The sequence below is a fragment of the Staurois parvus genome, unplaced genomic scaffold (genome assembly GCF_062004578.1).
Source record: "Staurois parvus isolate SC_StPar_1 unplaced genomic scaffold, SC_StPar_1.0 ptg000562l, whole genome shotgun sequence".
In the NCBI taxonomy this organism is placed as follows: Eukaryota; Metazoa; Chordata; class Amphibia; order Anura; family Ranidae; genus Staurois; species Staurois parvus.
Window position 1 is genome coordinate 5,889,503 of NW_028318358.1, and position 144,179 is coordinate 6,033,681.

At 41.0% G+C, this 144,179-nt stretch overlaps 2 protein-coding genes and 1 long non-coding RNA gene across 6 annotated transcripts; 1 reads left to right on the forward strand and 2 right to left on the reverse strand.

Moving 5' to 3' along the window:
• Window positions 1-10,608: 10,608 nt before the first annotated feature.
• On the reverse strand, window positions 10,609-20,579 carry HNRNPA1 (heterogeneous nuclear ribonucleoprotein A1). Of its 4 annotated transcripts, none has more exons than XM_089691416.1 (11): window positions 20,425-20,579; window positions 18,608-18,724; window positions 17,730-17,876; window positions 17,442-17,652; window positions 17,271-17,363; window positions 16,741-16,863; window positions 16,434-16,649; window positions 16,195-16,353; window positions 15,343-15,423; window positions 11,469-11,543; window positions 10,609-10,779 (listed from the first exon to the last, which is right to left on the reverse strand). In XM_089691416.1, the coding sequence occupies exons 1-9, from the start codon at window positions 20,437-20,439 to the stop codon at window positions 15,353-15,355; spliced, it is 1,152 nt and encodes a 383-aa protein (XP_089547542.1). In that variant the 5' UTR covers window positions 20,440-20,579; the 3' UTR covers window positions 10,609-10,779; window positions 11,469-11,543; window positions 15,343-15,352. The 4 variants fall into 4 exon arrangements, with proteins under 4 accessions (XP_089547542.1, XP_089547541.1, XP_089547539.1 ...); XM_089691415.1 differs by having other exon boundaries at window positions 11,469-15,218; XM_089691413.1 differs by having other exon boundaries at window positions 16,192-16,353.
• A 313-nt stretch (window positions 20,580-20,892) lies between these two features.
• CBX5 (chromobox 5) lies at window positions 20,893-64,454 on the forward strand. Its single transcript, XM_089691417.1, has 6 exons — window positions 20,893-21,040; window positions 32,005-32,038; window positions 54,950-55,112; window positions 57,151-57,316; window positions 62,126-62,223; window positions 63,350-64,454. Exons 2-6 carry the CDS (start codon window positions 32,014-32,016, stop codon window positions 63,498-63,500), a joined length of 603 nt encoding a protein of 200 aa, XP_089547543.1. The 5' UTR covers window positions 20,893-21,040; window positions 32,005-32,013; the 3' UTR covers window positions 63,501-64,454.
• Window positions 64,455-119,112: 54,658 nt separating this feature from the next.
• On the reverse strand, window positions 119,113-120,860 carry LOC149450782 (uncharacterized). The gene is made up of 2 exons (XR_016315194.1): window positions 120,645-120,860; window positions 119,113-120,125 (listed from the first exon to the last, which is right to left on the reverse strand). It is a non-coding gene; the product is annotated as an uncharacterized LOC149450782 (long non-coding RNA).
• Between the last annotated feature and the right edge of the window lie 23,319 nt (window positions 120,861-144,179).

Here is a 144,179-nt window from a genome sequence, read left to right on the forward strand (position 1 = left end):
CGCTGTAATCCGCTAGAACCACAACTGACCAGTGGTGTGGAGCAGTGGGTGGCCATCAGAAGCTTCTGGAGCCAGCCTGGAACGCAACCGAAAGTGACATCAAGGGGGTGGTGATGCATTTCGGAGCTTGCACAAAAGCTCCTTCTTCAAACCCAAGGGCTGAATGAGAGTCAGAGTTCAGAGAGGCCTAGAGGAAACCACTGCAGAAGTAGATGTAGAAGAAGGATGGGATTCAACCAACCTTTCCCTGGACTTTCTAAATTGGGTCACACTCTTGCCTACCTTGACATTGTTAACCACAATATCTAGCACAGGGTTGAATAGACATCTCTCAAAGAGTCAGATGCTTATTGGATATGTCATCAGCATCCGTGCAGTGTAAACATGAAGCACTGCACATCTGTATGAACATCACATGATTTAGGAAGCTTGGAACATTACAAAAGAAGAGCAAAGGTCCAGCCATTTTCTCCATGCATACTCTAACTTGAGTCCATCCCTGTTGAGTAGAGATCCCTTTAGTGGTCTTTTTTTTCCAGAGGTCTGTGCCTAGATAGATGCCTGGTAGATCACAAACTTAATAATGGCATGCAATTCCAAGCTGCGGTTTCTAAAGTGAGCAAAATCCTCTTTTGTTTTAAAAGAGGTATAGACTCCAGAGAGAAAGATATCATTTTACCCCTGTACAAATCATTAGTAAGACCTCATCTGGAATATACAGTTCAGTGTTGGGCACCAATTCACAAAAAGAACATAGGGTAAATGAAGAAAGTACAGAGAAGGGCAACCAAATTGATAAGAGGCATGGAGGAGCTCAGCTATGAGGAAAGATTAGAGGAACTGAATATATTCTCTCTTAAGGAGATTAAGGGGGGATATGATCAACATGTATAAATACATCAGTGGTTCATATAGTGAACTCAGTGTAGAGTTATTCACCCTGAAGTCATCACAGAGGACAAGGGGGCACTCTTTACATCTGGAGGAAAAGAAATGTAATCTCCAAACACAGAACGGTTTCTTCACAGTGAGAACTGTGAAAATGTGGAATAGACTCCCTCAAGAGCTGGTTCTGGCCAGCTCCATGGATTGCTTTAAAAAAGGCCTGGATTCTTTCCTAGATACACAGAATATAACTGGTTACTAACATTTATAGGTAAAGTTGATCCAGGGAATATCCGGTTGCCTCTCGGGGGATCAGGAAGGAATTTTTTTCCCTGCAGGAGCAAATTGGATCATGCTTTGCTGGGTTTTTTTGCCGTCCTCTGGATCAACTGTGGGTATAGGATAACTTTTTTTTTTTTGTTAATGGTTGAACTAAATGGACTTTTGTCTTTTGTCAGCCAGACTATTTAACTATGATAGATGGTGTCCTGGGGTATTTCCTCACAGATCTGGACCAGGGTATCACTGAACTTCTGGACAGTCTGAGGTGCAACCTGGCAGCATCGGATGGACCTAAACATGAGGTGTTCTATTGGATTTAGGTCAGCCGAGCGTGGGAGGCATTCATTGGTATCAATTCCTTCATCATCCAGGAACTACCTCCATACTCTCGCCACATGAGGCTGGGCATTGTCATGCACCAGGAAGAACCCAGGACCCACTGCACCAGCGTAGGGTCTGACAATGGGTCCAAGGATTTCATCCTGATACCTAATGGCAGTCAGGGTGCCATTCTCTAGCCTGTAGAGGTCTGTGCATCCCTCCATGCATATGCCCCCCCAATCACTGACCCACCACCAAAATGGTCATGCTGAACGATGTTACAGGCAACATAATATTCTCCACGGCTTCTCCAGACCCTTTCACGTCTACTGTGAAGACGGTGAAGCATGGTTGCGCAAGCATCATGATATGGGGATGTTTCTCATACTACGGTGTTGGGCCTATTTATCGCATACCAGGGATCATGCATCAGTTTGAATACATCAGAATACTTGAAGAGGTCATGCTGCCTTATGTTGAAGAGGAAATGCCCTTGAAATGGGTGTTCCAACAAGACAACAACCCCAAACACACCAGTAAACGTGCAACATCTTGGTTCCAGACCAACAAGATTGACGCTATGGAGTGGCCAGCCCAATCCCCGGATCTTAATCCAATAGAAAACTTGTAGAGTGACATCAAAAATGCAGTTTCTGAGGCAAAACCAAGAAATAGAGAAGAACTGTGGAATGTAGTCCAATCATCCTGGGCTGGAATACCTGTTCACAGGTGCCAGAAGTTGGTTGACTCCATGCAACACAGATGTACAGCAATTCTCAGAAACAGTGCTTATACAACTAAATATTAATTGATTCAAAGGAAAGCAAAATCTTCAAACATTTTTCAGTTTATATAGTGAATGTTTGAGTTTGTAAAGAATACAAACACTGCTATTTTTTTGAACAGTCTAATATTCACTTTTCTTCAATTTTTTTAGAGGAACAACACAATGTTGATATATTTTTCTTCATGTTTTGATTTGGAATAGAATGTGTAGTGTTCCCAATGCATTTGTGTGTATGGAAATAAAAGCTATTAGAAGGATTTTGAGCTTTATTTACTTTTTTCAACACACTGCTATTATTTTGAACACAACTGTATGTATATATATATATATATATACACTTTTTTTATTATTGTGTATGTGCGTACTGAGGAGAGCCGCCAACTCAGCAGAGGTAATTTACCACTGCTTAATAAACTGATAGCTGTGTGTTTTACTGATCTTGTTACTGTAATCACGCGAGATTGCAGCAACAACAGACGTTTTCCACAGTTCAAAGTGTTTGTAGATTGCATATTTTTTCATTAGGAGAAGCGATCTACACTGCTGCATAAACAGGCACTCAGAGGAGAGCTGTCTCTTCTGAGAATGCCAGAGAACATAGCAGCGGTCATTTACCACTGCTTGATAAATGTACACCTAAGTGTTGTGGTAGCTTTTAGTATGTGTCATATACTTGGTGGATGTTGTTTTTTTATCAAACTTCAGACTCTCCATTCTGAAAAAGCCAATCAACCTTATTTTTTTTTTCCACGAGAATCTTCTCCTAATGGTGTCTTCAAGGCACTTCCATTTGTCCAATCTTACTACAGATTGTTGCAATTCAACATTCTGGCTACTTGAAAGAGGGTGCAGTTTCTGGATCATTCCATAGATCTGACCAGCAGGACCAGGCTTCCGCTGGTGTGGTTAGTGACAGAGTCTGGAAATCAGAAAAATCGAACCTATTGTACAAAAAAGTTGTTAGTTTTAACCACTTTCCCACCAGAGGATTTCCCCCTTAATGACCAGGCCTCTTTTTGCTATACAGCGCTGCACTATTTCAACTGATAATTGCGCGGTCATGCAATGCTGTATCCAAACAAAATTTACATCCTTTTTTTTTTCACACAAATAGAGCTTTCTTTCGGTGGTATTTGATCACCTGTGCACTTTTTAGTTTTCATGCTATAAAGAAGAAAAGTCCGAAAATTTTGAAGAAAAACAATATTTTTCACTTTTGGCTATAAAAAATATATAGTAAACTCAAAGTTAGTCATAAATTTAGGCCAAAATTTATTCTGCTACATGTTTTTGGTAAATAAAAATCCCAATAAGTGTATATTGATTGCTTTGTGTGAAAGTTATCGTGTCTACAAACTATGGTATAGATAATGAAATATTTTGCTATACAGCGCTGCACTAGTTTAACTGACAATTGTGCAGTCATGCAATATGTTACATAAATGAAATTTATGTACTTTTCTTTCACACAAATAGAGCTTTCTTTTGGTGGTATTTGATCACCTGTGCACTTTTTATTTTTGGCACTATAAACAAAAAAAACTTGAAATAAAAAGTTTTGAAAAAACAATATTTTCTCATTTCTGTCATAAAAAATATCCAAAAAACTAAAATGTCATCATAAATTTAGGCCAAAATGTATTCTGCTACATGTTTTTGTTAAAAATAAATCCCAATAAGTGTATATTGATTGCTTTGTGTGAAACTTATAGCATCTACAAACTATGGTATAGATAATGGAATTTACACAGCTTTTACTTTCTGACTGCCCATCATTCATTGAGGTGCTAAAATACCAGGACAGTACAAATACCCCCAAATGACCCCTTTTTGGAAAGTAGACACCCAAAGCTATCTGCTGAGAGGCATATTGAGTCCATGGAAGATTTATTTTTTTTCCACAAGTTTTTGGAAAATTACTTTTTTTTGTTTTACACAAAGTTGTAATTTAAATTATATATTTCTCGCACAAGCCATGGGTATATGTGGAATTACAACCCACAATACATTCTGCTACTTCTACTAAGTATGGTGATACCACATGTGAGACTTTTTGGGAGCCTAGCCACATACAGGAGCCTGAAATCCAATGACCACTTTGAAAGCCTGATGGTGCATAACTTTCTCATTTCACTTCACTACCTATCACAGTTTGAGGCCCTGAAGTGCCAGGATAGCACCAACCCTCCCTCCCCCAAATGACCCCTTTCTGGAAAGTAGACACCCCAAGGAATTTAAAAAGAGGCATGAAGAGTATTTTGCAGCTGTAAGCATCATCCTGGTATAACCAAAGTCCAGTGATGTACCAGTACGTCGCTGGTCCTTGTTGGGTATATATGCTATATTCTATTTTTTTTGTATACAGCCTGTGGGCTGAATGAAAGAGAAAAAATCTCTGCCAGAAAAAGTGTGTGGTTTGCCCATTAGAATATACCGCCCTGCATCCAACCACTTCTAATGGTGGGCACACATTAGGTCACATGGTGCCAATTCCAAGATTGAACAAATGTCTAAATAGTGGCACGCGTGAATAAAAATTGTCCACGTATAAGTGCTTTCCCATATGGAAAAAGGATGACACCAAGTCCAAACTATCTTGCCACTGCTCCCCATGTAGTCTGGGCATCCGGGGGGTCCACGTGACCATCTTTTTTTCTCATAAATCTGAAACTTATATGCGTAGCCTGTTGCCCTCTCACAGGTCTTATACATTTTGACCCCATATCTGGCACACTTGCAGGAGAGAAATTGTTTGAATGCAAGGCGGCCATAAAAATTAATGAGGGACTCATCAACGCAGATGTTTTGCTGGGGAGTATACACATCTGCAAATTTTTGGTTAAGCTGATTTATAAGGGGCTGAATTTTGTGGAGCTGGTCAAATTCAGGGTCACCCCGAGGACGACAGTGTATAGTCGTTCAAATGCATAATACACATTATACTCTCAAATCTATGCCTGGCCATGGCAGCAGAGAACATGGGCATATGATGAATCGGGTCTGTGGACCAATACAACCGCAATTCATTTGTTTTAGTATTACCCATGTTGAGGGTTAGGCCCAAAAAAATTTAAATTCGGAAATCATAATTGGTTTCCATGCGAATGGTCTGGCAAGGTTTGAATTTGAGTTGGCGGCAATAAATTGCTTTGATCCACAATAAATGCATACAGATCTTCCGTGAAAAACAGCTCCAAAAAATCAAGGGTAGTTAAATTTGCTGTTTCCACCTAAATTCCAGGTTGGGCAGTGAATGGGGAAAGTACGGGTGCTGCAGAATATGTGGGCTGCCAATCGAGATTTGCAAGCACATCCGGAAGGATACTAGGGGCTTTACAGGCCTGTGTGCAAATTCTTGGTGGTTACAGGACAATACTTGTGCTCGCCCCCGAACCAGCTTGTACTGCACTTATGGGACACGCCACGTCACCAAACGATACTGCAGTGCTGATATGTGAAAGACCAGGATGCACTAGGCAGCTAGTACTCACCAGTTCACCAAAAGGTAGGGCAGCACTAGTACTGGTCCTCTGCTGCATGTGAGAATCATCAAAATTTACCAGCAAGTGCTAACAGAGATCAGGCCTGATTCTGCCAACACTGGTTTTATGTGCAATGCATCAAGTGACAGTGACCTGCTGACACTGCTTTTGCTGGGGGAGAAGGGGTAAGCGTAGGGGCTGGGTCTGATCCTGCTAATGCTGCTTTTTGGGGGGCGCTATACTAATGTGAGCACTCGTATAGTGCTGATCTGATCAAAGATATTGATTCATTCAGACACTATACTAGCAATGGAGGTTTATTGTGTATGAGCATGTTCCTGGCAATCAAGGGGTTAAATGTGATTACTGGGGTACTTACAGGCAATCTGGAAGAGGCGTGAATCATATATACATATATATACACACACACATATATATATATATATATATATATACATACATACACACACACACACACACACGTAATTTTGCACACCGATGCTGCCCTGTAGCAGTATTCCTACTATAGGGCAGTCAGGAAACAGTTACAGAAGCGGTTTGTGTTACAGCGCTGCGTTACTTTGACAATTGCACGGTTAAGCAGCACTGCACACAAATGAAATTCACGTCCTTTTTTCCACACAAATAGAGCTTTCTTTCAGTGGTATTTAATCGTTTTGATGCTTTTTTTTTTTCTGTGCTGTAACAAAAAAAACAGCCAACAATTCTCAGAAAAAAAACAATATTTTTGACATTTTGCTATAAAACATCCAGTAAAAAATGTGAAAATCAAATTTCGTCATAAAATTTAGGTCAAAATTTATTCTGCAACACATCTTTGCTTAAAAAAAATCCCAATACGTGTAAATTAATTGGTTCACATGAACTTTATAGCATTTAAAGATGGCGGTAGATACTGGGATTTTTTTTTAATATTAATAATGGCGGAAATCTGCGACTTATGGCGGGACTTCAGCATTCTGACACTGGGGGGAACTGACTTGGTGTCACTGACATCCCCAGTGACACCAATACAGTGAACAGTGCTTTAAAAAAAAAAAAAAAATCACTGAACTAATGGGAGTGGGGAGGAAGGAGTGTTTTACTAGGGGGCAGGGGGTCTGTGCTTCAGTGCAAGCACACTGATGGGATGGATGTGCTGAACCATCCAGAGCAGTGTGCCCAAACTGCAGACCTCCTGTCGGTGATCACCAGCTGGGACCCAGTGATTAACACCTGGGGCCACAATCATTGCCAGGGGTAGGGCGGTGGCACACCTAGCACACACCCTCTACCTGGATATGCAGGATCACATTTATATATGCGATCCTGCACACAGGGACTGCCCTGCAGCAGTATACCTACCGTGGGCGGTCCCCTAGTGGTTTAAAAACTAGTTATAAAGTGATGGGGATGCGTTTAGTAGGCGTCATTCTTGGTGGGTGTTTTTGTTACTTATAACTTTTGAGACATTGTGGCATTATAGGAACCACACTTTTTACTACACGACAGCCACTCCCGTATCGTTTCTTTTGGGTTTTTCATGAGTCTGAGGCTTGGCCAGGTGACTAGAAATCTTGGGCACAGCCCTGTCTAAGATCAGGCCCATAAAATCTAGACAACCCAAAATTGATTTCTGAAGATTTAGGATTCACCCAAAAACTCTGTTAGATTGCATTTCTGGTAGAGCAAGAGCATTTTTCTGTACTTGTAGGGTCTTAAGCACTTGCAAACCACACTATAGGCGAATGACGGCTACAGCGTGGTTGTCCAGTTCTGTTAGAGTTTCATATTATTATACAGGACTTGTATAGCACCAACAGTTTGCTCAGCGCTTTACATTATGGAAGGAGACAGTACAGTAACAATACAAGAGGGATTAGAGGGCCCTGCTCCTTTGAGCTTACAATCTAGGAGATGACGTCCTCCCAGAACACTCCCCCAGCGATCGCTATCCGTAGGGCACAGCTGAAACGTGATGTGGTAAAAGGCCAAGCAGCAGCCTTTTACCACGTAACTCGCCGTGTCCAGTGACACAGCAGATCACCAGTAAATGCAGTTGCCGGTTATCGGCTGCACTTTCCTCACTGTCACAACATGAGGAAAGTACTGCTGATAATCAGCAATTTTCAGAGGATGGTTCAGCACTGATGATCAGTGCCCATTGTTGCATCAACGCCCATCAGCGGAGAAATTACCTGTTCGAAAAAATATTACAAAATTGATATTTTTTTGGCAAAAGAAACTCCCAGTGGCAATTAAAAACCACCAAAAGAAAACTAAGTGTGCGCAAAAAAAAAAAAATTATTGCATAGAAGTGTAGTATTGCATGACCACACAATTGTCATTCAAAGTGCAACAGTGCTGAAATTGGCCTGGGCAGGAAGGGGGTACAAGTGCCCGGTAGGCAAGTAGCTAAAAGATAAACCATGGTTTCAGTGACCCGTTATTTACATCACTACAATAACTTAAAGTGGAACTTTACTTGCCCAGTCAACACCAATTTTCAATCCTTATGCTACTAGCATTAGTCAATAGAAAAAAAAAAAAAAAAAAAAAAAAAAAAAAGTATATCATGTTTACCTTTCTTCAGTTTTCCACACCTGAGCAAATGATATCATACATCCCAGGAGTCCTCAGCTAAGCACACACTCCTCCCTGAGCAGCCTGGATTCCAGGAAGTAAATGCTACATGCACAATCTACCCTTACTCAAGACAGCCACAATTGCTAGAGTGTTTCAGAGATTTCTCAGCAAAATAAAGCATGGAGACATGGATGGATGCATTTGCTGCAAGTATTAAAAAATGCATTTAAAGTGTTTGTTTTGTGACATTCAAATGCAGTGTTGTTCCACTGTATCGTTTGATTCCAGACACTTTTACCCCTTCCTGCCCAGGCAATTTTCAGGATTCCAGCTCCATCACGCTTTGATAAGTAGACAGTGATGCAACACTACCCAAAAAAAAAATTATATATAATTTTTTTTATTAGGCAGATCAAGCTCTTTTAGCAGTATTTAATCACTTCTTCCCCCTATATAAAAAAATCAAAAATACTGAAAATTTGGGAAAAATAGAGTTAATCTTTCAGAAATTTAGGCCAAAATGTAGTTTGGTAAAAAAATAACCTAACCTGTGTATATGGTTTACTGTGTGAAAGTTAGAGAGTATACAATTATTGGTTATCCAAAAATTGATCAATCCTTAAGTACTGATAGTCGTTTCTTTTTGGAAATTAGACACTGAAGTTGTAGCTTTTTGGAAAAAAAAAAAAAACGCTGTCACCATATCACCAAGTGGTGGGGCAATAATCAGGACACGGAGTGGTGACAGTATGTAAAAATTTCCTTCAATTTAACCAATGCAGTATAGTGTCACCATATTGACACTATTCTGCTCTGGCTAGGGGATCAGAATGGTTTGCTTATTACTTTGATGATCCCTGTAATAAGCAACCTCTAACTATTGATTAAACCTTGCTTACTGTGATTGGCCACTGTACCATGTGATCAATCACAATAAATACACCAACTATAAATGAAAGCCATTGTGAACAACTGACCAGACACAGCAGAGCACTGTACTGGGCTATTGCGTCATGCTGGTACCATATAATCTCTGACTGATAAGCGCAAATAGATCACACTGCTGCCCTTTAGGGCACATGGTGTGCTAATGGAAGAACATTATGACTTCCTCCTGAGAGGATTGCTTCTGCTCCCTGGCAGCAGGTTGTTAACCACTGCCTACACATTTTTGAAAAAAATTTAAAAAAAAGTTTACCCAGCCATTTGGCACTTTAATGACAATTGTGTGGTCATGCAACACTGTACCCAAATAAAATTTATATTGTTAAAAAGTTTTGGTGGTATTGGACGACCATTTTTTTTTAAAATATACAAATTAAATAAAAATCGCTTACAAAAAAAAAAAAAAAAAAAAAACTAATTTCAGAACATGTAGGTCAAACTGTATTCTGCTATATAATTTCTGTAATAAAAAAGTGCCAATAAGATTAGTTGGTTGACATGAAAGTCATCACATCTACAAAACTGGAATTCTGCAGATCAGCAGGGTCCCAGCCATAAATCAAAATGTTTTTTACTGGACAAGTTAATAGCAAAGTCAAAATATTGTTTCTCAAAATTGGTGTGTTATTTTTTGCACTATAAACACATGATCAAATACCACTGAAAGCTCTTTGTGGGTGGGAAGAAAAACCCTGTAAATTTCATTTGGATGCAGCGTTGCATGACTGTGCAATTGTCAGTTGAAGTAACGCAGCACCATAATGCAAAAAAAAAAAAAACTGGCCTTGTCAGGAGGGGGAGGTAAATCCTCTGGAGGGCAAGTGGTTAACAAGGCTTGTACATCAAAGTAACTATTGAAAGCAGAAATATATACTCAGGTCTTGATCACCTGCCACAGTCATTGGCCAAGCAGACGCATCACCTCTTGTGCATGCATGGGAAATAGATTCAACACTACTAAATTTGTGCATCAAGCTGCAGTTTACAGCGTATGAACAGGCAGATGTGTAGCTTTAATGCAGAAGACAAAGCATCTCTTCTGCATTAAAAAGTCCCGTCAGCCTTTTTTTTTTTTTTTTTTTTATAGTGGAGCCTGAAGTTCCACTTTAAAAGGGTCCCATTAGAACTTGTGTACTTTGAGTGGTAAGGCACAAACATTAGGAGGCTTTATATTTGCCCTCTCACATTCCATATCAAAAGAGATGCTGTTGCGACTAGCTCTTTCTAATGTGCAGTTTGTTTTTTATATACTTGCCTTCAAACTCTGGACCAGCATGTCCAAGAAAACTATATACACCTAAAAATCAACACAGACCAGAGTAAAAAAAGAAAGTTTATTAAAATTTTAAATAAAAGTACTGCACAGCAGCAATAACACATTTCTGAAATGAACACCCTAGAGTGTCACTTTCACATCTGGGGGTCCACCCATGCAGACGCACAGGTATTGCCAACTGGTCTTGATGGCAGATCACATTACTCCCAAGTAACCTGCAAATAAAAGTTCAGTTATGAAATCCAATGCATGTTCTACATTCACTATAAAAACAAGGCAAGCATGTTGGAAAACAGAAGTGACCACCTGGGCTCCAACAAAGCTATACTAATGCATTCAGTAACCAGACACCTAGCAACAATTCTAATCAGGTGTAAGTTTAAGATTCTGTGATTAGGTCGAGTAGTGCCTTTAGAACAAAAAAATTTAAGTTTTCCAAACAGTTAAAAGTAGATTCCAGGTTTATTATAACTAGGTTTTCAAAACTGACCCAGATTATATAACTATGTGGTACACCAACATTAGCTACATAAAGCAAATGGCACTGTTGTGGCAGCAGTACAGGAAACTTTCCTGCCCAGCACAAATTTTGACTGCAAGTTCTATCTTAGCCAGTATTAAACACAAGGCTTCTCCTGAATCAGATTCAGCCAGACTAAAATTGATAACAGAATACAGTCCAGCAGCCATGTTTTCACAGAAAATGGTGTAAAGGTAACATGTTAAAAGCATTTCAAAATGCCAATTTGAAGAGCAAGGGCCATTAAGCTATGACTTATTCTGTCTCCATGCAAATGCAAGGGCAGAGACAACCAATTATAGCCTATAGAATACAGGATGTAGGTGCCAAAATTGCTATGATCTCGGAAATACTTTTTTCTATAGTAGATTCCAATGCTCTTACCATACGCATCAGAAGGTAATGATAGCCATCTTCAAGTCAAGCCAGGCAATGCAAGGGAAAATACAGTGCAACCACCTGTAAAAATATAACAGAAGTCAATGCAAGTTTTGATTTTTCATATAAAGCAAAAAAAATTGCCCTAAGCTGTATGTGGTGAGTAACTGGCTAGACTGCCACTATAGACAGCGGTTTTGGAAAAACCCAGTGAGGGAAATCCCACAAGTTAGTGTAGTGTCACAGAACTAAAAAGACCTACCTACAAGTTGTACTACTGTCTGCGCCACACATGTAATTGTGTGATTAAAGACAGTACAAAATGTCACAATAAAAAACAAATTGAGGCTTTATTACAAAGTGTAAAAACTGCAGCTTTGGAGGAAAATAAACTGTATATTACATTGATAGGGCATTAGTCAGTAAAAGAAACTGGCAGTTAAGGAGTTTATTGGAAGGTTTATGCTGAAAGATGTGCATGCTACCTCTAGATCATGCTGTACTAGGTTTTTCTTTTTTTTTTAAACCCTTAGGATTGCAAGTGGACCCAAACTAGCCACTAAAGCCAGTTAGCGTTAAAGTGTACGTATAGGCAAGTGTTTGGTTTAGATGAGAAGGGTTAAAGTTTTTATTGCAATTCATGCCCGGTCTGAGAAGATTTACCTCTATTTGGCCTTGTGACCACTATCTAGGGGAAGAAGTATATTCCATTTCTCTCTCTTCAAATAGAGAAAATTAGCGGTGTACTGAATTGAAAAAAATCTATGGCACCAAACCAAAAACCTCAGGATGCGCTGTATTTGCATTGAAGTCTATGGGGCGCAGCATGACATTATTGGCAAAATGCGGTTACCATTTTTTGGCCGATCAGTGTTCCTAGAGAAATTTGTACACTTACAGTCACAACTGTCAAAGTAAGGGAATTCTGCTCTGTTCACTAAAAATACTTACACCCAGTGAGCTTACATGGATAGTAAAAATCTGAAGAAATGCAGGGAGGGGAAATTAACCCTTTCCCTACTCCATTCAAATAATTTTTGACTGTGTACATATTAACTTTAGAAAAAAAAAAAAAAAATAAATCACAAACAAGTCATGACAAAGGAAAGTCTGTTCTTACCTACAAGCACATAACTGCCCCTTCTGGCTCGCACTGCCTGCTAGGCTTAACATGAAGGTTCTGTATTCTGGTCTGACTCCTTCCGATGAGCTGATGAATCCCTTTATCTTGCTAGTTGCTTAAATGTCAGCTTATCTGAATTAAATGGATGATCAGCTACTCTGTTGTAGCAAGACTGGTCTGAGCTGCTGAATAATATCTTCCTTGCTAGCAGTCACTGGAGATTCTCTCTAAGGCTCAGTTCCTGACTGTCTTCATCCTCAGACGACCATGCTAGCTGATTTTGTTTTTTTTTTTTTTTTTTTAAACCAGGTACAGAGTTGAGTGTCAGCCTTTCATCAAAAGAAGCCATCAAGACATTTCATGTGAAGGACTACTGGGTACAATTCAGATTTTTTTTTTTTGTTAACCATATTACTGGGCCAACTTGGTAGTTTAGGTGGTTAAGCATCAAGTCAGCTGATATATGGCAGTACAGTTCGTTACTATGTCAACCAGGTTTCCCCCCCAGTTAAACACTTCCAAGTTTATATTGTTAGACACCTCCAACCCTCCCCTTCCCACAAAGTAGCATAATCTTCTACAGCCAGCAATTCAAAAAAGGCATCCCAGCCACAACATGCAGATTTTGGACAAAGTCAGAACCAAGCCTACAGCTGCATCTCTAACGACTCCTCCCATCTGCCAAGATCTGTATACTACTCCAAAACAGAATAGGGCAGTTCGTTACAGAGGTGGGTGGTTACTGGCCAGTCTGGCTTTATCTTCTCTGTACTACGTCCAATGGAGAATAACAGACATTAACGGTTTGTGCTAAAGTTATCCAGAAGCTTCAGGATATTTGGCACCAGCTTCTCTGAATATCTGCAACTGAACAAGCTGCATGAGATTTACCCCCTTTTTTTTTTTTTTTACTAAAACCAGATGTCAAGCAAGAAACCTTTACAGTGACCAGATCAAGTACACCCCATTTACTAGGTTTGGTAAAAGGCAAAATTTGGCACCCATTCAGGTTGACACTGCCTCAGTATTTTCCTGACAGTTGCCCCAATGGTAAATCATAGCATGGAGAGACCTGCATGGGGGGGGGGGGCAGCAAGGCATTGCACTCATACAAGCTGGACTACTGGTGCATTGCCAGGCTCCTGCAGTCTTCCTCCAGATCCCTGTTCCTACTTAAGTATAGGCTTTCAGCTGGGAGAGCTGGCTGAAATGTCATGGCAGCAGAGACATCTAGTGAATTCATATATATCTGAATGGATGGCAGTGTGCATGGGGAGCACACAAGAGCCTTGCCGCTTTCAAAAGTGACTGCTGGGAAGAACCCACACATTGATAGAATGTTCTGGGGCACGGGTCCACTTGGCATCATGTTACATCCATGTTAAGGATGGTGTTAGCCTTTAAAATGGTGATGTTACAGCAACCCTGGAACTCTTCATAAGTGTAAACATTTTTCTGCAGTCCAGGTGCAGGAAGCATTTATGGCCATAAAGCTAAAACAGTATAGGAAAAGGAGACTGCAAGTTGCTTACTCTAATTTCAGTGCACATTGAGCTGACCATGTGCATTAGAATTTGTACAAGAGCTTGCAAGTTTCCTGGCTGAGGACATCTGGCATAATCTAGTCTTTCCTCCCCGGTCCGACTGTTCATTTCAGTTATGGACACCCAGGGTAGTCTGCATGCAACCCAGTCCCCCCAGACTGACATCCACCCATCAATGCATTTTGATAGTCGCACAACTCCCAGGAGCCAGCCCACTGTTTGCATGAGGGTGCTTTGAGATTTTCAGAAAGCTGTGTACAACATCCTATTGATCAACCTTTTTTTTTCTCCTCTTTACACATTATACATAATGGGGGGAGGGTGGCAAAATAAATGTTAGTGCTGGAGCTTTGCAATTAGGACACCAAGAAGTATGCTGTACTGCACAACTTCAAAAACTGTAGACCAAGTTGCCAGTCTGACATTTACAGACCTCTGTATCCATTTATCAAGTCACCCTCATGCACAAGGTTAATTCCAAGGCTGGCTTCCTTGGAGGTGGCAAAAAAAAAAAAAAAAAAGAAAAAAAAAAAAATTGATTAAGTGTATAGTCTAGGATATGAAAAATCCACACAAGCTTTCCTACATACCATATGAATAATCGTATACCTTGTTAATCACAGGATTAAGATTACTACATGGCAAGTACTGCAAGACTTGTGTAAGGCATTGGTGGACACTACTGCCTAAGGGCCAATTACAAAACTCACTAAGTTTTGGAACCACAAACCTAGGCTTACAGCCTTCAGTACACCAACCACAAGGAAAGCAAGTATGTAAAAACACAGGTTAAAAAAATGAAAGGGACACATTTATTCAAGAGTCATGATGTCTTTACAATTAAAAATAAAATAAACTAAAAAAAAAAGGAGTCCTATACAATAAAACCCAGTCCTAGGAATGCGTGACACTTCAACAAATACATTAATATTATGTCTTCACAATTCTTCCTGTGTTTTTCCCCACACATAAAGACTTGCTAACATTTCTTCATGTAGCAGCTATGCCCTGCCACAACTGTGCTTGGCTGAATTCAACTTGTGTAGTAACCTGCCGCTTGCCTGGCTGTCCTCTCCTGCTAAGCATTTCCTGTTGAATAATATGGAATAAGTGCGTTAATCTACACATGTCAAAGGCCAACGTGTAATGGCAATTACCTGCTCTGCATGATTGGTTCCATTAGAAAGAAGGTTGTTACATTATAACAACTTACCTAAAGCTGTTTAAAATCTTCTTCCGCCGCCACCGCCGCCATATCCACCACTGCCTCCACTGGAACCACCTCCATAGCCACCTTGAGAAAAATGCAGAACATTTAAGAATTTGACACATTGTCAGTTCAAACAAGAGCTAGGAAGGCTAACTGGGAACTACAGAAACTTGTGCATCCAAGTTATGGAAGGTGTCTGCCATAGAGTGACAAAGTGACAGCCCCCTCCATAGACTAGATAAAACAAGCACTCTTACCCTAGGACATGTGTTGCTGGCAGAAACATTAATAAGGCTTCAAAAGCATAAAACTAATGCAGCTACTACATTTAGTGACCAGTAAGCTACATTAAAACATCTGATCAACAAGCTTTGAAATATATTGGGACCTAGAATATATATATATATATATATATATATATATATATATATATATATATATATTAAAAACATGAAGACAAAAAAGGGAAAGCATATGCAATGCCTGCGCTCAAATTAAGCATACAATTAGCTTAACCACTAAATTAACAGGCCATGCTTCTATCCATGGACATACAAGCTGAAGCCACATTCTCCAGATCCCCACTTTTAGGCAATGCCATCACAAAAGCACATAAGCAGGCACCCCTAATTGTCAGTAACCATCACAGGAACAGGCCAATAGTCAGGCAGGACTAAGCTCATGACCCGGGTAATGTTTTCTGTGCATATAGACATTGCCACAGTTTTTACGAAGAAAAGACCTGGCATACTGGTACATTTATTGCCTGCTATGTGCAACTTGAACCAGAATGTGAGACTAGGTTTGCTTGAACTCAATACTCCCCACAAAATGTAAACAAGTGTTTCTCACCACCACCACCACCACCACCATAAGGTCCAGAATTCCTTCCACTGTAATTTCCACCTTTCATTGGCCCAAAGTTTGATGAGGACTGGTTATTGTAGTTGCCAAAGTCATTGTAGTTACCACCGCTGCTTCCGCCGCCGCCACCACCACTGCCACCAAAGTTACCTTAAAAATAACAAATATATTTAGAAGCAGCTTCAAACACAATAGGGTAAGAAACTTTGCAATATGAGCTTGTCAATTACCATTTCCACCACCAAATCCACTGCCTCCTCCACTGTAGCCATCATATCCACCACCACTTCCACCGTAACCGCCTTGGCCTCCTCCGTAACCGCCTTGGCCTCCTCCGTAACCACGGTTGCCAGAGTATGGTGGGTTGCTGCCATAGCCATCATTACTAAATCCATTGTAGCCACCATCACTGCCACCTCCATAGCCACCACGCCCACCAAAGCCACCTAGAGGGAAAAAATAAAAAAACACCATGACTATTAAATGAAAAGAGAACCCCCCCCACTTACAGTGTGTCCATTTAGAATATCGGCTTACCACCCCTGCTTCCACCAAAGCTTCCTCCACGTCCACCATAGCTGTCACTGCCACCAAATCCACCACTACTACCACCACTGCCACCACCACCGCCACGTCCAAAGTTTCCTCCACCACCACGTCCTAGAGAATGAGAAAAAAATGCAGTTTACAGTTTTAATATACAGAGTACACAGAGCTGATCTGGAAACTTCTCTGAAAACAGAAAAAAAATTTACCATCACTGGTGACATCTTACTGCTCCCTAGCAAGCTTCAATACAGACACGAATATTCCTTTGACTGCATGTTTTGACCCAGTTAAACACATTTAATGTATAACAGCTACATGCATGTCCATCTTAGCTGCGGTCTGGTATTGTAGAATATGAAGGTTCTGATACCAAATGTTTTCCCAGACACCAACAAAAATACCCCCTAACCCAGGCAGTCGACCCTGAACTAAAAATTAAACTGAAGTAATGTCAACTTCTTGATGCTAAAAAAATGGACCAGAAGTCTGAAAATAAAATTTATGCTTTTGAGTCTCACCTCTTTGACTGGAAGATGCTGTGGCCATCTCTTGCCTGGACAGAGCTTTCCTTACTTCACAATTGTGGTCATTGATGGTATGGTATTTCTGAACTGTGAAAAGTTACAGGTTATTTGATGCAAGTATTCCACAATGTAGTAAGTTTGAGAACCAAAGTAGCATCTACTTACTGACAATTTTGTCGACTGAATCATGGTCTTCAAATGTGACAAAGGCAAAGCCCCTTTTCTTGCCATTAGCACGGTCTGTCATTATCTCAACAGCTTCTATCTTTCCATACTGTTCAAAATAGTCTCTTAAGTGAGGTTCTTCTGTGTCCTCTTTTATTCCCCCAACAAAGATTTTCTTGACTGTTAAATGTGCTCCTGGTCTTTGAGAGTCCTGTAATTACACAACATCTTTAGCATTACAGTTTACCAACACGAGGAAACCACTAAGATGTAACCCTGTAGACATACCTCTCTGGAAACTGCTCGTTTAGGCTCCACCATGCGACCATCCACCCGATGCGGTCTTGCATTCATAGCTGCATCAACTTCCTCAGTGGAAGCATAAGTAACAAAGCCAAAGCCACGAGACCGCTTTGAGCCTGGATCCCTCATGACCTACAAATCAAGACCAACCCTTGTTAACACATATGCCTGTATATTTACAAAGCACGCTCAGCAGTAATGTAATGTGCCCCCACCACCAAGGTTACAATTTGTTAGCCTAATAAAATGTCTTATTTAGGGAAACATCTATAACACTAGGGCCATCCTGCTAGATCAGAAAGCCTGTATTGGAACCAACAAGGAAAGATGGATAGAGAGATATATACTATTAATAGTAACATCTAATTTCTGGGTGAAATACATACATCTAGATATCCATTTTTGACGTAGAAAAACAAAAAAAAAAAAAAAACTGATTGAAAAGTTGGGAGTTTCTTGAATGAATAGTTTGAAAGCTTAGGGTTTGTTAAAGTTTTTTTTTTTGTAAATGTGCATGTACAAGGAAAGGGTAATCTGGAAGATATTTCCATAATGAATGCTTGTTCCTCCACACAACTGAAACAGGAATACACAGGAGGGAGTGTCCAAGGGGAAGGTCAAATATATTTTGTTATTTCCTTTATGAACAAACCAAATGTCCATTGAGCAATTTCTCGTTCTAAATAAATACTATATGATGGTAGGAATCGTGAGCTCTGTTGGAAAAGATTTTTTTTTTTTTTTATAGCGTATGGCCTGCATTAGGAGGAAGAAAATATGATGCAAAGACACTGTACCCAACGCAAGGAGACAGGGGTTGCTTTATGTGCATCCAAACACTATTTTGAGTGAGTGAATCTTACCACACAGTCAGTTAGGGTGCCCCATTGTTCAAAATGGTTTCGAAGGCTTTCATCTGTGGTTTCGAAGCTCAAACCTCCAATGAAAAGCTTGCGGAGTTGTTCAGGTTCCTTAGGTGCCTAATGAAAAAAGGGAAATTTCAGCACGATTCTAAAAAGTCAGAAAAAAAGCCCAAATCATAGTATCAAAGGAAAGTATCTTTATGGACGAATAAACTAACGGCCCATTAGAACGAGCAGATGCACATTATGTACTGTACAACTGAGGCATGCTGGTGTGCAGTGTGAATGGACCTGTGAGGTGTTACAAAGCATCACGCCATATACATCTGAAGTTTAGTGAAAGTAGCATTCCATTTAGCTGTATGCACCACTACTGAGTGCGGTGATGCAGTGTAGTGCTTAAGAACACTGCCCAAAATTACATCCTGTCCCATTTGGCTTCAGTGCACATAACATGTTCGTGTTGACAGCAGCAGGAGCCAATGCTGTGCCTCAGCGAGATAGCTCTCCTGTGTACATTCCTGGATCGGGATCTAGCTCATACAAATGTTAGAGGAGCTACATACTGAATGTTTTATACTTTCATGGCTAGAAGGCATGAAGATAAAGATCCTTCAGTCACTTGTATCGTTTAAGCTGAAAATTCTACTTCAAAAGCAGCTTGATTTTAATTTTGTAAGACAATCCTTAATTCCTGCTGTGTCTACAGGACAGTAAAGTGAATTCTCTTGGAGGGGAAAACCCCCCCACAAAAACCACACACACACACACTACAGGGCTTAACTCATCCTTAAACATTTTAGAAGACATTGGTTTCTAGAGCCACTTCAATGGGTGTTAATTCCCCCATCGCAAGCCATGCAACTGTAGGCTGGATCAACCCTCCCATTTACTAATCTGTGGTGTACACTGGTATTGTTCATATCAGAGTTTCACACCCCGTGTCCCATTGAGATTTCCTCACATCCTGTGCCATATCCTCAACAGGAAGTGAGAAAATCCCTTCAAAAAGGAATAGAACCCTTAATCACCAGATCTAGGGTCCCAGCTGGGACTGTCCCTGTACATCTGTCCTGGCAACCACAAAAAAAAAAAAACCCTTAGAAATGTACTTCTATGATGGTGGCAAAGGACCAATAGAAAAAAGGTGCATCTTGGTGGGGGGGGGGGGAATCCACAATAAAAAACACTCAGACGTTCTAGTCTCTCCAATCTAGAGCAAGCTGAAAAAAAAATATAGAACATTTTGGCTTTAATATTTAAAAAGTGTAGAAAAATCCAGATAGCATTGACCAGCACAGAATCCTTTCATTAAGCCAAATCACCAGAATGTGGATCTAAGTTGCAAAAAGGAAAAAACCGGGGAACAGGATAATAAAGGCCCGGTTCCGGAGCACAAGGCCCGACTCTGGAGATCGAGGTAACAATGAATAAAACCCAATAATAACCGCCTATCCGTGTGTGAAGTGCTGACAGGGAACGCCAGCCATGAGCTGGCAGGCGATGACACAGCACTTCGCGGTGAGAATGGCGGCGGGCAGACAATGGCGCGCACACGTGGAGTAGGCCGTAGCCTGACAAGATGGCGGCAGACAAAGCGTACCCTCCCCCGCAATGTCTGCGAATGACCCGCACAGGCCGAGAAGCTTTGTCTAACCAAAACAGCCACCAATTAAAGCAGAAAGCGCGGCGACACCTCACTGCAAGACGAAAACTAACCGATGCGCATTACCAGATGCCGCCATTTCCTTACTACACCCGCACACATACATACGCATAACCTACCCTCATATATGTTTTCATAGCCCGCGACTCACCTCAGACTTATGCATGATGGAAATTTACAGATGTTCCTCCGCTCTACCAACAACCACTCCAGCCTCTCACCGCCGTGCTGTAGGGCGTTGACTAGCGTACAGCACCTATTTACCTCAGCAAAGCCCGCCCACCAAATTCCTCATTCGTCCTCATCCACTTCCGGCCTCCCTGGTTGGACGAGTAGCCTGCGATCTTCTTCTTTTCATTGGATGGTCTGAAGAGGCCGGTTGTACCCCGCCCAAAACCACAGTCTCCCGGAGCCTTTACTCCCCGCCTTCCCTGTGATTGGTGGAAAAGGCTGCCAATCAATGATTCAGCGATTAGGTCTAGGTGCCATAAGGTGGGGGGAGGGAGCAACCTTAATGGTTCTTATTGTTTGGTGAATGAGTATGAACGACCTCCCGCTTGGACGCGGACTGTGGCGATGGGCATTACAGTACATGTGTAGTCCTCGTAGTAAGGAGGATGGGGGTTTAGTGCGAGCGGCAAAGGGCGGAGCTGCGCAAGCGTACTGCTCCTTGTTTTTGGCGGGGTTTGGTGTGCGCGCACCGTGCTCTCCGGTAGTGGCGCTCAGCTGTGTCTAGCCGGCGTTGTCGCCTGTCTCCGCACGAGAAGGTGAGTTGCTCGCATAGGGCACCGCCGCCTGCACCCCTCCCCCCCCAATCCGCCGCACACTCCACAGCCGGGGACAGTGTCCGCTCCCGGGGCTCATTGTAACGAAAGCCGACCGGGCATCAGCGAGGAGAGCAGACTGAGAGCCGGCCAATGGCTGCACTAGAATCACCGGAGCGGCCAATGGCGGGGCAGAGGGGGGCGGGGTATAGGAGGACCGCCGATGGCAGCGTGCATGCGGGTACCAGGGCCCCACCGTGAGGGGTGATGTACCGTACTGGTGGACCATATCCTCCCAGACACATGTCCTGGATCCGGCGTTATCACTAACATCCACCTCCGGAGTAATACACTTCAAATGTCTGCACCCCTACCGGGGATCTATACATCCTTCTAGTATGATGTCTGCACCCCTACCGGGGATCTATACATCCTTCTAATACAATGTCTGCACCCCTACCGGGGATCTATACATCCTTCTAGTATGACGTCTGCACCCCTACCGGGGATCTATACATCCTTCTAATACAATGTCTGCACCCCTACCGGGGATCTATACATCCTTCTAATACAATGTCTGCACCCCTACCGGGGATCTACCGGGGATCTATACATCCTTCTAATACAATGTCTGCACCCCTACCGGGGATCTATACATCCTTCTAGTATGACGTCTGCACCCCTACCGGGGATCTATACATCCTTCTAATACAATGTCTGCACCCCTACCGGGGATCTATACATCCTTCTAGTATGATGTCTGCACCCCTACCGGGGATCTATACATCCTTCTAATACAATGTCTGCACCCCTACCGGGGATCTATACATCCTTCTAATACAATGTCTGCACCCCTACCGGGGATCTATACATCCTTCTAATACAATGTCTGCACCCCTACTGGGGATCTATACATCCTTCTAATACAATGTCTGCACCCCTACTGGGGATCTATACATCCTAATACAATGTCTGCACCCCTACTGGGGATCTATACATCCTTCTAGTATGACGTCTGCACCCCTACTGGGGATCTATACATCCTTCTAATACAATGTCTGCACCCCTACTGGGGATCTATACATCCTTCTAGTATGATGTCTGCACCCCTACTGGGGATCTATACATCCTAATACAATGTCTGCACCCCTAATGGGGATCTATACATCCTTCTAATACAATGTCTGCACCCCTACTGGGGATCTATACATCCTTCTAATACAATGTCTGCACCCCTACTGGGGATCTATACATCCTAATACAATGTCTGCACCCCTACCGGGGATCTATACATCCTTCTAGTATGATGTCTGCACCCCTACCGGGGATCTATACATCCTTCTAATACAATGTCTGCACCCCTACCGGGGATCTATACATCCTTCTAGTATGACGTCTGCACCCCTACCGGGGATCTATACATCCTTCTAATACAATGTCTGCACCCCTACCGGGGATCTATACATCCTTCTAGTATGACGTCTGCACCCCTACCGGGGATCTATACATCCTTCTTATACAATGTCTGCACCCCTACTGGGGATCTGTACATCCTTCTAGCGCGACGTCTGCACCCCTACTGGGGATCTGTACATCCTTCTAGCGCGACGTCTGCACCCCTACTGGGGATCTGTACATCCTTCTAGTACGATGTCTGCACCCATACTGGGGATCTATACATCCTTCTGGTACGACGTCTGCACCCCTACTGGGGATATATACATCCTAGTACGACGTCTGCACCCCTACTGAGGATCTATACATCCTTCTTGTACGACGTCTGCACCCATACTGGGGATCTATACATCCTTCTAGTATGACGTCTGCACCCCTACCGGGGATCTATACATCCTTCTAGTATGACGTCTGCACCCCTACCGGGGATCTATACATCCTTCTAGTATGACGTCTGCACCCCTACCGGGGATCTATACATCCTTCTAGTATGACGTCTGCACCCCTACTGGGGATCTATACATCCTTCTAGTATGACGTCTGCACCCCTACTGGGGATCTATACATCCTTCTAGTATGACGTCTGCACCCCTACCGGGGATCTATACATCCTTCTAGTATGACGTCTGCACCCCTACTGGGGATCTATACATCCTTCTAATACAATGTCTGCACCCCTACCGGGGATCTATACATCCTTCTAGTGCGACGTCTGCACCCCTACTGGGGATCTATACATCCTAATACAATGTCTGCACCCCTACTGGGGATCTTTACATCCTTCTAGTACAACGTCTGCACCCCTACTGGGGATCTACATCCTTCTAGTACAACGTCTGCACCCCTACTGGGGATCTACATCCTTCTAGTACAACGTCTGCACCCCTACTGGGGATCTACATCCTTCTAGTACAACGTCTGCACCCCTGCTGGGGATCTGTACATCCTTCTAGCGCGACGTCTGCACCCCTACTGGGGATCTGTACATCCTTCTAGCGCGACGTCTGCACCCATGCTGGGGATCTGTACATCCTTCTAGCGCGACGTCTGCACCCCTGCTGGGGATCTGTACATCCTTCTAGCGCGACGTCTGCACCCCTGCTGGGGATCTGTACATCCTTCTAGCGCGACGTCTGCACCCCTACTGGGGATCTGTACATCCTTCTAGCGCGACGTCTGCACCCCTACTGGGGATCTGTACATCCTTCTAGCGCGACGTCTGCACCCCTACTGGGGATCTGTACATCCTTCTAGCGCGACGTCTGCACCCATACTGGGGATCTGTACATCCTTCTAGCGCGACGTCTGCACCCATACTGGGGATCTGTACATCCTTCTAGCGCGACGTCTGCACCCATACTGGGGATCTGTACATCCTTCTAGCGCGACGTCTGCACCCATACTGGGGATCTGTACATCCTTCTAGCGCAACGTCTGCACCCATACTGGGGATCTGTACATCCTTCTAGCGCGACGTCTGCACCCATACTGGGGATCTGTACATCCTTCTAGTACAGTGTCTGCATCCATACTGGAACCTATATATAGAATAACGTCTGCACCCCTGCTAGGACCTATATATAGAATGTCTGCACCCCTGCCGGGACCTATATGCAGCGTAACGTCTGCACCCCTGCCGGCATCTATATATAGTACAGTGTCTGCACCGCTACCGGGACCTATACAACCATATAGTACAATGTCTGCACCCATACAGGGATTTATGTATGTTACAATCTCTGCACCTATACTGGGATTTATATACACTACAGTGTCTGCACCCATACATCTATATATGTCCATAGTACAATGTCTGCACCGCTACTGGGATCTATATATTTCGTATAACTCACCCCCTTCAGTCTCTGCCCGTATCACAAGCCTACTAAGCGACATATCGGATTGGATGTCACTCCATTTCCTCAAACTCAATCTTTCCAAAACTGAGCTCCTAGTATTCCCCCCAGCCCGCGCCCCCCCCCCCCCCCTGACTTCTCCATCAGTCCCACCCCTCAAGCCAGAGTACTAGGTGTCATCCTGGACTCCAATCTGTCCTTTCAGCCCCAGGTCATGTAGACTTCAAACTCATGTAGACTTCACCTCTGCAACATCTCCAAGATACGACCGTTCCTAACCTCGGAAACCACTAAGCAACTCATTCACTCCCTTATATCATGCCTCGACTACTGTAACTCCCTCCTCATTGGCCTACCTCTCCGCAGGCTATCCCCTCTTCAGTCTATCATGAATGCTGCGGCCAGACTCATTCACCTTACTAACCGCTCTGTATCTGCCAATCCCTCCACTGGCTCCCAATTGCCCAACAGATAAAATTCAAAACGCTAACACTGACGTATAAAGCCATTCATCATACTGCCCCAAACTACATCACCGATCTTGTCTCCAAATATCCAAACCGTACTCTCCGCTCCTTGCAAGACCTCCTTTGCTCTAGCTCCCTTGTCTCTTCCCATGCTCTTCTCCAGGGCTTCCCCCATCCTCTTGAACTCCCTACCCCAATCCATCAGACTATCGCCTACTCTGCTCACCTTTAGGCGCACTCTGAAAACCTATCTCTTCAGGGAAGCCTACCCCGCCCTCAGCTAATACGAAACTCCTCTACTATTCCAACCACTCCATCCCCCACAGCTATTTCCTCTACCACTATCCCCTCCCTCCTAGATTGTAAGCTCCAAGGAGCAGGGCCCTCGAACCCCTCTTGTATTGATTTGTATTGTTACTGTATTGTCTCCCTCCATAATGTAAAGCGCTGAGCAAACTGTCGGCGCTATATAAATCCTGTATAATAATGTCTGCATCCATATATGTCCATTGTACAATGTCTGCTCCCATACGAGGATGTATATACATCCTCATAGCACCTATACCGGGGATCTATATATATCCTTATAATACAATGTCTGCACCCCTATTGGGGATGTATACAACCTATATAATACAATGTCTATACTCATAGAGGGATATATATTCTAGTAATATAATGTCTGTACCCATACTGGGGATCTATACATCCTTTATTGTACATGTCGGCACCCATACCAGGATATATATATATGTATAATATCTGCACCCAAACAGCTATAAATATTACATAGTCTGGCTGAAAAAAGACAGACGTCCATCCAGTTCAACCAAAAAAAAAAAGTTATAATCCTATACCCACAGTTGATCCAGAGAAAACCCCAGCAAAGCATAATCCAATTTGCTCCTGCAGGGAAAAAAATTCCTTCCTGATCCTCCGAGAGGCAATAGGATATTCCCTGGATCAACTTTACCTATAAATGTTAGTATCCAGTTATATTCTGTGTATCTAAGAAAGAATCCAGGTCTTTTAAAGCAATCCATGGAGCTGGCCAGAACCAACTCTTGAGGGAGTCTATTCCACATTTTCACAGCCCTTACTGTGAAGAAACCTTTCCATGTTTGGAGATTAAATTTCTTTTCCTCCAGACGTAAAGAGTGCCCCCTTGTCCTCTGTGATGACCTCAGGGTGAATAGCTCTACACCGAGTTCACTATATGAACCACTGATGTATTTATACATGTTGATCATATCCCCCCTTAATCTCCTCTTCTCAAGAGAGAATAAATTCAGTTCCTCTAGTCCAGTGGTCGGCAAGCCGCGGCTCGCGAGCCACATGCGGCTCTTTACCCAGTCTAATGCGGCTCTTCTGTGTGCCGGGCGCCTGCTCCCCTCCCTCCTCTCGGTCGGCCGCTCCCCTGCCTCCTCTCGGTTGGCAGCCCCAAAAGTCCGCGCGGACCTTTTAATCCGGCCTACGGATGTGGCTGTCAGGATGTGTGTAGGCGGGGCAGCGTGCCGAACGTGAGGGGAGGGGAGCTAGGCTCCTCTCACAGTCCGCCCTGAAGACCCGAACGGCGCGGGAAGACAGCGAGAGGAACGCAAAAGGTAAGTGAATTGACACGGGGGACTTGGCTTACTAGAAGGGGGGGGGGGAATAGTACTGTGGGGGATGAAATACTATATGAGGGATGAATTACTTTATGAGGGATGAAATACTATATGGGGGGATGAAATACTATATGAGGGATGAAATACTATATGAGGGATGAAATACTATATGAGGGATGAATTACTATATGAGGGATGAATTACTATATGAGGGATGAAATACTATATGGGGGGATGAAATACTATATGGGGGGATGAATTACTATATGAGGGATGAATTACTATATGAGGGATGAATTACTATATGAGGGATGAAATACTATATGGGGGATGAATTACTTTATGAGGGATGAAATACTATATGGGGGGATGAAATACTATATGAGGGATGAAATACTATATGAGGGATGAATTACTATATGAGGGATGAAATACTATATGAGGGATGAAATACTATATGAGGGATGAATTACTATATGAGGGATGAAATACTATATGGGGGGATGAAATACTATATGGGGGGATGAAATACTATATGGGGGGATGAAATACTATATGAGGGATGAAATACTATATGGGGGGATGAAATACTATATGGGGGGATGAAATACTATATGAGGGATGAATTACTATATGAGGGATGAAATACTATATGGGGGGATGAAATACTATATGAGGGATGAATTACTATATGAGGGATGAAATACTATATGGGGGGATGAAATACTATATGAGGGATGAAATACTATATGGGGGGATGAAATACTATATGGGGGGATGAAATACTATATGAGGGATGAAATACTATATGGGGGGATGAAATACTATATGAGGGATGAAATACTATATGAGGGATGAAATACTATATGAGGGATGAAATACTATATGGGGGATGAAATACTATATGGGGGATGAAATACTATATGGGGGATGAAATACTATATGGGGGATGAAATACTATATGGGGGATGAAATACTATACGGGGGATGAAATACTATACGAGGGATGAAATACTATACGGGGGATGAATTGCTATGGGGGATGAATTACTATATGGGGGATGAATTACTATATGGGGGATGAATTACTATATGGGGGATGAATTACTATGGGGGATGAATTACACCATGGGGGATGAATTACACTATGGGGGATGAATTACTATATGGGAGATGTATTTTCAGTTTTAAAAATGTGGCTCTCAAAATAAATTTCAATCATGGTTTTGGCGAGATTTGGCTCAGTTGAAAAAAAAGGTTGCCCACCACTGCTCTAGTCTTTCCTCATAGCTGAGCTTCTCCATGCCTCGTATCGGTTTGTATTTTCTTTTACATCCACTGAGTGACAGTTTTAAATTGTTGAAATTGCCTAAAGAAGTGCTACTGAGAGGTAGGCAACAGCAAAAAAGAAACCCAAATACTAAAAAACCAGCAAAAAACAGAGTTTACACCCAAAGCTAGCATCAGATGAGGCCTGAACACTTACCTAATTAAACTTTGCAAACCTGTTAGCAGAAGACTAGGTGGCAGCTTTGCAAATCTGAAAATTAGTAGCCTGATACCAAAAAGCCCAAGAGACACTTAAAGGTCTAGTTGTGTGCCTTGATAAGAAATGGATCCTAATCCTCAAGACCGTAAGCCTGAGTGATGGTCTGTCTGGGCCACCCAGATTTGGTGGAGCAAGAAGCTGGTGTACCCTTATGTGGACCATCAGTAATGGCAAAGTGTGTCATTCTTTCTAAAAGAAGCAGAAGCTGTGAGGCAAATTCTCACAGCAAGAAATACGTCCAGGCAATAGAGAACTGGAGCTGGGCAGAACCATGGAAGAATGATCTGTTTGAAGTGAAAGCTTGAACCTACCTTAGGTAATTTGTTTTTCATTTTGGATAGAGGAGGGGTTGTAACCCCTTTCAGTTTTTGCCATCTGTGCCCCATTAAGGAAATTTCCATTCACTCCCTTTCCCACAGCCAAAACAGTAGGTGTGGTTGTCTCCAAGGTCAGGAAAGGGTGAATTTCCCTAATGGGACCCAAACAGCAATAAAAGCTTAACAGTTGTTCTAATTTATCTCCACTCTATCTAAAATTAAAAAAAAAAAATTTTTTGCTTTTAGTTATATTTTAAAGTGGTATTAAACCCCAAATCCATAATGTAATACAGGGGTTAGACAAAAAATGGAAACACTACATGATTTGCAGGTGTGAAAGTGATGACCTATTTTGCATTGAAAACTCAATCTCAGTCCCATGAAGACTGATTGAGCTCTGCAGTTGTTTTCTTATTCTGGGTCACAATCGTGCGTAATGTCCTTTTTGGTCAGTTGACCATGTTGACTGCATTTATGCTTATCAGACTATGTTTTCCTAGAAACTGAATATGCCGTCATAACCTTGATACTAGAACTCACAGCACAGCAAATAAATTGCCAACTTCAGTCACAGAAGCACCAGCTAAGCAGGCACCAACAATTTGCCCTCATTGAGGCTCAGTAAGCTCTGATATGACTCCGGATTACTAGTAGCGCACGCAGTGAATTACATAAGTGAGGCTTCCCACCTGTCAGCTAGGTGTCTCATCACACAGCGGAAGCAAAAGAATGTTACATCACTTCCGCTTTCAAAGAGAAACGTCACTTTCCCACCTGCAAATCATGTAGCGTTTCCATTTTTTTGTCTAACCCCTTCATATTGCAGTTTGCAATCATTAGGTATTGTAACTATTCACTAGTTTTTTTTTTTTTTTTTTTCCCTCTGTTTTCACCTGGTGATATGGCCAGTAACACCTGTCCTGGATTAGACTGCCCCCCACCCTGGGTGAAGGAGCAACAGAGACGCATAAGGAAAGCAGCACTGTTAGTCTTGTGGGAGGAGAGTGTTAGATGTACTATCAGATTTAAGTATATTAAATTGAATCCAAATTCCAGCTAATGCTTTATAAACAGTTACAGCAAACCATTTTTTCCTTTTGGGATATAGGTTTTACATTAAAGCGGAACTATACTCACCTCTGCTCCAGCGCTGCGGCGTCCCACTGCTCCTTGCCTGGCCTCTGACATCTTCAGGCGGCTGGCCTCGGTCGCCGAATGCTATCATTGGCCAGGTGGGGATGACATCACTCCTGCGCATGTGTAGGAGCTCAGTCAGATTTGGCATTGCCAAATTTGTACAGTGAGTTGCGCATGCGCGGCTCACTGTACAGGGGCAGACAGGCAGGTCAGTAACTTTAATGCAGAAGAGACAAAGCATGTCTCTTCTGCATTAAAATTCCTGCCTGTTAACCATTTTTCTTTTACATTAAAGTGGAGTTGCACTCAAAAGCAGAAGCTCCCCTTATTTGCCTTCTCCCCCCCTTCACTGCTATATTTGACACCTTTTGGGGGGAGCGGATACCTGTTTTTGACAGGTACCCGCTCCCACTTCTGGCTCAGTTAGCCGTGGTGAATTGAGCCAGAGCTTCGTCCCCTTCCTTCTTTCCCGCAGTCTCCTGGGAAATTTTACAGGTCTCCGAAAACTGTCGGACCAATCAGGAGGGGAGCGCGAATGCGCACCATGCTGTGAAGCCGCAAGCTGTTACAGTCTGGTGCCCACAGTTGAGATGCTGGCGCTGTGGAGGAGAGAAGGCACGGGTGAGTACATCGCTGGACGCAAGTGTGTGTTTATTAAAAGTCAGCAGCTACACTTTTTGTAGCTGCTGACTTGTAATAAACACAGAAATGGTTGGAACTCCGCTTTAAAATCTACTGTAATAAAAGCTGTACAGGTACAGTAAGCACACCTGGTAGTCTTAAATGGTTTGTCTCATCCCTATGACTGATACATCTGCAAGAGAGATTGTTCCTTGAGAAACAACATGACCAGATGAGAATAGAAAAAAAATGAATGCAGCCTTCACAAGAATTGTTAAGCTGCACTATGTTTGTTTTTGGTTTAATACTGCGTTGAGAGACCGGAAGGGAACCCACGCAGGCACAGGGAGTACTGCAAGGCAGAAATGCTGACCACTAAGCCACCTCGCTGCTCATTATTTTGGGAAGATACTTGCCTGTCTTGTTGGTTTTTTTCTTACTGGATAATAGGATTTGCATTTATTTAATCTCTTGGGCAAAAGGCCACACAGTTGACTTTAATGAATTTTCTCTGGATGACAAAGCTAAAAGTCCTTTTCATATGTCTGGTGTTTGTTCACACTTAAATATTGGTCACTATATGGATTTGTTTATTGAGCCCAAATTCCTGGATCCCTGCCCTTTATTGTCCCTGAGGTGCGGTGTTTGTGGTGTCTTCCAATGCAGGTTTAATCAACTGTTTTGTATCACAATTGGTCTGCTTTTCTTGCTGTTGTCCTACTAAGGTAGAAGAAGGGTGGGGTTTGTCATTCCAAATTGGTAATTTATTTGCAAGAATTGTTCTAAACAAAATAGAGTAACCTGTTTTGTGAAGAAGGGGGGATGAAATACTATAAATGTTCGATTTCTTCTCAATGCCCACACACAGACTAGGCAGTTAGCAGATATTATTTGCAAATGTGGACACAATAAAGTGAATATTCCAAGATCCTAGATTGTAAGCTCCAAGGAGCAGGGCCCTCCTATCCCTCTTGTATTGAACTGTATTGTTGCTGTATTGTCTCCCGTTATATTGTAAAGTGCTGAGCAAACTGTTGGCACTATATAAATCCTGTATAATAATAATAATTAAACTATAATGGTTTTTGGTCAGTTTTAAGGTGTAAATGTATTTCCTATTCAGTAAGTTTTGGTTCTGGAACATGTGGGTTATACAGGGTATTCATGTTATTACTTTCATACATACAACAAATGATACACAGATAAGGTTTGAACACAGTATGGTTTTCCATCATATGGGACCTGTCTAAACTGTGAGGTCCGTTTAGGTATATCATATTCTGTATATACATTGGAGTGTCTGCCAAGCCTGCATTTATCCATGTTTGCTAAATATCCACATGGTAGCTATGAAATCCCAACCCTATTGTAATAAAGACCAGAGCATTAGAGGTTTTTGGTCAGTTTGAAGTTGTAGCAAAGGAAATATAAATGTCATTGGTTATCAATGTTCTTTCCAGTTTAGCAAGGGTTAATCCAATTCTTCCAGGCTGCTGCGTAGAGTTTTTGAAGTTGTGAAGAGAGTTGCTAATGTGAAGGCACTGTAAAACTTTGTAGAACTGATACTTAAGATGACAGTGTTTTGAGAAGAAATAGACAAGGAGATTGTCAAAACCAGTGTAAATGAAGCCAATGAACCTGGTCAGCTGTACTCTGAACTTCGTTTTATTTGGTTTATGGCATTATGGGATAGGAATTGTGACTGGTCTTGTTCTGTAGTTTGTCAGTGAACTGTCTCTTGTGAATTCCTGTGTGTGAATCGCAATAGCTTTAATGTATGAAGTTGTCCGCTGTAGATCTGCGTCCTGCAGTTTGTTAGCTATGTTGATGGATCACCTGTATTCCTATATCTCCATTATCTTTGTATCAATGTATTGTTCTGGTGTGACCTACATATGTATCAGTCAAAACTCTCTCTCTTTTTCTTACAAAACGTTTTCCGGCTCCACCCAATTCAGACGTAAATAATGGACAACACTGAGGCACCTACAGGTACAAGAAACTGCATAATGTGATTGTTTTGTGGCGTGATGTTTTGTTTTTTTGTTTGTTTTTTTCAGATATTCACAGGGTGTATTATAGAAACAATAAAGTGCAGCGCTACAAAAATAATATCCAAGTGACAATTATATATGCGGTCATCAAATATAGGAATATTGAAGATGATAAACAGTTCAGTGATGGGGGACTCTCAGGGAGTATAGGTGCAATCCAATCCCAGGAATAGATAAATTGCCTGCTTACCAGAAGCGCAATATCAATACGCATGTACAGGTTATATGTAGCCGGGGTCCCATGTAGGCGCTGCTTTATAGTACCCAGATGGTCCGTCGGTGGTAAGACGATGCTGGCCTGGTCGGATCACACTGCTCCTTGGATCCACGCAGAGAACCTGAAAATGCTGGGGCTGAGGTATGGGAACTCAGTGCCAGATGTAAGGAGTAAAAATACTCATAGTGTAGTATGTTTTAAAATTATTTATTAAATCCAATAACGTAAGCCATAAAAGTTACAAAACGCATGCCTGCAGCCTGTAGCCAGTATAAGCAGCTTGAAAAAAAGATTCTATACACTGACCAGTGAATACCAAAGGTGGGCCGCCGGACCTCCTGACCCGGCGGCGTAACGTCAAGGCGTGCGAAGGCTCCTCCTAGACGCGTTTCGTGTCAATACACGTCTACCGTAGGGGTGATGCCATGCATGCCTGACTTCTGTTTGCCTCTTTAAATGATTCAAAAATTGCGCCAAACCGCAGTAGCGCCGCCTCGCTGACGATCGGCGCTACTGCGCATGCGCGGACGCCATTTTCCTGTGGTTTGGAAACCATAAAGATGGCCGCCGCGTGTCCCACTGCGCATGCGCGAATAGTCCGGTCGCCATTGTCTCGGTTGGATATAGACATCCAGCCGATCCACAGCGGCGCATGCGCAGTGGGACACGCGGCGGCCATCTTTATGGTTTCCAAACCACAGGAAAATGGCGCCCCCGCATGCGCAGTAGCGCCGATCGTCAGCGAGGCGGCGCTACTGCGGTTTGGCGCAATTTTTGAATCATTTAAAGAGGCAAACAGAAGTCAGGCATGCATGGCATCACCCCTACGGTAGACGTGTATTGACACGAAACGCGTCTAGGAGGAGCCTTCGCACGCCTTGACGTTACGCCGCCGGGTCAGGAGGTCCGGCGGCCCACCTTTGGTATTCACTGGTCAGTGTATAGAATCTTTTTTTCAAGCTGCTTATACTGGCTACAGGCTGCAGGCATGCGTTTTGTAACTTTTATGGCTTACGTTATTGGATTTAATAAATAATTTTAAAACATACTACACTATGAGTATTTTTACTCCTTACATCTGGCACTGAGTTCCCATACCTCAGCCCCAGCATTTTCAGGTTCTCTGCGTGGATCCAAGGAGCAGTGTGATCCGACCAGGCCAGCATCGTCTTACCACCGACGGACCATCTGGGTACTATAAAGCAGCGCCTACATGGGACCCCGGCTACATATAACCTGTACATGCGTATTGATATTGCGCTTCTGGTAAGCAGGCAATTTATCTATTCCTGGGATTGGATTGCACCTATACTCCCTGAGAGTCCCCCATCACTGAACTGTTTATCATCTTCAATATTCCTATATTTGATGACCGCATATATAATTGTCACTTGGATATTATTTTTGTAGCGCTGCACTTTATTGTTTCTATTCTGGTTGGAAGGGCTTGTAGTTCCTTTTGTGCATTTGCCGCTCACTGAAGTGCGCTCACTTTTCTTTATTTTATACAGGGTGTATTATGTTCTAAATTCTCTGCACCATCATTGTCATCTCCTTTCCCACACCCTACTGAAACTAGCAACAAAATAGTAGGGCGATTCAGTAGAAAATAAAATATGCTGCAATTCTGTATTTGGCAAAGGGAATAGTGCTTAGACTTGTATATCTCCATTATGCATGTGTGCTGCAAGCTGCTGGTAAGAGAAAAAAAAAAGCCTTGGTTGACAACCCATCCTGTAAATGTCAGACTTCATTCTGTGAACACTTTTTGTTACATTGCTACATTTTTGGGCAACATTTAAAATTAGTCTAATTTAATGGAATATATTGCTGTGAATAGTGTGTATTTCAGGGCTGGCAAATTAATGAAAGCCTATCTAAATGCAAAAGCAAAATGTAACGTTGCAGCTTAACAGTCCTTGGCAAGATCAGCAGCTATTTTCTGTACTTGCTAAAAATGTTTTTAACCTAAAAGAAAACTAATACAGGCACCACATCTGTGGACTATTCAGCTGTAATGCATTACATTTTTGTACCAGAGTTTGTTCAAATAAAGAAAGTTATTTGTATGTACCTTTTTATGATCAAAGCGTGTTTCCATCGTCCGTGCTGTTAAAGTATTAAAGCAATAATAAAACTCTGTTGTAAAAATTTGGGGCCCCCCCTGGTGAGTTATGCCATAATGTGATGGCATATTAGTACATTATAGCAGACTTGCCTGTCAAACGGTGCCCTCCAGCGCTGTGGTGGGATCGATCTGGAGTGCCCCCTGCACTTCCATCTTCACCTGGTCTTCCACCTGGGTCCTGTGCCATTGGCCTTGTGATAGGCCAGGCCACAATGACGACCTTCCCATGTGTACGCACGGGAGTTGCATTGTCGCAGGACAGATCAGGACCGCAAGTGTTCATTGAACTGCGCATGCGCAACTCAGTGTACATGACAGCTGACAGGCAGGAGACACAAATAGTGTCTCTTCTGTCATAAATACCCTGCATGTCAGCAACTTTTTAATAATTGACTTTACTTCCACTTTAAGTCCTCATGCACACTGAACATTTTTACAGCGGCTGTTTTTGGCTTTTGGTGGGTTTTTTTTCCCTACAGCCAGTAAACTCCCCAGCATGTTATCCTATGTGTCCATGCACACATAGACTGTAATCTGTGAACCTCCAGAACTAGTGGGTTTCTAGAGGAGTTTTTTTTTAGCTGTAAAGACGCTCTAACACTGAAAAATGCGGCAAACCAGCATTTTTGGACTTTGAGCAAAAAAAAAATTTGGGGTGGGGGGTAAAACGCTAAAAAAAAACGTCCGCTAAACACTAATGCAAAAACGCTGAAAAACACACGTCTTTAACATGACTTTACACAGCTAACGTTACCAGCGTTAAAATGTCCAGTGTGCATGGAGCCTAAAAATGCAAAACTTTTTTTTAGTTTTGGACAGAGTGGAGAGGGATTAGAACCCCTGTCATGTTTAATGGGGTGACCCCAGAAGAATAATAGAGGGGAAACTTGGTGACAACCAGGGATTCCTTCACTTTGGAGGGATTTTCTCTCACTTCCTGATTTGGAAGAGGAAGTGAAGGGAAATCTCCGCAATAATCCTCCCTTACACTATCCAAAATGAAAAACGTTTTGCCTTTTTAGTTCAACTTTAAATACCAGTTCTAAATTGGGGTTGATTTACTAAAGGCAAATAGTCTGTGCACTTGAAACTGCATTCGTTGTATATCTGAGGGGAAGCGTTGAAATGAAGGGAAACTATGCTGATTTATCATCCAATCATGTGCAAGTAAAAATGCTGTTTTTAATTTTCCTTGCATGTGATTGAGTGTTGTTTGCAAAGTGAAGCTTTATCTAATTTACTAAGCTCTGGAGCAATGGCACTTGTAGTGCACAGTATATTTGCCTCTAGTAAATTAACCCCGTTTTAAAGTATTGGGTAATAACAAGCATTGTGCACGCTCTTGAGTGGTTTGGAGTGTTTTCCAGTGTTCCTTATGGAGGTCATGGATGGACAGATTTCATTGGGGAATGAAAGAAATGCTCATCATCACTGGGTACTTTTGCAACTTTTCTCTGACTTGGGTGATGTTTAAAGTGTTAGTAAAGTCTTTTCGTTATGTTTTTTCTACAGGTAAGCCTCTGAGGCTTGCCTGTAGGTGCTGTAAATATCTCCTAAAATGTGCACCATCTAGAAGATATTTGTTTGTGAAACTGCCGGTAACGTCAGTGGCACATGCACTCTCTGAACGAACGGCATACACGTGCCATTCCTTCAGAGCCCTGTGATGTAAACAGTGACTGATGCACACATGCATGGGAGTGGCATCATTGCGGCTCAACCATCCAAAGGACTGGAGCCTGCGAACCCGAAAGGAAGACTTGGTAAAGACTAGCACGTCATAACATTGCCTTGCAGGGGAAAAGTGTTTTGTTTTTTGTTTTTTATACCTTTCGCATTTACCACTGCTTTAGTGCCAGCACATGCAAAGTGCAGAAATGGGAACCATTGATCATTGGTTGCAGAGCACTCTCCGGGTGCATGCTTTTTATTGCTTTTGAGCACCTCTGCATTTTAAAGTGACCCTGGTAGAAGCTGTAGTAAAGAACTAACCAATAAAAAAAACTGCTTTATGCCAGTTGGCACATATGCTAAAGCTTTGTGCTGTTGCAGGACTCTCGCTGTGCTGATCCGATGACTTAGGCTTGTTAAATAGTGGATCCTCCACTAGCCACTGTGGTTCAATCATGTGATAATATTGTGGGGTTTGGTTCAGTGTCCAGGAGGTCTGTCACACCATGAAGTTTTAAGTAATGGACTGAAAGACAGGTATGTATGAAGCTGGTTTCCTTGCAGGCTCTTATGTCATATTGTTGGACACCTTGGTGATGTCACTTTAAGGCTTTCATACTGTATATGAGATTCTATGCTCTGCGCTTGGCAAAACAGGGAGATCTCAGTTCTTGAAGAGTACAATGAACATTATAAGCCATCGCAGGTTTGGGGCCACTCTGGAATTTTGCAAAAAAACAACTTTAATGTGTTTACTATGCTTGGTAGTGGGTTTTTTTTTTTTTTAACTTTTCACATGTTAAAGGATAAGTTCTTCTTTAGTAACATGATATTAATGCACCTGCCCACACTCCAACTTGATCCGCCATTGTGACACGGGTGGGGGATCCTTTCCTTGCACCCACTGTCACAATTCCGCCCACACACCCATATCATTTATTCACTGAGCTCTGTAAGTAAATGAACTACAAGTACCTTCTGCCACCGCAGCAGATAGCTTGTAGTTGTCAATGAATTGCGAGGGCGCTGTTGTGCACTCTGAGTTCATTGTTCTTCCTGGACTTCAGTAACTGCCCGTAGGGTCTGCAGGAGCAGGAACCTGACATAGCACCCGCAATCCACTGGTACAATGCTTTATAGGCACTTAAGAAAATAAATAATTAGGTGAACTTATTTAATAAAGCATATGGATTGTTGATGCCTCAGAGCAGGTTTTGCATTTTAGACTCGTATGTGAATGCAAATACAGCTTGAAGTAAACAAACGACTGTTGACAGGCTTTAGGCCTCCCATGCACATATCACCTACTGTGTATGTATATGTGTGTGTGTGTATATATATATATATATATATATATATATATATATATATATATATATATATATATATATATATAATTAGTATCTCCCAGAAGTGAGTACACCCCTCACATTTTTGTAAATATTTTATTATATCTTATGTGACAACATTGAAGAAATGACACTTTGCTACAATATAAAGTAGTGAGTGTACAGCTTGTATAACAGTGTAAATTTGTTGTCCCCTCATAGTAACTCAACACACAGCCATTAATGTCTAAACCGCTGGCAACAAAAGTGAGTACATCCCTGAGTGATAATGTCCAAATTGGGCCCAATTACCCATTTTCCCTCCCCGGTGACATGTGACTCGTTAGTGTTACAAGGTCGCAGGTGTGTTAAATTTGGTGTTATCGCTCACTCTCTCATACTGGTCACTGGAAGTTCAACATGGCACCTCATGGCAAAGAACTCTGAGGATGTGAAAAAAAGAATTGTTGCTCTACATAAAGATGGCCTAGGCCAGTGATGGCGAACCTTTTTGAGCCCGAGTGCCCAAAACTGCAACACAAACCAACTTTTTTATTTCAAAGTGCCAACACTGCAATTAACCACTTGCCTACCTTGACGCACTGACAGACGGCACTGATCGGAGGCACTGCTGGGCAGCGCTGACGGGCGGCGCTGCTGGGCGGCGCTGCTGGGCGACGCTGCTGGGCGGCGCTGACGGGCGACGCTGCTGGGCGACGCTGCTGGGCGGCGCTGACGGGCGGCGCTGACGGGCGGCGCTGACGGGCGGCGCTGCTGGGCGGCGCTGCTGGGCGGCGCTGCTGGGCGGCGCTGCTGGGCGGCGCTGCTGGGCGGCGCTGCTGGGCGGAGCTGCTGGGCGACGCTGCTGGGCGACGCTGCTGGGCGACGCTGCTGGGCGGCGCTGCCGGGCGACGCTGCTGGGCGGCGCTGCCGGGCGACGCTGCTGGGCGGCGCTGCCGGGCGACGCTGCTGGGCGGCGCTGCCGGGCGACGCTGCTGGGCGGCGCTGCCGGGCGACGCTGCTGGGCGGCGCTGCTGGGCGACGCTGACGGGCGGCGCTGCTGGGCGACGCTGCTGGGCGGCGCTGACGGGCGGCGCTGCTGGGCACTGATGGATGACACTGCAAGCAGTTAATCTCACCTCTGGCAGCGTCGGTGTGGTTTCCAACCCAGCAGCTCATTCCCATTCACGCTGAACACGTTGCCCCTGGCCCCGGAGCAGTGTGGGAAGCCTCTTCCTCTCTTCCGCGCCCATCCCCGGGTACATCACCCCTGGTGCCAGAGCCGCATTGGAGCCGTTTCCTCTCGTCCACGCCCACCCTGGCCCCAGAGACATGTGGGAAATGTAGTTTGATGGGGGTCCAGTGTGGACGAGATCTGGATGGCCGGTCCGTGTGCGCTCATCATCCTCTTCTTCCTGGCGTGCCCACTGAGATGGCTCTGTGTGCCAGCTCTGGCACGCGTGCCATAGTTTCGCCATCACTGGCCTAGGCTATAAGAAGATTCCCAATTCCCTGAAATTGAGCTGCAGCAGGGTGGCCAAGACCATACAGCAGATTAACAGGACAGGTTCCACTCAGAACAGGCCTCGCCATAGTCTACCAAAGAAGTTGAGTGCACGTGCTCAGCGTCATATCCAGGGGTTGTCTTTGGGAAATAGACGTATGAGTGCTGCCAGCATTGCCCCAGAGGTTGAAGGGGTGGGGGACAGCCTGTCAGTGCTCAGACCATACGCTGCACACTGCATCAAATTGGTCTGCATGGTTGTCGTCCCAGAAGGAAGCCTCTTCTAAAGATGATGCACAAGAAAGCTGCAAACAGTTTGCTGAAGACAAGCAGACTAAGGACATGGATTACTGGAACCATGTCCTGTGGTCTGATTAGACCAAGATAAACTTATTTGGTTCAGATGGTGTCAAGCGTGTGTGGCAGCAACCAGGCGAGTCTAGCATGGTGGAGGGAGTGTCATGGTCTGGGGCAGCATGATTGCCGGCACTGGGAAGCTACAGTTCATTGAGGGAGCCATGAATGCCAACATGTACGGTGACATACTGAAGCAGAGCATGATCCCCTCCCTTCGGAGACTGGGTCGCAGGGCAGTATTCCAACATAACGACCCCAAACACACCTCCAAGATGACCACTGCCTTGCTAAAGAGGTTGAGGGTAAAGGTGATGGACTGGCCAAGCATGTCTCCAAACCCTATTGAGCATCTGTGGAGCATCCTCAAACATCCACCAGCTCCGTGATGTCGTCATGGAGGAGTGGAAGGGGAATCCAGCGGCAACCTGTGAAGCTCTGGTGAACTCCATCCCCAAGAGGGTTAAGGCAGTGCTGGAAAATAATGTTGGCCATACAAAATATCGACAATTGGGCCCAATTTGGACATTTTCACTTAGGGGTGTACTTACTTTTGTTTTAGGTTTAGACATTAATGGCTGTGTGTTGAGTTATTATGAGGGGACAGCAAATTTACACTGTTATACAAGCTGTACACTCACTACTTTACATTGTAGCAAAGTGTCATTTCTTCAGGGTTGTCACATGAAAAGATATCACATTTTTACAAAAATGTGAGGGGTGAGATACTGTGTGTGTGTGTGTATATATTTGCATGTATGTATATGCATATATGTGTGTGTGTGTGTGTGTGTATACAGTGAAGGAAATAAGTATTTGATCCCCTGTTGATTTTGAATGTTTACTCACAAAGAAATGATCAGTCTAAAAATTTGAATGGTAGGTGTATTGTAACACTGAGAGACAGAATAGCATAATTTGTTAGACATGCATTTCTTTTGAATTTTTTGTTGCTATTCTGTCTCTCAGTGTTACAATACACCTACCATTCAAATTTTTAGACTGATCATTTCTTTGTGAGTGGGCAAACATTCAAAATCAGCAGGGGATCAACTACTTATTTCCTTCGCTGTATATGTGTGTGTGTGTGTATATGTGTGTGTGTGTGTGTGTGTGTATATATATGTATATGTATGTATATATGTATATGTATATATGTATGTATATGTGTATATGTATGTATATATGTATGTATATGTATATGTATGTATATGTATGTATATATATATGTATGTATATATATATGTATGTATATATGTGTATGTATGTATATATGTGTATGTATGTGTATATGTATGTATATATGTGTATGTATGTGTATATGTATGTATGTGTATGTATGTGTATATGTATGTATGTATATATGTGTATGTATGTGTATGTGTATGTATGTGTATATGTATGTATGTATATATGTATGTGTATATGTATGTATGTGTGTATGTATGTGTATATGTATGTATGTGTGTATGTGTGTATGTATGTGTATATGTATGTATGTGTGTATGTATGTGTATATGTATGTATGTGTGTATGTATGTGTATATGTATGTATGTGTGTATGTATGTGTATGTGTATATGTGTGTGTATGTATGTGTGTATGTATGTGTATGTGTATGTATATGTGTATATGTGTGTATATATGTATATGTGTGTGTATATATGTATATGTGTATATGTATGTGTATGTATATGTATGTATATATGTATGTGTGTGTATATGTGTGTGTGTGTATATATGTATGTGTATATGTATGTGTATATGTGTGTATATATATATATATATATATGTGTGTGTGTATGTATATGTGTGTGTATGTATATGTGTGTGTATGTATATGTGTGTGTATGTATATGTGTGTGTATGTATATGTGTGTGTATGTATATGTGTGTGTATGTATATGTGTGTGTATGTATATGTGTGTGTATGTATATGTGTGTGTATGTATATGTGTGTGTATGTATATATGTATATGTATGTATGTATGTATGTATATATGTATATATATATGTATATATATACATACAGTTGTGTTCAAAATAATAGCAGTGTGTTAAAAAAAGTGAATAAAGCTCAAAATCCTTCTAATAGCTTTTATTTCCATACACACAAATGCATTGGGAACACTACACATTCTATTCCAAATCAAAACATGAAGAAAAATATATCAAATTTGTGTTGTTCCTCTACAAAAATAGAAGAAAAGTGAATATTAGACTGTTCAAAAAAATAGCAGTGTTTGTATTCTTCTTTACAAACTCAAACATTCACTATATAAACTGAAAAATGTTTGAAGATTTTGATTTCCTTTGAATCACTTAATGAATATTTAGTTGTATAAGCATTGTTTCTGAGAACTGCTGTACATCTGAGTTGCATGGAGTCAACCAACTTCTAGCACCTGTGAACAGGTATTCCAGCCCAGGATGATTGGACTACATTCCACAGTTCTTCTCTATTTCTTGGTTTTGCCTCAGAAACTGCATTTTTGATGTCACCCCACAAGTTTTCTATTGGATTAAGATCCGGGGATTGGGCTGGCCACTCCATAACGTCAATCTTGTTGGTCTGGAACCAAGATGTTGCACGTTTACTGGTGTGTTTGGGGTTGTTGTCTTGTTGGAACACCCATTTCAAGGGCATTTCCTCTTCAGCATAAGGCAGCATGACCTCTTCAAGTATTCTGATGTATTCAAACTGATCCATGATCCCTGGTATGTGATAAATAGGCCCAACACCGTAGTATGAGAAACATCCCCATATCATGATGCTTGCGCAACCATGCTTCACTGTCTTCACAGTGTACTGTGGCTTGAATTCAGTGTTTGGGGGTCGTCTGACAAACTGTCTCCGGCCACTAGACCCAAAAAGAATAATCTTACTTTCATCAGTCCACAAAATGTTGCACCATTTCTCTTTAGGCCAGTCAATGTGCTCTTTGGCAAATTGTAACCTCTTCAGCACGTCTTTTTTTTCAACAGTGGGACTTTGCGGGGGCTTCTTGCAGATAGCTTGGCTTCACATAGACATCTTCTAATTGTAACAGTACTCACAGGGAACTTTAGACCTTCTTTGATCTTCCTGGAGCTGATTGTTGGCTGAGTCCTTGCCATTTTGGCTATTCTTCTATCCATTCAAATGGTAGTTTTTCGCTTTCTTCCACGTCTTTCAGGTTTTGGTTGCCATTTTAAAGCATTTGCGATCATTTTAGCTGAGCAGCCTATCATTTTCTGCACTTCTTTATATGTTTTCCCCTCTCCAATCAACGTTTTAATCAAGGTACGCTGGTCTTCTGAACAATGTCTGGAACGACCTATTTTCCTCAGAATTTCATAGAGAAATGCACTGTAACCAGCATGTACAACATTTGCTGCCTTCCTTCTTTAAATAAGGGCAATAATTGCCACCTGTTTTACAAAAAATGAATGACCTCACTAATAGAACTCCACACTGCTATTATTTTGAACATGCCCCTTTCAATTAGTGATTCAATTACACAGAATCAGCAGCATGCATGTCATGACTGTTGGGTCTGTTGGATTTCTATTACTCTACTACACCTGCTAGTAAATTATTTGCCATGTAGAAATATCATTTCTACCAAAAACAGTGATTGATCAGGTTAGTGATGTCTGACTGCTATTATTTTGAACACAACTGTGTGTATGTATATATTTTTTATATATATATATATATAAATGAATATATTATATAATTTTTTTTTTTTTTTAATGGGTGTTCCTTCTGGGATACTTCCATAAGATAACCAAGCACTGGTGCAGTTTGCAGAGCCACTGCCCATAGAGTTCATTGGACCCTACATGCAGCAGCCATGGTTTGAGGGGCCTCCTATATGGGCTGTTTTTTTTTTTTTTTTTTTTTTTTTTTTTTTTTAGTTTTGTATGGAGTGTAGATGGATTAGAATCCATGTCAGGTTATTATTTCCCTTTGTGGAACTGTTTGGGAAATTCACCCCCTCTGTTTGTCCTGTTTATAATTATCGTTGAAATTGAAAGTAAAAGAAAATCCCAAATGTTGGGCTGTCCCCAGAACAGTAATAAGAGGGAAATGCTAGTGGACACTAGTTCAGGTGACCTGGAGGGTCCCAAGGGATTCCCTTGTATTGCAAGGGTTTCCTCTCACTTTGTTTTTGCTATGGGACAGGAAGTGAAGGGAAATCTCCCAAGTGGGACACAGATGGGGAAAATAAAAACTGACAGGGATTATAACCTTCCCTTACTCTATTTAAAATGGGAAAAAAAAGTTTTGCCTTTAGTTCCACATTAAACATATAGGTCGCAGTCGGTTAAATAAAAAAATAGAGCATCACCAGTAGTGTATATGTAACTTAAATAAAAGATAGTTTTCTTTTTAAGAACAAAGTTGCACAACTGGTTACAGTTTTGTGGATTGCCTTTAATAAGATAGGGGGGGTTTGGATGAAAGTAAAATTTGTCACATGGTTTTGTGTTTTGGGATACACCTGTATCTTGTATACAGTTCTAATTCTGTTTCTAGACTAGAAATGTGTTGGCATTGTGTTTTTATTTATTTACAAATTGCAGCCACACCTATTGCTGTGTGAATGTAGGCACCTTCCATCTGCTGAAATAGTGGTAGTCCAAAATTCACTACAAAAGCTGGCCATACATGGCTTAGTTTTATCTTTCAATGCGCACAAATTCATGTGGGAATCTGGGATGTGGGAATCTTCTCTGCTGTGCACTGATCATTGGGGTACTCAGGCACTTCCCGAGGGCCCAGGGTCAGTAGGGGGCCCCATGAGATTCCCCTGGTACCTTTCATAGGCTTTTTTTGGTGTGGTTTGAGTGTGGGCGAGGACACGGGCCCCATGATCCCCTATTGCCCGGGGGCCCGATGAGTTGTCAGTCCACCCCTGCTGCTGTGTCATTGTATTCTGACAGTGGGACTTCCTCACCATCAAAATATATCGATCAGGGCTGCAACCAGTTGGCTGCATTTGCTGAATAAAGCAAAATTTTTCAACAAGCCCGTTTTTGAGAAGTCAATTGTTAGATGGACTTCTCATGAACAGGAACAGCCATAGATGAATCTAAATTTTACTGGTCCCCACTGAACCGGACGAATTTTGATCCATCTATGGCAAGCTTTACTGTAGATATAAACCCATTAACTATAATCTCTCATAAGGTTTAACATGTTTATGTAATTTTTTAAAAGTTGCTTTCCATCTTTTTTTTTTTTTTTTTTTTTTTTTTTTTTAGGCTTCATGCACACTGTACTCCTTTGGATGCCTTCTCTCCTTACAGGAGAAAGCTGCTTAAATGCTGCAAAAGCTGAGTTTTTCACAAGCGTTTGTGTGATTGGCATTAATGCATTTTGTTGGTAAAAATATTAATTTATTTGAGCCATTAGAATGCATTAACGTGCCCAGACACTCCTCTCCTTGTGCACGTGATGGGTTATATCGTCCTCTAAATGCTTCTGGGGGCATTTTGAGGCTTGGAAAGAAAATAAAAATTCCAACACCTGTAAAAGTGGTTTTTAGCTGCAGTGTGCATGAGGCCTAAATATGCAGTGCAGGTATAAGTATTACCTGGTTATTGTGCAATGAGAATCCTAATTCAGGCAGGTGAAAGTCTATAAAGTCCACAAACATTACGCAGGAATAGTTAGCAGTTGTCCCCATCACGAAGCTGGTCTGACATGCATTCCCTAGTGCAAGTAGACAAGAAGAGGCTGAAAGGCTGGAGAAGATCGACAACATTGAAAGACTAAAAGGATGAAAAATTTACCAAAGCATCCTCTAAATAAACAAAAAAAAAAAAAAAAAAAAAAAGGTGATTTAATAAACTTGGAAAACTATGTCACTACTTAGGGCTGTTCACAGCAGGTGCAGTTGGATAGCTGTGCTGCAATGCAAGACATTGGAAAAGGACTTGTTCCATATCAGGCCAGTTTACTCCACCAGTGTTAAAAGCAAAGTTCACCTTTAAAATGTATTACTGTGCAGTCAAGACTCCAGCAGTGTAAAAAACATTGTCCAGCTTAGAAAGATGAAGTTTAGTTTACATGCCATACCTGTAGGTTGATCTCTGCTAAGCCTAGCAGATCCACCCTGTCCTGGTATAGAAGCTGGAACTCCTTGTCAATTGAGCGCTTCCTCAGTACCGGAACCAGTTCTCTCCCTTGTTCACAAATCGACGTGCGCTCTCCTCCCATTCAATCATGGTGAATCCGATTTCAGAATTTATTTTAATTTTAGAAATAGGATTTTTTATACTGTGCCAAAAAAGAACAAATTTATATGTTTAAAAACAAAAAGGATATGCGTTTGACCATAAATCTTGAGCTACTTCTTAGGACCACTCGTGTGAAATGGGGCTATCAGGTCTGCCTGACAGTTTTTCAGGTCGACCTGAGCAGAAGCTCCATGTTATTCTATGGGTGGCTGGATGTAAGTGGACTTGTATCTTTTCACCCAATTACCTCAGAGACCGATCAGGCTAAACAAAAAAACAAAAAATGGAAATGGTCTGTGTCCTTTTTACTTTTTTTTTTTTTTTGGGACCAAAACGTGAAGGGTTGGATGTAATCAGACACAATGTTGTTTACATCTAGCCTCCCATAGATCTAACATGGGTCTAAAAATCTCGGGTATTTACATGCAACAAAGAAAAAAGGGGAACACAGGTGTCACAAAAATGAAATCTGTTTTTTAAGCTCTGATTCAGCAGGGGATCTGTTCACAGATCTCCTGCTTATCGAACTGGACACAGCCCGTCTGAGGGAGTCTTTCAAATGCTGTATTTTATTGCAATATACACATACTTTTTACATGTGGTCTGACAGTGGGGTTCCGTACCATGTCACACGGGAAGCAACTTTGAAGATTATACCCAGCCTGTAGCCATGTCAGCAGCACATGGGGAAGCCTTTCCTCCCAATCTGTACCTCCAGTGTAGGCACATTACACCAGAGTATTTGATGAATCAAAGTCCAGCATCCATAGCAACCAATTATGATCAGTATATTTTCACAAATTACTTGCCATTCACCCAGTGCTAGTAAATCAGTTACAGTTAATGTTTTTGGCTATATTTTGTTTCTCACTTTGCAAACGTCATGGAATTCAGCCTATGCTAGCTTCATAAATGTCTCAATATTTTTTTTTCTGTGGGGGGGGGAGAGGTCGTCCACCAAAATATCAACATAACTTGTATGCTGCATGTACTTATTAGCTTATTAGCCAAGTTGCAATAAGTAAATTGATTGTAGTGGGTTCCAGAATCATGATAAGTCTAGAAATGGGCAATTATATCCATTGTGCTTATTGCAACATGTCTGCGCTCCTTGAGATTTAAAACACACAACAGAACAGCCGCAACCAAAAAATGCCAACTTTCATTTAGACATGTGAACCTAGAACCAGACTACAGATCTGTAGCTCTTCTGTGCTCAACAGAGGCTGTATCTGATTTCCTTTCCCTCCCCTCCCCCGCAAGTCTGTGGGGGAGGGGACGCCTGCCTCCCTTTCTCCTATCCATTTTCTAGTCTCCTTTCTAGCCAGATGGAGGTAACACAGATTTAACCCTTTCTGTTGCAGAGAAATGTGCAGTTAAAAAGCCAACTATGGTAAATGAGTCTCCATATTAATGTCAAAATATTTTTGGAAACAAAAGCTTGCACCTGTGGTTTAACTTTGAGGATATGCTGGATTATATTAGCAGGGATAGTAAAGTAATGATATTTAAGTGTGGTCATTTATATCTTTTAATGCTACTTGTATATTTTAACTGGGGTCAGACATCCGTTCTTTCACTTGTAAAATATAATCTGTAAAAGACAAATTTGTGTAGATGTTTTCACGTGTATTGCCAAACCTCAGAATTTGTAGTAGAATACATAAGGTTCTAGTATAATAAATAAAACCTAGCCCAGGTTTCTGATACAATTCTTTGTGTTCAATTCTCATGACTACATGTGGATAAAGAAACTGCAGTATGACTTTTTCCTGTATCATTTCAGCACCAGACAGCTGTCTACATAATGCAGCACAGGGGAGCTCAGAACAGCAGGAGGATTGTTAGTGATAGCATCATATGTGGATGTAAGATGGCTGCTTATTATTGTGTGTGGTCATCTGACTTCAATAAAGGAGAACTCCAGTTAGGAATAAAATGACTACCTATTTTGTCATTAGTGTGTTTTATCCTGATTTATGAGATTTCTACTATGAATGTAATAAAGTGTCCCTTCATGGTAGCAAAGAACAACTTTGACTTTTTTAGGAAATGTTATAACACATTTAAAGCCCACTGCCCCCTGCAGAGTACACCAGCACATTCTCTTTGGTGACCCTTTTGGAAGTGGGTGGGGGTTCATTCAACCTGGAAGAGGACTGGGGCTGGATCACAGAGACTTAAGTCTGAAGGGGAAAGCATCCAAGTACCAAACAAATTATGTTTTTTTAAAGGGTATTACGCTGCAGCTGTTTTTTACAGTTTCAAGTAGAATTCTCATGAAATTTTTGAAATTTTGTTTTCCCCCAAAGGATTGTGCAGCAAAAGCAGAAAATCATGTGAAGCTGTCACCTGAAAATGAGCAGGAGCGTCTTTTCAGGTGACAAGCAGACAATAGGACAGCCTATTCAAGTGAATGGGCTGGCCCTATGCAAAACATACAATATTGTGAAAAACTGGTGCCTTAAGCTGAGCAGTCTGTCACTATTATGAATGAACAATTAGCGCTGCATTTACAATTGTAAAAGATCATTTAGACCTGCGGCTCTGTGTGAAGACTATACTGATGCCCTGTATGTACAAAAGCAGTTGCAGACAGATCACACAGAGCCGCAGCGCGGAGTAATCTGATACTATGAATGAACAGGCAGCGCTGATCCTTCACTCATAGTAGTGACCGACCATTCATCTCTGAAACCACTTTTAAACATACACAGTTTCAGCCGATGGATCACACAGCACTGTACAATGTTTCACTTTTATGGATGAGTGATCTGCAATGTTGGACCAGTGCCCTGTAGGACAGGGCCAGACAGCACTGTTCTTTCATTCATAAAACTGAAAGGTCACTCCAGTGCTGTGTGATCAATCAGCCGGGCTGTGCATGTGTAAAAGCAGCAGCTGATAAACACACGGGTTTATTTGCTAAAGTTGGAGACTGCAAAATCAGGCTCACTTCTGCATAGAAACCAGGTTCTGGTTGTATTGCCAAAGCTTTATTGAACAAGCGGAGGTTAGAAGCTGATTGGTTTTTGTGCAGCAGTGAGCCTGATTTTGCATTTTCCAGCTTTAGTAAATAAACCACACAGTGTCGCAGAATGCATATTTTTTTGTGGATTGCCAGTTCTGGTCTGAGCAGCCCCTGCTGCCAGATACTAGAGCTGTCCGTTACATATCTGTCTCCTTTCTAACAGTGTGGTCAGATGTGGAAGGAAGATGGGGGGCTGTCCAACTTAGAGGGACAAATTTGAAAGGGACCAAGTGCTAAATACACTTCGTTCCCTGGGGAATAAATAAAAATTAAAAAATTTAGACTTCTTTAAGACACAGAATTTCTAATTTCAAAGACCAGAATCCCTTACAAATGCTAATTCACACTAGATAATTGTATCAATCCATATTTATTTTAATATTGTACTCAACCATCTACTCCTGTGATTTGCTTATCCTCTTGTTTATACACTATCTTTAAGCTCATGAAGAAGACATTTGGGAACAGTAAGTGAAATGCGGCACGTTTCCAAACTACTGGGGTTAGACGAAAAAATGGAAACACTACATAATTTGCAAGTGTGAAAGTGACTACATGTTTCACGTTAAAAGCAAGTAATGTAACATTATTTTGCTTCCGCTGTGTGATGAGACACCTAGCTAACAGGTAGGAAGCCTCACTTTCATCATTCACTGCGTGCGCTGCTATTAATACGGAGTCGTGTCAGAGCTTCAAAGAGGGAAAATTGTTGGTGCTCGCTTAGCTGGTGCCTCTCTAACTGAAGTAGCCAATTTATTTACTGTGTCACACAGTACAATATCAAAGGTTATGATGGAATATCTAGGAAAAAGTCATCTGATGGTCAACTGACCGAAAGAGACAAAAGGACATTGCGCAGGATTGTGACCCACAATAAGAAAACAACTGCTGCAAAAGTGAAGACTGAGATTGCTTTCTGCAATTGCTTTTGCAGCAGCAGTTTTCTTATTCTGGGTCACAATCCTGCGCAGTGTCTTTTTGTCTCCTTCGGTCAGTTGACCATGTCGACTTCGCTTATCAGACGCTTTCCCAGAAACTATGCCATCATAACCTTTGATACTGTACCCCATGACACAGAAGATAAAGTGGCAACTTAATGGTCAACTGACCGAAAGAGACAAAAACTCAGGATTGCGACCTGGAATAAGAAAACAACTGCTGCAAATGCAGAGATCAGTCTGTCTCAGGGTGGATTTGATTTAAATCACTAGTTCGTAAGGCTTGATTTAAATCCTAGTTTTCTACATAAAGACTAATTCTTGCTGGTATAACTTTAATATGCAAGTAGATGAAGATTTTTAGAATAACAACTTTTCATATTAGTTTTTTTATCCCCAGTTTAATAGGTTAATCATTCATATTTGGACAACTTTTCTGTTGTACTTAGGAAGGAGAAAAATAATCATTACCTTAATAACAATTTAAATAGATTTATTCAACTGAAACAATAACATTACAGCATATGTTCTTTGCTTAAACAAACATCCATGTTTGTTAACTAATTTGGCTAAACAAAATATATATATTTTAAGAAACAGACTGTCAGCCCCTTCCTCCTCACACTTCGTTTCACTTTCTTCTTGTGCAGATCTATTCCACTCCAAACAATCAGAAAAATATTGTTTTTATTCTATTCACTGAACGTCTTGAAATTTAGCACTGAAGGGGTTGATTCTGTATTCATAGGTTGGTAGAAGTTAGGATTAAGGTCTTTTTCCTAACTCTGTTCATGTTATAACATTTTTGCTGTGAAGAAGAGGCATGTGATCTCCGCTGAGTCACATTCAGTTTTGAGAACTGAAAAAGTAAACCAAGCATCTGTGATAATATCTTGTAGGCAGAGAAACTGCCTAATAATCTTACAAAAACCTCTGGAAGAACATGACATTGTGAATGGATTCATGGAATTTATTTACCAAAAAAATTAAACATATACAGCCTTATTCTACATAATTAAAAAATTAATCTTTATTTCATGAAGGAATAACCTTTGGATGGTAATATATTTTCCTCAAAAAGCATGTTATTTAAAAAAATCTGATTTAAATAAAAATCCAATTTAAATTTAAAAAATCCGATTTATTTATTTTTTAAATCATTGATTTTTATCCACCCTGGTCTATCTTCACTTTTGCAGCAGTTGTTTTCATATTCCGGGTCACAATCCTGCACAGTGTCCTTTTTGTCTCGGTCAGTTGACCATCAGATGACGTTTTACTGGATATTCCATCATTACCTTTGATACTGTACTGCGTGAGACAGCAAATAAATTGGCTACGTCAGTCACAGAGGCACCAGCTAAGCAAGCACCAACAATTTGTCCTCTTTGAAGCTCAGTAAGCTCTGACAAGACTCCGTAATACTAGCAGTACACGCAGTGAATCGTCCCGTTCACACATGCAGATCATGTAGTGTTTCCATTTTTTTGTCTAAACCCTGTATAATTTGAGTACAAAATTCTTATGCATTGACATTTAGTAGTCCACATAGCACATGCATTTCTGACGCACCCATGATGTGATAGTGATAGGCTAATTTGAGCAGCTTATTCAATAAGAACACAAAGGTAAAAACTCTTGGTATACGTGTCAGTGAATTTCATGTTTTCCTAGGCCTTTTCCCAAAGTTCTCTCCTATATATGTGGTCAGATTTCAGAGTTATGCTCACAATAGGTTTGTAGGAGGTCAATATTGATACACTTTATAAGAATTCTATGAAGAAAGTGTACAGTGCAGTTTTTTTGCAGCTTTCCACTATTTTTTTTTTTTTTAAATGTCACTTACATGCAGCACTTTTCAGTGCAGGTAAATGATTAACAGAATGGAGAATTCTATATGTATGAGTATTTGTGTGCATAAGCTTCTCCCACAACTACCTGCTTATGGAGCACCCCTTAATTTTAGCATCTGCTTTGCCAGGCTTTACTGTTATGGCAGAACGGTGGGACATTGTGATCAGCCCAGACACCACCCACCAGTTGCCACTTGGTGCCCCTGTCCCCTTCCCTGGCATTCTTATTGGTCCTTGACTATATTTGGCTGCCACAGTATCCAATAGGAATTTACAGAAGGAAAGGAAGGACAGAAATTGCATGCCATAATGGTACCAGCTTTGTGGGGACAGCATTTTGACGGCTGCTGCAGGTATGTGCCCTCTGTGGGCCTGTATTAAAAAAATGCTTTCAGGTAATAAACAACTAAGTTGCTTTAAGTCAGGCATTTTGATACCCATCAACCAGCCAATCAGGCAGTACCCAATGTGCATTTAAAAAGTTTTTTATATTGTGAGTGCACATCAGTCTTGTTTGCAAGCGCTACTCGTTCACATATAAGATTTCTGAAGTTTCATTGTTTTTTTACATAAATGATCCAACATTTTATATCTACGTGTTTTATTGGTTTGAAAATATCTCAATTGTCCAACTGCTGCTCTTGCTGGACAGTGTGGTCTGTTAATGGAAGCTGAAAATCAAACTTACTGGCAGGATCACCACATGAAAATATAGGAGGAAAAAAACCTTAAAAGAGAAAAATGGGCAAATTGTTTTTGGCGATACTTGTGGGTCACAAGAATGCACTCCTGGGACCCAGTCAGCTGATAGCTTGTTTGTTGCTTGCTCTCAGCTGACATGGCAAATCCACTCCAGGTTCTGGAATGATCCTGACCACATTGTCGGGATCCACCCAGCTGCTCGATTAACAGCGTGTAGCTGAGAGCCAAAGACAGCTGCACCTGCCCCCTCTCCAGCTCTCAGCTCTGAGCTGACCAATGACTGAGTGATCAGCAGTCATGTGATCACACAGTTCATGATCTTAGAGCTGATGTGGGACAGCTGCAGCAGGGAGATTTTTTATTTTTTTTTAATGTCCCAAATCTCTCCTATCCTCTTAGTATGACCATCACATTAGGTATTGGTAAGATGCCATATGTTACGTTTTTTGCTTTTGGGTTTACAGCTCTGTCCAGATGTGGTCATTAAAGTGATATTAAAGGTTCAGATTTTGTTTTTGTAAAAATAACATACATGTCATACTTGCCCATGCCTGGCTCCTCCCCATTGACCAGTGCTCCCAATAGCAAACCGCTTGCTATAGGGACACTGGTGTGTGCGCTCTCTTGAGCCCGGCTTTATGCATCCACAATACCACATTAGCACAGTGTGTAGGTCTATATTACTACTTTGCTCATGTTGCTGCACTCCAACAATCCATAGATAACTGTTCTGGATGTTTAGTGTGAAATAATCACTTTAGCTTTCTTCATTCTTCTTTCCCGAATTACAATGTAGGTAGCCCATAGAAAAATGTGGGATATAAACTTCATTGTATCCAGAAAAATGTGTAAAATTCCACTTCGCCTGTGACTGGGAAAGAGGGAGCAATATAGTGCTTACAAAAGCCATTATACACAAATGCTGTTAGGATATAAAGAGTAGCATCAGCCACAAAAGGCAAGTTTTTGGACAACCTCCCTGACTGAAACTCGATTATTTATTTATATATATATATATATATATATATTAGTATTTAAACCACCAGCGCTACTCAAAATAAAGATAAATATAAAGATCAGGAAGCTGCTATCACTTGGCTATATACCTGAATAAGTTGCAAACATATAAAAGAAAATGGTGTTGCGTTTCCTTACACAGTGCCTAAATACACTTATATACCATAATTAGTGCATAAATATAAATCTTAAATTCTAACAAAGAAATATACACATCAAAAAAGGACAATATTGTGATAATATGCAAAAAAATATATATAAATGTGTAAATGAGAAATAGACATCACACACTGGAGAAAATAGTGAGACAATCTACATGCATCCCTTATACAGGGAAAAAGTGACATAAATCACAAATAAGCACAGTGAAAATGGTATAAAATATACCTGAAACAGGGCCGTGACCAGAAGACTCAAAACACACAAAGTCCTTCCGCATAAATGTGTTACAAAATGTTTTCAGTGACCAAAATAAACAATATATGACTCGTGATCAAATCCCTAATTGGGACTTATTTGTGTGAACACAAATACATAAACAGTGTCAAAACAATATATCACAATGTGCTGCAAAAAACAAAAAAAAAACCCTACTAGCCACGTAATGCCACAAATATTGTGCCACTAAATAATATATTAATGATGAGCAACAAATGTCCCCATGTGAACTCTTCAAAGTGGAAAAAATTCCACGGTGATATAGGTGAAAAAATTTGGGATCTGTCAAAGGCTGGATTGCCCTCTCACCTCCATACAGCAACCCCCAAAGGGCCAATAAGCCTCCACACTATAAGGTACAGCAATACGGCCAATCGGCATAAACAAATGCGGATTAGCAGTAGTGGTGGTATCCCCCTTATAGAACAATAGGTATGACCAATCCTGATATCCAAACTTCTTTTAGGCAGGATGATAAAATCAGCCAACTCACATATATATTGGAAAGAAGAAAAGAAATCCTCCTATAGTGTAATACTGTATGTTTATTTTAAAAGTCATAAACCAGCAAATTGCTCATGTACATTTCCATTGATAAAAACAAGCTTACAAAGCCTCATGTGTAAAATGCTGGGTGTACCAAGATGGCGCTTACGCTGGAAGTGACGTCACCACGTCTCCGTAATCGTCCGCGTTGTGTCACGTATCACGTGACTTCCTCAGGACTGAAACTCTCTAAAATATATATATATATATATATATATATATATGATTTTTATGTAGATGATTGCATTTGAGTTCTATAAATCTAATTAAAAGTTTGTATTTTTAAAAGGTACTTTGTTTTCAGGTTTGTACTACAATGCAGTATTCGCCCTGTCTAGAAAACAACAAAAAAATTGGCTATGCCGCACCAACAAGTAAATCTAAATAATATGTGGCACACAAACCTACACCATGTATACACACTTGCCTTTCTTCTGGGCAAGGCCCAACCTGTAGTCTTGAATTAGTATACAGACATACATGTACATCCGATATACTGTACATGTACTGAAGGTAGCAAATCATTGCAGTATTTCAGGAGATCACAAAGGAATCCAATCATGGTTGCCAGACCTTTAAAACGACTTCCTGCAGGCTCAATGTCGGCATGTTATCAAATACTTAGGACGTTCCATGTTCATGTGGCAAAATACTTGAGTAAGGAGGTTAACATTTTCCCCATTTAAGAGCTCACCTCACTGCAGATAATTTCCAGCCCCCAGTTAGTTTAGGTAACCGTCTATTAAAGCTTTTGTTCTTTGGTTTTGTAAAAGGTTTCCTTTTGATATTTTTCTTCCTGCAACTGATTACAGTATAACCGTAATATACTATTCATGTACTTTCCGTGTAAGTCATGACAGTGTTGGTCATTTTCACTGATGTGATTTTTTTGCAGCGGTGAGGCCGAATAGGAGCGGTACAGTGGGCAAAAAGAGCAAGAAGGTATCTGATGAATCCTCTTCCTCAGAGGAAGAAGAATATGTGGTAGAGAAAGTACTTGATCGCAGAATGGTGAAAGGACAAGTGGAATACCTACTTAAATGGAAAGGCTTTTCTGAGTAAGTAAGCTTTATCAGTTCAGTGTTGTTATCTCCAGTAGGACTTTTTATTGTATTTTAGTTATAGGCTTGGTAATACTGACCTTTTCTACTTACCCAGAAATTTTTTTTAATACAATAGTATGGTATATATTTCATTGAAGTACCAATGGCTCTCACTACTGTCTCAGTCAATGTGGAGGGAGAGTCCTTGGACAGCCGAAGCTCTCTTGCACATCACTGGATTGCCATGGGGCTCAGGAAAATATTTAGGGGGGCTGCTGCACACAGAACATTTTTTACCTTCATACATAAAATGCATGAAAGTAAAAAACCATTAGCCTTTACAACCACCTTGAAGCAGAGTTCCACCTGAAAAAATAAAAAACAAAAGTCAGCAGCTACAAAAACTAGCTGCTGCCTTTTAAAATACAGACACTTACCTGTCCCTCGGTCCAGTGGTGTCCTCATTACGGCTGGCTTCACGGGCTGTCTTCTCTTCCTGGCACCGGCATCTTCAGTGTGGGCACCCGGCTGTGACAGCTTGCAGCTTCACAGCCGGGTGCCCACTGCGCATGTGTGGGAAGCATTGCACTTTGTGAATGGCCCCGTAGTCTTCTGGGACCTGTCACGTGTCCCACAAGACTACGGGGAGGGGACAATTTCTGCTTTTGATTGCCTAGGCAATCGCAGGGGAAGTGAGTGCGGCTGCCAATCCTTAATGGGGAGTGGGTGACAAAGGCTTAAAGCGGAATTTCCCCTTTTGGGTGGAGCTCCGCTTTAACTAAACATACAAGCAGTTTACTTTAAAGCTGAACATATAAGTGAAAACATTGAGGTAAAGTAAATCTCCATATTGGGGGTGCAACAATAAAGGGTTCAGTCACAGCAGTGCACAGGTCTGTACACTGACAGTTCAGCATATTTCTGCACCCACTGTTTGGCTGCAGCTGTGTGCACATCAGAGCGGTCACGTGCCTACAAGATGGATAAGCTGCTCTGGAATTAGATAGTTTGCAGTTGTACACAAATACCAGGTGCAGAAAAACCCTGAATTCTATTAGTGTGCAACCCTCAGGGCCTGTATGAATGAGCCCTAAAGGTATCGTGATACCTATAAAAAAAAAATTATAGGTACCGGTGTTTCTATTGGCAACATGTATTTCTATGTCCTTTTCCAGGTAACACTAGTCACCAGAACAGTGAAAGAGATATCGGTAAATACTGCTAAGTAGTCCATACCCCTGCAACATTTCAGCTATATTTTTTATATTCCTACACATTTAAAGTGTATGTAAAGACAAAAAAATGCAGTACATCTCTGCAATACCTGCACATTTTCCCATGTTCTGTCCCTTTTTAAAGACCATCCAAGTACCGGAAAATACCCATTGCCCTGTACTCAGCTCCCAAGTCCTGTTGTGGGTTAATAACACTACAACCCATAAAAATGCTGCATGTTGTCAAACCAGCTCTGTGTCATTTGCTAAACTACTCAACCACTCATCCTATCAGATCTCAGCAACATAAACGATAACCAGTCTGTAGTCCAAGTGAGAACTAGGAGGGCTATTTGAGATAGCACATAAAATGTGCAGAGAACACAGTACAACTCAGAATGTCTCTCTTAGAGAAGTGTGTGTGTGTCTGTGTGTTTTTCCTTTTGCACTTCTACAGCTGGAAGTCTTTTGTTATACTTGAATGGAGCATATAAGAGAAGTTCATTTTTAGGGTTTACATGCAATTTAAATGTTCCAAAATGTGTAGACAAAATAAAATTAATATTTTCTATGTAGGCTGATGTTTTCAGTTTTCTTTCAAAGTAAAGTGACAGTTGAAGGTTGAAGTTTAGATTGAGCAATTCTGAGCATTTTGTCTAATTCTTGAAAGGCCGAAAAGATTGTTAGCCAGTTGTGGTAAATGTATATTATGGCACTGGTGTATTTGGAGACTAGTTCATGGTGCATTTTTTTCCCAGCCCTCAAGTCATCTTTTATTGATATTGCCTTATAAAAATGTTACTATAAAGACATTTAACATTTTTGTACTCTTGTTTAAGAGAGCACAATACATGGGAGCCAGAGGGGAATCTGGATTGTCCTGAGTTGATTTCTGAGTTCATGAAAAAATACAAAAAACCCAAAGAGGGAGAACCCAAACCCAAGACAGAAACCACCAAAAGAAAAGCTGGGAATGAAGAAATTAAGGCCAAAAAAAGGAGAGAGGTAAGGCTAACCTCTTTCAGTAGCCACAGATTCTATTCCCATGCCAAAGGATGCTTCCCTAAGTATTTTTCCAGTGTCTGCACCCTTTGCATCTGTGTTGGGGGGTCTGTGATGTGATGGGGGCTTTCACATGAAAGGGGGCTTTTGATGTTAAGTTATTTTTATAATTTTCTCCCATACTTTAAAAGCCCTCACTTTACTCCACCAACCTGAACAACCTAAGTCCCATCTCCTTGCTCCAGTTTACCTCTAAACACTTAGTCTACAATCATCTGAGTTCCTACCTCACTGTCAACAACCTTCTTGATCCATTACAGTCTGGCTTTCGCTTATTACACTCCACTGAAACTGCCCTACTAAAACTCACTAATGATTTACTAACTGCTAAAACCAATGGCCACTACTCCATACTCTTACTACTAGCCCTCTCTGCGGCCTTTGACACTGTTCACCATCTCTTGCTCCTCAAAAAACTCAACTCTGTTGGCATTCGAGACTCTGCTCTCTCCTGGTTCACCTCCTACCCATCACAACGCTCCTTCAGCGTTGCCTAGAACTCTGTCTTCTCCTCTCCGCTTCCTCTTTTTGTAGGAGTTCCCCAAGGTTCTGTCCTTGGACCTGTTCTTTTCTCCACCCTACACATCTTCCCTTGGTCACTTGATAAACTCCCATGGCTTCCAGTAGCATCTCTATGCTAATGTCAGCATGTATGTCACACCACTTCCCTAAACTCAATCTTTCTAAAACTGAGCTCATGATATTCAAGATCGATAAAACCATCAGTTTCTCCCCCCATGCCAGGGAGCTAGTTGTGATCATGGACTCTGGATTTGAGGCTGAAAGGATAGGTCAATCACTGTCCAAATCGTGTAGATTTCACCTCCATAACATCTCCATAATATGCCCTTTTTTAACCAGTGAAACCACCAAGCAACTTATTCTCTCCCTGGTTATCTCTAGCCTTGACTATTGTAACGCCCTCCTCATTGACCTACCTAATCACAGGCTATCCCTTCTGCAGTCTATCATGAATGCTGCTGCCAGATTCATCCACTTTACCAACTATTCTATGTCCCCCACCCCTCTCTGCCAATCTCTCAATGGGCTTCCCATTGCCCAATGAATAAAATTTTAAAAATTAGCAATTGCACATAAAGCCATTTACAACTCTGCCCCAAACTACATAACCAATCTTGTCTCTAAATATTACCCAAACCATCTTCTCTGCTCCTCCCAAGACCTCCTACTCTCAGGCTCCCTTGTCTCCTTCTCTCTTGCTTGTCTCTAAGACTTCTCCAGAGCCTCTTCCATCCTCTGGAACTCTTTACCCCAATCTATCACCTACTCTGTCCACTTTTAGGCGATCCCTGAAAACCTATCTTGTCAGGGAAGCCTATCCTGCCTTCAGCTAATAACCAATTCCTCTATTTCTCCCATCAGTTCATCCCCCACAGTTATTACCTTTTTTTCCACAAGCCCCTCCATATTAGATTGTAAGCTCCCAGGAGCAGGGCCCTCCTAACCCTCTTGTATTGAATTGTATCATTACTGTATTGTCTCCCTTCATATTGTAAAGTGCTGAGCAAACTGTTAATGCTATATAAATCCTGTATAATAATAATCAAGGTGGTCATGTGCATGGTCCCCAGTCTCTTGTTTACCTTGCTTGTAAGAAGCATCTTCTATGCGTGCCTTTTGATGGTAAAATCAGTAAGGAGAATTCCATTATAAATTCATCAGGAGAGTCACTGGGGGAACAGTGTTGCTACCCAGAAGAAAAAGTCTTACTACTGCTCAGAGAAAGGGATCATTTTGCTCCCCCCAGGCATCAACCTCAAAACCAAGGCTTGGCACTCCCTTTTGTTGTAAGTGCTGGATTTCTAAGTCCACCAAGCTTGCCCAGAAGCCCTTCTCACAGTCAAGAGGTGTCCTTAGTCTGCAGACTAGGGAGACGTCTGTGGACGTTTACACAAGTATGAATACTATCTGTCATTTCAAAGGGATACAAAATACAGTTTCTACCTTTGTCAGTCCTCACTTTTTACATTCAATCCGTCTGCTTCAAACTAAAGAAGAGTAGATTTAATGACTTCCTTGCCCCTTCAGGTACAAGCAGTGGCTGTACCACTTCCTTAAGAAGAATGGTTTCAAGGTTTCTGTTCAAATCTATTCACAGCCCCTAAACCAGAGAGGCATGTCTGCCCAATACTGAACTTAAAATCACTAACCGATTTCTTCATGTACCTAAATTCTAGATTGAATCAACAAGTGCTTTCCTTGTGTTTATCTGACAAGGGGAATTAAGTCATAAGTAGACATACAAGATGCCTCTCTGCTCATCCCCACTTCCCCTCACATCAAAGCTTTCTTGGTTTTGCTGTGGAAGAGCAATACTTCCAATTTGTAGCACTAACATTGGAGCTTTCCTCTGCAAGTGTTCACCAAAGTGCTTGCCTCACTTCTTGCTTTTGTGGATCCAGGGCATTTTAGATTTTTTTCATTTGACAGCCTAGCTCGTGAGGGGAACATCCTAAGTGCCAGAGGGTGTTCAGAGAGGGTAATTTGTGCCAAAGTCTGGAAAATGCGGTTGACCAAGTGCTTGGCTCAAAGTACATTAACACACCGGGTACACACAAAAAGGTTGTTTTTTTTTTTTGTTTTTTTTTTTTCAATGCAGGGGGCTGAACAGAAAAAAACCCTACAAATCACAGTATTAACACATCCAAGGTTAGTGCGGCCATCTCCCCACTGAGCTATTGTGTTTTGACAGGGATTCTGCCCATGCTGGTTTTCCAGCATGCTCATTCGACACGACACGACCAGCTTCTGTCAGATGAGAGTCTGTACACACGGGCTGAAATCAGTTGGTTCCTGCCAAACCGACCGTTTTTGGCCCATGTGTACTCGGCTAAAGAGCACAGATTTCTGTTAATTCTGTGTTTAGTTACAAAATTCTCTGAAGATTTGCTGTAAAAAAGTGACTAGTAAGAGAACAGAGTACTCTCATTGCTTCAAAGATTGTAGCCCTTATCGGACCTCTTAAAAGTATAAGGAGATTACCACTACCCCTTTTTGAAGCAATTCTGAAAACCTAAGAAGTTCTTGATATTAGGTTGTCTCTTAGTTACATCAATGAGGAGAACAGGAAATGTACAAACACTATCCTTTAAAGAACCACATTTGACAGTTATTTCAAATAGTGGTTCTATGGCCATATCCAAGTACTCCCCTAAGGGAGTCCATAGACGAGTCAAAAACTGAAAGTTCTTTAGATCTAAAAATGAAAATAGCTCATACGTTTGTGTCAACAATTCCTTTGTTTTTCTAAAAGAAAAACCTAGCATGTTGGATCAGGTGCTTTTGATGTTGGCACAAAAATCACGTGTCGCAGCTGGGCACACTAATGATGCAAAAAGCAAACGAATCGACACAAATTTCATTTGTCTGGCTCAGCGATCCTCTTGGTATGTCCAGCCACGACTGTTTCTTTTAGTCCCACGTAGAAGATTGTTTAGTGTTGGTTTTTAATGTAACTATTTTATATTCATTCAATACTACACTATACATGATCCTCTGGGCTCCGTGTGGTGAGCGTTTTCCTTTAGGCTCCTAGTCGTGCCATCAGCGGTATTGAGGAGTGAGAGACGGAGGTTCCCTATTTGTTGAACTACGGCTATTGATCAGTTGGCTTTCTGGTGAGTACATGGAGGTGGAGGACCTTGCACAGGAGAGGAGCACTGTTTTGGATTCGGCACTTTTTTGAAATTATTTCACTGGAGATTTCTATAGGACTGTTATCAAAGGGATTTTGTTATATCACTGCACTTGGCAATTTAATGAGCACTATTTGTATATTTAAATTGATTTTATCATTTTATTTATTTATTTTGGTAAGCATTTATTTGTTTGTACATTCTTGATATACGTTTTATGCGCTGCACTGTTCTGTTTTATTGACCAAGAAATGTATTACACCTGCAAAAAAACAATTATTGATTTGAATAGTTTTTTAATCAAAGGTCAGTCCCTCAAAGCCCCTTTCATACAGCCATTCTGATCCTGTCTGTTTTTCAGGCAAACCTGATCAGAAGGTCTATGCAGCCCCATAGATAGATAGGCATATGTAAATGAACTGCACAGTGAATAAATAGATAGAAGTCTCTACATAGAGGCATCTACTCATTCACAAATTGAAGCACAGTAAACACTGTTTACTATGATTCTTTCAGAAACTGAAACTTAGTAAACAAAGTTTACTATGCTCCAGTGATGAATGAACACAGAAGCAATCGTTACCGGTCGATGACTGTGTTCATTCAGGAAAGGAAGAGGGCTGGTAAAGTCTTGTTTACCCCACCCCAGGGGGGTTGGAGCAGAACTCTGATCAGCAGATTTTTGAGGCTACTGAGCAGTTCTGCTATAAGTTCATGATCACTGAAGTGACCATGAGCTTATGGCAGAAAGAGGAATGGCAGGTCCTTACAGCGTACGGACCTAGCCAGCTGGAAGTGGTGCTGTAGATCCGTATGCTGTACAGACCTGGCAGCAAAAGGGTTAAAGGTGTAATTATTATTTTTTTCTTTTAAGCTTGCATTATTTAGTCAATTTGTATTTCAATTAGGTAATTTTTCTGTCATTTTCAGTGTTTTTTTTATTTCCTTTTTACATTGTGATAACTTTACATGGTTTACATGAACACATTGTTTAGACCTGATACTATGTCATTTTGTATCTCTAATGTAGAAAAATGTTTTTATGGTGAGCAGGCATTGTATTTTAAGAGTGAAGAGTTTTTTCTGTTTTGCCTAGAGCAATGATATTGCCCGTGGTTTTGAAAGGGGTCTTGAGCCTGAGAAGATCATTGGTGCTACAGATTCTTGTGGAGAGCTTATGTTTCTCATGAAATGGTAGGTACCCGTTTATATTTACTTCACTCAATGTTACTTTATGGTTTAGCGAGAAGTTAAGATAGAAAGGTAGTATGACTGAGATGCACAAGTACTGTAAGTCCAAACTAGTCTGAGCAGATTGGGAAAAATAATGAATTGTAGCAAACGAAGGTTAGATCTTGCTCTTCCTCCGCTATAAGGAACCATTCTAAAGCATATTTAAAAAGGTTAATGGTCATGGGAGTGTTTTAAAATGTCCACTTGCTTAGGCCAGCCATAGACGAGTTGAAAACTGAATGTTCTGCCGAAACAAAAATGGTGCATATGAATGTGCTATCATTTGTTTCATTTTTCTAAACAAAATCCAGCATGTTGGATCAGGCACTTTCAACTGCAACAAGAAAATCACATGTTGCAGCTGGCGCACTAATAATGGGAAAAAATTAAAAAAAACACCCAAGAATTTTTGGCTTTTGACTTATCTGTGCCCTGCTTTACAGTGTTTAAATGACATGATGTCAGTCAGCGGATTGGTGATATGTGGAAAGATTTGGGTATCCTAGGATTAAAAGAAAAACTAAGTCTAGGTTCACACCTATGCAGGTTGCGTTTTGGGTTTTTGTCACGTTTTTCATTTGCTTTGCGTTTTTTTTTTTTCTAGGCAGATTTTAAACCCAAAACACGGCAAAAATGCAATACATGCTTTTCTGCAGCGTTCCCATTGAAGTCTGTAGAACAAAAAACGCAACATTTTGCATTCACAAAAAGTCCCTGACCCTTTCCATAAAACTCACCGGGTGAAAACTCAGATGTGAACCTGTCCCATAGGAAATCATGTTAAAAAGACTGTACTGCATTTCTGCAAAACGCTGCTGAAAACGCTTAGGTGTGAACTTAGGGTAAACAAGATAGTACAGAGAGTTTCTTGTCAGTTCAGCTGCAACTGGCTAATCATATGTGTTTCTAGAAGAACTGAGTAACTAAATGAATTATTACAGTTGGAAGCTGGAATAATAAAAGTTGGATACCCAGGAAATGTGTATATGTACTCCCATGGTCATTTTGTACCTAGTAAACTAAGGATTTTATTATATGGTAAATGTTATGTTAATACTGCATCAGTAACACAAGTTTTCTTCCATAGGAAAGATTCTGATGAAGCTGATCTGGTGCTAGCAAAAGAAGCCAATGTGAAATGTCCACAAATAGTTATTGCATTTTATGAGGAGAGATTGACGTGGCATGCCTATCCAGAGGATACAGAAAGCAAAGAAAAGGAAGCTGTGAAAAGCTAAAATCTTTTTATATCTGTATATAATATACCTCCCCTCATTAATACACACATACCATCACCCCACACATCTTCTCTGTTTTGATCCAAACATTGTCAAGATGGGGAGGGTTTTTTTTTTTTTTTACTTTTCCATATAACTCTTTTGCCCAGAATCACTCCAGTGGTGACATTTGCACAAAATCTGATTGCCATGAATACCAAGAGATTAACAGCCATGGCATGTTCACCACTCTGGGAAGGATGCATTGTAGACATTGTGTGCTGCTACACTTTCTCCAGTTTTTAAATGAACATGAGAAATATCTACAAGGGTGGGTTAAGAGTTGATAGTGAATGGTTACATGTGTTCAGTGTCTGGTCAGTTCTTTCTGGATCAGATGTGAAAACCTCCCTCTGTTACCACTGATCAGTTGTGTACTGTGAAGGGAACCTTGCTGCTTGCTTGCATTCTCGGATGCTTGCTCTCTGAGGGAGAGGACTGTTTTTATTGTTTGAATTATTTTTAAATATCTCTGTACTCTTATGTAGGGTCCTTGCATTCACATATTTTATAACCGAATATATTTGCTGAAAACAGTTGCAAATAGCCGTGCCCCTCAGAGGGAAACTTTTGTATATACATATCCATAGTGTCAGCGACAAGCACTTTGAGAAAAATGCAGCGTGTTTGCAGGTCCCATCTCCTGCACCAGGAAGAAGACCTCAAATGTGGAGTGACTTTGTGGCTTTTGTATGTGTGCTTCATTCCGTGTGCCATATATTGTGACTGGATATCATGCCTTTAACAGTCTTGTGTTTTGGGAGAAAACAATGCCACAGAGTATTGACTTCCATGTAGATGTAATGATATTTATTAGGCTTTTTATGGATATAATTCCACTCTCATAACCTGCAACACTTTGTTTTTTAATACGGTTTTAAAGTATTCATGGAAATATAAAGTATATTTCCTTCATGTTGCAAAAAATGTAAATTTATGTGTTACAAGTAAGGTTTTAAAATGTGTACCAAAAGTGTCACAAATGCTCCATTATCTATTGTAGCTGCTGTGGAAGCAAGACAGGTTCACGATCATGGTATTTATGTAGCATATATGAACATGAATACATGTTTTATCAACATGATATAAAATGTAAGCTATAGTATGAAACCAACCTCCCTAAACAGGTTACTTATGAAATTAGGATAAGCATGAACATAACACAGTGCAATGAACAGTGATGATGTACAGTAACCCACAGCAAGCAGATTACCCATGCCTTTGGTTTAGAACACTCCAAGCAGTGATGGAAAATTAGCTGATGCACGTCACTGTACATTGTGCTCTTGGTTTCAATAAATAAGAACAAAAGTCTGGAAAAAGCACCTGAGATCAGTAGTGGAAAATCCTGGGAGCCAACATTTTTTGAGCCATTCCTGCTGATAGTGTCAGCATATTTTCAGAATGTACAGGCTCCCGAGTTCTTGATAAGATGTCCACCCCTGCTGAAACAGTATGTGGATTATAACACCTTGTTTAAGATTGAACGAATTGTGACTAATCCAAGAAGATTTTAATAGTTGTAGTATTTGCATTAATTTTGTTCTGTTTTATATTGCCTATTAGTGTATGTTCTTTTCAATTAATTTACATTGAATGTATTCTTTGGAGAATACGTACATGTTAAAGGAAAAGTTCACCTTTCATAACATGTTACATATGACACCCATATTCAGGGTGTAACATGTTCTGAATGGACCAGCCCCTGCTTCCCCACTTTGACAGCTAACAGGGGATCTTCTCCCCCCCATCTGTCAAAAATGTTTTTTAAAACGTGGTCGTGCTGGGCTCCTGGTCACTGGTGCAATGCTTTACAGGCTCCCAAAACAAAAATAATAAATACACATTTTTTTACCTGCAAAAAAATGTGAATTTATTATTTTTTGTCAAAAGGTGAACGTATCCTTTAAAGGGTTTTAGACACTATTTTAAAGGTGGTAAAGTGACAGCAGGTGCCTGCACATACAGGTGAAACTTGAAAAATTAGAATATCGAGCAATAGTTCATTTATTTCAGTAATGCAACTTAAAAGGTGAAACTAATATATGAGACTCATTACATGTAAAGCAAGATAGTTCAAGCTGTGATTTGTTTTATTTGTGATGATTAAAGCTTACAGCTCATGAAAACCCCAAATCCACAATCTCAGAAAATTAGAATATTGTGAAAAGGTGCAATATTCTCGGCTCAAAGTGTCCCACTCTAATCAGCTAATTAAGCCATAACACCTGCAAAGGGTTCCTGAGCATTTAAATGGTCTCCCAGTCTGGTTCAGTAGGAATCACAATCATGGGAAAGACTGCTGACCTGACAGTTCTGCAGAAAACCATCATTGACACTCTCCATAAGGAGGGAAAGCCTCAAAAGGCAATTGCAAAAGAAGTTGGATATTCCCAAAGTGCTGTATCAAAGCACATTAATAGAAAGTTATGTGGAAGGGAAAAGTGTGGAAGAAAAAGGTGCACAAGCAGCAGGGATGACCGCAGCCTGGAGAGGATTGTCAGGAAAAAGCCATTCAAAAGTGTTGGGGACTTTCACAAAGAGTGGACTGAGGCTGGAGTCAGTGCATCAAGAGCCACCACACACAGACGGATCCTGGACATGGGCTTCAAATGTCGTATTCCTCTTGTCAAGCAGCTCCTGAACAACAAACAACATCAGAAGCGTCTTACCTGAGCTAAAGAAAAACAGACCTGGTCTGTTGCTTAGTGGTCCAAAGTCCTCTTTTCTGATGAGAGCAACTTTTGCATCTCATTTGGAGAGCAACTTTTGCATCTCATTTGGAAACCAAGGACCCAGAGTATGGAGGAAGAATGGAGAGGCACACACTGCAAGATGCTTGAAGTCCAGTGTGAAGTTTCCACAGTCTGTGTTGATTTGGGGAGCCATGTCATCTGCTGGTGTTGGTCCACTGTGCTTCATTAAGTCCAGGGTCAACGCAGCCGTCTACCAGGAGATTTTGGAGCACTTCATGCTTCCTTCCACAGACTAGCTTTATGGGGATGCTGACTTCATTTTCCAGCAGGACTTGGCACCTGCCCACACTGCCAAAAGCACCAAAACCTGGTTCAGTGACCATGGGATTACTGTGCTTGACTGGCCAGCAAACTTGCCTGACTTGAACCCCATAGAGAATCTATGGGGCATTGCCAAGAGAAAGATGAGAGACACGAGACCGAACAATGCAGAAGAGCTGAAGGCCGCTATTGAAGCATCCTGGTCTTCCATAACACCTCAGCAGTGCCACAGGCTGATAGCTTCCATGCCACGCCGCATTGAGGCAGTAATTGCTGCAAAAGGGGCCCAAACCAAGTACTGAGTACATATGCATGCTTATACTTTTCAAAGGTCCGATATTGTTCTATGTACAATCCTTGTTTTATTGATTGTATGTAATATTCTAATTTTCTGAGATTGTGGATTTGGGGTTTTCATGAGCTATAAGCCATAATCATCACAATTATGACAAATCACGGCTTGAACTATCTTGCTTTGCATGTAATGAGTCTATCTCATATATTAGTTTCACCTTTTATGTTGCATTACTGAAATAAATGAACCTTTGCACGATATTCTAATTTTTCAAGTTTCACCTGTACATGTAGTTTTCTTCCAGAAGACCCAAATCTCCAGATACTCAACAAGCAACAATGAGAATGGAGAAAAGCTTTGGCTCTGCGAAGCCATTTGGAAGTCTGCATATTAAGTGGTTGTAAAGGTGAAATATATATATATTTTTTTTTACCTTAATTCATTTTCTGCATTAAGGTAAAAAGAAACTTCTGTACACAAGATTCCTCCCCCCCCCCCCCCCCCCCCCCATCATCACCACCAGTAAACTTACCAGAGCCCGATCTCAATCCCGCACTGTGCCCAGTATCTCTGCTCTCTCTTCCCCCTCACTGGTTGGGGAGGCAGCAGTGGGAGCCATTGGCTTCTGCTGCTGTTAGTAACAGTCTGTGAGAAAAGAGCAGAGGGTGGGGCCAAGCCACACTGTGTGTACCTATGCCCACACAAGTGCCACCATAGCAAGCAATTGCTTGCTATGGGGGCACTTGGCAGGGGGAGGAGCCAGGATTGCCACCAGGGAAACCCAGAAAAGGAGGATCAGGGATGCTCTGTCCAAAACCATTACACAGAGCGGGTAAGTATAACATGTTTGTTATTTAAAAATATATATATGTTTACAATCACTTTAAGTTATGTTCTTGTAACCAATAGTGAGCAACACTACACCAGGTGGAATGAAGTTAGGCCACAGCTTTGATTCTGGAGCTGCATGCTTGCATTTGAAATGAATCGCCGTGGAACAACTCTATTCTTAAAGCTGGCCATGGACTGTTCGAATTCCTGCTGAACCAGCTGAGATTCGAACCACGTACGGGCAGGCTGAATGTACCCAAGTGATCGATTAACCAGCCTGCCAGATTTCACATGCAATTATTGTTGGCGGCTGTTATACCACTAGCAATAATCACTTTCTTCTCACGGCAGGGACCGCTTCCCCCACCAGGAGAACACAATGGCTCGACTGGAGGGATTCCCCTGTCAACATGGCCTAAGTTTTTTAAAGCCATTGTATACCAGAATGTAATATTGTATGTAACTTTTAATAACAAGGTCAAGACATTTGTTTTGTATGGATTTACATGATGTTGGCAATACAAAAGCAATAAACACAAAAAATCGTACCCAGGGTTTCAGGTTGCTGAGTGTTTTGGAAGAAAAATAAAGGTACATTTGTAGGCACATCATGTTTGCTGTCACTTTTACACTTTTTAAATTCACTGCAGTTTGCTAAAGTTTGTTAACTCAGTGTTATAGCATTGTTTTAGCTTGTAGTTGCTCAACCTAGCAGTGGCAAATATTTTGAAAAAAAAAAAAGTAAAAATAAAATTCTTTAAAAATCTAACTCCATATCGGTGATACATTTGCAGCAAAAACTATTAAGGGTACTTTTGCCAGTGAAATACCCTTCAATTTTCCATTTTCAGTATGGATGTTTGTGCAGTGTATACAGCGCAATGTAGCCTTTCATGGCTTTTAAATAAGGCTGGTCTGTAGACTGGCCTCTGTTCCTACCGGCATCACTACGTTTCAGCTCAGTACAACTTATGGCTGCTTGTGCAACTTGGTTTTAATGCTGATGCTTTTTGTACACTGATTTTAGGATATATTTAAAGAAGAAAGTTTATAAATGTTCCTTTTTGATGCGTATTCATCTAAATAAAATACAGGTTTAATGTCTCTATTAGTCATTTTGTTTAGTGTGTGTGTGTGTGTGTATATATATATATATATATATATATAATTTTTTTTTTTTTTTTTTACATCTATTGTCAGTCATTCTGTAAATAAAGCGTAATCCACAAGCAAGCAATTGATACATTACCTTTGCAAATTTTGTTTTTTTTTTCTAAATAACTGATCTTGGACACAGACCCTCTATGCAAAAATGTATAACGCTGTTGGTTGTTCGAACTAGAGTCAGCACTGGGTGGTCAGTGCACCTCTGTTTACTTCTACACCTGGTTGAGGTTCCTACACTTCATACCAGTAAGTGGTCTTTTTACTATCAGGTGAAAATTTTAATGCAGTGTCACAACTGCTTTCCTATGAACAGTGTTGGGTATACATGGCCTTCCTAGGAATTGCAATGACATGAAATGCTGAACCATTTTCTTTCCCTTTTAACCCCTTCACGCCTAAGGGTAAAACAAATCTAAATGCCTAAGCACAATTTTGAAATGTTGACGTGTTAGTAAAACCATACATATCACCACAACTACTTTGTACATTCAGGTGAATTATACCTTATTTTTTTTTTCAGGACAAATTGGGCTTTCATTTGGTGGTAAACGGTAATGGATATCTCCAGATTTTTTTTTTATCAAAGGAAAATTGACCCAAAATAATTAAAAAAAATTATTATTTTTTTTTTTATTTAGCTGTGTGTTTCTTGTTACTACACATAGCCTACAACCAAAGAACAACCCAAAATAAATTCTTCAGCTCTTGACGTTTGCAGCGATACCATATATGTGTATGTTATTTGTTGTTTGTACCCGTAGTACAGGCCAGAAACAAGAGTACACGTTTTGCTTTTGTCTTTCTTCTTTTTTTTTTTTTAATAACCTAAAACACATCGACACTAACGGACACTGATACCAATTTTTTTTTTTTTTTAATCCTGACCACTGCGTTCAAAAACAATCATTAACTTGACCCACTGATGATTAAAAAAAAACAAAAAAACTTTTACCTCAGAATTTTCATTTGAAATTCTACTCATTTATGGACATCTTTACTGGCTGGATCACCAGGGTAAGGTAAAGGAAAACAGCCTTAAAGAAAACTAATGTATCCTCCATATCTCAGAATTGATGAGCTGCAATTTAATAATTTTGTTTTTGGGTTTTATTACCACTTTAAGCATGTCTAAATAAACCAAACAGAAGATCAGCTCATCGTAGATGAAGCTCCAGTCCAGGGAGTTGTCAGAGGTGGAAAATGGCAACATTCCTTTCCAAATGCAGTACAGTCCATGAGTAAAAGAACCAGCATTCTTGGCTCAAAACCAGTTTTTCTCTTTTCATTGGAAGACACAGCTCTGACTTAAATAATAACTGGGCATATCACTGCATGCACTGCACTGCATTGGATAGTAGGTGCATTAAAAAACAGCCCAGTAGCTGGTCCCTCCACTGCCAAGGACAGCTCAGGTATAATTCTAGGAGCCAGGATATAGGAATTTTCTTCTGAAAATCCTAAAATCCTTTGGTTTCTGCAAGCAGGTTGCTGGTTAGGCGGCAGGCTGGATAATATAGATTCTGCTAGTACCCCGAGTTGCAGCCATTGAGTGCATGCAGTTCTTGCTCTGTGCAGGTTTGACTGCTACGGACCTGTTTCCTTATAGGAAGCCTGTGGGGTTTTTACCTTAAAGGGACACATGACTGGCCAAACTACTAGTTTGTCATAGTGTCTCCTGTGACGATTGCGGCGTCAGACCAACAGCCCTTCTCACCAACTTGTGACCGAAGGACTAGCCAATCTAAAACCGCACTGTCACGTGCGTAACAATGCCACACTCAGCTGCACCCTGTACAAAGATTTTCCAGCTAATGAACCACAATCGATGTACCTGCAGCCTGAGAGCGATTGTTACTGGGTCAGGCTAATTACGCAATTAACCCTTTACACTGCCACCACCACCTTTTCCTACAGAGTAGGAGGAAACTCGCCAATATTAGCAATAACACTATGATGTTTGAATACTCGTCTGTATACCACTGTGACCGCAGACAGAGATATATAAAGGTTTTAAAAACAGTAGCGCTCTTCAGAGACAGGGATCCTTAGTTTGCATTAAAGAGCTTTAGAAACAGTTCAACACTTTTCAGATATAAGGATTTATTACTAAAAAGGTCAAAAGGGTGCAATAACAATATTTACAGAAAAAGATGTAGCATATATATATATATATATATATAAATACAGAAAGCAGTAAAACAGCAAAGAGATAACAGAAGTTTTAGAGAGGTAGAGTACTTGCCGAAAGGCCTGGGTTAAGCAGATCAAGTTTCAGAGCAAAAGGGGTGTTATCTCCCAAGTTGGTTCCGCTGTTAAAAGGGAGATTTCTTCAACTTCAATTCAACTACTCCCAGCATAACAGCCTTTTCTAGGAACTCAGCAGGGTGTCTCCTTAAAGCAGAGAACCAATCGCCTCATTTGGGGAGGGGTATTTAGGCGGAGACCCAAGCTAGAACCAAAATCCCTCTCAGTTTATATCATGATCAATAACCTACCCTAGGTGCATGTAGCAGCCTAGCCATTCGTAGATTATTAAGCAGAATCATCTGCTGAACGTCTAGATATTAAATATGACATACCTGCTTGGGACGGTTAAGGAGAAATTGTTTTCTGCTCTCCTGTAGATTTCAACTAGTGGGTGTAAGATATCAGGTGACTTGTATTAAAGTGACCGATCTGATTATAGAACTGGTTTCCTTGTAAGTCTTTCATATCTCCAGATATAAAATTATATGGAAAAGTGGGTTTTTAAATGTAAGTCTGTTTTACAGATAGCTGGAATGTCTTTGAAGCTCAGTGAAGGACTGGTTTATGGCTTTACGATCCTTTTCCAAGCAAGAGTCTCACAGACATATGGGGGCCAGGCTAATTGGGGTTTATAACCATGAGCTCTCCCACTGTGCCTGATTGCCTGTGATCTCTGGCATCATACAGACCATGTGTCACTCAACAGAGAGGGAGGGGGGATTGGAGGGAAGCTGATTTAGGAGTAGAAATGATAGAAGATGGAGGCCTTTGGCAAAATGGAGGTTTGCATCCATCTCTGTACGTACACGATTGCTACACCTCCCTTAAAGGCCAGCAGCACCTCAGCTCTAAAAAGGACCATGGTTCCTGGTATTTGTTGCAGAAGGTGTGGTGAGTAATTCTACTTCCTGTCTGTCTCTAGTCCTTTTCAACCCATCCCCTTACCTGCTTCCTAGTGTTACAGAATGGTTTCCTGTAGTGGGGTCAATGCCAGAAGCTAAAGGTAGAGATCTATATGCTTTTGGGAGCCTGTCCCTTTAAGACATTCCCATCTGGTCACAGAGGGAGATCCAGTACTTGCTGTGTGTGGCTCTTAAAGAAGCTGCAGTGGCCATCTTTGTTAAGGGCTTCTGCCCTGTGAGAAACAGGAAACACTGGATGGGAAAAAGGGGCAATCCCGCAGTACTCACTTCCATTTTGAAATCCTTGTTTGTTGCCTCTCCTATTCGTGTAGCTGGCACATGATGATTTCTTCACTGCGTTGTTCTCAGACTTCACAGAGAATGTTGCAGGCCTAAAAGAGCAACAGTACCTCTACTTTTTCTCTTGTTTACTGCTGCTCAGATACAGATTGAAAGGAGCAATGGTACCTTCAGTTCTCTGTTGACTGGGTGATCGCAGCCTGCTGCACTTTGGTTTATATGTACACCTATTGGGGGGCATACCCTGTACCATCGCAGTTTGGTGGGCATTGCTGGAAAGCATGTCAGAGATCTGCCTTTTTGTGTGGTGTACAACCTGTAAGAAATTGCCTGCTGTACTATGTCCCTCCGCATCGTCCCCTTTCCCTCCCTCAGATCATCAAAGGCTAGTCACAGCTGTAAATTCCCTGGCATGTAAGAGGGCTTTGTTTCTAGGGTGTCTACGTAAGTCTAAATGAACAATGTCCGCCTCCACCTCCCTCAGTGCCCTTAAATGATGGGAAGGAATACCATCAGGTAGTGGGTGCAGTCTCTGCTACAAATGTATCAGATTTAAGGTCTGCATCTTCAGGCAATGATGGAGAACACACTGCCTTCACTCAAAGAGAAGGGGCTGGTGTAAGCACTGATTATGTCAGTGAGGGAAATGCCTAAAATTGCCAATCTGCTGCTGCAGCGCCTGACACACTGACTGCTTTTAGGGTGCACAAACCTAAGTGCTCCACAAATGTTTTTCCACACCTTTTATTTTGTTCAGTAGGAGTGGAAGCTACTATATTGGCTGTTGGCTCATACAAAAACAATAGAGGTGCCTCGCATAGTGCAGCAGCCCTGGAAGATGTCTGTTTATGATGGAACACGTTGGCTGGAGCTTCCCTTCTGACGTCATTGCATTGTCTGCCATCTTGGAACACCTATGTGTAATGATTGATGCCTATAACTTCAGTGCTGTTGTAAGATTGATGCCTGTAAATGCAGTCTTGTTTGTTTCAATAAAGTAATTTAATTTACTGCACTATGAGAGGCACCTCTTTATTGTTTTTTATGAGCCAACCCTGATCTTTATTTCTGTAATGGCTGATTATATCGGAGCTGAGCCTTGGGTACCATATAGTCCATCTGTCTGACGGAACTTAGATTCACACTGAGCCCAACTCGACCTCCTATAATTAAGAGGTCTGAGAATATGGTAAGCCTTTTGACTTGCTTAAGTATAGTGGTGGCCATTCACATTGGTGATTCTTGGATGGAATGAAGAATTTTCACCAGCATTTGCACATTCAAGAAACCTTCCTTACTCACTAAGACTGTTCTGACAATATTTTTTATGCATGTGGATTTTGAGCAATATAGGGTCCTTTATGGACTGTTATCATTTGTGTATGTAGTACACTTTATTGCGTATTCATTTATTGTTTTTCATTTATGTTGTCCACTCTTGGCGCAACACTCAATTTTATATTTGGTAACCTGTAAAGCAGAAGCTGTTCAAGCCATGGCCTGCAACCTTAAAACAGGGAATCGCATGGCTAGGGTCAGCAGCCCGCCATCCTAGAGCATCAGAATGCAGTGAGCCGGTAGCGAAGAGAGCAAGAGCTGCATAAGCAGGTGGTTCCTCTGTAGCACTGACTCTTGTCCCAGGAGAGATACCTAATGCACTCTGCCTCTAATCCTTTCTAGTAGCCTGCAGAACAATGCCAGTAGCAGCTGCAAGATGAAAAGCGGAGCAGGGTATTAAACAACACATACACTAGGCATAATTGCTTTTGCAATGGGCATATTAGCACCTATAAAGGGGTTGAGAACTATTAGGCTGCTTTCACACTGATCCATGGGTTCAGCCCAGTGCACCTGTGGCTTTCCTGTGAGTAACGCTGACCATACAATATACAAATTTCTTGAGAATTTTGCTTTAGATTTACCAAACAAATTTAATATGAGGTCAAACCTAAATAACACTTTCAATTGTATCCAATTAGGCAGGCTCTTACACTACATAGTTCAAGGTAAATCTAAAGGAATTTGGACAGAAAATTGTATAGTGTATGGCCAGCCTTAGCGGCACTGAGCCATAGACTTCTATTATATCCTGTGGGTTTGGCGCGCTTTCAGAAAGTGTGCTACATCCACAAGATGTAATAGAAGTCTATGGCAAAGTACAGCTAACCCACAGGAAATAAATGAAATAGAATAAGCTCATGCACTGCTTTACCATACGTATAATGAAAGGAGGAAGATATTGCTGTACCCACTCACCAAGTGTACTCTCACTTAAAAATAAAAGTAAACAAAAATGTGGTGTGCTAACTCCTCAATACAAATATAACATTACAAGCAAACAGTATGTATTGCAATCCTCAATCACTCAAATGTGAAGATATAATAATTCAATCCAACATGCAGAAAAGTCCTAGTATTGTGCTATCATCCGAAGCTCCACAGTGTGCTTGTGTTACGGACCCACTCCCTGCTCACCTTGAGGTTTGACCTACAAATTATAATAGGTCAGATGAACTGCATATCCTCCAAATTGTGATCCATGTGATACTCCTTCCAGGCAATATACAGTATCTTCACTAAATCTTGACTCAAAACTATACATATAAAAAACAAAACATATTCCATAGTGCAACACCATTTTAATGAACTATGCACCAATGGAACTAACACATATGCATTCACATTCAGAAAAAAGTATATATGCTCCAAAATAATGTGATCCAATATTCACATTTCTCCACCGTGCATACTAATCCATGGTGCTTCCCATCATTGGATAGGTGTACCATACACTCACCTTCTTCCTTGACCTATAAGATAGGTCATAAACACTTAGAAACGATGGTCAGTTTCTGCTCACCGCTACTGTCCTTTAATTGCCTTGATATTGGCCCTTTGAAAGAACGGACTCCAGAATTCCCAATGGGGTGGTGTGTAAAAGAGGATTTGAGCTACAAGCAAAACATTCCATCAACCAAAATGGTTCCTCTCACCTCACACTGCGGTCTGCGCAGTACCAGAGACATCACTAGGCTCCACTGACACATTGTATCACTGATCACGTGACTTCTTCAGGGTGCACTGCACTGCACTTGCAGTGCTCGTAAACTGCAGAGAAAAAGTGAAAGCAACCTTATAGGGGGCTCAGAACAGTAAGGGCTTGTTTACATTCACGGTTTTTACAGGAATCTGAATGAATGATGTGGGTGAACTTGATCCTTTAAAGTGTGGACATGCACAATTTTAAAGCATATATTAGGTATATGTTACTCAGCATCTCTTATATTTTACTAAAATGTGTATTATATTATTTACTGTGCAAATATTGTGTGCCAAAAAAAATTGCAACAGCAACAATTTTATTCTCCAGGGTCCTGGCTTTCAGAAAATATGTAGCAAACAAAAAAAGATTTTTACATGTATGTGAGAAATGTCAGAATTGGCCTGGAAGGCAAGTGGCTAATATGATAGACAATGTGATGACAGTTATTTTGAATCTGCCTTCCAATCATAATACATTTATTGTATGGGCACTCATCATACAAAATCCGCCCATCCTGTTAAGACAGATACCACCTGCAGCCTCTACATCCACATTGTAGGTACTTTTTGTTTTTACTTTTTAATCCAAGCACTAAGTGTGGACACGCAAGGACGTGTCTCCTCCCCTTCTTAGTACTGTGGTAAACTCAAGGAATTTTGGATTAATGGATGTCTCAGTATGGCCACACTGTACTGTTATAGTATTTTATGTTGTGACATCAGGAAAATATGTAAGACAGAACTAAAGGGCTTGCTTTGCCATCTATCTAAAACTAGCAACAGAGCAAGCAGAGAAAAAAAATATTACTAGAAAGAGCTTGTCGTTTTATGACATGCAATGTGGGTTCTTACATAAGAATCTCTGAGAAAAGTTGTTCACCCAACTATATCAAGGTGCTACTAGACAAAGATGCAGATATTATTTTAGACCATGGTTTAATTTTTATAGGCTCACATTCTGTGCAGGAATTATTGCAAAGAGCACAAACAAAAGATTTGTCTAAAAAGTTGACAAACTATAAATATGAATTGTTATTATCTATAGATCTAACAAGCAAAAGATGTACCATTTTGAAATCCAGACAGTCTCTTTGTAGCTGGAGACCAAGAGATCCACATGTATTGAACTGATGATGTTGGAATGAGTTGCTATAAGGCTTGGACACGACACACCCCTTGGAAGACCCAGAGCTTTATCATTTTGTAGATGGATCCCAGTTTTAACCGAGGATGGTAAGACCCATGCTGGTTATGCAGTTGTCATTCAAGAGGGCTCTCTAGTCAGAATCAATGGATCCTTCTGTCTCAGCTCAAGAAGCAGAGCTCCATTGCTTAGCAAAAACCTGTGAGCTATCAAAGTAGTATACATTTATACAGATAGCAGATATGCTTTTGGTTTGGAGTGTGATATTGATTCTACTTGGAGGGCTATGAGTTCTTTCTTTAGTTCAGTAGGTAAACCAGTCAAGCATGCTTAATTGGCTGTCTTCAGCCTTCCAGCTTCTTGCTGATGTAGCCATAATAAAAGTTATAGTGCACTCTAAAGCAAACAAACCAGAGGCCAAGGAAATCATAAAGCAGACCAGGATTCCACCCCTAGTTCTGGCTACGACTATTAATTAAAACACAAGTATCCCAAAACAAGAAGAACAAGTGGTCCATAGTGAGGGCAGCCCCTGATCAAACAGAACTTTGGAAGAATGGTGAGCTTTTAAGTCTGCCAGTCACTCTTCTCCCATGATGGCCAGCTTGACACCTGACCATGTCATTAAGCAAAAGCATTGTACTGCCAGCTGCATTTAAAGTGTTGTTAAACCCACATAATTTAAAACTATCAATAAATACTGTATTACCTGCTGTTCATATTCAGTCACTAGAGGATTCGTTTTCTGTATTCTGCAAAAAACCTGGTTGCTCCTGCTGTGCTCTCTCTCCCACCTCTGTCCTTGTCCCCACTGCAGTTGGGGATTTTGCAGAGCAGTGTCAGCAGCTTAGTGCACATGCTCAGTTTTCAGTGTATTTCTACCCTGAGCACATCACATCTGAGCAGCTCATGTGACTATAGAGTCACACATGTAGGCATACACAGTGGTAAATGACAGTCCACTCCCTTCCACCTCCTTCATGCCCACTAACCAGGTAAACACAATGAGGTTGGGATATTACATCTTGATAGATGGAGGCTTTACCTCCCTGTTATTCTAAGTTACAGGCTGGAAGGGCATGACAAATGTTATTGCCAAAAAATAATAAAGATTTGATTTCAAATGTATATTTGTATGATGATTTAAAACCATTTATTGATAATTATTTATGTTTGCTCTGTATTCCAAATGCTGTTTTTTCTCTTTTGAATATGTGACTCATAGCAAAGGACTAGAAGTTTCCCTGCAGACAGGCTGTGAAAAAGCTGGGTAATGTAACAACTGTACTGATTAGGAAAAAAGGGACTTATATATTTTTTATATTATATTAATTACAGTGCCATCATCCATGAGCACAGTGCCTGCTTTTGTAATTTAAGACTGTAGCTGACAACTGCTGCCAAACTACTTCTTTTGTTGTAGCTGTATTATCCTGCAGTGTGGACAGGGTTAAACTGAATATTTCAGCAGCCATCTTTAAGGATGCAGGAGGAAGCCATCTTGGCTGGGTTTGGATCATTCCATGAGGAGGGTAATTGGCTGATGCAACAAAACAAGGAAATATGTTTGGAGACTGCTGAGAGAAAAAGAGACAGGACAGTCTTAAGGCTGGCAGGGGGTCTAAAAAAAGACTGGGTTGCTGGCTGACCAGATCCATGACATATCTGAAAAACAAAAGAAATATGATATAGTGTAGTATGCTCAATACACCATGCTGCAAATCCCGTCCAATGTGCTCACATTTATAATAAAAACCATATGTGTATTTGTTCATCAGTGTTCTTCTTTATCTACCCTTACCCTTCATAGACTTGTATATCCAATCAATTATTCTCAGATTCATTTCAGCTTCGTGTCTCCTTGTGTCTGGTACTTCACATGAAGATCCACACCATTTCACCCAAAATACAAGATACCAATATAGTACAATACTGTCTCTCTCCCAGATAGAAAGTCACTCACATTATAATATATTAACTATTCATTCCCACTAATACCCATAGAAGGATCCCCTAAGTGTATCACCTCACCAGAGATGCTCCAAGCTCTTTACCAAACTTCCAATAAACTATACTTTTAATAAGCCATTCCAGCTTCTTCCTGCTCTTTACCAGCGTGACTTGTGCAAATGGCCTCAAAAAAACAAAAGTGTAATAAAACATGGCACCTGCCCCAGTCTATAACTGGCTTATGAAGCAAGGACTACGTGAACCGGGCAACGCATGTCAGTAATAAAGGAAAAAAGGTTCAAAAATCAACTCGCCAGCCAGCTTGCCGACAACCAAATTGACCTAACAGTATGCGTTAAAAACATGGGTTTAGTTAGCACACATTTGCAAATACATACGTAAGCCACAGAGCCACATCACGGCACCCTGATAGTCTGTGGTCCTAACTCTACAAATTTGAGTGTCCCCATAGTAGAGGCACATGCATTTAAAGGATAGACCAGGGGCAGGTGGACATGAAGGGAGCCCACCCCTCTTAAAGGTACAGGAGTGCAAAGAACACCCAGCATGTAGCACAATGGCAGCCAGGGTGCCCAGTGCACTCACCTTAAAAACAACAAAGACTAATATAGTATGGTATTGCTTATAAACAACGCATGAAAATACAAACAACTTAAAGGATAAGTTCACCTTTGGAACACGTTACGTGTTCCATCCATTTTTAGGGAGGAACATGTAACATGTTCTCATAGCTGGAGCCACGCCCGCCGCCCCCCCCCCCCCCACCCCGACAGTATGGGGAGATTTTTCCCCATATTATCTATCTGTCAGATTTGAAAACAATGTGGCCATGTGGGGCTCCGCCCACACAGCCTTTTCACTCATTCACTGAGTTCTGTGGATGAGTGCCTACAAGTCCCAACAGCCTTAGCGTGTCAGCTTGCAGTTTTTTGTGGCGCGCCGTGGTAGTTCATTGAAGATTCCTGTCAGTATATCTGCTTGACCGTACATCCAATAAGGCAAGCAGATATTCTGACAGATCTGCAGGAGACCTGCATGGCATCAGCAATCTACTGATCGCTGGTGCAATGTTTTACAGGCTCCTTTGGACAAAAATAATAAATGCACATTTTTTTACCTGCAAAAAAAGTGCATTTATTGTTTTTGTCCAAAAGGTGAAGTTATCTTTTAAAACCACTAACATTTCCATACCACCAAAATAGTGCATTTCCCTTTAAATGATACTGATCCACCGCATGCACATGTTTAATAGTGTCACTCCATGCACCTTACCAAATTGATGCCTTTCAAATCACTTTCCACCAAACTCCTCCACTTTCAACAATCCCATTCTTAACTCCAGCTTCTCTTCAGGGTTCCCATGCAAACAATATCATATACAGGCCATAATGTAGTAAGTCCTTATAAAACCATGTTTAATAAAATCTATGCACTTGTGTTTAAAATGCCTGTAACCAATATGGCTGTTGTGGCACTTCCAGCGTAAGCATGGTGTATTGAGCATACTACACTATATAATATTTCTTTTTTTTTTTTGGAGATCACTGTATGGGAAGATTGGACTCACAGGAAGAAGACGATGGATGTATGACATCTGTTCTTCAGTTATACAGAAACAATATTGAACTTATTATTTTGAGAGCGCTGGTCACTTCTATCATTACCCCAGAAGTGCAGCAGCCATCTTTAACCACTTGCCCTCCAGAGGATTTACCCCCCTTTCTGACCAGGCCATTTTTTGCGATACTGCACTGCGTTTGTTTAACTGACAATTTGGGGGTCATGCAACGCTGTACATAAATTAAATTCATGTCCTTTTTTCCTACAAAGAGAGCTTTCTTTTGGTGGTATTTGATCACCTCTGCAGTTTTTATTTTTTGCGCTATAAACAAAAAGAGACTGACAATTTTGAAAAGAAAAATATTTTTGACTCTTTGCTATAACATATATCCAGTAAAAAAAAATGTAAAAATCAAATTTCTTCATAAATTTAGGCCAAAATGTATTCGGCTACATGTCTTTGCAAAAAAAAAACAAATCCCAATACATGTAAATTAATTGGTTTACATGTAAGCTATAGCGTCCACAAATGGAGGTACAGTATATGTACTAGAATGTTTATGTTTATTTTTTATGCTAGTAATGGTGGCGATCAGTGACTTATAGCGGGACTGTGGCAGGCATTCTGACACTGGGTGGGAATTGACTAACTGCCACTGACATCCCAATGACACTAATGCAGTGACACTGTAATAAAAAGCATTGACACTGTACTAATGACACTGGGCAGGAAGGGGTTAACATCTGGGGTGATCAAAGCGTTAACTGTGTGATGCTTTACATAATGTGCTGTGTGTATTTTACTAGGAAAACATGCTGCTGTGCATTTCTCTGTAGTGCAGAGAAATACACAGCAGCATGTTACTGCTGACAGGAGAGAGACCTGTGTTGTTTACACACAGGTCTCTTCCCTGTCGGTGTTACTCGGCGATGGCCGGGAGCCAGCGGGGAATCTCCAGTTGACATCCGTAACCGCCAATGGTGACGCGGGTATGGCGGCGCACGCCCCCTACCCGGAAATGCAAATCATGTATACAGTATATACAGTTGTGTTCAAAATAATAGCAGTCAGACATCACTAACCTGATCAATCACTGTTTTTGGTAGAAATGATATTTCTACATGGCAAATAATTTACTAGCAGGTGTAGTAGAGTAATAGAAATCCAACAGACCCAACAGTCATGACATGCATGCTGCTGATTCTGTGTAATTGAATCACTAATTGAAAGGGGCATGTTCAAAATAATAGCAGTGTGGAGTTCTATTAGTGAGGTCATTCATTCTTTGAAAAACAGGTGGCAATTATTGCCCTTATTTAAGGAAGGAAGGCAGCAAATGTTGTACATGCTGGTTACAGTGCATTTCTCTCTGAAATTCTGAGGAAAATGGGTCGTTCCAGACATTGTTCAGAAGAACAGCGTACCTTGATTAAAAAGTTGATTGGAGAGGGGAAAACATATAAAGAAGTGCAGAAAATGATAGGCTGCTCAGCTAAAATGATCGCAAATGCTTTAAAATGGCAACCAAAACCTGAAAGACGTGGAAGAAAGCGAAAAACTACCATTCGAATGGATAGAAGAATAGCCAAAATGGCAAGGACTCAGCCAACAATCAGCTCCAGGAAGATCAAAGAAGGTGTAAAGTTACCTGTGAGTACTGTTACAATTAGAAGACGCCTATGTGAAGCCAAGCTATCTGCAAGAATCCCCCGCAAAGCCCCACTGTTGAAAAAAAGACGTGCTGAAGAGGTTACAATTTGCCAAAGAGCACATTGACTGGCCTAAAGAGAAATGGCGCAACATTTTGTGGGCTGATAAAAGTAAGATTGTTCTTTTTGGGTCTAGTGGCCGGAGACAGTTTGTCAGACGACCCCCAAACACTGAATTCAAGCCACAGTGCACTGTGAAGACAGTGAAACATGGTTGCGCAAGCATCATGATATGGGGATGTTTCTCATACTATGGTGTTGGGCCTATTTATCGCATACCAGGGATCATGGATCAGTTTGAATACATCAGAATACTTGAAGAGGTCATGCTGCCTTATGCTGAAGAGGAAATGCCCTTGAAATGGGTGTTCCAACAAGACAACGACCCCAAACACACCAGTAAACGTGCAACATCTTGGTTGCAGACCAACAAGATTGACGTTATGGAGTGGCCAGCCCAATCCCCGGATCTTAATCCAATAGAAAACTTGTTGGATGACATAAAAAATGCAGTTTCTGAGGCAAAACCAAGAAATAGAGAACTGTGGAATGTAGTCCAATCATCCTGGGCTGGAATACCTGTTCACAGGTGCCAGAAGTTGGTTGACTCCATGCAACACAGATGTACAGCAGTTCTCAGAAACAGTGCTTATACAACTAAATATTAATTAAGTGATTCAAAGGAAAGCAAAATCTTCAAACATTTTTCAGTTTATATAGTGAATGTTCGAGTTTGTAAAGAAGAATACAAACACTGCTATTTTTTTGAACAGTCTAATATTCACTTTTCTTCAATTTTTTTTAGAGGAACAACACAAATTTGATATATTTTCCTTCATGTTTTGATTTGGAATAGAATGTGTAGTGTTCCCAATGCATTTGTGTGTATGGAAATAAAAGCTATTAGAAGGATTTTGAGCTTTATTCACTTTTTTCAACACACTGCTATTATTTTGAACACAACTTTACATGATCTTGCACATCCCTGCCGCCCTGTAGCACTAGTTCTACTATAGAGAGGCGGGCTGCCTCTGAGCTCAATGCCAATGACAAAAACACTTGCATGGCCACGTCTTTGGCAGTGCATCGCAGGTATCAGGGGGGATACAGTGACATTACTGTACACAGGTTAGCAGAGGGGCCCCTGAGAATGGCACTTTCTGGAAGTTCTATGTGTCCCTTTTCCTACTTTTACTACAATATATATGGCCTTCGCCTGATATCTTTTAACCTTCCTAGCAGTAATCCCGAGTGTGGCTCAGGTTAATTTACAGTACCAAGAGCGGTAACCCCAAGCCACACGTGGGATTACACTGTAGTGCTTGTCCTGCGATCCACCGATCCTTACCTTGTCCTGCAATCCCCCGATGTCCTCCTGCTGTGTCCTCTGGCCATGTTCCCCGGCAGATGCCGGCATCTGACTTCCGTGTTCCCTTCCCTGTGAGCATCGGGATGCAGGGAGGGCGGAACCCGTGGGAGATTAAAAAAAGTAAAAACGTGACATACATAGGATACATTGTAATCTGTCAGGATTACATTACTGTATCAACCATTTCACCTAAATGTTGTCCCGAGTGCTTTGTCCTGTGCCCTGCCTGCACTTTTACTCTTCTTTCTGCCTGGAAAGATGAGAATGTCCATGGCATCCAAAAAGATTCCCTTTAGGTCAAAAAGTGGTTTTAGACCAGCTAGAAAACAGTGATAGTAAATTAGAATCACTTGCAGAATTGAGCGATAATGATTCGTGGGGAAATTTGACATCAGACACTGAAAGTGACGACAGCGATGATTCTGCGTCTGAGCTCAGTGATGTGCGAACTTGGTGCTTTATTTCAAATTTCAGTGTTTTTGGTTTGATTACATTATTGAGTTAAATGTATTATTATTTTTTATATTTATTTATTATATTATAATTTATGATTTCATGTTTCAAACTTTATCATACCCGGGATGTTTACTAGACTCTTGTTTGGACAGATTTAGGTGAGTTATTCCTAAGAATTACAGGACTACAATATAAAACAACAAATTTCCATGCAAAACAATGTACCGCTTCGACATTCAAAAATATTGACATAATTAGACCGCCAGGGAAGTGAATTGAAAATTGTACAAAAAAAAAAATTGATTTAGATGTGGCCCTCCACCTAATCTGTGAATACAGTTGTGGTCCTTGAGCCATTTTTAAATGGACACCACTGAACTATACCATGACCTGGAAAAAAATAATCCTTGACAATGTTATGTCAACATTAAACAAATTCTGTAAATTACAAGCACTGTATCATTTTAACAGATGCATATAGATATAGGCCTTAAAGAACTGTATATCTAAACCAGAGAACAAAAACTAAATATATACAAGCTTACCAGTCCTTATGTAGTGACTGCATTTGTTTTCTTTTTCAGGCTAAGTACATTTCTGTAAGTACAGACAAATACATGTTAATCTTGCTTGAAATCCAGTTCCCTTCTAGCTTTTTGTGCATAGAACTAAGATCTCAAGCAATGTTCCTACGTTTCCCAGCTTTCTTCTGTGAGCTACAGGATTCCTCTATGCAATGAAAAGGAAGAGGTGCTTGAAGTCCAAACCAATAGAACCGTTGAGGGTGACAATGCTATTCCTCCATTGATACAGTACAGTAAGAGTTGTCACACTAGGATTGGAAGTGTGATACTGGCATGTAAAACAATTAAGGAAAGAAACAGAAAAAAAATGAATCAAATGCAGCCACCACAATGAAAACCTTGTAAGCTACAGTATATGATACACTTTTGGGTTTAGATACACTTTAAATGTTCGTCTATACTTAAAACTGTAGTCAATCAACCGCACGAATATAGGAAGCAGCACTTATGGCGGCCATAGATTTCCGATTTTCTTGCCAAATTATCAGCTGATAAAAAAATCGGCCGATATTCGTACCGTTAGTGGGGGAAAATGTTGGCCGTTTTTCTTAATTTTAAGAGATTTTGAAAATCGTCCAAGGTGGAAAATCCTGGGACAATTTTTTAGATCGGCCGATTTTCGCGGTAATTTATGGTCAAATCGGCCGTTCTTCTGGCCGATTTGACAATAAATTGACTATGAAGAAGAAATAGAAGAAATAGATTTTACAGGAGAAGAAGAATTAGAATATCAAGAAGCAGAATAGTAGAAAAGAGAAGATGAAATAGATTTTGCAGAAGAAGACGGAGAAGAAAAAAAGTTGCAACATTGTATCTATTTGTATGCATTTCGGATACAGATGTTTCTATTCAAGTACAAATAGATACAATGTTGTTTCTCTTCTTCTGCATAATCTATTTCTTCTGTCAAATATAATAGCAGGTCTCTATGCAGGGACACCGCTATTATATTAATTGACAGCCGTAGACGGGACTAAAACCCGCCGACTTTTTTATTTAATTAGTGGAAACATCGGCCGTCTGAACGACCGATTTACAACTTTTAAAAAAAAAACAGCCGATTGTCCCCGCGTCTATGGCCTGCTTTACTCTGTTACCAAAGATAGTGCTATGGTTTTCAGCCCAAGCTTTTTATCTTAAACAGATAGTGTTTTATTGCTAATATAGACTGCATGTTCATACAAGAAAATGAACCTGTTTACTGACCTTATTCACAAAAAATAAACAACATACTATCCATCTTTTACATATAGGGCTTTCTGAGCTATGCCCATGCAGAATATACAAGCCTTTTCTTGAACTTTGTTGTTTTTTTTACCTACAGAACCGCACGTCACATTTATTTTGTGAAGACATACAGTATGTACATAGCAGTGTTGAACTGTTGCACAGAAAGAACTGTTCAAATAGTATGAGAATATGATTGCATTTTGATAAGCCATGCCTATGGAAGTACTTTTATAGGTCCTCATTCAAAAGGATTAATTAAATACATACAAACAAAAGCAGTATTGAATATGTTTATTTTCTACATTTTCACCAAAATCATTCTTAACACCTAGCAGGACAGGAGCTCATAATCCCATTGTGAGAGGAGTGTAAAGGAAGGGAAAGGGAATTTTAGTTTTCCCCTTTAGCCTCATTCACATGTCTGAATTGGGCTGGGCAGCAAGTTCATGCAACTGGAATTACTGGCATGTGCCAACTGCTGCAGCTGCTCAGCCTGTACAAAACAATGACAGGCTGACAGGAGCCATGGCTGTTTGCCACTGTGCGCATGCACCCACACATCCAGCAGTCACCTGCAGCTTGGGACTGATGCCTGTCACTGAAAGCAGACAGATTGTCGTCAAGTAACCGCTGAATATGTATTGGATTTAATAGTAAAAAATATTACTATAGGGTAAGTATTAGTGTTACTAAACCCAGCCCAGGGCCCTGAAATCACTATATCCGGTCTCCCACAGTACACAGAACATGGAAATGCAATTATTTTAGTAACTATAAACTGCTAAATACCTTTTCTCATCAGTAGTTAGAGCAGTCTTATGACTTCAGCAGAGCACTGGTTAAAGCTTGTAGGAGGAGTTTTCTTTCTGCTCTAGGAGGATGTGAAACTCTGACCCTCTGCCTGGACAGTGCTGATTGGCCCTGTGTTGATCACATGCACTCTCCCAAGAAAAAAACAACCTCTCTAGCAATACACACCAAACTGAGCATGTGCATGTGACCACAGGTTCAGTCTGTATTATGTGGTCATTTCAACAAGAGGAGGGGCAGAGAAGAAAGGATCAAACAGTCTTTACACAATGCAGAGGATTAACCCCTTAGGTTCCACAGTGAGTATAACAAGTATGCTCTACTGCATATACAGACTGATTTTACTGTTGTGGGTTTAGTAACACTTTAAGTTAGTTCTTTGGACATACATACCCTGAAATTCCTAGACTGTCACAGGCAGATTTTGTGAAAGTGTCTCTCATGCATTCTAAAGTGGTAAAGAATGAACTGAATTAATGTACCTGTCTAGAACTTGTACTTGAATTTGGCTCATGCTGCACCACTTTTAGAAAATCTGCCTGAGCCAGTTTTTCTCTCTGTACGCCAAAAGAGAGTTGGTCCTAAATAGCTCCACATTTACATTTGGCACATTCAATGCAACTCAATGTAAAAGTGGAGCATTCAATGCAACTCAATGTAAAAGTGGAGCAATCAATGCAACTCAATGTAAAAGTGGAGCAATCAATGCAACTCAGTGTAAAAGTGGTGCATTTTAGAACTACCTGCATTTAGTGCACAAGTTGCTGTCAGAAGCAAAAGTGTCACAAATGCTTCAAGAATTTGGAGCAATACATTAACACGATGGATTAACACCTTATTGCTTTATTGAATTCCCCCCATAGTGGTTTGGCAGTTGCATTGCAAATTGTAACTGAAATATTCAGATATTTGAATATTAACTTTACCCCCTGGACTTCTCAAAGATGGATTCCAGCTTCTGTGTTAATGTGCTAGGTGGGCAGGTGTTTAGATACCATTAACCTCCACTGTCCATACCCCACACATGTGCACTAGAAATCTTGGTGAGGCACATTCAATTACATTTGTGTCATTTCTCCATGCCTGCTCAGTATAACCCGGATATATTGGACACGCATGTGCAGAGGGTAATTCTGGTGATGTGCGGGATGAGGTGTAAATTATTCTCACGCAATGTTATCATATGGCGATGAGATCCAGCACATGGGTGAGGGGGACCTGGTTGGTAGCTTGCATAATTCCAATAATGGAGTTCTTCTTTAACAAAACTTGCTTGCTTACTGGGTCTTGTCAACATCCCTTGAATGTGTAATGGAATAAATGGGTGTATCACTCCTCCATTCAGGGTTGCTGAGGTAGAACGGTGAATACTGATAAATTCTCTCAGCATATCCAGTAACAGGCCAACAAGTGGGTGGAACAGGGGGGAAGAAGCAGGTGCATTAAGTGTTTGGACATGCAGAGCACAGGTTAGTATTATTATTATTATACAGGATTTATATAGCGCCAACAGTTTTCTCAGCGCTTTACAATATAAAGGGAGACAATACAGCAACAATACAGTTCAATACAAGAGGGATAGGAGGGCCCTGCTCCTTGGAGCTTACAATCTAGGAGGGAGGGGCTGGTGGTACAAGAGGTAGTAACTGTGGGGGATGGACTGGTAGGAAGAGTAGGAGATTCCATTATTAGCTGAGGGCAGGATAGGCTTCCCTGAAGAGATAGGTTTTCAGAGATCGCCTAAAAGTGAGCAGAGTAGGCGATAGTCTGATAAATTGGGGTAGAGAGTTCCAGAGGTTGGGGAAGCTCTGGAGAAGTCCTGGAGACAAGCATGGGAGGAGGAGACAAGGGAGCTAGAGAACAGGAGGTCATGGGAGGAGTGGAGAGTACGGTTTGGGTGATATTTGGAGACAAGATTGGTGATGTAATTTGGGGCAGAGTTATAAATGGCTTTATATGTTATTGTTAATGTTTTGAATTTTATCTGTTGGGCAATGGGAAGCCAGTGGAGGGATTGGCAGAGAGGGATGGCAGACATGGAACATTTGGTAAAGTGGATGAGTCTGGCAGCAGCATTCATGATAGACTGCAGAGGGGATAGCCTGCGATGAGGTAGGCCAATGAGGAGGGAGTTACAATAGTCAAGAAAGTTAGTACTTTCTGTGTACATGTTCCTCCACAGGAACCAGGATGGTCAGGTATGGCTGGTTTACACTATCTGGGGAATTCAGTGCTCTATCCCTGGGCCCATTCAGCTTCAGCTTTTGGTTAGAAGATTCCCTGTCTGAAAGCTAAATGTAAACAAAGGGGCTGGGGATAGTTATGCCCGTTACCCAACTATGGCAAGTCAAAGGGGAGGCGGACATAATGGAGAATTAGTCTCCAAGGCCACAGCACCTGTTGGGAAGGCACAGCCTGATGGGGAACAAAGATATTAGTTCCTATCAGGTCTGCTTTAACTTTAACAGTGCACAGCAGTGGGTGGAATTTATAGCGGTGGCAATGGAATCTCTCCATTGCAGTGTGCTGTCAGTCAAAACCAAGGTGAACCTGATAAGGGACCAGTCACTTAGTTCCTTATTGGGTTCCATCCACCTCACTACAAAACTTGGCCATGTGCCCATCTGTACAATGGCCAAGGAGGGAGCACACTGAGGAAGGAGTGTCCACTATGGACACTTCTGATCTCAGTGCCAGCCTCTGACAGATTCATGTACATACCTGTTTCTGAAAGGCACAAGAATCTGGCATAAGTACCATCAATTTTGGTGCAGAGGCCTGAGTGGATTGTAAAGGATGTCTGCAAAACTCTATGAATTCCTCCTTATGTGCAATGACTGGCTTTTGCTGCACTTGACCAACACCAGTCACAAGCAAGGGCACATAGAAAACAATTTCTATGCTGCAGCGCTCAGTAAAAACAGGAAATGACATTTTAATAAATTGAAAAAAAAAGTAAACAGTGCCCTGTGTTGTAACAGACTCTAGCACAAAATGGACACCAGCCTGCATTCGAAAACAGATCATATAAGCATATGTATGGCTAGTGTGAATGGGCTCTTAGTGATGATGTAAATGGACACCATTTTGTTTGATTTTTAGCAAGTGTTAAAGAAGACGCGTGGAATTGAAAAAAAAAAAAAAAAACATCAGTACTCAACTCTACGGCTGCAGTATCAGTGTGATTCTGCAATTGTCCCGTGCTGGCTCTAAGCCCGAGAACTGAGCGATCACATGACTGGTTGATTCTGGGTGCACTCCTGTGATCCACAAGAGAGGTATGGCCAAAAACGCTTTGGTTATACTTCTCTTTTAAGTTAGTCTGACTTAAGGAAAATCTTAGTTTATGTAGAAAAAAATATGGCATTTATGTTACTGATTTAATAGGTACTAGTCATAGAAACCTGTATATTAATACATATAAAAAGCTTTAATGGGGATCCCGTTGCACACCTGATGCTGCTACAATACAATAGAGCTATCACACGTCTGAAAAACAGGAACATGGTCCTTGCTATGGGAACTGGCATAGATGTCCAAATTACTGCCATTGCTGCTGCTGGTTCTGCCATCCTCTGCTACCCCCCAAAAATCCCATTTCATCATTTTCCATCTAAACAGTGATGCTCCTTGAGAATGGGCTTTAAGATAATTTTGGCTAGAAAGACTAAACAGAAAAAAAGCTGTTAAGAAAAGAGATGTCTTTTAGGAAGGAAATATTCCACTGTGATGTTTATAACCATGCCTATATTATGTAACTGTTCACTAATCCTTTTACCTAGAGTGGGTGGTGAGGCCTATGTATTGGAGTCCACATAAACATTGTATTACATGTTACATATTTGGTTAAACGTGTAATATATTAGTATTGCAATGGAACTAAATCCATTGATTTAACAGTTTCCCAAATAGTTAAATTCAAGGCATGCTGTGAATGGTAACTTCCACACATGCTTGAGCTCTCACTCGAGCTGCCAAACCATCAAATGGCTAGTGAAAGCAAAAAAATATGCGATTGCCGCACACCATGCAAAGCCATCTGTCATGTGGGCAGCACAGTGGCTAAATGATTAGCACTTCCACCTGGCAGTACTAGGGTCACTGGTTCAAATCCCAACCATGGCACCACCTGCCTGGAGTTTACATGTTCTCCCTGTGCCTGCGTGAGTTTCCTCCAGGTACTCCGGTTTCCTCCCACTCTCCAAAGACATGCTGGTAGGTTAATTGGCTTCTGTCTAAATTGGCCCTAATATGTGTATGTATGGATGTGAGTTAGGGACCTTAGATTGTAGGGTTAGGGACTGATGTGAATGTACAATATATATGTAAAGCACTGTGTAAATTGATGTTGCTATATAAGTACCTGAAGTAAATAAATAATGTAAGTGGTAGCAGCCTCAGCCAACTCAATCTAAGCAACACCCCACACATATTTTGTCCTGCCCCAGGGCCTAATCATGGAGGTCCTCTATAATTAAGGCCTGGGTGGGGCAAAACACGTTGGGGGCATGGCTTAGACGGAGCTGTCTGAGGCTGCTATCACTTACATGACAGATGGCTTTGGATGGAGTGTGGCAATCGAGACATTTTTTTGCTTTCACAGTTTGTAGAGTCAGGATGGACTCTCATCCAGCCTGCACCTACAGAGCTGCAACCCACCGGACAGGGCTACAGAAGTCTGAGCAGGGACTCAAAGCTTGATCCAGGTTCACATCAAATGGCTTGTGTTATAACTGATCACATGTGCAGCACCATGGCAACTGCAGATCAAACTGGCTAAAATAGCAGCTTCTTTGCTATAAAGGAGAGGAAGGTTTAGTTCTCTTCTATTTATCTAAGGGTCAGTTTAGCCTGGTGAGCTGCTCTGGTCTTATGGGTGGAGGTGTTGATTTTTTTATTATTACAGATGCTTATATAGTGCTGTCAATTTACGCAGCGCTTTACATATATATTGTACATTCACATCAGTCCCTAACCCTCAAGGGGCGTACAATCTACGGTCCCTAACTCACATTCATACATACACATACTGTACTAGGACAATTTAGACAGGATAACAAAAGACCATGTATGCAATATTTGGACACTATTAAATGTACACCTTTAATGATATTCGTTTTGTATACATTTGTGCATTTATATGTTTTAAGATTAAATGCATATGCCGGTTTGCATTAGAATCACATGGAAACAACATAACCATAATCACAAGAGACTAAAGTAATCAAAAAGCCCTCATCTCTAATCAGTGCACAACACAGTAGCCACTTTACACACAAAGGGTCTGATCAGGTCCTCCTATCAGTTTTTCATTGGGACCTGATTGGACTCTCCATTCACCACTATGGACAGGTGGGTGTACACAGACCTGTGACTATGTACACCTCCCTACATCCAATCATTGGTGGATAACAAAAGACCATGTATGCAATATTTGGACACTTTATTAAATTTACACCTTTGCTGACATTCGTTTTGTATAAATTTGTGCACTTATGTTTTAAGATTATTTGCATATGCTGGTTTGTATTAGAATTGCATGGAGACAACATAACCATAATCACAAAGGACTAAAGTAATCAAAAAGCCCTCATCTCTAATCAGTGCACAACACAGTAGCCCCTTTACACACAATAGGTCTGATCAGATCTGCCTATCAGTTTTTCAGAGGGACCTGATTGGACCCTCCATTCACCCCTATGGACTGGTGGGTGTACACAGACCTGTGACTGTCTACATCTGCCTACCTCCAATCCGATCTGGTCTGCTAAAAAAATCAGAAGGGGATTTGTCCCTCTCCGTCTAGGCAGATCAGAGGGTATTCGAATGTAAACGAATAGTGGAGACCATTCACACCCAGTGAGCCCATAGTGTGGGCCCAGTTTGTGTCCGGTCTGTATAAACTAAGCAGACATGGACCTGTCATCCCCCCACTGTGCTCTGATCAACAGGGTATCAGCAAACAGATCCCTTTCTGATCTAATTGGAGTTTCCCAATGTGAAAGGTGCATTAGGCATTCTAACAATTTCACATGTCTCATGCCATCACTTGTCCTAAAAAATAATTATTATTAATATTATACAGGATTTACTGTATATAGCGCCAACAGTTAGCACAGTGCTTTACAACATGAGGGCAGACAGTACAGTTACAATACAGTTCAACACAGGAGGGAGGCATCAGAGGGACCTGCTCATTAGAGCTTACAATCTAGGAGGGAGGATCAAGTGATACAAAAGGTAATAATTAGATTATTCCTCATTTCAAGACATGCAAGTCCTGCATAGTATTACATTGCCAATCACTAATCAAATCAATAATTTGACTTCTGAAAGAGGTAAATGTAAAAAGAAAAACAACAGAGTCTATAAAAAAAATTCTGTTTTTATAACTATGGTAAAAGATCAGGAGGGCATTTTGCTGCAGATACCTTTTAAAACCCCTTTATAAATATACCTCCATAATTAAATTATTAACCGAATATTTTTATATAAAGCAATTTGCAATTTAGTAGCAGACTTGTCATTAACATTATCAAAGTTTACAGCACTGAAATATTAATGATCTATTTAAGTCTCAGGAGATCAGAGCAAAATCTGATGAGAAGGGAAATATTCCATTTCATCTTTTATCATCCAAGAAAGCTAGATTGGCTTTGCATTGTTATACCTCCATCCTTTTCCCTGCACTAGTTTATAACTCATTTATGTTAACTCAGGTCCCTGAGATCTAACAATATAAATGAGAGAAGTAAAAGATTCCTTTGATTTGATTGGTTTAGAACGGAAATCCTAAAAGAAAGAAATAAACGGCAAATATCAAAATCCCAGAGAAAGAGAGAACATGGAGACCTTTCCCAGTTTTTTTTAATATCATATTCCAGCTGCTGTTAATTCGTGGCTTGTGTAGTAGCACCACCTAGTGACAGAAAAGTATATGTCAGTCATAAACCAGACGTGTCACAATCTGCTTGTATTACCGCATGTCATAAAACAGAATTTCCTTCTATTTTGGATCCATCCATTTCTACATCCAGAGTTTATTTATAAAACCCATATATACCATTGTTTTATGGGTTTTAAGTTTTGTCTTGTTAATTAGCCGTGTAATTGAATCACATCTATACCAAATATCACCGTCAATATGAACAGATCGTGTTTTATTACAAACTTCACTGGCAAGGTTATAATCTCGCATTCGTATGTCATAGATAATAGTGAATGGCTACCCACCTCTCTTTGATTGCTGGGGTCAGTGGCAATCTTGGACGGTTTATCACGGAAAGAAGCATACATTGCCAAATATTTCTATTCTGTCTTACGGCTTCTGTTCATTTCTGGTAATAGTTTGCTTGATTTCAAGTTGATCATTATTGCAGGAAATCAGGCAAACAAATATTCATATCCAAAAAAATTAAACTTGCCATAGTGGGGTACCTAGTAACAGCACAAAACTTGTTCACTTGGTCCCTGGAAATTAATTTAAATGTTGTCAACTCTTCTTATAGTTATAAAAAAGAATTAAAAAAAAATCAAATGATAGATTCATGGAAGGTGAACATCACAATTAAATTTTGATCCAGTATAAGATCTAGTATGGCTAGCAACCTTGCTTGTTTCTGGTCAAACAGTTTACATTTGGTAAAATGCATTATTATTTATTTTATTTTTGTTTTGTAAGAGCTTGTATTTGTATTGTACACATATCTTAAAATTACAATAAAAACTATTGTGGATTCATTGTAAAATATATGTCCTTACAATATTTTTAATCTATTCTGAAACAAAGTATGGGAACTGCTGGTGTATATAGTTGTGTGTGTTTATGTAAATATTGTTCTGTGGTTTGCCCTACCCATGTATATGTTACCTATTGCTGGGTCACAGCAGCTGCCATATTTGTGTGACATATATATATATATATATATATATATATATATATATATATATATATATATAACATTTTGGAGGTGACTTACCAAGGGCTGTGTATTTTTCGAAGTACAGTTGCACTTTGCAAGGACATTTCCCCCAGAGCTTATTAAATGAGGGGAAGCTCTGCTGAATTTCGTCATCCAATCAATTGAAAGCAAAAATGCTATTTTTCTTTCTTGCATATGATTGGGCAACATGAGGCTTCACCTCATTACTAAGCAATAGAGCAAATTCCCTTGGCTATTGCATGATCTTAAAACAGATATTGTCATTTTAGCAATTTGTAGATCAGTTTCATTTTTCCTTATTGTATTAATACGTTTTAGAATGTGTGAGTAATTTTAAAAACAAAGAAATTATATGTACACTATAACAGTGATGACAATTTGCTAACTGGTCACTGTCAATCTTCAACCAAGCATAGAACAAAATAGTTGACAAACAGGTTAATTTATTACATTTTTGTGTAAATAACTTCTTCCTGAAAACTGACTTGCTACATTGTTGTTTACAATAATATATGACATCATTTTCTTAACAGAGAATTTTTAATCTGTAAACCATCCTCCTAATATAGAGGGTGGATCTTTATCCATGTGAGGTTATAGGTCTGTAAAAAAAAAAGGAAAAACTGTAAATTATGTAGAATAATTGTGCTTTTTTTCCTTTTTCATTTTTTTGAGAGGTACCATGCTATGTTTCTATTTCTATAGCAAGATATTTTGGTTTATAAATATAGCTACATTTGACCTATATTTTACAGAAATTCTATGTTGAGAAATTCCCTAATAATTAGTGAGCACTAGTAAAAGAAAGATTAATTCTAAATATACAGCTTTTTATTTTCACTTTGTATCATTTACACATATTTGGATTTATAGAAAGTTGCAGATTTTTAAAATGCCTGAATTTCTATAACGTTTTTTTCTTTTAATTTGCCTTCACATTTGCATCATGCATATCTATACAGATGTACTGCATTTTAATATCCTCTCTAGCTATGTGCTTATTATATAACCACCTGTGAGCAAAATCTACCCATTCTATTTCTTTTTAGATGTCACAGAAGAAAAGAGAGACTTTATGATTTCATATTTTATCACAAATTCATACATATGCATATTTACTGCTACTGAAGCCATTCAATATTAATTAATTCCTTAATTTCTCCTTCTTTTAATGATGATGATTATGAAGATTATAGTATTTCTAAAATTAGCATTATTATTATTATTGTTATTATGATTATTATTATTAATAATAATAATAATAATCATAATAATATTATGATCATTTATTATTATTGTAAAAATTAAAATTTAGATTTCCTAATATAACCTGGCTCTGGACAAAAATATGTGAAATGTACTTTAGTTAATTGAATACGATAACTATTAGGTTATATAATTAGGTAATATTTGAATTATAAAATATTATTCATCACTCTTATGAGTGGAAATTTCCCTAGTTCAGCCACAAGGTGGAGCTGATTTGGAAGAGTTTCAGGAATGCTCATTATAGAGTATAAGGGCAGCTTTGTAATAGTGAGAAGCCACAAATGCAGCTTTCTAGGAGAGACTGCATGCAAACTGAGAGCAGATTACTTCACAGAAATACAGAATGTCTGCTTTTAACAATCTGTTTCTCATCCATGTGTTTCTAGAGAACCATATAGTTTTACATGAATAATTTCCTATTATTTTCTTACTTTGAATATAAATACTACTTTCTTCTTTTCCTTCCAAACTGTATTTTTATGTCTTTTGTTGGGAAGAATGCTTTCCATCTTCAGAGCCTAATAAGAGATTCAATAACCAATTAAATACAGGCTTATTCAGCATAACAGTGCAATGAACAAAGCTTTAAGGATGCAGTGCAGTATTCATAGCAATCAGTCATAATTCATCACTATTCATTCACCTTGTACCTGTCTAAAGTTTCATGCATAACTGCATCCTCACTGAGCATACTATCAAATTTCCTATCTCACATGCATACACATACTAGGGCCAATTTAGACAGGAGCCAAATAACCTACCAGTATGTTTTTGGAGTGTGGGAGGAAACCAGAGTACCCAGAGGAAACCCACACAGGCACAAGGAGAATTGAGGACCATAGTGCTGCAAGGCATAAGTGCTAACCACTAAGCCACTGTGTTGTTTACTGAGTAAACCACAAATAATCCAAAGTGGTCTTAAAAGACATCTACAGCCAAAAATTATTTTTTTTTAGATTTGGATAGAGTAGGGAATGGTTAAGTCGATCAGGTTTTATTTTTCTGTCTGCCCATTGGGAGGATTCCTTCACTTCCTATCCTAGAAACACAACAAGAATTGAGAGGTGAGAGGAAATCCCCTTTTGGGCAGTTATTCCCAAACTTATGTTTGGGAGGCTTTCCCCTCTGTTTTTTCTTTAACAATTTGTATTTTCTATTACTTTATGTTTTGGTCACAACTGTCACCAGGAGAAATGGAGAGGGTGATTCTCCTCGATGGGGTGACAGACAGCAAAAGTGAACTATGGACAATACTTTCACACATTATCCACAACACAGTTTTGGCTGTAGATACACTTTATGATTCCATTTACTGGCAACACAACTCCAGAAGGGTTCAGGTGTCATTTTTGCATTCGGCTCTTAGCATATTTTTGCACTGCAATAGCAAAACATCCTAATGTTGGGTACACACATTAAGTTCTTTCTCAACTCAGCGGGCTCAACAAAAAAACAATGGAGAGATTGCTGTGCTCACTAATTGATGTTGGTGCAGCAGTCTCTGCCACTGTGCCTTTGTGTTCTGATACTGTCCCCTCAACCCTGCCATAGTACACTAATCAGTGCCCGCAGCCATTGTCTGCGAGTGCTGAATGGATGCTGGTTTTCCAGCATGTCCCTTCGATACAAGCCAGTCCTTAGACCAGCTTCTGTTGGAAGGACAGCTGTACACATGGTCTGAATGTCAGCCAGTTCCTGCTGAACTGCTTGATATTCATACCTGGTGTACCCAGCTTTGGCCTGCACCTAGGTCTATGAGCAATTAAAGAGGAGTTCTGCTCACCCTGTCAAAAAATAAAAGTCAGCAGCTACAAAAAACTGTAGCTGCTGAATTTTAAAAAACAGCCACTTACCTGTCCCTCAGTCCCACGATGTGTCCCCCACAGCTCGTTTCACCAGTATCCAGGAGCCGGGTACCCACTGCGCATGCGCGAGTAGCACTGCGCTTCATGAATGGTCCTGTAGTCTTCTGGGACCTGTCACGTGTCCCAAAAGACTACAGGGAGGAAGGACATCTTCCTCTTTCAGTTGCCTAGGCAATCGGACCGGAAGTGAGAACGGGTACCTGTAAAATTCGGGTACTTGCTCCCCCCGCCCCCCAAAGGTGCCAATCCTTAATGGGGAGCGGAGGAGAAGTCCTTAAAATGGAACTTCCCCTTTTGGGTGGAGCTCTGCATTAAGGCTATACTGGTAAGTAAGTCTCTTTGCTACTTAGAGATTCTTCCCCTTCATGTCTGTGCTGATCTTCACAAACTGAGTCTTCCAGCTTAAAGTTTTTAATTGAATCTTTAATTGAGAGGACTGTCAGAGACTGCAGACCTAATAGAGAAAATGAAGACCAGAGACTGTAGACATGCTGTATTTTTGGATGTAGATAGAAGACAATACGAAGCTGGGGACCTGTTTTATGAAATTAGTAGTGATCAGTTCTATTAGTCTAATTAATGTTCCCACTATAGACTGCTGAGATCTAAGGGCCAATCATCATATACCAAAGGGCCACAGGTTAGGCACCAGGAACACAGATCATCAACCTTGCCCAAGCTCTTGCACCATACACAAAGCTTACACAAGGTTAAGGCTGTAGAGGTGCAGTGGTAGAGGTGTGCGGTAAAGAAACTCATCTGTCACATTGCCCTAAGAAAGTACTGAAAACTAAGGATTAGCATTACTGGAAGGCCACTAGTATTTTCAGAAGGAAACCAGCAATATTTCTTTCAGAGCAGGCTTTCTTCAGGTAGACATCACCTGAAAATCACCGGATTATAGGGGGACTCCCAAACTGAATGAGATGCCTAGTCTACTTGAACATACAATGTACTAGCAGACCAAAGAATAATGCCCACCTAATCATTGCATGAGCCTAAACCCTAGTTAAATACAGGGGCTGGACATTAAAATGGAAACATTACATGATTTGCAGTGTGACGGTGAAGACATGTTTTGTGTAGAAAGCAGAAGTGATGTAACACTGTTCTGCTTCCACAATTAATACAATTTATTTGCAAAAGTGACTTCAAAGCTCAAGCTCAGTCTTTATGGGACTGGGATTGAGCTCTGCAGTCACTTTTGCAGCAGTTTTTTGTTATTCTGGGTCACAATCCTGCGCAATGTCCTTTTGTCTCTTTGGGGCTGTTGACCATGCTGACTGCACTTATGCAGAAACTGTATATGCCGTCATAACCTTTCATATTGTATCTTGTAGTAAGCTCTGACTCCGTATTACTAGCATCACACGCATTGAATTACGAAATTGAGGCTTCCCACCTGTTAGCTAGGTGTCTCATCACACAGCAGAAGCAAAAGAATGTTACATCACTTCCCCTAACAACACAAAACATGTCAATTTCACAACTGCAAATCATGTAGTGGTTCCATTTTTGTCTAACCCCTGTATTTCAGCTGGAACCAGTCAAAACAGCATGTATTCAAAATTTGATACAGTGTGACTTTTGCCCTGTAATTTCATTTTCTGTAGATGAACTACTATGACCTTTTTTAGGTCCTAACAACAACAGTAGCAAAAAGACTGTCATTTTATATTCTGAAAGACTAATGATTATACCTGTCTAAAATTTGGACTACTACTGTATGTTACTTTTTATTCTTATACACAAACAGAAACAAATGAGACATTTCCACTGCCTTTAAAATTTAAATGAAGAAGGATTTTTTTTCCTGTTGTATGCAGGCCTGGACTGACAATGTGCAAGCTCTGATATTTAGAAGAATGGCTTGCTATCTGTCAAGCACCTTTGTATTAACACAAAAGCAAAAATCAATGAAGTCTACACATATTCTGCCAGTGGCCATCATTGCAGCCAGTGCATAAATATTATTGCTTCACTGGGCTTTAAATATATTATGTAGCGTTTAGACCTATGTAGGCTGGTGTGCTATGTACAAGGAATGTCTCTTTAGTCCAGTCTCATACATAAAATGGACCTATCACTACGATCACACTTCACAGAAATTAATAGGTCACATACCATTGGTAAATTGCATTGGAAATGCAGCTTCTGAGTTCCCCCATGTGAAAAAAAGCCTATGCAAAAAACAAATTAAAAAAATCATATGGTCTTTGGTCACCATGTGCGTTATGAGCAGGGGCAGACTGACCATTTGGAAACTCTGACACTGCCCGAGGGCCCGGGGTCAGTAGGGGGCCCCATGAGATGCCCCTGCTACCTTTTTCATAGGCTTTTTTGAGTTTGGGCAAGGACACACGGGCCCCATGATCCTCTATTGCCCGGGGGCCCCATGAGTTGTCAGTCCGCCCCTGGTTATGAGTGTTTAAATGTTATTGGAGACTGTACAAAGTTCATTGTTTTTAGTCTGGCAGATTTGCAATGATATAAGATCTTCTCTCGAGCTTCTCCCATCCTTTGGAACTCCCTACCCCAATCTGTCTGACTATCTCCTAATCTATCCACCATTAGACAATCCCTGAAAACCCTTCTCTTTAAAGAAGCATATCCTGCTTCTAACTGGTACATCTCATGTTTACTTTCTCCATCAGCTCACCCCCACAGCTATTACCTTTTGTATCACTTGACCTCCCCTCTTAGATTGTAAGCTCTAATGAGCAGGGCCCTCTGATTCCTCCTGTATTGAATTTTATTGTAACTGTACTGTCTTCCCTCATGTTGTAAAGCACTGCGCAAACTGTTGGTGCTATATAAATTCTGTATAATATTAATAATTATTATTTTTTTGGTACAAGTGATGGAAAGAGACGGGAAAATGTAAGAATGCTTAAGGCCCCTTTCACATGGGGCAGACTCCAATTAGATCAGAAAGGGATCATTTTGTAAAGCGCTGCACAAACTGTTGGTGCTATATAGATCCTGTATAACAATAATAATAAGCATTGAGCAGCCCTACTAAATAGGAAGTAGAGGTTGGTATGTAATGAGTAATAATGGCTGCCACCTTGAAAATATAGTATTGCACCCTGTATATAGAAATCATTTTTTTTAAACATCAACACATATTGGAATTGTATGAGAAAACCATTGTTAAATATCCAGAATGAAATCAAGAGAGCACATAGAGGAGAGTTTCATGCCAATAAAGGAAGGCTTTAATTTTTAAAAGTGTAAAATTAGCAACAGATTCACTTTTTTTTTTTTAGATACTATTGTTTACCGTGATACAGAGGAAAGCTGGTTAGCAGGTACTGTACTCTCTGCAGAGGCATAGCTAGGATATTTTGCCCCCGGGGGCGAACGGCTACCTCATGACACCCCCCCCCCTGCTTCATATGGTCCCTGTAGACACACCCCCCCGTCCCGATCACATTGCCCCCCCCCCCTTCATCCATGGCACTACTCACCCGACTCGGCTCTCCCCTCGTCCCCTCCGGCACATGCCCGGCTCACTGCCCTCCTCTCCGCTCCTCTCCTGGCCGGCTCCTCTCTCCTCTTATAACTCACTGTGGATGGCAGACGTATCAGATGACACATCTGCTGCAGCCGCTGCAGTGATCTTGTGACCTCATTTTGGCACCCCTGTACCTTGGCGGCTGGGTACATATGTACCCCCCTGCCCCCCCCCTAGCTACGCCTCTGACTCTCTGGTCAAATGTTTACCAAACCTGCCCATGTTCTAGATAAGCTGCTGCAGCCCTCTAAGAAGCCCAACCTTATAAGGTTGAGGCAAATGTGCAATCTCCTCCCACCACGCCAAAATGCAGTGATTGGCGCTGGAACAACGCAGGATAAGCATAGTCACCGATGTACATGTGTTTGTGGTCGACTATGTAAATATTGAAGTTAATATTTGCATGGGATTTTCAGTGGGCTTCAACAATTTATTAAAGTGGAAGTTTAGTCAGAAAATTAAGTCCTGCTAGGTCACTTCAGGCTGGCTCCTTTTGCAGGTATAGCTATGTAAAACATTAAAAATAAGTGCCTGCACTGTTTAAAATCCTGTAATACACTGTCCCATCCTGCTCTGCACATGCTCAGTTGACCTTTATTTTATAGTACTATGACAAAAATCAGAGTCACTGGAGGCCGATCAACTGATAATCTAAAGATTTACTGCTGCTCGGGACAGGAAAATGGCAGCCTCCAGCAAGAAGAAACAAGAACAATACTGGAGACAATTTACAGGACACACTATATTTTGGTAGCATAATTATTAATGTGGAATGTATGTTCCTTGCTAAAGAACATTTTTATCAAGCTGTTATGGGTAAAGTTCCCCTTCAAGGAGGCAAACTCTGTAAAACATAATGTTGTATGCTACACACTTACTTTAATATAAATCATATTATTATTGAATGATTTTTTACAACTCTTAGAACCTATAAATATATTCATACACAGCAGAGCTTTTGTTCTCAGAAAATAGGTGCAAGAACTCAACCATGGCCTCTCAAAACCCTCCTCCCCCACACAAGCACCAAATAGTGGGTGTGGTTAATATAAATAACAGTGGGAGGGTCTTAAAGGGGCAATAAATACCAGGATTGCATTACATACAGAGTGCAGAGTTCAGCGGGGGGGGGGGGGGGGTAGAGTTACACAGAGTGCAGAGTTCAAGGGTGCACTACACACACAGTGCAGAGTTCAGACTTCTTCCGCAGCTGCTTATCTCTGCAACCCCCTTCCACATATCATATTTGGCATCTTCATCAGCTCTAACCTCCGCATGCATCCCTCTCCTCCACTGATCCACTCTCCTCCCCCCCACCTTCTTAACCACTTGCATACCGGGCACTTTTATCCCCTTCGTAACCCAGGCCGAATTTCAGCTTTCAGTGCTTTCGCACTTTGAATGACAATTGCACGGTCATGCAACACTGTACCCATATGACATTTGTATCATTTTTTCACACAAATAGAGCTTTCTTCTGATGGTATTTAATCGGCACTGGGTGTTTTTTTTTTTTTTGCACTATAAACAAAAAAAGAGCAAAACATTTAAAAAAATAAGTGTTTCTTTGTTTCTATTATAAAATTTTGCAAACAGGTAATTTTTCTCCTTCGCTGATGTGCATTGATGAGGCTGCACTGATGGGTACTGATGAGGTGGCACGGATAGGCAGCACTGATGGGCACTGATAGGCTGCACTGATGAGGTGGCACTGGTGGGCATTGATGAGGAGGCACTGAGGATGCTGCACTGATATGCAGCAATGATGGTCACTGAAAGGCGGCACTGATGGGCGGCGCTGACTGACAGCACTGACTGACAGCACTGACTGGTGGCACCGACTGATGGCACTGACTGGCGGCACTGATGGGGGTACTGATGTGTGGAACTGCAGGGTACTGGTGGGTGGCATTGAAGGGCACTGATCATAAACGATAACCGGCAACTGTATTTATTCGGCGATCTGCTGTGTCATTGGACACAGCTGGTCACATGATAAAAGGCCGCTGTGATTGGTCTTTTACCTCATCACATGATCAGCTGTGTCCGTAGGACACAGTGATTATGGAGATCACCGGGTGCATGCTGCTGGGGGTGTGCGTTCTGGGAGGACGTCATATGACGCCCTCCCAGAACTGGGCAACCGTGCTGTAGCCATCATTCGGCTATAGCGTGGTTAGAAAGTGGTTTAAAGCTCCATCATCTTCCACGTGTTACTTTTGTTGCTGTATTTAAACTGAAGCACCCAGCCAGCTCTAGTACCTACCCACACACTGTAGATGGCACCACCTCTCTCACTTGCAGGGAGATCATCCAGTGGGAGTGTCAGCATTCGCATTGCACCCCAGGCACCTGCACCTCCCTTGTCCCCATCCTGCACTTAGTGGGAATGCTCAGGAGATCAGATCTTTGGAAGCTGTTGGGAGACAAGCTATCACTTGCAAACAAAGACGCTGGACTTCTGTGTTTACAAGTGATAGTGGTGAACAGGGAGCAGAGGGCCTGAGCCAGAGGTGGTGGAACTAAGTTCCACCAAGGTCCATCTGAAAAAAAGCCCTGCATATACAATATGTACAGGGAGTGGGGACAGCCATATTTGCTCACTTCAAATTCTGTTTGTATTTCCTGATGTAGTACTTTTGTGTTCAGTTCAGTCTACAACGACTATGATGTTGATTTACTAAAAGTGGAGAGTGCAGAAACTTGCGTAGCTGTGCATGGTGGCCAATCACCTTCTAACGTCAGCTTGTTCAATTAAGCTTTGACAATAAAACCTGGAAGCTGATTGGTTTCTGTGCAGAGCTGCACCAGATTTTGCACTCACCAGTTTTAGTAAATCAACCTCTTTGTGGCTAAATGATCTTACTACAGCAGACCATCAGCAGACATGCTCACTGAACAGACACTAGATGAATATGAATTACAAAATATGCAATAACAACCATGTAAATATCAGAAAGTCATATTAATAAATAGACAATATTTCCCTTTTATAGAAAACCAAGAGTTTTGTACTGATGTCATGAAGGATTTCCTGTAATAGCATTGTGCAGAGAGCAAAGTTGTACAGTTATCAATCAGCTTCAATGGTCAGTTTGGTCCTGGATGTGTCCTGAACTAGTGAAAATGTAGAGATTATGTACTTATGTTGTAAAATGCTGCATAAACTGTTGGCACTATATCAATCCTATATAATAATAACACTTAATTCCATTATGGTCCCTGTGTGTATTACAGCATTATAATTGGTTTCTATAGCTTAAACAAAGCAGGGGGTAATGGTAAGGCCTGAAGATTATATTGCACTAACAGATACATAGAAGATCAATGACAGAAACAGACCAAAGAGTCCTTTGCGTCTGCCAAGATGTTCTCGCCAATTTTTTTTTTTAAGTATAGAAGCCCTTGGCAAACAACTTTACAGTAGTTAGAACAATTTAAGATGACTTCTGATTGGTCGCTGAGTACTACTGCATGTACACCCCTACCTTGTTAAAGTAGCCCAAGCAGAGCGTTGCATCATGAAATTGGCACTGTGGCAAAATAAAACAGCCAATCAGAATGCATTAGAGTAGAATGGAAAGGTTACAATATGGAGGTGCTCTAGCGCTGGGGTTGTTCCTGTGACTTGAACACTATTCTCCTTTAAGAAATGGATGAGAGCAGATGCTGGTAGTCTCTGAAGCATGCAAGGTTGGGTTTACAGCACACTCCGCAGATCATGGCTCATAAAATCCCTCTGCCTTTACAGATGTCTTCATAACATTTTATGGGGCCATGCTGTGTTTCCCATAATTCAGCTGGGGCAGACAGAGCACTGGCAACAGGGACTTTATAATGCCATTGCTAGTCATGCAGATTACAATAGGGTGCTCTCCCTGGTTGAGCCAGCAGAGGGCCTGAGCTGTGATCACATTCAATCTATCAGCAGGTTGTGAATCTCTCAGGCCTGTGACACTGATCTGATTTTCTCAGAGGGCTGTGAAACTGATCTGGCTCATTTTCTATGCCCTCATCTTTAGGGGTCAGCAGCGCTGTTCTAGCCGAGTGTTAGAAGCGTGACTCAGATCTTTCTCTGCCAGGCAGCAGCAGAGGGTGGCAGTTCCCCTTCATTGCTCAGTGACACTGTAAAACCTGGTGTGGATGGGTGTATCACAGGAGCAGACTTACAATAGCATTGCTTACACATTTGGTCAGCTGAATGAATAGGCATTTCTTCTTAATCAGAATCAAAAATATGGTAATGATTTTATACCTCTGAAGTATACCAGTCATAAGAAAAATAATGGAGTTGCCAATACTGCCCTCCTTCTGAAATTGTTGGTTGCCTGGCTGTGTCTGTCTCTGAGTCACAAACACAGAATAAACACGCAACACAGTGTCAGAAAAATATACAAATTCCTTCTTTCTCTACTTGTACCAGACAATGCACATGTAGATAGGGCTTTGGGTAAAATTGAACTTGGGACCCCAGTGCTGCCTACAAACATGAGATGACAGAAAGAAACAGTAAAATGTAAAGAGCGTCCCTATCATCACAGCTTGTACCAGCAAGTAAAGACAGAAGTGCACATGTGGAGGGATCATTTGGACATTTGAGAGGAAACACTTTGGATTAGAGCTGCTGGTCCCCAGAGAGGTGGCATTTTGCAGAGTTATGCAGAAGAGATCAGTTATCTGAAGGTGTGAGCATGGAGCCTTTGAAAATGCTTTTAGGTCCACAATGGCTAGGATTGTGTTTCCATATATAGTCCACCAGGTTAGATTTATGGTACAATACAGAGATTAACCTTGTGCTCCATTACATGTGCCAAAACTTTCCAAGCACAATATTTTATGTAGGGATTCATTAGAGCAGTTATAACGTTACTAAAATAATAGCCACCGCAGATACATACTTCCTTTACACGTATATGTTTTTTGGATTTTGGCAACAAGAAACCTCCAAGGATGTTTGTTACTTTCTGACGTGGCTGAACAAAGCAGGAGCTGACCATAGACTTAGAAGGATGGTCTTCTCGTGTTTATAGGAACAGAAAATACCCACTAACTAATCACACTCAGAGGGAGCCAGGGGCGGACTGACCATTTGGAAACTCGGACACTGCCCGAGGCCCGGGGTCAGTAGGGGTCCCGATGAGATGCCCCTAGTACCTTTTTCATAGGCTTTTTTGAGTTTGGGCAAGGACACAGGGGCCCCATGATCCCCTATTGCCCGGGGGCCCCATGAGTTGTCAGTCCACCCCTGGTGGGAGCTAATAATCACACAAGTCTGAATATATTGCTCAATGCTAGTGTTCCCTCTCCCATCCCAAGGTAAGTGAACATGTATGCTTGGTGGAGCTGAACATATGTTGCTTCTAAACCTCTGGCAAAAGAATTGCCTCCAGGCAGTTGGATCATAACTGAACTATACCTATGTGCATGAGAAAGGTGGTCAGGAGACATGGCCAGTGGATCTGTCCATTGCATATGTTTATGTATTGTGGTGGCAATCCCTGTGCTAACCATATTTTAGGCAAAAAACTGAATTCTGACAAGAAGATGCAACGAAGTCTATAGACTTTACTGTGATTTGGTTAAAATTGCCCATAACAATTAATCTTAGATGCATTTGAATGTCTTTAATGTTGTAATGATGATATCCTAAGGGGTGTCACCCTTGAGCCAGTTCTACTAAGAAAAGGTAATAGAAAATGTTGTGCTATCTTTGTGGTTTGTGGCTTGGGCTTATACAGTAAAGCGCAATAATTGTGTGCAATATGCATTAAAGTGGGGAAGATCCCCAAGTTGCATACCATGTGAAATTCACTCACAAGACAGGATGGATGGAATCCTCTACCAACTCACAGTAATATATGTCAATGTCACACCATCATCTTGATTCCCAAGACTTGATTAACTCACATTTCAGTTGAGTTTTTCTGACTTATATGTATGTCAGGCAAGTCTACTAAATTAAGATGAAGGGTGCTGGTGACAGATCTTACTGCATGTGTGATAAAATATCCCACAGCAATCATTCAGAAATAATCCCTCAAAGCCAAACTCTGGACAGTTAAATCCTTGGTACATAAATACTTATTTGGGAACTACTTTTACTGCCAAAGGATTCTTAATTCTGTTCTGCCAGTTATGTCAGTCAGGCACATGTGCCATATAATACAGTTAGGTCTTGAACCTCTCTGTAGACTACACAGCTGTTAAGCAATAAAACTTGGCCCAACATAGACTGTGACTGGACAATAAAGAAGGAGCAGAACACACATGTAAGATCATCCCTTTCTGTATGCAAGTTCTATTTTCCCATAAGCCTCCAGGAGACCAAATTTAAATTGCTCTCTAGTTGCGACTTCCATTCTTCATACATTTATCCACAATTCTCCCCCTCCGTTGGAGATACTGCCAACACACTGGCACACTACTATATATATTTTGGGACTGCCAAACCTTTTTTGGGAAAACATTACCTAATCATTCCTAAACTAACAGAAGTAGGTAGGCATGATAATTAGCAGCTCTCTTTCTTCACATGACCCCAATACTGAAAAAGAGTCACAAAGAATCTTTGCTTATCCACCTCAATATTACATCCAGGGTCTTTATCCCCATGTGACGGAAATCGTCTGACCCTCTCTCCATTGGTATGTGGATAACTAGGGTCCAGTAAATCAAAATTATGGAAGATTTAACAGCTTCCTTGTCTTGCCAGAAAGACCAGTTTAGGACCTATTGGACAGAGTATGCTTCAGAAATCCCAGTAAGGAACTTTGTCCCCTCTTCCCCTCTCTGTTTTTCAAATTTCCCCCCTCACAATTGGTTATGTCTCATCTTCTCTACTTCCCTCCTACCCTCCCCTACCCTCTCCCCCAAAAGCCCAATATTATTATTACATACTGTATGGTCTTTGTATTTTATTGGAATACACAAAGTACATGTCATTATGTGTTGTGCTACCCCGGCAGGGGCCACTAGATAATGCTTGTCTCCAGTGGTTGCCCTGACCTTGCAAGCCTCCCAACACTTCTGAACTCTGGGTTCAAATATATTTCAACAGTATGAGGAAATAATGCAAGAGACACAATCCTTTAGTAACACCTCTATATTTGTCTTTGTTCAAAAGAGTAGACCACAATAATAATGGGTTTAGGATATACAAGTCTAGTTAACGCAATAATATAGAACATTTGTAAAGTAGGAATAATCAGTTAGCAACGTTTAACAAATTATACAGTAATGAGTAATGAGCTTCAACTAATAGACTTCAACCCCAGCAGAAACCGGGGGAAGAAAAGGCTTGTTGACTTATCAGCTTCCTCTAAGCCACTTGCATGACAATGGTGGGTGCAGAGAATAATGTAAATACATGCTCTGACATAAATATATATAGGTATCCTAATTTGAAAAACAATAGCCTTAGAAGAGAAGAGGTCCCTTTAACTAGAGTTTGCAACTTGAGTCCTGTGATGTTTAAAGTTCCTGATATGGTGGTGTCCATTGTCTTCTGCTAGCAATGGTGGGGCCCATAACAGTAGTGAATACTGGTAATTCAAGGAAGTTAAACAGAGAGGCTGTGGTACTGCTCACAACAAAGATCTCCTGGTAACCAAGGAGTAAAGGTGTCTGCATGCAGTGTCTTTAGAGTGATGACAATTGGGTATCCACCTGCTCACCAATTCTATGGTTAGCAGGGCCTCCTAGGAGCAAGAGTTCTCGCCCAGGCTCTTGGCTGTTTTCAGGGAAGTGCAGAGTTCCCGTTTGATGGCCTGTCAGCACAGCGAGCAGAGATGTCTGTGTGAAGACTGAACAGTGACAGTCCCAATGCAGTTAAGCTGATGAGATCCCGGGGTGTTGATTGGTGTCACTGCTGTGCTGAACTGATGTGCAGAGTCCCACAGCAGTAGGCCAACAATCTGACTCTGGAGGAAAACGGCATTCCCCCTGTGTTCAGCTCTGAATCCCATGCCAAGAGAGTGAGCCAGTCCCTTGCTGTAGAATCTGTTCTCCCAGCATACTTCTGGTTAGCCAGCTCTTTGATAGTTGTAGTTCAATCAGCACTCAGAAATACAATATGTATTGGCTATAGGAATACAGGTCCCAAGATCCTCTGCTCTCAGAAGAACTGGGTCCACTCTACTAGCAGGAATTGTTGTAGCTGTTGTACTGTCCCAATACTGGGCACTAGGGGGGAAAAGGGTTAACCATAGACTCATCTGTAAAGGTCCCTGAAAGGCATAAAGCTATAGCTGGCACTTGGCTACATCCATCTACTATGGCCAATGTCAAGATGCTACTGTATACACTTATGATCCTGCATTTGCTGTACCTTTTGACTATCCCCTACGTTTCTAGCCCCACCCCCCCATCCCTTTCACTTATTGTACCACACATACTTTAAACTCTAAATAAAGTTTTTAAAAATGGGCAACTAGAGTAATAGAGCCATATATGCTTTCAGCTTTTTTAATAGGTTCTTAGCAAATTTAGTGTTTATTTAATTAAATACCTGCTTTATTGAATAACTTTGAACTTCTAGTTTAGAACTGGATGCAACCTTCAATATTTAAATCCAGAGCAATTGCTACAGCATGTTTCAAAAGGGTAACAAAGGGGCAAGAAAGTAGGCTGAACTCTATATAATGTTACTCAGCCGACATATAAAGGACTATATAGATCAGTATTTTATACAGATTATCAGTATCATCTCAATGACAAGAATTTAGATCAGCGTGTATAAGGTCTATTGCACACCATTTTTGCCAAAATACAAAAATAAAAGATTTACTAACAAAACTCCATCAATTTGTTTTATAACTACACTTTAAATAATAAAACTCATTTTAAAAATCTGAAAACCATTTTCCTTTAAACCAGTCTTACACACCTGTGTAGGTGCATTCAATTATAATAACTACTTAAAGCGGAGCTCATCCCAAAAGGGGAAGTTCCGCTTTAAGCAATTGTCCCCCACTCCCCATTAAGGATTGGGGGGGGGTATCCAAATTTGACAAGTCCCCGCTCCCACTTCTGCTGCGATCACCTAGGCGATCTGAAGCAGAAGTTGTACCCCTGCCTCCCCGTAGTCTTCTGGGACACGTGACAGGTCCCAGAAGACTACAGGGCCATTCACAAGGCACAACGCTTCTCGCGCATGCGCAGTGGGCACCCGGCTGTGAAGCCACAAGCTGTCACAGCTGGGTGCCCACACTGAAGATGCCAGCACCAGGGAGAGAAGATGGCCAGTGAAACCAGCCATGGTGAGGACACCGCAGGACCGAGGGACAGGTAAGTGGCTATATTTTTAGAGTTAGCAGCTACAGTTTTTGTAGCTGCTCACTTTTATTTCATTTTTTGAAAGTGGAACTCTGCTTTAAGAAGGGATTTTGAATTTGTCATTAGCGTAAATAAATGAGTCTAATATTATTCTTGCAGATGGACATGCTTATAAAGTATTGCCAACACCGAACAAGCTAAAACCCAATTCCATAGTATGAAAGATTATGGGGCTGATTTACTAAAGGCGAATATACTATTCCCCTTGCAAGGGAAGTTCAACTTTGAGAGGTAATTTCCCCATAACTTAATGAATAAGGTGATGATCTACTGACTTCAATCATCCAATCAGATGCAAGCAAAAATTCTTTTTTTTTTTGCATATGATTGGGTATTCTTTGCAAAGTCAAATTTCACCACATCCACTAAGCTCTGAGGATTTTCCCTCGCAAAGTGAACAGCCTATTTGCTTTCAGTAAATCAACCCGCATGTCTACAATTCCAAGGAATCTGTGGTATCAGATTTTCTATGTTTACTAAATCAGTAATGCATTTTGAGTACTTCTCCAGTAGTATAAGACAAAAAGCAGAGCATGGAGCTCAGTATTTTCTAGGGGTCAGTCAGATGGTCTGTTAAGATCTGAATGGTCGATGAAGGTTTCAGCAAATCATTGTGCTTTTTTATTCAATAAAGCCATATGGTAGTTAATAGACCCTTAACATCTGATTGAGTTGAACACGATGCTATGAATTCCATAGAACCTTATACAGAATGCAGATGTAGAAACGGAAATGAGTGCAGGGGATAATAGCAAAGTGTTGTATGCAGGCAATGTGTTCCTCCTCCATTTGTGAACACTATAAGCGGTTGCTTAGTGTAGGTGCAGCACTGTTCTTTGTAGCACAGAGTGAAGGGGGAGGGAGACGAAGGCATTGTCTTCCGCTCAGACAGGTGCACACAGCATGAGGCATCAGGCCGCTGAATTTTTATTACACTCAATATTCTCGCTCTGTCCTTACTGATCCCCCTTCACTCCCTCTCTCTGCTCCCTTGTATTCTGTCCATGTCACAAGGACATTCTCCCACTCTATCAATATCAGAATACTTCCAATATTTATTCCTGTGTACACTGTAACCATTTTTTTGTTCCTTTTTACTCTGCTCCCTCTTGTGTTCTTGGTCACATATTCCCTTCTGTTAGACCACAAAGCACCACTGATTACTGTGTAATTTAATGCTCCGGGTTCTGATTCTCTGCCAGAAGTTGTGCTTGGCTAGTGAGCAAGGAAAAGTCATTCTTAAAGGTATTTTTTAGATATGCAATGGATCAGCTAGATGTAAATAATCGTTGTATGAAAATAATCTTTAAAAACCTTATTTGTATGGTTTGCAATTATATATGTAAATGAATGTAGCCATACTTACACATGACATACAGTACATAGGATCTACTCTCCATGCTGGCTGTGCTTTATTGTTCTTTCTGACTCATTAAAAAAAAAGTCCTCTGACTCATTAAAAAAAAATATTTTTTTTTAAATGCACTCTCTATGTGAAGGATAGCTGATCTTAAAGTCATAATTAACATGTTATTCTTACCTGCTTTGTGCAGGGGTTTTGCACAGAGCACCCCGATCCTCTTCTTCTTGGGTCCCCCTGGCACTCCTGGCCCCTCCCTCCTGCTGAGTGCCCCCATAGCAAGCAGCTTGCTATGGAGCCCCCCAAGCAATCTTTCTACCGAGCCACTGCTCTGCGAGTCCAGTCACACACAGAGCATGTCTCAGCCCTGCCCCCTGCTTTCCCCTCATTGGCTCACTGGCTGTGATTGACAGTAGCAGGAGCCAATGGCTCCCACTGCTGTCTCAGCCAATGAGGAGGGAGAGTCCTGCAAGAGCCACTGCTCTTGTGCACATGCACATTGTTAGATCGAAAGGGGGTTTGGGTAAGTCTTGGGGGGGGGGGCTGCTGCACACAGAAGGTTTTTTTTACCTTCACGCATAGAATAGAAAACCTTAATGGCTTTACAATCACTTTAGAGTGGTAATAAACTGGGGTTTTTTTAACTTTTAACTACAGATAAGCTTATAATAAAGCTTACCTGTAGACAAAACGAATATCTGCTAAACGTGCACTGTTTAGGAGATATTTGCTCTTTTTGAGAGCTGGCGCATGCGCTCTGAAGGAACAGCATACCCGTGTGGCATGCCCATGTGCAGGAGTGATGTCATCATTGTGGCTTGGCCAGTCAGACGACCAGAGCTCGTGAACTTGGAAGGGAGACTGGAAGAAGGTGAAAGCCTCTGCAGTGGTGACAGCACGCCCCAGGAGGGCTTCGTTTTAAGGTAAGTCCTTCATAATGTGCTAGTATGCAATGTATACTAGCAGATTATGACATTACCTTGCAGGGGAATTTTTTATTTTTTTACCTGTGGTTTACTACCGCTTTAAATAATCGCAAATGCTTGCTTCCTCTAGTGGCTAATCTTCAAATCTCTATATTAATACAAAAACACGGAATATCAAGCATTTAACAATGTGAAAATCACATATAAGTGTATTTAAGATGAAGAATGACAACACGTCCATAAAGAAGTGCATGCTGTAAAACACTAGTTTCTATTTAAGTGGTCCTCAAAAATGGAAGATTTTCTACAGTACCTTATAGGGAACGGCTAAATATATAGGGAACGGCTAAAAATATGAATAGTGTTGATTTCCTCCTTTATGATACGAGAGCACTTCCTGTCATGTGAGTGTGCCTAGGCATTCCTATGTCTACAATTTCATAGATGTATATCTTCAGTGTGAGAGGCACTGCTGCCTGACTTCTAGTCTGGGTGAGATTTAGTGATGTCACTCACTGTTCTCCTTGCTGGCTACAGTGTCAGGGCCGTCTTTAAGAAGGGGCAAAAGGGGCAGCTGCCCTGGGGCCATTCATTGTGGTGGGGCCCAAAGCAGTTGCCCTATACTTGCAAACTGCCTTAGTTTACATAACCTTGTCCCTTGAAGTCTTTGTCCTGGGCTGTGTCCCAATATCTCAGTGTGAAGTGCTGTCACATATGCTGCCCAGCTCTGATCTATTGCCATGTACAGATGACTTAGGTGTTCAGACCATGTTAGCATTTACATGTAAATAACCAGCATTCATATGTAAATAGAGGCAACATTCATGTGTAAATTGTGACAGCAATGTGGTATTCATATGTAAATAACGGTGGCATTCATCTGCCCTGCTGAGGTTCCAGCCACCATCACCTCTGCTGAATGCTGCCCACTAGGGAAGTAAACAGGGGCATGTTTGAAATTTCTGCCTGCAACTGTGGTCACTGAACCTACCATCAGCCTGTTCTACAGAGGTAACAAAGTGTTGTGTGTGTGTAGAGGTAGGCAGAAAAGGAATTACAGTTTGGGCTGCACAGGTGAGCAAGCAGGGGTAAGGAAGGTGGGTGCAAAGATGAGCAGAGAAGGCATGTGGAGTTAAGGTGGGGGGAAGGTTAGAGTGAAGATAGCGGAGGTTTGGGGTGCAGAGGTTAGCAGGGAAATTTAGGATGTAAAGCTGTACTTACAGGGTGGATAAAGATGTACATCACATGTAGGAAAAATGCGGAAGAAAAGCCCCTGACCCTTTTTGCAAAATCATGGCGAGCCACACAGTACCACAGCACCATGAATTTTGGTGCATGTGAAAAAGGGAGTGTCAGCAGATGTGCGAGGGTGTCATTAACAATTAATGCCACTGCTGTGTATGTGCTAAAGACCAACGTGTTTCTGTGATGTAAGGAAAGTGACTTTGCATGTGTTCCTGACACGCACAAATGTGAACATAGGCTAAGTGCCTCAATTACATTGGTGGTCTGTATATATCTTCTCATTACATTGTGGCATGGTGTAGAATCCTTTCATTCACACTAGTGGTCAGTATGAATGTCCCCCTTACATTGGTGGTCAGTGTAAATTCCTCCATACATTTGTGGTCACTGTGAATGCTCCTGTTACATTAGTGGTCAGTGTAAATCCCCTTTACGCTGGTGGCCAGTGTACAAACTCCTCTTTATATTGGTCGGTAAAAAATCCTAACTTGCCAAATCCTCCCTGACATTGGTGGCCCTTGTAGAAGCCCCCCCTAAATTTGTGGTCAGTGTAAATTCCCCTTTACATTGGTGGCCAATGTAGAAATGTATTGGTTGTTGGTGTAAATTCCCACATTACATTGTTTGTCAGTGTAACTTCTTCTTTGCATTGGTGGTCGGTGTAAATTTCCCCTTACACCGGTGGTAAGGGCAGAATTGCCCTTACACTGGTGTCAGTCTAAATCCCCCTTACAGTACTGTCACTGATCCCGTCCCCCCGAGCACTGCCACTGATCCCGTCCCCCCAGCAGCACTGTTACTCATCCCATCCCCCCAGCAGCACTGTCACTCATCCCATCCCCCCAACACTGACACTTATCCCATCCCACACACCACTGCCACTGATCCCATCAACCCCCCAGCAAATTTGCATTGGGGGGACAAGAAAATGTTTGCCTAGAGTCCAATTAATATTAAAGATGGCCCTGTACAGTGTATAGATCTCCCTGCTTCTGCTCCATCCATTCTGTGAATCTGTGCTTCCTTGACCTTTTCTGCTGCTTTCTGATTATTCCCTCTCCACTCATTCCAATACCAGTCATCAGGGGGAAACTATAACATAAGAAATCAAAGTTCTGCCTCTGCCGAAATAGCCACCTCCACACACAGAGACAAGATACAGAGGAAGGCATGGTAGGTCAGCAGTGGAGAAAAGCTTTTACAGATCAGGCTCTCTTTAGGTACAAAGACTGTAATTTCTACATAAACAGTTAAAGACAGATTACTTTATTCCATAACATAGTGCAAGGTATAAAGGCTGTATAGTATGTAATCCCCATTAAGCAATGAGACATCCGGTTTCAAAAGTTTGGCTCCCATTACATGAACAATCAGCACATTGCAAACTGGATTAATCTAAAAGAACTTTAAAGCAGTATTGTACCCTCAGCATTTTTTAGCTTAAAGTGTTATTAAACCCAGGACTCTGCATTCGCTATATATGGTCTCCCACAGTACACAGAACATGTAAGTGCAATTGTTTTATTAAATATAAACTGCTAAATACCTTTTCTTATCAGCAGTTAGAGCAGTCTTGTGACTTATATCAGTGTCCAGCAAAGCACTGGTTAAAGCTTGCAGTAGGCGTTTCCATTTTGCTCTAGGAGGATGCAGAACCCCTGACCTTTGTCTGGACAGTGCTGATTAGCCCTGTGCCAATCCCATGTACTATCCCAAAAAAAATTTTTTTTGTAGCAATACACACCAAACGGAGCATGTGCAGCTTGCCCCCGACCCTCTGTTCTATCAGGAGATATTTAGGAGACATTGGAAGAAGGGGAGGATCAGAGAAGACAGGATCAAACATCCTTTTTACACAATGTGGTGGATTAACCCCTTAGGTTCCACAGTGAATATAACAAGCATGCTTTACTGTATTTACAGACTGATTTTACTGTTTTGGGTTTAGTAACACTTTAAGACATTGAGCACATTAAAATAAACATTTCTCAGTATGCTATTTCTTTGAATTCTTACCCTAGCACTTGCAAATTACATCTTTCAGTTCTGCTGGCTCTTGCTCTCTCTGTTTTGCTTCCCTGAACTTCCATTCTTCACAGGAAAGAGTTAACAGTGAATAGTGTAATTTATAGTCAGTCTGTTAGTTGGAAAAGGGTGTGGGAGAAGGAGGGAGGAGCAGGGGAGTGCCTTGACATCCTAGGCCAGGGGGCTGTGTGTTTCTATTAATGCATACAGTGTAGTGAGTCACAACTCTAGTCCCTGCATGAAAGGGTGATGCCACAGGATGCTGCAAGAGAAAGGAGCCACCCTGAAACTGAAACCAGTGGTTATGGCGGACTGACCATTCAAACACTCGGGCACTGCCCGAGGGCCCGGGGTCAGTAGGGGGCCCCATGAAATGCCCCTGGTACTTTTTATAGGCTTTTTTTGAGTGTGGGCAAGGACATAGGGGCCCCATGATCCCCTCTTGCCCGGGGGCCCCATGAGTTGTCAGTCCACCCCTGGCAAGGATTAAAAGATAGAGAAACTGTACACTCAGTCAGTGAATAAGTCAGCTGCTAAAAAGCTAGGGGTTTGATATCATTTTAATAATCAGAATATGAGTATTGTTATTTAGGAATGATAGAGGGTAATCTAAATAACATGATCAGTATTAAGGTTTTCAGGTGTTTTACCTGCAAAAAAAAAGATATTTTGTAGGCACTGTAACTACTTCTATATCACAGCTATGTGCACTGTTACATCAAATAGACTCAGAAGAGTTATCTTTTCTAAAATACCATCCTGACACATATAAATTTAGAAAATTCTAAACTTTCCTAGTTAGATATTTACCGAAATTATTTTCCTATTATTTTTCAACAATTATAGCTAATGATTTTCACTTATTTCACAGGAGCAGAAACACACAGAATGAACTCAATAATTGGGCTGAATGCCATGATTTTTATTCTAGCTGCAATTAATCAACTAATGTTGCAACATATATCATTAGGCTGTAATTGCTTAATTACATGTTAATTACAGAACTCCCAAACCTCTGGCAGAACAGTAGTAATGTAGCCTTTACAAGGACGTTTGTACACCTTGCTCGTATTTGTTTCAGCAACTGTAGCTTACATTTCAGTCTCCAGGGCAAAGCAGCAGGTCCACATTAATGCTGGTCCCCCTGATTGGCTATACCAACCTGCTTTCCATCCCCTCCTGAGCTGTTTATCCACAAGACTGAAAATGTAGCCCATGTAAGCTCCACAGTTCATGGGCTGAGAAATTTCTATTGTTCCCACGTGATAGTGCTGGGTGACTGAGTGGCAACCAACATTACCATAAGCCTGTTACATTCCCCTGCATGGGTAATGGACAGGTCAATTTTAAAGGTACCCTCTAATCAAAGGGTTTTTTTGAATGCCAACTTAGTTCACTATAGGCATCTATGGGCAGTAATACCTCATCTGGAATATGCAGTTCAGTTTTGGGCACCAGTTCACAAAAAGTATTTTGTGGAACTGGAGAAAGTGCAGAGAAGGGCAACCAATCTGATAAGGGGCATGGAGGAGCTCAGCTATGAGGAAAGATTAGAGGAACTGAATTTATTGTCTCGTAAAAAGAGGAGATTAAGGGGGGATATGATCAACATGTATAAATACATCAGTGGTTCATATAGTGAGCTCGGTGTAGAGCTATTCACCCTGAGGTCATCACAGAGGACAAGGGGGCACTCTTTACGTCTGGAGGAAAAGAAATTTAATCTCCAAACATGGAAAGGTTTTTTCACAGTGAGAGCTGTGAAAATGTGGAATAGACTCCCTCAAGAGTTGGTTCTAGCCAGCTCAGTGGATTGCTTTAAAAAAGGCCTGGATTGTTTCTTAAATGCACATAATATAACTGGTTACTAATATTTATAGGTAACGTTGATCCAGGGATTGCCTCTTGGGGGATTAGGAAGGATTATTTTTTTCCCCTGCTGATCAAATTGGTCCATGCTTTATTGGGGTTTTTTTACCCTTTTCTTTTCTCTGTTGGTTGAACTGGTTGAACTTGTGTGTTTTTTCAACTACATTAACTATGTAACTGTTAATTATGCTGTTAGACCAAAGAGCTAACATTCAGCCTATCAGTTAAAGGTAATGTCTCTTCTTCCACATATATGCTGTTACTGTTTTAAAAGAGTTTTTTTTCTGAAATTCTAGAGAAATTACTTCATCTCTTTGAGCTAAAGATTTCCCCTAATGGACCCTAGAGTCTACAGTTGCAGACACTTTCCGGTTTATTTACTAAAGCTGGAGAGTGCGAAATTAGGCTCATTTCTGCATAGAAACCAATCAGCTTCCAGGTTTTCTTGCAAAAGCTTAACTGAACAAGCTGAGGTTAGAAGATGATTGGTTTCTACGCAGAAGTGAGCCTGATTTTGCACTCTCCAGGTTTACTAAAAAAAACCCCATGTATTCACATTGTGGCCAGCAGCAGCTGAGCTTCTCCAGAATGATTTATTTGTCCCGGCCTCTGGTAAATATACTCATGCTAAGTAGGGTTGGCCAAGACAGGATTTAGTTGGTGACAAGGTTAGCGAGCCTGTGGGAGTAGGGAGTGGGTCACAGACAGGTATTAACATGATGTCTCCCACACTGGTTTCCACTGATGATCTGGGGTGGATCATGTTTCATAGCGCAACTAAGCAGCTACTATCAGGTGCTTAGGAAGTGATCTTGCCACCTTCTGAATGCCTATTTTTATTTATTTTTTTTTAATTATAGGGCTAATGAACCACCTGTCAACATAGCATGTCATGTTCAATTTGCTGCACCCACAAAGCCATGTAAACAGCCTCCTCTGGCTGATATTTAGGTGGAAGGCCAGGGGCTCAGCCACCTGTTACTACCATTCCGTGTGAAAGGGGTCTTACTGTTTGTGTATCATACTACTTTAAAAAAACATTGGCATAAAACAATATTACGTTTAAATTTATATCAAATTTTGTTATACATTGTTACTTATTTCTATTAGTGGGCTAACTAAGTAATATTGTTTGGCATAAATATTTATCTTTTTTAGGGTTTATTCTGAGATTTCTTTTGGAGTAAAAAGAAGAGATGCCTTGTCCAGAAAATGAATCTCTTAGAGACACCTTAGTGAAGATTCCCAGTGATGGACTTGTTCATTTCATGTATCAGTCTCACCACATCTCAGTGAAGACATCACTCAGCTACAGGTTAATTTACTGTAAGCATACGTCCATCCACCACTGGTAAGTCTGTATTGGCTTGTCAATTCATCTGGCAGCTTCATAAAACACTCCTGGCAAGGAAACTCCCCCTTCCTGAGATCCTGACTCCACAGCCTACCATGACTTCTCAGACCACATGCCAGGCAATGTGGTTAGAAACCTTCTGCTATATTCATATGAACTCAACTTGAGATGTAGGACTAAATTACACATGATTAAAGATATGAGCCAAGCAAGGTGGCTGTGGGGTCTAAGCCAGGATTTCTTGGAGAGATTTTATTGCCAGAATACCAAGTTGTTATGAGGGATTTATCAGTTTCTGGTGCATATAATTTTTCAAATTTTTTTAGCAGTTTAAAAATGTTGCTAAATACAGCAGCCTGGAGGACCTCACTCAAAGAAGTTGATATCTTACATGTGTCCATTATTGATCTAAAGAGAGTTTTGCTTCTTGACACGTTTGTCAGCCACGTTTGCAGTGTCAGTCTTTAGTGCTTTGCGCCCAGCATCATGGAGGTGTTTGCTCTTGGGGCCAGTAATGAAATGAGCTATCATGCTTGTAACATTCGCTGTAAAGTGCTGAATACTATATATTATTTCTATAGTCTAATGGAGGCTCAATGGCTTATAGGCAGAGATCACTCACCAACACACTAGAATCGAAAGGTAGCGATGGCTGAGTTATGGAAGTTCCTGACGTTGAAGTGGGAGTCACGGTGATTATTAACTGCTCCCAAGAAGCATAATGGGGAGCAATAATTCAGCTTCTTTCTGCTTTATCATTACATCTCAGCTGACATTCCCAATTAATTTCCATGACCTCATCCACGGTTATGGGATGCAATATGCATTTTCGGAATCACAGCAGTGCTGCCAAGTTTTGTGTGTGGTGAGATGCTTTGTCCAAAGTTCTCAGCATCCCTTTTAACTGTGAAGACCCTGTAAGTACTCTGGTACTTTACCTCACTTGCTAGAGAGCATGACAAGCTGAACATGCACAAAAGGTGGTGTTATTGCATCTAAAGGTGATCAGCATACATATGATGTGCTTCAATAACAAGATGACTTTTCTCCATATAACAAGTCATTTTTTCCTACCAAACCATTCTGTTCATTCTTTTATTGACACGCTCACTCAGATCTGCTTTCATCCCTTTGTTTCTGTCCTCTCCCCTGCTGCAGTCCGGGAAGTAGGAGATACATCTTTCCATGGACAGTAACTGCTGGTGGTGTCACTCTCCTATAAATCTCCTTGTGATTGCAGGGCGTCTGGGATAGAAGAGAAAATAGGAGACCAAGGAGCTCAGCCAGTGCTGTTCTAACCATTATACAGATTACCTTCATTCAGAAAATAGAGACCATACCTGCATGGCAATATTCAACCAACCTGAATCATGTTGGGTTCCTATCTGTCACATGGTTGTCTCTGTGGTAGATTCAGTGATTCCCTCTGAGTCCATCTAGGTTTCAACTCTGCATTTGCTATCATTAAAACGGTTTCCAAAGGGCAGTACTTAGTAGATTATTTTACTTGACAACCTTTCACCCAATAATAGATTATTTTCTTCCATCTATGTCAGTGTTGTACAGCCAGTAACATTTTAGTGGACCTAAATACAATCCCTAACATCTGTCACAGACCCCCCATAATATTTATATTCTATATTTGTCAGTTAATACCAGATATGGTAAAGTTCTTTCTGGCTTTTATTGCCAATTAAACTTAAGCTGATTTAGGGCCTTCTTTGATGTACAGTGAAACAATAAAACAGTAGCAGTGAAACTTACCATGAGCAACCAGCCGTGCCAAATGCCATAGTGTGGACAATGAAGGGTCTGAAATGACCTCCAGTCTTACTCTCTCAGAAATCTGTGTATGAAGGAAGTGAAGAGAATATCTGAACAAAATGACTTGTAATATTGTTATTATTTTCTATGATAATAAGGTCTTAACGACCATCGAGATAGCACTGGACAACTACCAAATGAGCACCACTAATCTTCGCCATTGTGCTCAAAAATAAAATTTAATGCTGTTGTAGAGAAGTGTTAAAAAATGTTGTATTATAGACCAGAACAATTAGTTTACTAATGGTCATACGGATGACAATTTGCACACAATTTCAGACACTTTCACCTAGTTTTAAAACACAAAAAACACCTAGCAGGTCAAAGCAACCTACCATCAACTTATTTAACGATTTAAAAATAAACTGCATGTAGTAGGTTTTCTATGATTCATTTGGGATTTTTAGTGATTTAAATCTAGTTGAAAGTGTTTAGAAATGTTTGAAAATTGACAGATGTATACCCATTATAAGTTCTAAACAAGCTCGTATTATTTACTTTATTCAATTTGCTACTAATATGGATTGTTTCATAACAGTTATTTTACCTGTATTTTTATTCTGCCTTTCCTGTAGAATTACTTATTGTGGTGACCAAAAAAAGTTCTTGTTTACGCTTTCATAAAATAAAAACTGAATCCTAATTTAATTGGTATTGGCAACAATTACACTTTTCTACTCATGCTCTTTCCTCAGACTGAAGCAGCCCCTAACACTTAAAGGTAAGTCATGAAAAACTCATCCAGTTCAGCAGGGATCGGCCAAATGTTGATCCATTTGTGCCCACTGCAACTGCCCTGTCAGCTAAAAGCTGCTCAGTTAGCACTGACCTGTGTATTCTTACAGTGGGGGAGTCTCCCCGCTATCAGAATACAATAGCGAAGCAGGGGGGATTCCTCCATCCACCTCCAAAAGTGCGAATAGGGAAATCAGATCAGTTTTTCAGTTGTTCAGCCGGTGGGCTCACTGAAAAAACTGGACCATGTATGTATTTAGCCACCAGATGTGAAGACCACCTTTTGCAATCTCAAATCAGAACAAGACTGAGGACTCTCCCTGTCCTTATGCAATAGCTCTGAGCACATTGGCAAGCACCAGAGTTGTCACAAGGGAGGAAAGAGAGTGATCTCCATGCTATATATTTCTTTGATCCTTGCTGCTGAACAAAGTGGTGGGGAGCAAAAGACAGTTGAATACGTGCTAACTGGGATGGGGGTGTTAAAGCAAACCTGATGGCTTGCTCTGCAATGAGAGATAATAGACCTATACTAAAGTGTATTTCCACATTTGTGTTCCCATTTATTCAGTATTCCTAAAAAAAAAAATCTTAAAATGACAATCCTAGGATTGCATTTTTTACAACTGAAGTGAGATCTGCTAGTACAGAATTAATTATGGAAGACATAACCACCCCAGCCCCCTATTAAACATTAATAGAAGGGAAGAATTAAGTTGGATATATTTTTTGGGGATTTTAAGAAAAAAACATGAAAAAAGTCAATTTTTTTTAAATTATTGCAAGTTATACTGTGTGAATAAGAATATAAAGTAGGTTTTATCCCAGTTTGACAGAAAAGGTGAAAATACACTTTAAAAGTCCTACAGTGATCCACCCATCTCCGCTTATGCAAGCCTGCATTTATGTTAAACCATCCCTAAATTCTGCAATTATCTCTTAAGGGGTCCAAAACTAAAAAAGTCCTTCTAAACTGGGGTTGCTTGCGGCAAGCTTAAAGTGGAGTAAAACAAAAAGCACCTCTAGTCTAGGTAGTTCAACTTACATGGTCTCTGGCGACCAATCCTTAGAAACTGCATAGTCTATTGCTTTCAATCACATTGACTCTGTCTGGAAGACCTGCAAGGAGATAAGAGGATGAGAGGGTCACAAAGGAAGCAAAATTTACATATGTAATGAGCAAATATGGCAACACTGTGTAAATTGATTGCAAATTATAGACACAAGGTTTTTAATACCTTATCACGCAGTGACTATGTTGTTTATATTAGGCTGCCCTCTTTCAAAGGCATAGCTGAAAAAAATGAAAAAAGCCTACAGTTCCCCTTTAAAGCAGCTGTAGTTGTACAGCTTTAGATCTGCACAGCCATCTTTCAGCTTGAAATCTGCATTAAAAAACAAAGCATCACAGATTTTCTGTTTACATAAATTATCTCAGAAACATTTATTATCACCATATGCCTAACAGTACGGCACGCAAAACAATTAGTTTGCGCTGCTTTGTCAAATAAAAAAAAATCTAATTAAATATTTATATCATGAAGTTCCCTTTTGTGCACAGACTGCCATGTCTTGTATTCCTTCCAAAGTATACATTTTTTAGGATATGTCAATGTTGGCTACAAGTGCTGTTGGCCATTTGAAATGTATAACAGTCACTAAACTAGAAATCGGGGTTGACTGCAGGAACTTTTGTTATGTGTAGCCTGGAGCAAAGAAGGGACAGGAGAGACAAGACTAAGACCTTTAACCACTTCAATACTGGGCACTTTCACCCCTTTCCTGCCCAGGCCATTTTTCAACTTTCAGTGCTGTTGCAATTTTCTTAAGAACAGATAGAGCTTTCATTTGGTGGCATCTAATCACCACTGGGTTTTTTTTATGCTTAGCAAATGAAAAAAGACCAAAAATGTTGAAAATTTTTTTTTCTCAGTTTCTGTTATAAAATTTTGTAAATAAGTAATTTCTCTCCTTCACTGATGTGCGCTCATAAAGCTGCACTGTTGGGCATTGATAGGGTTCACTAATGGGCGCTGATGAAACTGCACTGATTGGCACTGATGAGGCTGGACTGATATGTAGCACTAATGGGCACTGATAGGCGGTACTGATGGGGAGGCACTGATGGGGAGGCACTGATAGGCAGTGCTGATGGGAACTGATAGCCAGCACTGATGGGCACTGATAACCAGCATTGATGGGCACTGATAGGCAGCACTGATGGGGCTGTACTGATAATCAGGGCACTAATGATCAGTGCCCTGATTATCAGTGTAAATGTCCCCTGTGTGAATTGTTGGTTACCTGCTCTCCTCTCCTCAAGCTGTGGCAGCGCATGAGGAAAGGATGGCTTATAACCTGCAAGTCTGTTTGCAATGTGATCAGCTGTGATTGGACACAGCTAATCACATGGTAAATGGCCACTGTGATTGGCCATTTACCGAAATCTGTGTTCAGCTGTGTCCGAAGGACACCCCAGGGGATGTGTGGGGGGCATGGTCAGGGGCGGACTGACCATTGGAGAACTCGGGCACTGCTTGAGGGCCCGGGGTCAGCAGGGGGCCCCATGAAATGCCCCTGGTACCTTTTATAGGCTTTTTTTGAGTGTGGGCAAGGACACAGGGGCCCCATGATCCCCTATTGCCCAGGGGCCCCATGAGTTGTCAGTCCGCCCCTGGGCATGGTTCTGGGAGAACATCTATAGATGCCCTCCCAGAAGCTGTCTTTTGGCTATAGCATGGTCAGGAAGAGGTTAAATATATTAATGGTGTGAATGAGAGTTTAGGTGGCCAGTATTTTCAATATGAGGCGGAGATCAACAACAAGGGGACATAACCTCACATTAGCAGGAGATTCAAGAGTTAAGATGGCCTTACACTAGTAGATTTTCAAACTAATGTTAATATTTTTGATTACTTGACAAATGTCATTCAAAAACCATCAAAGCACATTTGTTTTTAACATCGTAGTTTGGAGAGAATTGACTTTCCCAAGTGAAAACTACGTTCGCTGTTAGAAATTCCTTCATTCGAAAAAACGTTCTATCCTGCTCTTTTGAATTTTCTCATCACTGCAGTTGAACACAAATGTTGATTTGACCCTATTCATGGTTAAAAAAAAATCAAACAAATTAAAAATTGTAAGGACATTTTATTAGTTTATGACCAGCTTTAGAAGCTTTATTTTACTTAAAAAGCAGTGGATGCTTGCAACAGACTTGTAGGAAGGTGCAGTTAGCTACTTTGCCACAAGATGGCTCTGTAGCAGAATAATGTCTGGTACAGCAGGTAGTGACACCAGGTGTTAGGCCTCTTTTAGGTAGAGCCCTCTAACAGTGATGTCAGGGGTGAGTCAGCACCCACATATGGGTTACATGGGGGAGGAGCACATACACACTTGGCGCATAGAAGCTAAACACCCCAAACCTATAGCTAGGACATGTCAGCCCTGGATAGGGCAGGAGGCTGGGTGGAGTGGATCTGTATGCAGGAGTAGCTGGCTGTAGTGATTCTGTTCTTTATGGAGGTGTGGGCTAGGGCAGATTGCAAAAGGCCTTTCAGGCCAGGTTGGAGATCCCTGTGCGAGGCTGCTTCCTTGGAGGGTTCCCGGGAGAGAGGTGCCTAGCTAGGAGGTGACTACAGAGAGCACAGTTCTGTGAGTACTAATGACCCTGAGTAAAGGATATGGCTGGAGGAGGAGACTGTAAGGGAGATGGCTTCTGAAGTGCTGCACATGCTTTCACCTATGACAACTGCAGACCATCCACTAAATGTGATTGACTATATAATGTCAAATGACTCCAGAATTTATGTCCTTGTGATGTGACTAAAATACTGTTTCCTGAATACTTCCAATAAAGTTAAGCAAATCTATTTGATGAGCGGGGATAGAGCCTTGTGCTTTGGTGCCAAAACCAGCCAACCTCAACACCCTTCTTACAGACTTCTAGCAGAGATTGTCAGCCAAACAATAAACATTTAAACATTCTTGAGACAAACATAGGCCTATCCTGAAATGAAAATATTACAAAAAAGGGGCAGAGCCGATTCACCACTTGGTCATTTCTTGCCATCAGTCTCCTATGGGTCTATAGTAATCTAAAGATATCATTTAGTGATATCTAAAGGAAACAGTTTCCATGTATAGTCATGTTTACTGTTTCTCTTCATACCATATCCAGAGCAGGGAGTGGCTTAACAAAAAACACACAAAAATACTAACAAAATGCCCTAAATAATAAAGAATTTATTGTTTAGTAAATATGTACTGCTGCTAATTTATCATTTAAATGCATTGTGTTTGAAAATGTATATGTATGGATAGATGAGCATACATGTGGATGAGTAGAGAGACAGACAAACAGACAAACAGGTGATAACAATAAATAGACAGTGAATAAATATGCGCTATGCCAGCAATATTCTTGGCCCATTTCCGAGGTCCAGTCTACAGCGTCACATCTGATTTACTAATAAAGCCAATGGATTTCACCCATTTATCCCTTCCCAAACATTGCATCTAAACATTCAAATGAGGTATGGAAGATTGTTAGCTTGCTGGACCCCACGTCCTGATACCAGGGCTGTATTTACTATAAGGAGCTAGTGGACCATTGCCTAGGACAGCTGGCCATACACTGAAAGAAATTCAAATGGTTCAACACCAACTGTCCATGTTGTGATCAGTGTGTGGTCAGTCCTGCTCAAAAGAAATCAACTGATCAACGTGTATCCAAGGGACATGCTGGAATTTTTTTTTTTTATCAGAGGCTTCGCTCAATCAGCTGCAGCTGTTGCTCAATGTATTCTGACAGTGGTGGGTGCCGCTGTCAATATACTATGTCCGGACAGGGGGGCGTTCCTCCATCCATACAAATGAGGTTATTATTTTGTTCGGCCCGCTGGCTAAATTAAACTAACAGTGTTAGGCCTTAAAAATGAACATAAGCCTCAAATGTCTTATTTTCTTAATTTGTAAATTTCTGAATATGTGGTTAAACACAACATACCACCAGCTAAAAATATTTTTGTCTGCATATAATGGCGTAGGGTTACAAACTGTTGGCTTTTTCTTGCTGGTTGTGTACCCATTGGGGAGAGCCAAATGATCTATTTTCTCTAGGGAACCTTTGTCACTGGCAGAGAAACTAAGGAGAATCCAAACAGTTATGCTTGTCACTAGACCAGGAGGGGACATCTTTCTGTTCAAGGGACAACTGTCAGATGTGGGATCCTCCCTCATTTTGTGGACATTTCCATTTACTCCTGTTGTGTCCCTGAGAAGTATAGAGCAATCTCTATGACTGTAAAAAAGAAACCTGACAGAAGTTCTAACCCTTACCAAAGCTAAAAGAAAAAAGTTTTGGCTGGAGTTACACTTTAGGCTACATTTACAGCATATTAACTGGACCATGGGAATCTCTCATGATCACTTAGTTCAGCACTACAATATAATCATTTTCAACATAGTTTCCCTAAGCTTTACTCTTGATGTTCTTTTACCCCCTTGTGTAGTACTGTAAAGCCTGAAGACCGCTTGCATTACTGTATGTCCCTGTCTGGTGCTGCACAGCCTTTGCAGCTAATATGTCTAACCATGCCTAGCCTTTACTGCACATGCTCACCCCGTTCATTCCTATAGGTCAGGGGTGGGCAACTGTGGCCCTCCAGCTGTTGGTGAACTACAAGTCCCATCATGCCTCTGCCTTTGGGAGTCATGCTTGTAACTGTCAGTTTTGCAATGCCTCATGGGACTTGTAGTTCTACAACAGCTGGAGGACCACAGTTGCCCACCCCTGCTATAGGTGGTCCATTTTTTTCAAGTTCTCCAGCCAATTCGGGGAATACAGACCAAGCCATAGGAGTGTATGGGGCAAGCACAGTAGAAGTTAGACATGGCCAGGAGTTTTTGCTGCAAATGTCGTGCAGCTAAAGGGCAGGACCACACAGTGAAGATCCCAGGAATAAGGATGCAGGGAACAATGTTCAATGACATCGTCACATAGGGACGAACACAAAACTGCACATTACCCACCTACAATTCTTACACCCCCTCCGGGGGCACCAGTAGCTTGGTACGTGAAGGGGGTCCTGTTATTGGAACCCCAACTATAAATATGCACTTGATGCTGAAGGGAATTAGGCTTTTATTAACATGGTAGGGGCGTTGTCTCATTTTTAACCCTCTAGCTATGTATATACCAGCCTAATATTTAAAGAAATGCGGCAGTGGATGTTGCGTTATTTGGAAATCTTGCCGTGAATAAGCCTAAACCAAGTTGAACTTCACAGATTGAATTGCTGTTCTCTAAAAAGTAAATAAATATATGTAAATTTTTTCTTAAATAACTGATTTAATATATTACCTATAATAACAATTCATATTACTGTGCAGACTGACATTTCTGAAAATTAGTCAGATTTATTAAAGTCTGTCTAAAGGTTTAGTGTGTCAGCAGTACTAATAATGAACACCAGAGGGCATATTGTCCTTATTTAACTCTATCCAGATGACACAAAGACAATTTCTAATTGCTTCTTGCATAGTAGTGCACAGAAACAAAGGCCAGACCCGCAAATAGCGAGCTGAAGGCTTGTTGATGGTGATTACCATAGATATAATATTTTAGATTCTGCATTCCCTGTCATTCATACATTCATCAACATTAGCAGATTTATCTAAAACCTATCAATTGCTGAAAACAGAATAACACACAGCAGATCAGCTTTGAGTAAATTTAAAAATAATAATTGTAATAATACTAATTGTGTAACTACTGGCAATGACAATATTAATAATAACATTTTAAAAATAAAGAAATATTAATATGTACCCTTCCTGTTAGATTGTAAGCTCTAACAAGCAGGGCCCTCTGTTTCCTCTTGTACCAAATTGTATTGGAACTGTAATGTCTACCTTCATTTTGTAAAGCGCTGCGCATACTGTTGGCGCTATATAAAACCTGTATAATAATAATATGTAATAGGATTACTACCTACCTATTTTCTTTATTATAAATCTGCCAAATTATAAAATCAAGCACGGAATCAGATACCCAAACACCTGGCTTGGAAGAAGGAATCATATGAAGCTCAGTGCAAGAGACTGCAATTGGTGAGATTGCATACATGCCAGGAGTATATACAGAGTGGTAGGGAAACGATGCCTCAACTAACATGGGTACCAGATGCTCATGTGCAATCTCTGCACAAAGATCTACATAACTGTGTTATCTCTGAGCCAGCAGCTCACTCCATGAAGTAGATGCTGATCCTGAGTAGTACCTGAACAAATATGGTGCCGTCCTTATGAAAAAAAAAGATAAAAGCATTGTCAGGCGAGTACTGTGATCTCTGTGAAAGGTAATACGTAGAATTGTATATTTTTTGCATACATGAACTTAATGGTAAAAAATATATCTGATGCTAAGTCCACTTTAACTGGCATGGCATTTGCTGTTTTTTTGAGAATTACAGTATGTAATTTTTTTTTTAAATCATACCTACCTAGGTGGATGCAGCATCGGCTGATGCTGCATCTGTCCCCCGCCGGCTGTAAGGGTGAGAACTCAGTGATCACATGACCTGAGTTCTCATAGCCACTCTGATCAGAGAGCGAGACTGTCAGTCACCGCTCTCTGCTCAGCCCCCTTAGCACTCACTGGAGCGCTGGGCTGTGGATGGGGAGGAAGCAGCTGGCTCAGCCTCTCAGCAGCTCGCTGAGAGGCTGAGCCAAACGCTGCGCCAGACTCTGGGGTGGATCCCAACTTTGAAGTTGTGAACTCTCCCCAGCCTGGACCAGCTGAGTGACATTAGCCAACAAAGGGCTTCAGCCTGCTGTCAGATGAAAACAGGTCACAGGAGTGCAGAACAAACAGCTTTGGCTGTACTTCTCCTTTAATGGGAAAATATGCAAAATATATATTTTTTTAAAGGAGATTGATTACTGGTGCGGTGCATTCAGGATATACAGTATTTTAAAGATGAAAGAAGAGGAAACAAGGTATATGGCAGCTGTCATTACTCAACTCACAACTATTTTTTTTTTTTTTGTAATTGCTAGTTGTCTGACTGTGTGTGGCTTCAATACTTCAGAGGCATGTGCCTAAAACAAGCCTGCAGAAGAAAGACAAAAATCCAGATTTCCATACTTGTTCCACCTGTGTGACTTAGAAAGTATTGAGGCCAAAGCATAAGCACAGCAGCCAGGCAGCTAGTATTTTCGTAAGAAGTCAGCAATGGCAGCTCCCGTATTCCTATTCTGACAGGATCCTTGCAATCTAATGCTGGCTATAGATGGATCTTTTTTTTTTTGATCAGCCACTAGTGATCAAAATAAAATCGCACAAGCGAGGTGCCATTTTATTCCGACAGCAGAACTCTTCCTCTGTCAAAATACACTAATTAGCAGTTGCAGCCCATTGGCTGGCTCATCAAGAAACATCTTCCAGCACCCTTGTTTGAAAAATTTGACCGGCTCTTGCTGAACTGGCTGAATTTCAATCCATCTATGGCCAGTTTAAGCAGAACTTCACTCTCTCAATCAACATTGACTATTTTTAATCCTTACCTACTAGCATTAGTAAAAAGATAAGAAATTGTATCATATTTACTTTTTTTTTTACATTTCTTCAGTTACTTCCTGGTTTCTGGCCTAGGCAACTGATGTCACACATCCCAGGAGTCTTCAGTAGGAGTGGAGGCATTTTCTCAACTAAGTACACCCTCCTGTCTGCACTCCTGAACTAAGGGCAGATGTATTCCAGGAAGTAAATGTTACATTAATCATCTGCCCTTACTCAAGATGGGCAAAGACAGAAATGCTAAGGGGGGGGTTAAAATTGAATTTTCAGCAAAATAAAGCACGGAGACATGGATGAGTTTGATTTGAATAATTGAAATGAATTAAATAGATTTTTTGGTTTGTGGTGCTCAGGTGCAATGTAGTTTCTCTTTAAGTTGCATTGAAGACAATATTAAAGTCAAATTTACTTGTCATCAAGAGGAGGAGAAGCTAGCAGTCTGACACCTACCTAACGTCTGTTTCTCTTGCTGTAGCATTTTCATGGCAATCAGAAATGCGATTAAGAGAACTCCCAGTAAAAAACAAACATTACTGCATCATAAATATATACAGGGCAAAAACCCCCAACATTTTAGGCTTGAAGCAGCTAGTAAGACCTCTCTCTGACCACATATTGGTTCTGCTGTGGGATTCGAGCAATGAACTCGCTATTACACCAATGCAGTTTCATCTAACAATACACCCCTCCCACCTACTCTTCAAAGTTTACCATTGGCTGAAAGCAGTTTTGTAGCAGCGATAATATGTGGCTTTATTGCTGGTATCTTTTTCTGCCAGGAGATCTCTGTTAATTCCATACTTCGTTAGCAGTGTTGTCTCCCTCTGCAAAAAAGAAAAAAAAAATTACTGATTAACACTGACCCTGTCAAAATGGTAGAGAACATAATTATGCTGATATTCAGATATACTGTAATGGACATTTCCTTGAACAGCAGTCATTTTAAACTGCTTATACACATGGGCCTATCATCAAGCCAAATGTCAGGTAAAATTAGAGGCTGTAGTGCTGTGAAATGCTCCCAACTTGTGTACTTTCTGTATAATAATTCTGTGTTTATTATCATTATTACTATTTGGCCTAAAGTGGGGTTTGCCAGTTCGGGGTCTGAAAGCCTTGTTTATACAGCTACATTTAATATAGAAACAATTAAGGCTGGGGGTAGAGAACAAGTGGTTTATTGAGTCTGCCATTACTTTTCACATTTTTATCTTACACCTATGTTTTTCCTAAGCATGTTTAAATTGTATTACTGTTGATTACAGTGGCTGTACTGTCGGGCAGCACAGTGGCTAAATGGTTAGCACTTCCACCTGGCAGCATTAGGGTCATTGGTTCAAATCCCAACCACAGCACCACCTGCCTGTAATATACATGTTCTCCCTTTGCCTGCATGAGCTTCCTCTGGGTACTCCAGTTTCCACCCACACTCCAAAAACATGCTGTTCGGTTAATTGGATCCTGTCTAAACTGGCACTAGTATGAATGTGAGTTAGGGTTCGTTCACACTTGACTGTTTTACCAACACTTGCCAAACGCCCCTATAGCGTTTGGCAAGCCTTGGTCCAGCATTTGCGGAGCGTTTTTTAATGCTCGGCAAACGTTCCGCAAAAGCCGCAAGCGTGGTTTAGCGGCAGTTGCTAGTCAGTTGGCGAACATTAAAAACGCCCCACAAATGCCTATAATGAAGTTTAAATGGTGTTACCGCTCCGCAAATGCCCCGCAACCGTGTCGCAACCACGCCGCAAAAGCCAGCCGGCTGTTTGCGGAGCAGCACCATAGACTAGAATAGGAGGCTTCAACGCCTCCTGACTGGACCAGAGGCGTCCGTTTTGCCACGACGCGGCGTTAACGCTCCCGTTAGAACAGCACCATGTGCTGCAATGTGCAGAATTGTCCGAAGTGTTTGGGATGCTGTAAAAATGCTTCCCAAACGCCTCTCTGCCACCTGCACACAACGCTAGTGTGAACGCAGCCTTAGAGACTTTAGATTGTACACCCCTTGAGGGTTAGGGACTGATGTGAATACAATATATATATATATATATATATATATATATATATATATATATATATATATGTGTGTGTGTAAAGTGCTGCATAAATTGACAGCTATATATAAGTATCTGTAATAGATAAAAAAAATAAATTAACTCACTACTTCTGCTGGAGGTCAGTTCCAAACATCCACTGCTGTTTTAGTAAAATAACACTTCCTTACATTATTTTTGAAGTTTTTTCCTGCTGGATTGTGGTCATACCCCTTTGGTTGTTGGTCTTCACCACATATTGAAAATACTGCCCTCCTGAACCTTATTCATACCCTTATTTAAAGTAGAAGTCTGGTCAAAATCTAACTACGGTTACACCTGCTCCCACCCTCATTCTAAGCCCTATACTATCTAACCTGTAGAGAAAAGATGTCTGTACTTACCGCATCGAAGGTCACTCTGGTCCGGTCACGTGATTGACTCCCAGCACCAGCTTCAGTGTAGAGGAGGGACAGCCGACAATAGATGCCCCATAGTAAGTCTATGGGTGACATCATTGCCCAGGTTCTTCAGCCCTTGTCATTGTTTCTCCTCTACCCTGAAGCCAGCTGCTGGACCGGAGTGCCCTTAGATTAGGCAAGTATAAGCATGTTTCCTTTACAGGGTAGTCACTTTAGGGTTTAGAATGGAGGTAGGAGCAGGTTTACACTTAGTTAGATTTTGACTGGACTTCTAGTTTAAGAGTTTAAATGAGGGTTTCTCAACCAGGGTTCCATCTATAAGGGGGTAATTCTTCCCAATGACCACATGTGTAAGGAGCATTTTTCCCACTGACCATCACACTAATGTATCTTAATATGTAGCTATAGTAATTTTTAGCAAGGGTTCCCTGAGACCGGAAAATGTGAAAAAGGTCGAGAAAGGCTGGTTTAAATCGAGCACCTGCTTTGGGGGTGACTAGTGGAATAAGTTCCCCCAGTCCCCCATGATATGTTTTATCTCTTAGACCTTGCAATATTTTTGTTGTACCTCTTTGAACTTACTCTACTTTATTTCATATGGCTTCTGAATACTATCTGTGGCATGTATCGTACAGCGTAGGTCAACACAATGTCAAGCCTAGCTGTTGTGTGCTGAACTGCATGGTTCCAAATACATTTTCATATCCAATGCTGGTGGTGGAATTTGCATGGTGAGCAGGGCTGTATCAGGACAACATACTGTCCTAGGCACACAGTAAGTAATGATGAGAGATGCCCTCTTCTACAAGCTCTGTGACCATTTTATCTAACACTACGGCTGCAATGCACTAATAGAGACAGTATGCAGTCTGCTTTTTATGTAAATCTACTTCAAGAGTACAGACTATCAAACTGGAAAAAGGAGAGATAGTTTCACATTTACTGAACAATAAAGAGTCTTGACTCCTCTCAACATTCCCTGTATCACCCTCTTTCTACAGGTCTCTTGATGAACACAGCAACATATGTCCAGATGAGGACACAAAAGGGGAACGAAATAAAGAAAAGTTATCACAATCTCTGATTTTTGAGACTTACTGATGCCCCCTAAAATCCTGCTCAGTGGCCATTATGGTAAAACTAATCCTGTTGCTAAGGATAGTTGAATAAAGTTTAGCCTGCCTGAAGAAAGCCTAGCAGGTCACATTTTCCAGGCATGATCGGGGCATTTTCAAAGCTGTGACATGAATAGAATACTGTATATAATACATGAACAGCGCATAGAGGGCTTAGTGAGGACATACAATAGAAGGCAAAAGCAATCTCCGTCACTTTCAGATCCATATAAACATGTGCTGATGCGCTACATTCAAGCAGCAGGTGGATAATGGAAAATAAGATGGGGTTATTCTGTGAATTAGTAAACAGAATCATGAAAGAAATAGGTTGGGCAATTGCCGTATAAATGGATATAAAATGGAACAATTGGAGGAACTGCAATATTGAAAGTCATGCATGAAAGCTTCTGAAGGCACAGTTCCTGCTTTCTATACCTGGCAATCAGTTTTTTCCATTATGTAAATTAGCCATGAATGAAACTCGCATATGTATATAAAAGTTCTCAGATCTATACAAAATTATAATTAACTTTGTAATTACATCTCTGAAGCTAATGGAGGTCGTTTATTCTATAAGTTTTGCAGCACAGTGGCTTAGTGGTTAGCACTTTTACCTTGTAGCACTGAGATCCCCAGTTTGTTTCCCAGGCAGGACACCATCTGCATGGAGATAGCATGTTCTCACTGTGCTTCCATGGCTTTGCAAGGACATATTGGGAGGTTAATTGTCCTCTGTCTAAATTGGCCACGTTTGTGTGTGTGTGTGCACATAAGACAGGGACTTTAGATTGTAAGTCCCTAGAGGGCAGGGACTAATGTGAATGTACAGTATGTACAGCACTGTGTAATATGTCGATGCTAATAAATAAGTAAAGTGTCATTATAAATAAATAAGTTCAACAATTATAGTACAATATTTTTTTTTCTCACAGATCAGTCTGCTGTAGACAAAAAGTAGCATTTTCTCAGTCATATCTCCTACAGTTAATACTCAGACTATACATAGTAACTTTGTCTGTAGCAAGTCACAAGGTGAGAGGCTGCTGAATGGGGCTGATCTGTGACAGACATTTGTGAACACAGACAAGAACTGCCAAGATGCCATGATTTACAGTACATGAGTCAGCATCTGTGCTAAGGAAGCAGATACTGACCCAGGATATTGCCTGAACAGACATAGTGCTGACTTTCTGGAAAGATAAGCATTTGAAGGTATTGCCAGGTAGAGCAATATAATTTCTAGCAGAGGTAATAAATACATCTACCTGGTATACTAAGGCTTGGTATACACTAGGGATACATTAGGAATGCTCCCAATACCTACTACTTTACGGTGCGATTTGCATCCATACAAAATGAATAGGCGCAAATTGCACTGCAAAGAATAGCATGTGATTTGAACAGGAATGTGGTGCGATTGATATGACAAGCCTGGGTTCACACAGGAGTGTTGCAGGAAATGTCCCTGCACCAATCTCATGCTGTCACAAAACGAAAAGCCGCTTCAGAGGTTTGGGGTTTTAAAATCCCCATTGCTTTCTCTCCTCTCCTTGCAGCGGGCTAGACAGCTTCCGATTGGTGAGTGCTGTCAGGGTGCTGACCAGTCAGAAGCCATCTAGTCCATACTGTCATCCCTGCAAGGAGAAGAGAGAAAGTCACAGGATTTCAAATCCCCAGACCTGTGAAGCAGCTTTTCGTTGTGTGACAGCATGGGATTGGTGCAGGGACGTTTCCTACAACACTCCTATGTGAACTCAGGCTAAGACAGGCTTGGGATTGCACACAGGCAGTGGGGAAACCGCATGCAATATGGACAGGAATTGTGCTGCAGTCCTGTTAAAATCACATGCCATTCTTTGCAGTGTGATTTGTGCTCATCTATTTTATATGGACGCAAATTGCACCGCAAAGTATCAGTACTCGATATCAGCGATTACTTCACCGAATGTATTGGTACTAATACTAACCAATAAAACAAGGGTATCGGTGCATCCTTAGTATACACACATAGAATATTTTCCTTCAACCTGTGCGCTGAATAAAAATAATGAAACAGATTCCCCCATCCACAGCACAGATGGAGGAAGCTCCTGTTGAGGCTATTGTATTTGGACCGCTGGGTTGACTGAATGCAGCTGCTGTTCGGGCAACTCTTTCAATTTGTCAAATGAAGACTGTTGAGTGGTAAGTGGCCAAATTTTGGCAAGTTTCTCAGGAATCGGCCAAAATTCATATAGTGTACATTCAGCTTTAAACTTTAGCAAGCATGCATGATGCATCTCTTGATATTTGAAAGTGTATATGGAACTGAACTGCTCCATACAAACAAGCACTGATTGTATGCCACATCACACTAAAGTGAACCTGGTCCGCAGTGTCTATATCCAGCAACCTTTCTTCTCTTCACTACGCAGGGGAGTGCTGATTAGAGTTGGGCTTGATGTTCGAGTCGGGCTTTTCGCCCTCTGCGCCCCACAATGCCCTGTGCCCTGACAGTGCATTGTGATTGACCAAAGCAATACAACTGACCAAAGGTCAGGTGCAATGCTTTGGCCAATCACAGTGTATGACAATGTCACAAGGGAGCGAGGTCACCTGGTGATGTCATTACTATGTTTAAGATCTATCAAGTCACACAGCTGTCAGACAGTGGGAGCCAGCGTTGAGACCAGAGCATTTTTGTTTTCTTTTTTTGGGTCAGCGGTGGCGAGCATTGTGATTGACATTGAATCTACTACGGTGGACTTTTTTTTAACTTTTGTTTTTATTAAAGGACTTGTCAAAGACTGTCTTCTGTTTTACACTACACTTTTTTTTCGTGAATGAGTAGCGGTACTAAGTATCCCATACTCATTCGCATGAAGGGGGGCAGGATCTGAGTGCCCCCTTCGATAAGCCCCCTCCCGCAGATCCCCACAACCATCAGGGAACGCCGCCGACTGCTGATACATTAAAGAACATTTTCACTACTAAAGTATTGCATGACTTAATAATATAACTCATGTGGAATTTTAGTAGCTGTGCGGTATCTTACCTCATACTCGGATAAGGTAGGATACCACTTAGTGAATTGTCCCGGTTTGAAGTTTGCGGTCGAACGTTCGTTGCGTTCGAATATTCGACAGCAAACCAACTGGGGGGTGTTCGGCCCATCATTAGTGCTGATGATTGGTCTGGCACTCTGCCCTCTATACCCCTATGAACTCACATTTTATGCTATAGAAGGTTTACTAGAAGCTACTGTGGCAGTGCGGTATCCTGCCATGGTGGAATTTACGGTGGTGACCCAGGATTCTCAACCATACAGGTTGAGGGGCTCCAGGCAGTTCTCATAATGCAGAGGAAACTGGTTTATTGGTTTCCTCTTTGGGTTGTAAAGCCTGTTTTGGGACCTGTAGCCTGGAGATTTCTAAGAGATTTGAGAGGGATGAAATCTCCAATCCTGGGCCCATGTTTTGAGAGCAGCCAGCGTGCTGATTGCACAGGTGTGTGCAGGCCTTTTTGTGAAGGCCAGGCCATGATTCAGAGCTCCACCCCGGCAGACAGGAGTCAGGAGGGCTCCGCCCTGGCAGACAGGAGGTCTCTACCTTGGAGTCAGGTGGGCTTCACCTAGTAGAGGTGGAAGCCAGAATAGCTGTGTGCAAAAACAACCTTTTGGAAGGAGTCTGTAGGAGACAGACATAAAGCGGTGTACCTGAGAGAACCAGAAAGCTGAATGTCATTTGCATTTGTTTGATGGTGGATACCCCTGCGTGGGAAGCATTTTGGTTATTGAACTTTCTTTCAAATAAAATTGGGCAAAAAGGCCCTTTAAAAGAAGCGAGTTGCTGTATGCTTTAAAAAAGCTCTACCATCTGAAGCGAGTTCTCACATATGGTGGAGAATGCCGGCACTATTTCCTGTTTTAACAGCTCCATAGCTGACCTGGGAAATCCTCTGCTCCGTCACTGCGGGCTCCTGGGAGGTTTCCCTGGGCATCTCTGCAGCGCCTGTCACTAGGGAGCACGGTGCCATGACAGTTTTGGTCACCCCTAGTCTAACATCCCCAGCCATCTGCTGGATTATAGCAGGCACCTGGAGAGTCCCCATGTCCTTTCCCATATTCAGGTCCTGCTGATCATTGGGCTTCTCCCTGTGCCTCCCCACTACTTAGGGTAGCACACAGCAGCCAGTCCATGTCCATCTGTATTGTGGAACTCCCTGAAGGACACACTTTCACTTCCTTGGACTCAGTCCCACAAACTGAAAAAGTCTTACCATTTCCTGAAGCAGGTGTCATAGCCTTCACTTTTTGAGCATGGTGGTGCTCTGACCAAACTTGCTGTTTTTCCCCTTTTTACCTTTACCCACCTCTCTCTCCCGTTTTACCTTACTATATTGCTTCCCTACATACTTGGTCTTTCCTTCTTCCTCTAATGCCTATAGCCAGGGCTAGGATGTTTAATAATTTCCATAATATCTTTTTCAGCAGCATACAATTTGCATGAACACAAACATGTCAGTCTCTATGAACAAGGGCAGTTGTAGATAGTGTTTCGTAATTATTATAGAACTCATTGTATGGGTATAATCATTTATGACATTAAGTTGGATTTTTAGGCCAATGGCATCAAATCCTGGCGTTTTTGTGGCAAATGATCCTGAATGCATTCAGCCTGCGAGTAACACTCAGTACAGCATCCAGCTACTGCTTATGTGACACATGTATGCATGTAGCCTTATTTGTATGTCGCACAAAGATTTGTATCTCTGATCTTTTGTGTTTGCTTTTATTAGTAATGAAAACCATTGAATTAAATCAGATCACAAAAAGACTCCTGATTATATTCAATTGATAACTATCTAATAATGTAATTAACATGCATGTACACATCTGTTTATGTTTCTAACAGAACCTTTTTTTAAGGGAAATTAATGGGTGGTGGAACAATGGCTTGGTGGTTAGCACTTCTGCCGTGCAGCACTGGGGTCCTTAGTTTGAATTTTTCAAAGACACGCTGTTTAAATTGGCCATCGTACGTGTGTAAAAATTAGTACATGTGTTATCACATTTTGTATTCCAGTATCAAGTCTATATAAATGAAGAGGGTTCAAAGAAAGACCTGGTGACCTGCTTTAAGAAAATGCCAGCAAACGTCCATGGAAACAAGGCTTCAAGCAAATCAAACATAGTGCCCAGAGAGCTGTTCCATAGAATAGCTGAGAGTCAGATACGACTGTATGGATATATACATACAATATAATGAGCAGGTTATTCTGATGTTGATTTATTGTGTAATTTCTAATTACACTTTTCAGCTTATTCATCAATCATTATTAAAGAAAACAGTTTTCTAATATTTACTAAGTATTACTTTATAAAATGCAATTAATCATAAACACGAAGAGAAACATTAATCTGAAAAAATAAACTTCCAGTACTGACATAAGACAAATAAGAGGTATTTTGAGTTACACTGAAGCTGGCTCTTACTGACATCACTTAATACTACTTGAAACCAAAGAGATTACATTGCAGCACTTGAAACCACTTGATTACAAAGCACAAATGTTAGGGAAATGGTTTGATTTATTTGAGTTTAGTAGAAGTCAGACTGACATGAGCTGTCGTCCCTCTACCTCCTGACAGTGTCTCTCTCCATCATGGTATAGACTGAATAGATACAACCGACTACATGTGAGGGTGCTGTTCTGCCCCAGGCTCTACAGGACAAATGGCTTTTGGAAGAAGAACATATCCCTGGAGGGTAGAACACCAGCATTGCAGGTGCGTACATAATGCGGGAAGGCAGCTTCAGAGGGAGTGTACGGAAACCCAGGAAGATTACTGAGGACAACATAACAAATGATCTCCTTTCTGTAGATATCTGTATATGCGGTGTACTAAAGTTATCTAGCTGAATATTGCCTGCAGCGTTGACTTACTGTTGGACCCACCACACATTCATATACTTTATTCCTTTTGCTTTCATATGAATTATGAAATTAAACCTAAACTCTAGGCAGTTACAAAAGACACAAATTAATGCAGCTCTATAATCAATAAATCCTTATTTAATGTATGTTTTTAAAGTGACTCTGTCACTATAGAGTCACTTTTACCAAACAGCCCAGCTGTAAAAGACGCATGAATTTAATTTCGGTGGCCTATGCATTGAAAAGCTGCTGCTTTTTTAATCTCCACCTAATGCAAGTATTCATCTGTCAGATGAGTCAAAAATTCACCTCTCTGGCTGCGCTTGTCCCTGCTAACTTGTACATCTTGTAGCGATGTAGGGGTTGGCAGGAGGAACCACAAAACCAAGTATTTTACCCACCCGGTGGTGCATAGAATATTTGTAGCAGCTGATGAGAAGTGGAGGCTTTTCAATACATGGGTTGTCAGAAAGGTAAGTATATTGCCAATTCTTTTACAGGTGGGCAGTTGGGTTAAGGTGACCTTTTAACTGCAAGTAGTGCAAGTACCTGAATGTGACCTAGTATCCTTGTCTCACAATCCCTGTATAGGGAGACTGAGAGGGAGAAGCAGAAGCGGTACAAGGAGCCAAACAGATCTTGTGATAACAAGAAGAAGCATGCCGCTAGGAAGAGAAAGAAGAGTAATATAGAGATGAGCTCATCACTGTGCTGCTTCTCCTTTTACTGTCCAGTCACAAGCTGGGGCATGTCCTGGGCACAAAGGAAGTGGAAAATCCTATACAAAAAAGGACCAAAGAAATTTGCCCATGGCACACATTCACCACTGTGGGATTGTAAAACCCCAGAGGAAACTAAGAGGAATGGGATTAGACAAAATCTGGGGAATAATCTAAATATTAGAATTATTATCAATGATAACATGTTGTAGGTTTTTATAAATTAAACTGGTTAAAAAAGTAGCAATGTATCAGAATGTATCAAAATAAGTCAAAATAAAAAGAAAATAGATAGGTCCTGGAGGTGTAGAAACAACTAGACATGACACTAGTAAGGGCTGAAACTTGGTTCCCTCCTCACATCGGGCTTGGGGAACCACAATCTGCGTTCTGTTTGACCAGACATGAGAAGGAAGAATGTTCAGCTGTGATCCTGTGTGGAGCTCTTGATCTTTCCTGGCGGCTTCAGAGGTTCCCTGTAATGACGGTGCCTTCCCCTGCAATACTGGCTGTGCCGGCCCTGCTGATCCATCCACGGCTTGGACTGCTCCCCACAGTTACATGCCCAGAACTTTCCTCTGCTTGTGAGTACTCAAATGATTGTTTTTATATGTTTATTTAATAAATGGGGCAGTACAATGGCTAAGTGGCTAGCACTTCTGCCTGGCAGTGCTAGGCTCGTTGGTTCAAATCCCAGCCACAGCACCACCTGCCTGGAGTTTGCAAGCTCTCCCTGTGCCTGTGTGAGTTTCCTTCCACACTTCAAAGACATGCTAGTAGGCTAACTGGCTCCTGTCTAAATTGGCCCTAGTATGTGTATATATGAATGTAAGTTAGACTTAAGGGACTGACATGAATATATAAAATATATATGTAAAGCACAGCATAAATTGATGGCGCTATATAAGTGCCTGAAATAAATAAATAATAAATAAACTGACCTACTACACTTATTTACTAAAACTGGCAATTGTAAAATCTGGTGCAGCTCTACATAGAAATCAATCAGTTGCCAGGTTTTATTGTCAAAGATTAATCGAACAAGCTGAGATTAGAAGCTGATTGGTTACCATGCACAGCTGCACCAGATTCTGAGTGCTCCAGTTTTAGTACCTGGTTGCAGGAGCCCTAGAGACCCAAGAATGGCTGTTACTTTCCTTTATTAACCTCCCTAGCGGTATGATTATTTCAGATTTTTGGTGCTGAAAGCGGTACCATTATTTTGCATGGAAAAAAGTAGTTTTTTTATTGTAGGCTGTAATTTTTAGGAATAACTCACTGAAATCTGTCCGAACAAGAGTCTATTAAACATCCCGGGTATGATAAAATTTGAAACACGAAATCATAAATTATAATTTAATAAATAATCATAAAAAATAATAATATAGTAATAATACATTTAATTCAATAATATAATCAAACCGAAAACACTGAAATTTGAAATATAGCGCCAAGTTTGCACATTGCTGAGCAAAGTCGCAAAATCGTTCTCAGTGTCTGATGACGAATTTCCCCACAAATCATTATCACTCAATTCTGTAAGTGGTTCTAATTTACTATCACTGTTCTCTAGCTGGTCTAAAACCGCTTTTGACCTAAAGTGACACTTTTTGGACGCCATGGACATTTCTCAGTTTCCAGGCAGAAAGAACAGACAAAACGCAGGCAGGGCACAGGACAAAGCACTCGGGACAATATGTATGTGAAATGGGTTGAAACAGCAATGTTTTACTAAGAAAAATGTGTTTTGAAAAAAATTACTTTTTTTAAATTTTCAAATTTCCTGCCGCAAGCAGCGCCCGTACGTCCCGACGTCACAGGGACTGGAACACAGAAGCCGGATGCCAGCTTCGGCCGGGGATGCTGCAGGGGACACATCGCGGGAGCGAAGGACAAGGTAAGTGCTGCAGGGACTCCCTATGCAGCGCCGCATGGTAAGCCCAAGTGTAGCTCAGGGTTACCGCTCTTGGTACTGACATTTTACCCTGAGCTACACTCGGGAATACCGTTAGGGAGGTTAAGCAACTGCACTCTAATTATGACATAAAATTTCAATTTAGTTTTAGTCATAGTCTTTTGACTAAAATGCCATTTTAGTTTTACTCCTATTTATGTTATCTGGATTGTTTTAGTTTTAGATGTATTTAAGTTGACTAAAATCTCCAGCACATTTTAGTTGACTAAAATAATTTTAAACAAAAATCTAATGGGTTTAGTTAAATTGTAATGCAATATTTAAAGTGTTACTAAACCCACAACAGTAAATTCAGTCTGTATATGCAGTAAAGCTTGCTTGTTATACTTACTGTAGAACGTAAGCGGTTAATCCCCTGCATTGTGTAAAAAGGCTGTTTGATCCTGACTTCTCTGATCCTCCCCTTCTTCCAGTGCTCCCCTCTTATCTCCTGATAAAACATATCATGTGGAGTCAATCTGCACATTCTCACTTTGGTGTGTATTGCTAGGGAGGTTTTTTTTTTTTTCTTGGGAGAGTGCATGTGATCAGCACAGGGCCAATCAGCACTCTCTAGACAGAGGTCAGGGATTCTGCATCCTCCTAGAGCAGAATGAAAACTCCTCCTACAAGCTTTACCATGTGCTCGGCCAGACACTGATAGAAGTCACAAGACTGCTCCAACTGCTGATGAGAAAAAGTATTTAGCAGTTTATATTTACTAAAATAATTGTACTGTGTGTACTGTGGGAGACCAGATATAGTGAATGCAAGGTCCTGGGTTTAGTAACACTTTAAGCATGTTTCTAGAATTTTCAAACTCATCATATATTCCTGGAGTAAAAATGTAAAAACATGTTATTATTTATGGTATTAAGGTTTGAACATGCACTACAGACACAGATTTAGCTGTTGTGATATATAACCAGTAATAATTTTTATGTCAAATTTCGATTTTGTTTTAGTCAAAGTCTTTTTACTAAAATGCCATTTTAGTTTTAGTCGTATTTTAGTCATCTGAATTGTTTTAGTTTCAGTTGTATTTTAGTCAACTAAAATCTCCAGCACATTTTAGTTGACTAAAATTGAATGGGTTTAGTTAAATTGTAATGCATTATTTAAGCATTTGTCTAGAATTTCCAAACTCATTATATATTCCTGGAGTAAAAATCTAATAACATGTTATTATTTATGGTAATAAGGTTTGAACATGCACTACAGACACAGATTTAACCATTGTGATATATAACCAGTGTTAATTTTGATGTCAAATTTTGATGTAGTTAGTCAGTCTTTTTACCAAAATTCAATTTTAGTTTTAGTCGTATTTTAGTCATCTGAATTGTTTTAGTTTTATTTTAGTCAACTAAAAAAGGGTTAATGTAGTTGACGAAAATATTTTGGTTGACAAAATTACCACTGCTGCACTCTACCATAACATTTTAGATTAGGATTGAGCGAGATTGAGAGTTCTCATAGCTCCAACATTTGGGCAACAATCAAGAGCTTTCAGCGGAATTTCACAATTTTACCAAATTGCATCAGAGCGACTAGAAAATACAGTTTTAAGGGTGTAATGTGATTTAAATAACTCCTAAAATTTACAGAAGATCTGTTTAACTATCATGGACCTGTTCTTGTGCCAAAAAGTGGCCCCCGTAATAAGGCTCATTATTTTTTTAAAAAGCGAATATAAAAAAATAAACTGACAGCACACAATAAACCCATACAGTAAATACACAAAGAGGAAAACACCACAAACACAAATAATGCTAAATGAACTAAATAACTCAAATACAAATATTCCCACCAAAAACACTCCACCGAAATAAAGAACAAAAAATAGACATTTAAGCGCCATTTAAATTTCAGCTTTGGCAAAATGTAGTTGGCAGGATAATTATACAATAAAATTCACTCCACTCATTTGTACAGTAGTACAGAATAAGGAACTCTTTAGAGTGTGTGCTATTCATGGAAATCTATTGATGGCCAGAACT

Coding starts and splice junctions, on each gene's coding strand:
- HNRNPA1 (XM_089691413.1), bottom strand. Junction 17,364..17,441: donor TTCAGTCGACAAAATTGTCA/GTAAGTAGATGC, acceptor AACTTTTCACAG/TTCAGAAATACCATACCATC. Junction 16,354..16,433: donor TGGATTTGGTGGTGGAAATG/GTAATTGACAAG, acceptor GTTATTTTTAAG/GTAACTTTGGTGGCAGTGGT.
- CBX5 (XM_089691417.1), top strand. CDS start 32,014: ATGGACAACACTGAGGCACCTACAG. Junction 55,113..57,150: donor AAATGGAAAGGCTTTTCTGA/GTAAGTAAGCTT, acceptor CTCTTGTTTAAG/AGAGCACAATACATGGGAGC. Junction 57,317..62,125: donor AGGCCAAAAAAAGGAGAGAG/GTAAGGCTAACC, acceptor TGTTTTGCCTAG/AGCAATGATATTGCCCGTGG.